The sequence below is a fragment of the Fusarium vanettenii genome (assembly GCF_000151355.1).
Source record: "Fusarium vanettenii 77-13-4 chromosome 4 genomic scaffold NECHAsca_3_chr4_2_0, whole genome shotgun sequence".
Taxonomy (NCBI): Eukaryota; Fungi; Ascomycota; class Sordariomycetes; order Hypocreales; family Nectriaceae; genus Fusarium; species Fusarium vanettenii.
The window spans coordinates 218,927-340,662 of NW_003315879.1; the positions used below are offsets into that span (position 1 = coordinate 218,927).

At 53.5% G+C, this 121,736-nt stretch overlaps 38 protein-coding genes across 38 annotated transcripts; 18 read left to right on the top strand and 20 right to left on the bottom strand.

Annotated features, from left to right (window-relative positions):
• Positions 1-583: 583 nt before the first annotated feature.
• On the top strand, positions 584-2,922 carry NECHADRAFT_68025 (uncharacterized protein). Its single transcript, XM_003051462.1, has 2 exons — positions 584-667; positions 842-2,922. Exons 1-2 carry the CDS (start codon positions 587-589, stop codon positions 2,867-2,869), a joined length of 2,109 nt encoding a protein of 702 aa, XP_003051508.1. The 5' UTR covers positions 584-586; the 3' UTR covers positions 2,870-2,922.
• Positions 2,923-11,852: 8,930 nt separating this feature from the next.
• Positions 11,853-15,294, top strand: NECHADRAFT_99900 (uncharacterized protein; the record flags this gene model as incomplete). The annotated part of the gene is made up of 3 exons (XM_003051463.1): positions 11,853-11,866; positions 11,994-12,149; positions 12,277-15,294. The coding sequence occupies 3 exons, from the start codon at positions 11,853-11,855 to the stop codon at positions 14,492-14,494; spliced, it is 2,388 nt and encodes a 795-aa protein (XP_003051509.1). The 3' UTR covers positions 14,495-15,294.
• Positions 15,295-19,117: 3,823 nt separating this feature from the next.
• On the bottom strand, positions 19,118-19,342 carry NECHADRAFT_19877 (uncharacterized protein; the record flags this gene model as incomplete). The annotated part of the gene is made up of 1 exon (XM_003051916.1): positions 19,118-19,342. A coding segment is annotated over one exon (225 nt), but the record flags the coding sequence as incomplete, so codon positions are not given.
• Positions 19,343-19,931: 589 nt separating this feature from the next.
• On the top strand, positions 19,932-21,764 carry NECHADRAFT_37691 (uncharacterized protein; the record flags this gene model as incomplete). Its single annotated transcript, XM_003051464.1, has 3 exons — positions 19,932-20,031; positions 20,095-20,142; positions 20,191-21,764. The coding sequence occupies 3 exons, from the start codon at positions 19,932-19,934 to the stop codon at positions 21,762-21,764; spliced, it is 1,722 nt and encodes a 573-aa protein (XP_003051510.1).
• A 1,081-nt stretch (positions 21,765-22,845) lies between these two features.
• Positions 22,846-23,442, top strand: NECHADRAFT_78664 (uncharacterized protein; the record flags this gene model as incomplete). Its single annotated transcript, XM_003051465.1, has 2 exons — positions 22,846-22,947; positions 23,032-23,442. 2 exons carry the CDS (start codon positions 22,846-22,848, stop codon positions 23,440-23,442), a joined length of 513 nt encoding a protein of 170 aa, XP_003051511.1.
• A 1,535-nt stretch (positions 23,443-24,977) lies between these two features.
• On the top strand, positions 24,978-26,944 carry NECHADRAFT_38318 (uncharacterized protein; the record flags this gene model as incomplete). Its single annotated transcript, XM_003051466.1, has 3 exons — positions 24,978-25,627; positions 25,684-26,097; positions 26,179-26,944. 3 exons carry the CDS (start codon positions 24,978-24,980, stop codon positions 26,942-26,944), a joined length of 1,830 nt encoding a protein of 609 aa, XP_003051512.1.
• A 1,458-nt stretch (positions 26,945-28,402) lies between these two features.
• Positions 28,403-30,702, bottom strand: NECHADRAFT_68033 (uncharacterized protein; the record flags this gene model as incomplete). Its single annotated transcript, XM_003051917.1, has 2 exons — positions 29,926-30,702; positions 28,403-29,872 (listed from the first exon to the last, which is right to left on the bottom strand). The coding sequence occupies exons 1-2, from the start codon at positions 30,511-30,513 to the stop codon at positions 28,403-28,405; spliced, it is 2,058 nt and encodes a 685-aa protein (XP_003051963.1). The 5' UTR covers positions 30,514-30,702.
• A 1,408-nt stretch (positions 30,703-32,110) lies between these two features.
• NECHADRAFT_59788 (uncharacterized protein) lies at positions 32,111-33,701 on the bottom strand. Its single transcript, XM_003051918.1, has one exon. The coding sequence runs from the start codon at positions 33,677-33,679 to the stop codon at positions 32,396-32,398; it is 1,284 nt and encodes a 427-aa protein (XP_003051964.1). The 5' UTR covers positions 33,680-33,701; the 3' UTR covers positions 32,111-32,395.
• Positions 33,702-37,009: 3,308 nt separating this feature from the next.
• Positions 37,010-39,040, top strand: NECHADRAFT_92448 (uncharacterized protein; the record flags this gene model as incomplete). The annotated part of the gene is made up of 2 exons (XM_003051467.1): positions 37,010-38,706; positions 38,758-39,040. The coding sequence occupies 2 exons, from the start codon at positions 37,010-37,012 to the stop codon at positions 39,038-39,040; spliced, it is 1,980 nt and encodes a 659-aa protein (XP_003051513.1).
• A 665-nt stretch (positions 39,041-39,705) lies between these two features.
• NECHADRAFT_68037 (uncharacterized protein) lies at positions 39,706-42,211 on the bottom strand. Its single transcript, XM_003051919.1, has 4 exons — positions 41,580-42,211; positions 40,829-41,525; positions 40,284-40,768; positions 39,706-40,232 (listed from the first exon to the last, which is right to left on the bottom strand). Exons 1-4 carry the CDS (start codon positions 42,129-42,131, stop codon positions 40,026-40,028), a joined length of 1,941 nt encoding a protein of 646 aa, XP_003051965.1. The 5' UTR covers positions 42,132-42,211; the 3' UTR covers positions 39,706-40,025.
• A 792-nt stretch (positions 42,212-43,003) lies between these two features.
• Positions 43,004-44,128, top strand: NECHADRAFT_16258 (uncharacterized protein; the record flags this gene model as incomplete). Its single annotated transcript, XM_003051468.1, has 1 exon — positions 43,004-44,128. A coding segment is annotated over one exon (1,125 nt), but the record flags the coding sequence as incomplete, so codon positions are not given.
• Positions 44,129-44,257: 129 nt separating this feature from the next.
• NECHADRAFT_99904 (uncharacterized protein) lies at positions 44,258-47,689 on the bottom strand. The gene is made up of 3 exons (XM_003051920.1): positions 47,609-47,689; positions 44,725-47,557; positions 44,258-44,630 (listed from the first exon to the last, which is right to left on the bottom strand). Exons 1-3 carry the CDS (start codon positions 47,630-47,632, stop codon positions 44,479-44,481), a joined length of 3,009 nt encoding a protein of 1,002 aa, XP_003051966.1. The 5' UTR covers positions 47,633-47,689; the 3' UTR covers positions 44,258-44,478.
• A 442-nt stretch (positions 47,690-48,131) lies between these two features.
• NECHADRAFT_92452 (uncharacterized protein) lies at positions 48,132-49,157 on the top strand (the record flags this gene model as incomplete). The annotated part of the gene is made up of 1 exon (XM_003051469.1): positions 48,132-49,157. One exon carries the CDS (start codon positions 48,132-48,134, stop codon positions 49,155-49,157), a length of 1,026 nt encoding a protein of 341 aa, XP_003051515.1.
• Positions 49,158-51,758: 2,601 nt separating this feature from the next.
• Positions 51,759-53,744, top strand: NECHADRAFT_99905 (uncharacterized protein; the record flags this gene model as incomplete). The annotated part of the gene is made up of 4 exons (XM_003051470.1): positions 51,759-52,019; positions 52,099-52,345; positions 52,416-52,867; positions 52,916-53,744. 4 exons carry the CDS (start codon positions 51,759-51,761, stop codon positions 53,003-53,005), a joined length of 1,050 nt encoding a protein of 349 aa, XP_003051516.1. The 3' UTR covers positions 53,006-53,744.
• A 161-nt stretch (positions 53,745-53,905) lies between these two features.
• NECHADRAFT_99906 (uncharacterized protein) lies at positions 53,906-56,043 on the bottom strand (the record flags this gene model as incomplete). The annotated part of the gene is made up of 3 exons (XM_003051921.1): positions 53,906-55,709; positions 55,835-55,918; positions 56,023-56,043. 3 exons carry the CDS (start codon positions 56,041-56,043, stop codon positions 54,189-54,191), a joined length of 1,626 nt encoding a protein of 541 aa, XP_003051967.1. The 3' UTR covers positions 53,906-54,188.
• A 1,031-nt stretch (positions 56,044-57,074) lies between these two features.
• Positions 57,075-57,991, bottom strand: NECHADRAFT_78675 (uncharacterized protein; the record flags this gene model as incomplete). Its single annotated transcript, XM_003051922.1, has 3 exons — positions 57,075-57,185; positions 57,250-57,854; positions 57,925-57,991. The coding sequence occupies 3 exons, from the start codon at positions 57,989-57,991 to the stop codon at positions 57,075-57,077; spliced, it is 783 nt and encodes a 260-aa protein (XP_003051968.1).
• A 2,024-nt stretch (positions 57,992-60,015) lies between these two features.
• On the bottom strand, positions 60,016-60,840 carry NECHADRAFT_78676 (uncharacterized protein; the record flags this gene model as incomplete). The annotated part of the gene is made up of 1 exon (XM_003051923.1): positions 60,016-60,840. One exon carries the CDS (start codon positions 60,838-60,840, stop codon positions 60,016-60,018), a length of 825 nt encoding a protein of 274 aa, XP_003051969.1.
• Positions 60,841-61,541: 701 nt separating this feature from the next.
• On the bottom strand, positions 61,542-63,044 carry NECHADRAFT_78677 (uncharacterized protein; the record flags this gene model as incomplete). The annotated part of the gene is made up of 3 exons (XM_003051924.1): positions 61,542-61,658; positions 61,740-62,712; positions 62,770-63,044. The coding sequence occupies 3 exons, from the start codon at positions 63,042-63,044 to the stop codon at positions 61,542-61,544; spliced, it is 1,365 nt and encodes a 454-aa protein (XP_003051970.1).
• Positions 63,045-63,572: 528 nt separating this feature from the next.
• NECHADRAFT_103988 (uncharacterized protein) lies at positions 63,573-65,435 on the bottom strand (the record flags this gene model as incomplete). Its single annotated transcript, XM_003051925.1, has 3 exons — positions 65,186-65,435; positions 63,758-65,125; positions 63,573-63,704 (listed from the first exon to the last, which is right to left on the bottom strand). Exons 1-3 carry the CDS (start codon positions 65,243-65,245, stop codon positions 63,573-63,575), a joined length of 1,560 nt encoding a protein of 519 aa, XP_003051971.1. The 5' UTR covers positions 65,246-65,435.
• Positions 65,436-66,364: 929 nt separating this feature from the next.
• NECHADRAFT_92458 (uncharacterized protein) lies at positions 66,365-67,252 on the bottom strand (the record flags this gene model as incomplete). Its single annotated transcript, XM_003051926.1, has 2 exons — positions 66,365-66,878; positions 66,984-67,252. 2 exons carry the CDS (start codon positions 67,250-67,252, stop codon positions 66,365-66,367), a joined length of 783 nt encoding a protein of 260 aa, XP_003051972.1.
• Positions 67,253-68,773: 1,521 nt separating this feature from the next.
• NECHADRAFT_37747 (uncharacterized protein) lies at positions 68,774-72,138 on the top strand (the record flags this gene model as incomplete). The annotated part of the gene is made up of 2 exons (XM_003051471.1): positions 68,774-69,019; positions 69,070-72,138. 2 exons carry the CDS (start codon positions 68,774-68,776, stop codon positions 72,136-72,138), a joined length of 3,315 nt encoding a protein of 1,104 aa, XP_003051517.1.
• A 497-nt stretch (positions 72,139-72,635) lies between these two features.
• On the top strand, positions 72,636-74,268 carry NECHADRAFT_38264 (uncharacterized protein; the record flags this gene model as incomplete). The annotated part of the gene is made up of 4 exons (XM_003051472.1): positions 72,636-72,859; positions 72,913-73,107; positions 73,158-73,604; positions 73,653-74,268. The coding sequence occupies 4 exons, from the start codon at positions 72,636-72,638 to the stop codon at positions 74,266-74,268; spliced, it is 1,482 nt and encodes a 493-aa protein (XP_003051518.1).
• A 167-nt stretch (positions 74,269-74,435) lies between these two features.
• NECHADRAFT_4974 (uncharacterized protein) lies at positions 74,436-75,380 on the bottom strand (the record flags this gene model as incomplete). Its single annotated transcript, XM_003051927.1, has 1 exon — positions 74,436-75,380. A coding segment is annotated over one exon (945 nt), but the record flags the coding sequence as incomplete, so codon positions are not given.
• Positions 75,381-76,084: 704 nt separating this feature from the next.
• NECHADRAFT_59807 (uncharacterized protein) lies at positions 76,085-77,012 on the top strand. Its single transcript, XM_003051473.1, has 4 exons — positions 76,085-76,338; positions 76,402-76,521; positions 76,575-76,763; positions 76,811-77,012. Exons 1-4 carry the CDS (start codon positions 76,128-76,130, stop codon positions 76,912-76,914), a joined length of 624 nt encoding a protein of 207 aa, XP_003051519.1. The 5' UTR covers positions 76,085-76,127; the 3' UTR covers positions 76,915-77,012.
• Positions 77,013-78,059: 1,047 nt separating this feature from the next.
• NECHADRAFT_37738 (uncharacterized protein) lies at positions 78,060-79,373 on the bottom strand (the record flags this gene model as incomplete). The annotated part of the gene is made up of 3 exons (XM_003051928.1): positions 78,060-78,486; positions 78,539-79,113; positions 79,161-79,373. 3 exons carry the CDS (start codon positions 79,371-79,373, stop codon positions 78,060-78,062), a joined length of 1,215 nt encoding a protein of 404 aa, XP_003051974.1.
• Positions 79,374-80,798: 1,425 nt separating this feature from the next.
• Positions 80,799-82,100, bottom strand: NECHADRAFT_68059 (uncharacterized protein; the record flags this gene model as incomplete). The annotated part of the gene is made up of 3 exons (XM_003051929.1): positions 81,897-82,100; positions 81,721-81,839; positions 80,799-81,668 (listed from the first exon to the last, which is right to left on the bottom strand). Exons 1-3 carry the CDS (start codon positions 82,078-82,080, stop codon positions 80,799-80,801), a joined length of 1,173 nt encoding a protein of 390 aa, XP_003051975.1. The 5' UTR covers positions 82,081-82,100.
• Positions 82,101-82,451: 351 nt separating this feature from the next.
• NECHADRAFT_38169 (uncharacterized protein) lies at positions 82,452-84,649 on the top strand (the record flags this gene model as incomplete). The annotated part of the gene is made up of 3 exons (XM_003051474.1): positions 82,452-82,662; positions 82,725-83,357; positions 83,433-84,649. The coding sequence occupies 3 exons, from the start codon at positions 82,452-82,454 to the stop codon at positions 84,647-84,649; spliced, it is 2,061 nt and encodes a 686-aa protein (XP_003051520.1).
• A 1,981-nt stretch (positions 84,650-86,630) lies between these two features.
• Positions 86,631-87,216, bottom strand: NECHADRAFT_68063 (uncharacterized protein). The gene has a single exon (XM_003051930.1). The coding sequence runs from the start codon at positions 87,093-87,095 to the stop codon at positions 86,679-86,681; it is 417 nt and encodes a 138-aa protein (XP_003051976.1). The 5' UTR covers positions 87,096-87,216; the 3' UTR covers positions 86,631-86,678.
• Positions 87,217-91,356: 4,140 nt separating this feature from the next.
• NECHADRAFT_78688 (uncharacterized protein) lies at positions 91,357-94,224 on the top strand (the record flags this gene model as incomplete). Its single annotated transcript, XM_003051475.1, has 12 exons — positions 91,357-91,458; positions 91,550-91,897; positions 91,950-92,013; positions 92,068-92,176; positions 92,237-92,279; positions 92,342-92,404; positions 92,453-93,297; positions 93,345-93,451; positions 93,504-93,585; positions 93,635-93,722; positions 93,773-94,014; positions 94,077-94,224. 12 exons carry the CDS (start codon positions 91,357-91,359, stop codon positions 94,222-94,224), a joined length of 2,241 nt encoding a protein of 746 aa, XP_003051521.1.
• Positions 94,225-94,614: 390 nt separating this feature from the next.
• On the bottom strand, positions 94,615-96,447 carry NECHADRAFT_38445 (uncharacterized protein; the record flags this gene model as incomplete). The annotated part of the gene is made up of 7 exons (XM_003051931.1): positions 94,615-95,183; positions 95,242-95,494; positions 95,551-95,809; positions 95,861-95,931; positions 96,031-96,064; positions 96,119-96,223; positions 96,284-96,447. The coding sequence occupies 7 exons, from the start codon at positions 96,445-96,447 to the stop codon at positions 94,615-94,617; spliced, it is 1,455 nt and encodes a 484-aa protein (XP_003051977.1).
• Positions 96,448-98,407: 1,960 nt separating this feature from the next.
• On the top strand, positions 98,408-101,293 carry NECHADRAFT_38537 (uncharacterized protein; the record flags this gene model as incomplete). Its single annotated transcript, XM_003051476.1, has 3 exons — positions 98,408-98,431; positions 98,487-98,618; positions 98,669-101,293. 3 exons carry the CDS (start codon positions 98,408-98,410, stop codon positions 101,291-101,293), a joined length of 2,781 nt encoding a protein of 926 aa, XP_003051522.1.
• A 416-nt stretch (positions 101,294-101,709) lies between these two features.
• NECHADRAFT_78691 (uncharacterized protein) lies at positions 101,710-102,324 on the top strand (the record flags this gene model as incomplete). The annotated part of the gene is made up of 1 exon (XM_003051477.1): positions 101,710-102,324. The coding sequence occupies one exon, from the start codon at positions 101,710-101,712 to the stop codon at positions 102,322-102,324; it is 615 nt and encodes a 204-aa protein (XP_003051523.1).
• NECHADRAFT_99913 (uncharacterized protein) lies at positions 102,323-105,155 on the bottom strand (the record flags this gene model as incomplete). The annotated part of the gene is made up of 3 exons (XM_003051932.1): positions 102,323-103,307; positions 103,359-103,563; positions 103,614-105,155. The coding sequence occupies 3 exons, from the start codon at positions 105,153-105,155 to the stop codon at positions 102,598-102,600; spliced, it is 2,457 nt and encodes an 818-aa protein (XP_003051978.1). The 3' UTR covers positions 102,323-102,597.
• Positions 105,156-109,722: 4,567 nt separating this feature from the next.
• NECHADRAFT_78693 (uncharacterized protein) lies at positions 109,723-110,331 on the top strand (the record flags this gene model as incomplete). Its single annotated transcript, XM_003051478.1, has 3 exons — positions 109,723-109,893; positions 109,957-110,097; positions 110,173-110,331. 3 exons carry the CDS (start codon positions 109,723-109,725, stop codon positions 110,329-110,331), a joined length of 471 nt encoding a protein of 156 aa, XP_003051524.1.
• A 1,008-nt stretch (positions 110,332-111,339) lies between these two features.
• Positions 111,340-113,533, top strand: NECHADRAFT_68071 (uncharacterized protein). Its single transcript, XM_003051479.1, has 4 exons — positions 111,340-111,489; positions 111,632-111,798; positions 111,846-112,167; positions 112,217-113,533. The coding sequence occupies exons 1-4, from the start codon at positions 111,444-111,446 to the stop codon at positions 113,350-113,352; spliced, it is 1,671 nt and encodes a 556-aa protein (XP_003051525.1). The 5' UTR covers positions 111,340-111,443; the 3' UTR covers positions 113,353-113,533.
• Positions 113,534-113,743: 210 nt separating this feature from the next.
• Positions 113,744-115,507, bottom strand: NECHADRAFT_38139 (uncharacterized protein; the record flags this gene model as incomplete). The annotated part of the gene is made up of 1 exon (XM_003051933.1): positions 113,744-115,507. One exon carries the CDS (start codon positions 115,505-115,507, stop codon positions 113,744-113,746), a length of 1,764 nt encoding a protein of 587 aa, XP_003051979.1.
• A 927-nt stretch (positions 115,508-116,434) lies between these two features.
• On the bottom strand, positions 116,435-118,250 carry NECHADRAFT_103997 (uncharacterized protein; the record flags this gene model as incomplete). Its single annotated transcript, XM_003051934.1, has 3 exons — positions 116,435-117,189; positions 117,238-118,168; positions 118,220-118,250. 3 exons carry the CDS (start codon positions 118,248-118,250, stop codon positions 116,535-116,537), a joined length of 1,617 nt encoding a protein of 538 aa, XP_003051980.1. The 3' UTR covers positions 116,435-116,534.
• Positions 118,251-118,449: 199 nt separating this feature from the next.
• NECHADRAFT_99916 (CBS/PB1 domain-containing protein) lies at positions 118,450-120,912 on the bottom strand. The gene is made up of 3 exons (XM_003051935.1): positions 120,659-120,912; positions 119,600-120,473; positions 118,450-119,551 (listed from the first exon to the last, which is right to left on the bottom strand). The coding sequence occupies exons 1-3, from the start codon at positions 120,830-120,832 to the stop codon at positions 118,581-118,583; spliced, it is 2,019 nt and encodes a 672-aa protein (XP_003051981.1). The 5' UTR covers positions 120,833-120,912; the 3' UTR covers positions 118,450-118,580.
• Between the last annotated feature and the right edge of the window lie 824 nt (positions 120,913-121,736).

The window sequence follows — 121,736 nt, forward strand, 5'->3', positions numbered from 1 at the left end:
AGGCTCAGGCGAAAAAAGGTTGGCTTCACGACGGCGCCGTCAACTGTCAGCTGGTTACACAACTGTCAACCCTTTTTTTTCTCCTCCCGGGCCAATGAAATGTTGATCGGCACAAGTCAGAGCTTAATTGGGAGGCATGTCCCGAACCGGCAGGTCGAACGGCAGCAAAGGCCGATGGCACTGTATTTGACAGAATCAATCACGATTACTGTAGAGCATCGAGGGGAGAGTTTGCCGCATACTGTAGAAGTGATGAGCCGGTTGTGCCTGATGACAAGGAAGTTTACGAGAGCTGGAATGCTCACCAAAGTCTATCGAGCCTCATCGTCCGAGGGAGAGTTCCGCCACGGGCCGTGCGGGGCCAACGGCTGCACGCACTTTTACACTGTAGCACCCTGGGCGCTTACCTCAGCAATCACCCCGCATACACCGAAAACTCGGTGAGCTCACCTCGGTGAAGAATTTCCCGTGCGCTGCATGAGGCTCAGGGCCATTGAGTCACCCGCAAGCCCCACGTCGAGCTTTCTTCCTCGTCTTCACAACTCACGCCCACAACACGTCAAGCAGCGTTTATCGCATCGACAAAATGTCGCACAAGGGCAAGGGCAAGAAGTCCGCCAAGTCTGGCAGCGCCGAGAGCAAGAGCGAGGATGTTCTCCAGGCTGTTGTATGTGACATCGCGGGGTATCGGTTTGGCGCAGCGCGAGCTCACAATGTGCTTCCCAGGTTCTCGCCGACTCGTTCCAGGATAGATACAGACCCTTTTCAACCGAGAAGCCAAGAGTGAGAGGCCTTGAATTGAGCTTTGCTCTCCATACTCAAGCTGACACCATTTGCCTAGTGTCTTCTCCCACTCGCCAACACCCCTCTCATCGAATACACCCTCGAGTTCCTGGCTATGAATGGCGTCAACGAGGTATACATCTACTGTGGTGCTCATACCGACCAAGTCGAAGACTACATCAGCCGCTCCAGATGGTCGACCGGCGCCCGAACATGCCCCTTCTCCGTCCTTCAATTCGTCAGAGTCTCGGATGCGCGATCAGTTGGTGACGTCCTCCGTGATATGGACAAGCGATCACTTGTCGACGGCGATTTTATCCTAGTCAACGGAGATCTAGTCTCGAACATTATGCTTGACAGTGCCCTCGCAGCGCACCGCAAGCGAAGAGAAACCAGTGCGGCCAATATCATGACCATGGTGTTGCGAAGCGGAGGACTGGATGACCATCGAACAAAGACTCACGGAATCACACCCATTTTTGTGGTTGACACCAAGACGAACCGATGTCTTCACTACGACGAAATGAACCCCCTGACGAGTGACCGGTATATGGCCCTTGATCCGGCTGTTGTGGATGAGCTGTCGACTGAATTCGAGATCCGAGCCGACCTCATTGATGCACAGATCGATATCTGCACCCCCGAAGTTCTCGCCCTCTGGTCGGAAAGCTTCGACTACGAACTTCCTCGAAAGAACTTCTTGCACGGTGTGCTCAAGGACTGGGAGCTGAACGGCAAGATGATTTACACTGAGATCTTGGAAGAGGGCTACGCTGCGCGGGCGAGCAACCTGCAACTATACGACGCCATCAGCCGCGACGTTCTCGACCGGTGGACATACCCATTCATCCCAGAGTGCAACGTCGTTCCCAAGCAGACGTATCAGCGCCATATTAACGGTGTGGTAGCTGAGCACGGTGCTTTCTACGCAAACGACGCTACAGTCTCCAACACAATCCTTGGCGGAAACAGCACCATCGGGTCAGGGAGCAAGATTGTCAACAGTATCATTGGCAGAGACTGCAAGATTGGGGCCAATGTGGTTTTGGAGGACTGCTTCGTCTGGAACGATGCTACGATCGAGGATGGTGCGAGGATATCGCGATCAGTTGTGGCAGACGCCGCTACCATCGGAAAGAACGCTTCGATACCTACTGGCAGCTTGATTTCCTTTGGTGTCAAGGTCAGCGACGATATGATCTTATCCAAGAGTGCCACCATCTCATGCGTGGACTCTGAGGGCAACCCCGTTACCCCTGACACCACGCTTCTCGGCTCTGGCACCAACGCCGCTCCCTTTACCGACCCCGAAGACGAGGAACTCGACGATGAGGACCCGGCCCTGCTTCAGAAGTCTCTCCTCTACTCCCTCGCAGAGTTCAACATTTCCACCTCATCAGTCTCAACCCTCTCTTCTGAAATTTCCGAGGACAGCCTCGACCAAGGCCATCTTTCCATTGGTACCTCGACCCGATCGCGGCTCTCATCATTCGCTTCAGATGAGGCTGGCGAGAAGATGTCTTTCCACAACGATGCAGTCCACGGTCTGCTCGATGCTCTCCGAGCCGAGTCTGGCGATTTCGACTCGGCCAAGCTCGAGTTCATGGGTCTTCGTCTTGCCAATGACGCTTCAGATGCCATGATGCGTCGTGCCGTCGCCACTGCCTTTGCCCGTCACGCGGCTGAGCTGCTCACACCCGAGTACGGCGCTCTCGACCCTAACAAGGCCGCTGGGCGAGCTCTTACCGCGCGTCGTGGCGCCATCACCTTTATCAATGAGGTTGGTATCGGTGGCGAGGAGGATGACAACCAGGCCGAGCAAGTCGAGTTCATTCTCGCGCTGCAGAAGGCTCTCGCACACGCACACGGGCCCGACCAATCCCGGGTTGGCGTCGTACTCGCCGCCCTCCTACAGCAGCTGTACACGGCCGACATTCTCGAGGAAGAGGGTATCATGGGATGGTGGGGAAATGAGCGTTCCGATGACGGCGAGGGTATGACAGCTCTCAAGGAGAAGTGTCGGGTGCTGGTTGAGTGGTTGGAGAATGCAGAGGAGGAAGATGACGAGGAGAGCGATGATGAATAGACGAATGCTTTTGTATATATCCGTGAGGATATAGGAGTTTAAAAGAACAAAGTAAAATGATTCGAGTCTAGTTGTCTGTTGCAAAAGGGCACTGATGGAGTGTGATATTGCCCAACCGCTTAAGAAGGCCTGTCCCTATAAACCAGGTACACCTTGAATCCAACATATAAGTATCATCTGAAGGAATTCAGCAAGCTCAAGTTTCTCGGCAACTTTGTAGTGTGAGTATTTGCCTCGCCGGTTTGCCTTAATATGCCCTTTGGCTTTAGAAGGAGGGGGGGGGGCCATGTTCCGTGAAGGACGAAACCAAGTCAGTAACAATCATTAGTTCCATGTTTCCCTACCTTTCAAACTAATCATCAATAAGAGGGCCATACTTTGAAAGGGGAACAAGGAGAAACAATGTTGGTTTACAACAGCTCCTCATATCTATAACATTAAGTTTCTCTCATACGTCAAGGCCATAACAAGCGCCACGAAAGTCTACCCACAAGTGTTTACTTGACCGATGTCAGTCCATCAAGGCAAATGTAATTATAAGATCAAGTTCAATGTCCTCTACATGCTAGGTCAGAGAATGCTGGATGCAATGTCACACATCGAGTTTCTTAAGTAGTGTCCGAGTTGTTCAGGAGTTCCACACTCATATGATCCAGTTTCCGGCGCCGTGTCGTGAGTCCGTTGTATTTATAAGTGAACATACATATGTTTCGTTCCAAGTTCCAGTGATAAATAGATATAGTTACCACTGGGCCCAGTTGGTTGTTCACCTTCTATGCACAACTATATACTACCCTCGAGTTGGCAACTACCCGATAGCATACCTCAACTCATCAGAACATGGCGCAACAGTCATTGGGTTTATTCAGCCTCAATTAATTACAGGCAAGCTGTTTACAGAGCTCTGAGTTGTCTACAATAACTCACTGATAGCGCGTAGACTATAGTCAAACTTGCCATCCTATTTCCAACTCACAAAGACCAAGACCCCAAGGCCTGCATGTGTGCCCTGCATCACAACAACACCCACTCCGTAACTCTCGAAATTGATGTTCAGTCTCTTGCTGGATTACCCCTTTTCAGCCCAAAAATAGTATCAATGACAATATCAACCATCGTCGTCAGCTTGACGCTAGATGATCTGATTCATGTAATTGCGCAAGACGGTGAGATGTCATCACTGCAACGTTGAATAGTAAACCATGATGAAGTTCAGTTAAGTCGTACGTAGTATGTACCAGCTCTACGGGCCTGGTGCCATTCGGCTAGAGTTGTCATCTTCGGCAAGTCCATGAAGCTGCAGTCTCTGCTTGATGTGGCAGGTCGGCTACCAGCAAGCTCGTATCTAGCGCACATCTTATTGTGAATTATAGAATTCACCTGAAGCTATCCTCAGCTCGACAGGATCCGTCGTTGCGGTAGCACTACCAAACTCTTGGTCAAGGTTGCAGACCATCCATGCCACCATCACAAAACGCACTGCAACCATGACCGGTCAACCCCGAACGAAGGCCGATCTGCACAGAAGATGGTCATATTCGAGATAAAAATGGCAGTTCCAAAAATATTTGATCATCGTCCCTTATCTTGATCCATCGTCTCCGCTCCGCTTGCCTCACCGACGACGCGCCATCGCATCGCTTCGCTTCGCTTCGCTTCGCTTGCCGGCGCTGGGATACCCTTCGCAGCAACGATCTACCCGCCTCACCACCAACCTCGCAGCCCTAACGGCGGGAGGAAAAAAGAATCAGTCAGGGGGCCGGCAACGTGGAGAAGGTGGGCATTCTCCAAACGCCATTTCCACGTCATTTTGCTGAATGTGGTGCAGAGACGATGCCAGATGTGCATGGGTTGGATGTGCGATGATGTAGTGATCATCCAAACCGGTGCCCTCTTGGGAATGACAGTCCCAACCATACTTTGAGCCCTGTAGCGACGACAGCTTCTGGAAGAAGACCCTGAATAGGGGTCCCTTGATCATCATGAGTTTTGCTGCGGCCACAGCTTTAAGATTGTCGAGATATTGCTGCCAATACGAGGTGGCGAATGTGGCTTGCTGCAGTAAGAATGGCATTCTCAACAACCTCATCTTTCTGATGATAGTGTTGTACATGAGCAAACTGACAGAACAGCCCAGGCACGGGACGGGAGGGGTGTGGCTTCAGCCGCAGTGTGAGGTGAGTGTGCACAATTGAGCATCCATCCATAGCAAATGACTAGCCAACATGTCGCATCTGCATGGTCCCTATGTGAATGGTGATGCTGAAAGTGATAGTTGACTGAAGCCTCTAATCAAAGCCATGTCGCCTTTCAACAACCAAACACACATGAGGGCTGACCTCGCTGGCCTAGCCCTCATTCTCCGGCGAGCGACAATAAGCTTTTCAAGACCTCCCAAGTCAGAGCAACCGTAGGCTCTTTCGAGTATTGCTTGCGAGTTATCGACTCAGCAATAGACCTCTCCTCGACTTAGAGCGTGCTTCATCCATCACACAAAGCCGTGCAATCACGGACTTGTTCCAACAAAGCCCCATCGTCCGAAGTAGGGGTTCGCCATCGCCAGGGGCTCATCCCAGGTTGCATCTCCCCCCGGTTTTTCAGGGTGTGGTGAATCCCGGTAGGATTACCACAGGGCTTATACTTCCGTAATGGGTGTTCCTGCCGGTGGATGGATGAATGAGAAGCAGCATTCCCAATCCTCTCATTGCTCCAAACCCGAGTCCGCCAAGGCCTTGGGGAACCGCGCGCCTCGGGTAAGGGTCAGCTTGCATATATGCGCTTGTATGCGGGCTCCAACTCAAGTGCGAGGTCCCTGACTATCTTGGAAACGTTATTATGAGCGAATCCATGAGCCGGGGTGAACTTCCACCAATTGCCCAGCACGCGGATTCAGCCGGTACGCCAAAAGATGCCGGAAGACGAGCCTCTCGGAGCCGACCCCTGCTATCACATCACTGCAGCTGGGCTAAGCCTTGACGAGCATGTACTCTGATATCTCGACAATTCGACCATTGAGCTCTTGGGGGCCAAAGCCCTACACATCCATCGATGACGTCAAAGCCTCCCAACACAGTCATGTTCGTGATGGCCATCCACCAGGTGAGGAGATCAGCAGGCGGGATGACGGCACACATCGTTTCAGAGCGACGCCACCATGACGACACTCGTTGTTGATTTGCTTCAGATAACTTCTCAGACCGCATCTTTCTGTTTCGGAATTGGACCGTTGGACCATCTTGCGTCTCAATGGGCAAAGGGATGCCACGTCGACTAGTCTCGGTCAACCGTGGTTGTTCTTTTCCCTTGTTCTAGCATGGTATGCATGAACCCTTGCAAATGCTCAGAATCTTACTCCTCAACGACTCCAGAGCTATTCCGTCTCGAGCCTAGATGACGGAAAGATGCGTGCTCTCAAGAGTTTCAGCCTCGTGGGTAGACTGACGTGGAAGGATTCTGAAGAGCTGCCATGACATCATCGGCCTCTTTGCGGTCGGGATGTGGCTGGGGCTCGGGTTCTCGTGATGGTGGACTACATGTTGGGGCATATAGCGCGACGAATTTGGTGCCATGTCCGCTCAGTTATTGACCAGGGTGCTCCTAGAACCCGCGGCAAAAGGCACGGCGCGCGTTTGATAGAGCCTCTCGTCGTGAAAGCTTGAACCCGAGCTTGCAGCATCTAGCAATCGATACCCAGCTTCGTACAACCGGTAGACAGAGGACTCGGCAATTGTCCGTACCCTCAGACCATGTTGTGAAACAATCTTCAAGTGCGGCTGTCTCACACTGACCAACCCCAAGTGCTGCAGGTCATCACGAGCCAGTTGTCATCTGTGGGGTACTTGAGTGACACTGCATCGAAGGCTTTGATCGACATTGACGGCTTTGTGCGAGGCAGGCAGCTGGGTGGCAAGCAACTGTTTGCCGTGAACCAACACCTAGACTAATCACTCGCGTGTCGACAACATGACCCATCTTCATCTGGTCAGCCATGACAAAGAAAGAGAGTTCATATCTCAAACTGTTGCCAGTAGCCTTCTAACCCCAAAGAAGCCATCACAGGCGCTCTTTTGAAGCAAATTTCTGTCGATGCGAGGTTGCGTTACATGGCGTGCCAATCCGCCCGAAGACTGCGTGGTGTTCACACCAAGATACCCGCAGGTCCGGCAAGGCTCCTGGGTCACCAGCCACAGTTTATCGCAGACTTTGACTGGAATAACCAAGTCGCAAAAGCCCGAGGGAATCTTCTAGGTGCCATAAATGGCAGAGGAAGAAGAACGGTGTAGGTGGTAGGGTGGATATGCGTGAAAACTCCATCCCGAGTCGTCGAAGCGCCAAGGCCGGGGGCCCGCAGTTGAGCTTTCTCCAGCGCATCAAAGGTGACAGTGACGTATGCGATATGCAAGTCGACCTCTGCGTTGGGATTGAGGTTGAGGGCTTGAATGTGCCGCAGAAGCGCTGGCCGGTGAGGTCCGGAGCTCAATGCTTGAGATGATTGAGCTTGGGCCGAGTGCCAGGCCTTCATCGGCGATTTTAACACAAAGCCTGTACCTTGGCTTAATGCATAATATGTCCTCTCTGCTTCCAGCAGACCGTCTTCCGCACGAGCCCCGAAACGGCACGGTCCTGCACCCTAAAGCTGAACGTGCAATTCTCTTATGCCATGGGGAGTCGACCGGGGTTAGGCTGCCCTCCGAGATGGTCGTAGATGGGACTGGCAGGGTAGCCCTGGCATATACAGCTCCGTCACCACACCTTTGGGGGGAGAAATTCTGCATCGATGCTCACTTCGTCTAAAACAAGACGAATCAAGTAGTCGGCGCCAATTGGAATACAACAGGCTCGATTCTGTAAATCCCACGCCATGTAGCCGCCGTGGATCCGTATGAGAGGAGGTCGTGCGTCTGAAAGGTCTTTTTTCTGGAATTGTCAGGACCCGAAGAGTTTCGTGGTGTTTCAAGAGACGTACTGTTTCTCCGTCCAATCTCGAGCCTTTCTTTTTACGCCCAGAATCAGGCAGGTCGATGCGACAAGGCCATCTCCATTCCAGCATCTGGCTGTTAAACAACCCTGTGCTCAATAACATCGAATTGTCCTGGTGTGATATGCGATCCTCAAGACGAGAATGGGTGTAGTATTAGACGACGTCCACCTAATTGACTTCCTTTTCTCGGATGCAAGCTGCTTGCTCTGCCATTTGTTCATAGAGTCAGTCGATTTGGTACGGCCCGCGACGGCTCAGGCTCCGAATGGAGTTGATAATCCGGGACAAGGTGCCATTGGGGGGCAAGGATGTATTCGAGCATGTGGAAATTGGCCACCAACAAAGAGGACAGTCAGTAATGTTATTCCTGACAATGACGGATGACAGTAGCAATCATGACGAGAAGTAAATGATTGAAGAGGATTGAAGGTTCAACATCAGCGACTGCCTCTTTCACTTCAACTGGCAGGGGCGACAAGCCACGCAATACTAGCCACGCGTCAAGCCACACATGCCGCCACACACCAACGGTGGCTTGCCTTTCGAATGATCAGCGCAAAAGGTGTTCCAGGGCTGATCTACCGCATTGGTTGACACGTATCAAAAGGAGGAGCGTTGAGCATCAAAGATTAAGGTTTCGTGATCCCTTCCGAGTGGTAGATCCGATGTGGCTTCGTCCCCTCACCTTTGTGAGGCGGTGTCTGGAGCCACACAGTCAATATGGACAAGACGGGAATGGATGCTCAGAGACGACACCCCAACCTCAGAGTGCAGAGAGCACCTACTTGCCGGCACTCAGACCAGAGCAGGGTGTGAAGATCACTGACGGGAAATGGCGGAAAAGGTCAACAGAACAGCGTCAGCAATGCTTGAAGACGGACCTCGGCGACCGCTTCTGATGCAGTGCTTGGCTCTCACGAAACGCATTCCCAACGTCGCTAGTCCCAGGCTGAATCGGGACAAGCGGTTAGAGAGAAATGGTTCGATTGTGACGGCCTAGGTCCCTTCTCGTTGAAGCCAGCGGGCGGATAAGCTCGACCAGATGCCCTCGGCGTGCGGCTGGGTCGATTCAGGCAGTTCGGCAGCGGCGTGTACAAGCGCGCTCCGCGTGGGCGAGATTGCCTTGACGGGCTGTCATTGGCAACTGATGGAGCGGCAAGAAAGGTTCGGCACAGCCACACGGGGAGCAGGACTGATTTCAGCTTGGGAATGTCGCCTTTGATCGACCGTGGTAGTGGCAGACAACAGTTCTCCCTTCCACTGTAGCGGGCACGGCAAGCCCACCCAAGGGTCAATATCTCGCCACAGGCCATGGGATGTTATGGTGAATGACAGCCCTGGTCAGGTGGCTGGCCCCAAAGGGGAAGGCCTGGACACACAGAGGTCATTTTTCGGTCCGTGGATACTACAGATGAGAGGGACGGCTGCGCACCCATCCGTCATGCCGCTTGTGCCATGCCAAAATGGATGCCATGCTGCTGCTCATGGATGGATGCTTTTGACCCTATCGCGCTGTTTTGCTGAACGGGGTTCGGACCGGGCCAATGAGGACGAGAGATCAAAGACGCAGCAGGGGACGGCGGCAGAGGCATCACAGCGCGCGTTGTCGGCGGGAAGCGGGAGATGAGGCATCACCACCACCACAATGCTTTGGATGAAAAGGACGGAGCCTCTTCTTTTTTTGCTCCTTCTCTGCCGGTTGTCATTAGTCCCGTCGTGTTAATTTGCTGGCATCTGTAGTCTCGTCCAGAAGGAGCTTCAAGGGCCAGTCGGCCGTGGCGCCTAAGCAGTCTCAAACAATGGCTCCATCCCCGGCCCCCGATGGGACAGGCAGCTGGCAATGCAATTGTCCATGAGGAGTGATTTTGGGCTGGACAGCCGATTGCCAAAGGTGCTCTTGGGCTGAAGAGCCGATGACAGAGTAAAGATCCGATCCAGCTAGTGAGTTGCTGTGGGTTCAGGGCCTCCACATCCCACGACGCTGGCGTTCCTGCGTAAGGGTTACCGCTGTTGTATCCGGAGCCAGGGCCACCTGAGCTCTGCTTTGGAGGATGGTCCGCCCGGGGAAAGGACGGGAGTTTTTTTCTTTCTTTCTGGGGGTGGTTCTTTCCACTGGGAGCGCCATTCGGGGAGTGCTCGAGGGAGGGAAGGTGAAAGTGTGGCTCAGGCGTCAGTCGGAGCCACTCTCCAGCATCAAACGCCATTTTGGCCTTCAACTCAATTTCGTCCATCCATCCATCCACCCACTGACTACGACTGACCGGTGCCCCAGTCTCAACGTCTGCGGCGCTGTCTCTCATTTGCCCGTGACGCCGGTCCTCCCTCGTCACAAGCCACATGCCTCCTCGGCAAACCAGACAGGGAGAGAGGAAGAGCGACAAGATGGGAGTCAGAAGGGGCGTCGCCATAACACCCGGAGGTGAGAAGGGCTCTGGCCGTTTGTCCCGCACTAACAATTTCCATATCGACGAGCCTCTTCTTCGTCCTTCCGTTTCCCCACTGCCTGCGCACCTCTAGCACGCACAGGGATTAGAGTGCCCGCCGACCCTTGACCCTGGCTGATGAGAAGACGCCTGCTAGGGCCAGGGTCCCCCCTTGCTTGTTTGCCTCCATCATTATGACCCCACAGGCTCCCGATAATCGATGGATGGATGTCCTTCTGACTGAGTGCAGCGCAGACAGTGGTGAGCGACAAAGAAGTCCATCCTCCAGAGAGGGGACCTCCACGAGCCTCTTCGGGAGTGGCAGCGATAGTCTGTTGATGGCCAACCTTTAAAACCACGCCTCAGCTCAGGCCTCCCAGCTCAGGATCCATATTGCACGATATATCGCTGCTGCCGCGACATTGCAGACAGAAGCCACACAACGGCATTTCACCCAAGACAACGGGGAGCCATTTCACCATCCCATCCATCCCATCCCATCCCTCACCCAGGCGGCATCCCGGCACTGCGGGCAAGCTATTATCGCCCCCGATTCCTCCTCCACTCCAGAACACATCGGATTGGGGCTTGGGACCGAGGACCTATACCATACCTGCACAACACACAACCGTCGCTAGGACCTCTGGGCGAATCCCCCATCTCACAAGCCTTCCCGACTCAACCTCCATCGCAACACACCCAGCGCGGGCAGACAGCGCTGGAACAGCAGCCATAACAACCTTCCTTCGCCCTTGAACTCCAAAACAATAAACATCCATCTCGGCATCACTTTGGATTGTCGCGTCGCGTCGCATCGGCATCGCACCACTCCCTGGTGTCTGGCTCCAAACACAAAGCCGTGCGGCACAGGCACTCGACATCTCTCCGTACACACCACCCTCTCCCACTCACCCTCCTCCCATCACCCACTTCAACTTTGACCACTCGATCCACGACACCGCCTCGGCGCCCCGGGCTTTGGGACTTGGGTACGAGGTACCTGTGGCCTGGCCTTCAAAGTCAGATCTTCTCCGTCGAGTTCACCCTCCTCCTCCTTCGGCGAGACTGACGACAGGTCCCCACCACATCCAATATACCCTTACCTTCTTCTAGCTTACCTGACCCTTTCCAATTACTACCTACACCACCCGCTAGCATATCCCACGACTTCACGCACTTCTTCTGTTTTTTATTTTATTGCTCTCTGCCTCGCAAGACTCGACCGCCGTCTGTCACCACTCGCTCAGAACAGCTGGCTCATATCAAGCTTGGACTTGTATCGCCGCTGCAACACATCTAACGGTTCCCGCGAATAGCGCTTCCTAACCTCCAACTTCGGACAAGCGACGCCCACCACCCACCCGCCCTCGCAACGCTCCAGAATCCACGCATTTGAATCAATGAACAGCGTCGGCGACTGATATTGGCGTCCCTCCTCACCTTTTGCGCAAACAAGTGATTGTCGCGAGACTGCGCCATCACTGACCATCTGAACCGAAATACACCTTGGCCCTCGTCGTTGCGCTGACAACAATCGGGCATTGCTGTTCTGGGCCGGCCCAGCTACGCCCATTTTAACATGTTTCGACAAAGGTACGCTGCCCAGTGCTGTACCGACATGCGCGCCTTTGCGATTTCTGGGTGCAGACTTGAGAGCTACTACATCTCACATGTCACCATCTCCCTCACCTGGCAGCATGCTAATACATCACTTTTACAGAACAAGCTCTCAGAAGCCGGGGGATGAGCTGCTTGCCAACTTCCGACAGCAGTTCCCCGAGGTCTCAGCGGTCAGCACCTCGGCCGCCGCGCCCGTTATATCCCAGACTGTCGGCGCCGACATTACTCTCGCTCCGTCGGTGCCTCTACCTGAAAGGTATGTCATAATCCTTGAGCAGCTTCACGAGCATCCTAGCCCCGCCAGTAAACCCCGCGCAACATTTCAGTTCGGAACTGCGTTTTGGACTCTTGAGCAGTGTCGCTAATCCAGCTTCCTATAACAGAAGCCAGGGTATTAGCCAAGATGCATTTCGCGACCAAGACCCTACTCCTCGGGCGACGAATGACCCGTGGAGATTTACTCCCTCACTTCTAGATCCCAACTCCATGTCCTTCGCCAACTTCGCCAATGCGCCGCCTGGCTATTACACACCCACACCTGGAGGCACAAACACCCTATTCCACTCTCAAGCTGGTGATTTGCATACTCCGACGCTGGGACTCGGCATGGGCCTCAATACGCCGCTGTCCATGCCAACATCTGGGGACGGGATGCAACATGGCTCAAACCAAGCAGTTATGGACATGACAGGTTTCCAGACGCTGCAGCCTCACCAGTTTCACCACTTCAACCCGTTTATTCAGGCGCCCCCGCCGCAGCCTGCTTTTGCGCCGTCCACTTTCGTCCACCAGGACACAGGATATGAGACGATGGATCAGGACGGATCGCCTATGGACTCGGACCCTTCTGAAGAGCGCATGTCGTCTATCGGGGTCACCCTTCAGAAGACAACCCCATTAGTTGGCCTACAGTCGCGCCAGTTCTCCAGTCCCATGACACATCCGCTACCTCCCTCGGCCGAGAAGTTTCGATTTCACTCAACACTTAACGCTCCCACGGCCATGATCAAGCATTCAGACGAAATTCCTGTCACCTATCTCAACAAGGGCCAGGCATACTCCTTGTCCGTCGCGGACACTAACGCCACAATGCCCGTGGCACCTGGGACCAAATACCGCACATTTGTCCGAGTTTCATTCGAAGACGACCAGCAGCGACAGCGCCCAGGTGTGTGCTGGGGTCTTTGGAAAGAGGGCAGAGGCACCAACGAGGCGCATCAAAGAGGGGGGAAACTCCAAGCAGTTGAGTACGTTGAGGCGGGGCAGCCTGCTGAAGGCGACGACAAGAGGACTCGAGTGGAACTAGAGTCGTCTTCTTTTGACGGATTTTGCGTCACTTGGACCCCTGGAATCAACGGGCCCCCCGAAGTCAACATTGCGGTCCGTTTCAACTTCCTCTCTACCGACTTCAGCCACTCGAAGGGTGTCAAGGGTATTCCTGTGAGGCTCTGCGCCAAAACCCACCCCGTTCCCTGCGACCCCTCGCAGCCAGCCGCTGACGCGAATCCCGATATCTGCTACTGCAAGGTCAAGCTCTTCCGCGATCATGGAGCAGAAAGAAAGCTATCTAATGACGTTGCACATGTCAAGAAGTCCATCGACAAGCTTAAGCAGCAAATTGCGCAGGCCGAGAGTGGACTAAAGGACTTTGGAAAGCGGAAGCGCTCAAGCGGTGCCGCAAAGATGGGAGATCAACGCCCAGGAAAGGTGCAAAAGCACAAGCGAACATGGTCAATGTCCTCGGCCAGTTCCGCTGGGGGCGGCAACGGTGGAAGAATGTCCATGGAAGAGGATCTTCACTTCAAACTACAGACTCTACAGGACATGTTTACCAGCACACGGCCCGTCAGTGTCCTGTTCCTTCGAGGCGAAGAACAAGACGATCCCGATTTGCACCCGGTATCGCTACCAGGAGACGTTTCGCCCCTGACTAGACCTGAAGGCCGCGACGGTCCCAACTGGCAGGCTCGGAGCGGGCGAAGCTCTCTCGCTGGTTCCATGATCTCCCCCTCGCCTAGCTCACTTTCTCTAGCGTCACAAGCCTCTGGCATCGGCCCAGGCGGCCCATGGCAGGGTTTTGACTCGGTCGCGGGAGGTGACATGTCACGCAAGGGCTCGGAACAACCCACCAGGATCAACAAGGGCGATGATGACGGTAGCCTAAGCGGCTGGATCGAGGCATTGGGTGTCGACGCATCCTATCGGCCTCCTCAAGAACGAAGCCCAAAGCCCATTGCGTGTTTCTATATCCTAAGACGGACCCAGGACGAATCCGGAAAGCCGGATTATCATCGAGCTATCTACTTGATGCAGCGCACGCTCCAAGAGTTGAACAACAGAATTGCAGCCAAGTGGGGCTTCGACTCATCGCAAATTCTCCGTACGATCCACACGATTCAGAACGGTCTGGAAGTCGAGATGGACGACGATGTGGTTCGAGAGCTCAAGGAGGGTCAGGACATGACTCTCGAGATCGAGGTTATCGGACAGCCCGGCGCAGTAAAGAGGGAATGGGAAATGGCAGTTGACTCTACCGACGACAGCCCCGAGTCTTCCAACGACAAAGCAACAAGCGGTTATGTTCTCCGCCTCACCTTTTAATTTCTTTTTTATTTCTTTTCTCTCTATTTGTTTCGTTGCTGTCGGTTTGTCTTTTGCGTATGACAGCTTTGCAGCAAGTGAAGGCTTGGGTCTAGACTGGGGATTGCACTGTTTTGCTTGGTTCCCCAGCCTGTCACCAGGTTGGGCTCACGATCACATACATACACGGAAAGGGATTGTGGCTCTGAGGCGTTGACGACTTCTTCTTTTTATCCTTCTTCAAAAATGATACCACCGGTTTTTTTCTGTGAGAAGATTTTGGGAGGCGAATGTTTGTTTTGCTTTCTTTGCTTCTACCCTTGCAGTCTCGTCTTGGTTTTGTTCACGAGGAACGTTTGAGTTGTCCGGGCAGAGAGGGTTGAGGTTATCACGATTACCGGTCTTCCAGCAACAAACAAGGGATTACACCGCCACCTTTGCCCCTATCTGGTTCCCCTTTGTCAGTTTCCATGACTCTTGTGGACACCGTTCTTTGCCTATTTTTGGCAGTCAACATGCTCACTATTCCGTCGACTCGAAACACAGGTCGAATGCAACGAGGCCTTTTTACCACCATAATAATGTTTGGCAACTTGAATCACACCCAAGAAGCACACGCAGCGTACATGCACACACACACACACACACACACACACACACACCACACCAGTCCCAACGTATACGAAAATGGGGACTTACGAAGTAATGCAGGCGGAAATGGGATAGGACGAGGAAATGGAAAGGAGTATCGATGCTGCTGTTGTTGTTGATGCGGCGACATGTATGTATATACTATGGCATATACAATACCCATACTTTTTGAATATGTCTGAAGAAACACCCCTCTCATTCTCTCTGTCTCTCTCTCTCTCTCTCTGTAACTAACTACGGAGACCCCACATGGTCATGATTCAAACGGTGGAGATTGCAGAGACAGTCTGAGGGTCCTGGTTCAAGTGGCGGTCCAAGCCTTGACGCGAAACGGCCGCTATTCGTCACTACGGTGTCTTGGCTAGTGTGATTGATGATGGCGCCATTACTGGATGCCGAGGCCCCGTGACCGAGCAGTCTCCCACCGATCCAGGTGCGTGGTGGACAGAGAATTCGCTTCATGATCATAAAGTCCTAGGATGCTGCATGATGCTATTTGTTTATTGCGCATCGTGGACGAATGGGGTTTGCTCGATCGCAGGCTGTCTCGAGGTGGCTGGTGCATAGTTGTCTAGACGCCTCATCAGATGAGGCTTCGCGTCTTGGCCTTTTTCTCTTGGTGTACGGTGTACCCAATACCAAGGGGCCCGAAGAATTAAAGGACGAACACCCTGGCCCCAGTCAAAAGGTACCGGAGCTTTCGATCCGGCGGCTCTATGATGCCAGAGGGTTTACGGGAGACACAGCATACTGGCGTGGGAGGACATGGCTCAAGACAGCACTGGAGTCGAACGGCGAGATATGATCCCGAAGATGGCACAACTTGAAGTTGTACGACGACCACAACATTGAGCCATCCATCTCCCCGCCAAGGGGTCCCCTCGGAGCCATCCTCCGAGATGGTTTGGTTGGTCCTGCAGGGTGTGGCTGAAAGCGCTGTACACTGATACACCGAGTGAGTATAATCGTCACAAATGCCGAGCTTAGCCACTAGTGAAAGATTGCAGCACATTAGATGTGGCGTGTGGCGTGTGGCGAGAGGCTTGCGCGTCAGCGTCTGTGGCTGTGGCTGTGCTCTGGGGTTGCATTGCATTGCATCCATGGCGGGATGCGTAGGGTTTGATTAACGTTGTGGCTCGTGAGGAGTTCAGCTCGTCTCGATTAGGAAATGAGATTGGGGACCATCGAATGCTTGACATGTTTCATGAGGAATGTGTGTTGGAAGCGTTTTGGCTTGTGATTTGTTGTTTGTTTGCCTGGATCAATTCGATGCGTTGTCCGGGCCGTCATCAGAGACGCATCGAGACTCTTATCTCGGCGTGATGAAGAGAGAGACTCCATGATTGCGCATAGAGGATCCAATTGAGGTCCAGGAATCAATTGGTCGTATGCTTGCCTGTTGGCTTGGCCGTTTCGAACCGACTTCTCGGCACGGAATTGGCGGCATCTACGGATCGCCTACCAAAAAACCACATGACGGACAAGTCTCGATCATCGCCGATCGCATGCAGCCGAGACTTTGTCCATCCTTTCAGAGTTCCCAGGTCAGGCGGCATCTCTTTTCCGCTATCACCATCATCGTCAATGCACGGGGTGCATTATCACTTGTGCAATGTCCAAGAGAGGGGCAGTCATGATGGTGTAACCCGTCGTCACTAGCCACAATCGAGGTTCGACAGCTCGCGCCTCAGGGGACCTCGACGCGATCGACAGCACCGACTTCATTCGCTTCCCACCCTCTCGGAGACCCTCTCAGCTCGGCAAGGGTCTTTCAACGGCCCGGATGAGACATTTGGAGGGGTGGTTCTGGGCCATGTGGCACGCGTGGTGTGCTTGAGCAATCTCGCCACTGTCAAAAAGACGTGATGAGCCACAGGGGATCGTTCCTCCATCTGTCTGTGGCAATATCGCGTCAAAGAAGCGACGCTTTGAGAAGTCTGCAAGGTTTATCGACAGTGACTGGGGCTTTCGAGGGGGCGTGTGCAAAGGTTGTGAGGGGGATCGACAAGTCTCGAGCCACAAGTCACTCTCTATCAGCGGCCGCAACGTGCTTCTTCATTGGATCAGACCGGCTCGCGCCTTTAGCTTGGGGTGATCGTCGGCTCGCCAAAGTCCCGGCGCGAAGCTACTGTCCGAGTTCAGGCGGCCCGGGGCCTTCGAAAGGTACTTGTCTCTCTGGTATCGGATCTCTCCTGATGGAGAGAGAGGACCGGAGCGTTCTGGCTGCGACGAGTGTCGGAGTCGGAGCGTGCTGCGATGCTGCATGAGTGAGTGATATCTGCATGTGAGTAGCATCTGGACCAGAAAGGTCGCCATCTGCTGGAGCAGAGAAGGGGTTCGATTTACCTCGCAGCACAGGCTCCCGCCCTTGCAGTCTGCAGCCAGCCGCCAATGACATTCTCCAGTTTGGCCAGCAGGCTTCCTGTTCAGGAAACTTGAGGGCATTTCAGCCACAGGAGAGTCACTCCCAGCATCAAGGTCGGTGAGGGGACTTTGCTGAGGCTGGTGACAACACCACTTGGGAGCTCGCTTCCAGGTGGTGAGGATGACGCAAAGCGCGGGAGTTGAGCACTGGGGGACCTGACCTGATGGGAAACCGGCGTGGGCATATTGATGCCAAAATGAAGGAGGGATCTGCACTGTAGGACGGCTAGGGCTAGAAGTTGTCAATCACTGGGACTTGATGTTGCAGGGCTCGATACCACGGTCTGGAAGCCCGATAAGCGAACGAGGGCGGTGAGAACTCCCTTGATGTCTCTTTTCCGTCAGTTTTTGTTCGATTGCTCGAGGATAGTCGTCGCGGGCCCTCGAGGTTGGGTGTTGTTGATGTGAGACTGGCTTTTCAACACTCAGGGATAGTAATTCCAACTCCGGCTCACCAGACCTGGATGAGAGAAAACTCCGTATCCCGCCATAGCCGCACATCATTTACTAAGAGAACCATAACGGCGCAAGTCTCCATCGTGTTAGTTCAATTCCACTGTCCGGCCTGTCGCGTGGTCCAGGGTAGGGGACAGCCGATCGATCAAACATTGTGGGATATCGATGCTCATGGCAAATATGGATCTGATAGACATGGTAATTTAAAAAACAATGTGTCTTCGTGGGTAGTGTTAGGGTGTAGGTTTGGATACTGCTTGGCCAGGTCCATTGAGGATGTTAATGTTCGTGCAGGCGCACTTGCCTCCTTCACAACTCGGTGAATGTGCAAATAATGGCGACTCAATAAGGAAACACCAACCTACTTCCATAAAGCCGGAGGTTTCATCCCTTCTCTTTTCTTTCCAGCCTCTTCCAAGACTGTGCTCAGTGGCAGCTACCAACCTGCCATAAACAGCAACTTTAAATCGAGCATGTAAGTGATGCATGCACATGCACGTAACCGCAGCCACAACCGAAACACCAAAAAAATTACTGACAGAATCAGCGCTTCTCACGGAGAGAGAGACTCGGACACGCAAAAAATGAATCCTCTGAAGGGGATCTTTGTTGAACCACATGCCCCGTACTGGAATCGAACCAGTGATCTTATCATTACTAGTGATACGCTTTACCACTGAGCCAACGGGGCTTGTCTTGTGACTGTTGGAAGGCACGCTCAAAACAGGGCCTATCTCGCTACTGGAGATGGGACAAGGAATCTTCCATCCAGACTCAACATGCATGTGTTGGAGCTGCACAATGTCATATGATGAGGATCTTGCTGCACATAGATTCATGGGATGTGCGAATAAATATTCAACTGATATTATGGAAAATTGGGATACCCCAATTCCACTCCAAGGTGATAAGAAGGACCAAACATGATCTAGACCATGATAATAAGACGAAAGAAGGAGGCATGAAACTCGACGACATGCAAGTACCCATTGGACCCCTATAGTATCAAGGCGATCAATTGCTGCTGAATTTGGCTTGTCATTCTTCCAAAGCCTTATCGAGTAACTCCCGTACAGTCCTTGCATAATCTTCACCATCGCCCTTGAAGCCATTCAACACAACAGTCTTGTCGCGTGACTTGAGACCATGTGTCAGCTGTAGGCTCGACTTTGGCACCCCTAGGACCGAGCTGAGGACCTGTACGACGGCCTTGTTTGCCTCACCCTCACGGGCCTGAGCGGCGACGCAGAGCTCGATGGCATCGTCGGTGACGGCTATGACGCCCTCGCGGTTCTTGCTGGCACCGGGCTTGACGTGGAGCTGGAGATGCAGGGAGCCGAGGGGAGACTTTTTGGTGCCTGTGACGAAGCGGATGGCGCTAGACGACGCCATGCTGAGGCTGGAGAGGGAGGAGAGACAGAGACAGGAGGAGAAGAGTGCAGCAGGCAAATGCCAATCGTGAGGGGTAAGTACGGAAGGCAAGTAAAGTAATCGGAACAGCTTCGAGTAAGGTTGCCTCTCTCTCTTTTCTTCCCCTCACATTGCATGCAACTGTTTTGCTTCGTGATAAAAAGCTGGAGATTTGTTCGACTGACATACATTGAATAGAGCAGGCAGCACAGATCAGCGCCTACCAGGCCTGGAGATGCGGCGCCTGTCGCCTATAGAAGCGCTGAAGCCTCAGGCCAGACAGCGAACAACCGCCTGGGTTGCTGCTCCTGCCGCTGTGGTGCCCCACTGGCGCGGCTTGTCGCTTCACCACCTGCTGCGGCAGCGCCAACAAACTTGGACCTCGACTACAACATCAAACAAGAGCACGACATCTTTCCTCACGCCGACCCCTCTCCATCGCCATCTATTCTGGCCCTCTAGGTGCATGTCCGCTGCAGCCGCTGCCATCCTACAGAGATCCAGCGTGCCCGGCGCCATGGCCTCGGCCTACAGCGCATTCCATGGCCCTGCCGCCGCGTCGCAATTCACAACTACCGCCTTGGGTCGATGGTCTGTCCTGACCCATCCGCTGCCAGGTTTGTTTCATGCGCCTCTTGGATAGAGGTATCTCGGTAAAAACGGGTGCTGATTATCTGTAGCAATCGACAAGATCAAGTCTCTCCACGTCTACGATTTCGACAACACCCGTGAGTGCCTTGAATGCTCCGATTCTCGCCCTCTCTAACCCATCACAGTCTTCAAAACTCCCCTACCGAACTCGCAACTCTGGAATGGATACACGATTGGAACATTGTCGAATCAAGAAAAGTTTGTCAACGGCGGTTGGTGGCACGACAGCCGAATCCTCGCTGCCACCGGAGAGGGCATCGAAACGGAAGAGAAGCGCGCGTGGGATGGATGGTGGAACGAAACCATTGTCGACCTCGTCAGGCTAAGCATCAAGCAGAAGGATGCCCTCTGTGTCCTGCTGACAGGCCGCTCCGAGCGGGGATTCGCTGAGCTGATCAGGAAGATGGTGACAGCCAAGGGGCTCGAGTTTGACATGATGGGCCTCAAGCCCCAGGTCAGCCCGACAAACCAGCGGTTCCAGAGCACCATGCACTTCAAGCAACTCTTCCTCGAGGCACTGATGGAGACGTACAAGCATGCGGGGGACATTCGGGTGTATGAGGACCGTCCCAAGCACACCAAGGGCTTCCGCGACTTCTTTGCCGAATACAACCGCCGACAAAATATGTTGCCAACACGAGGGCCTCTAACGGCTGAAGTCATCCAGGTGGCCGATACTGCAGCGACGCTGGACCCTGTGGTAGAGGTGGCCGAGGTGCAGCACATGATCAACATCCACAATGAAACCATCTCGAAGCAGGGGGCTTCGTCGGGTCAAAACCGGCTCAGGATTAAGAAGACTGTGTTTTTTACCGGATACATGATCGGACCCGAAGACACCAAGAGGCTGATCAAGCTCGCTCAAATACCCCAGAACACACCCCAGCATGAACTCAAATATCATGGCAACAACATTCTCATCTGTCCCCGACCCTGCCCTGCTAGTATTCTAGACAAGGTAGGCGGCATGGGTAGCAAGATGAGATGGGAGGTGGTAGGTACAGGCTGCTTCGAGAATAGTATCTGGGCGGTACAGCTACGACCTATCCCCCAGCACGCCAAGTTTCACACTGATAACCCCAGTCCGCTTGTTGTACTGGCCTTGAGGAAGGGAGCCAAGCCGATCGACGCGGGCAAGATCCAGAACTGGCAGCCTCTGCCAGCGGACAAGACGTTTGACTTTGAGACGGTGGTCGGCGAGAAGGTGATACTCCGTATCGAGCAGGACGACCCGCGGGAAGACGAGTACGAGAGCTTGTTTGCCAACAAGGCGTCAAAGCGGAAGCACACAGGCGAAGATGACTGGAACCAGAGAAACACCCACGGTCACTATAGTGGACGCAACGAGTCCAGGGGCTATCACACTGGCGGTCGAGGAGGCCGAGGGCGTGGCAACTCGGGCCGCGGCTATCGAGGCAACGCAAGAGGAGGACGTGGAGGACGTGGTCGAGGCGGCGGTTACAATTATCGATCGCTGGACGACGTGGAACCCAAGAACCAGCAGGGCGGCTATGGTCCACAGGTGGATTATGACGATACCTACCAGGCGCCCAGCCAGAACGGACCACCGGCTTCAGCTCCTACAGGACCCAGCGGAGGATGGAACCAGCAACCGCCTCGAGGCCCTGCGGCGCAGCAGGGACGCCCTATGGGAGGATATGGCGCGAACAACGGTTCAGATCTGCAGAATTACTATTAGAGGTAGTCTATCGCCACTGGCGGTTTTCTTCTCAGCCCCTGAACGTTGGAGGGGCAGCATACACTATCTGATTTTTTGTGCTTGTCTGGTTCAAGACAACAAGACTAGACGCGAATCGGCGTCCTTGTTACACGATGCCCTTATAAGGGGCGAGGATGTATACGGCTCTGAGAAAATGAGGTCTTGTTTGAGACCCGGGTTGCGAGGCGTCTTGGGAAGGGGGAAACATGGACTAACTTACTGACTGATTGATACCTGACTGAGGGAAAACGTCGAGAGAATGTATACAATGAACCGAGCGAGACCATTATGTATTACTTGGGAGTATGTTATACTTGTCGGGTTAATGGGTCACTTGATTTCACTTGATTATTTGGTGCCCGAGCTAATGATTGATAACCGCTTGATGCATGTGCCTCACGATGATGACCTACAAGGCTCAATCTCTCACGCTGGCAAAGGATGCAAAACCTATTACATTGCTTGTAAAATGAGGCCTTGCGTGTAAGCAGTGTGTATAAGTAAGGACTCAATTTGGTCGTTACTATGTACACATCGTACGTTGGTTGCGCTTGGACTAGAAACATGATGGACTTGAACGCCCCCTAATCTCTCCATAGGTAGGTAGTATGCATGTTTCATTAAATAAATAGTTAGCGGCTGCTTCCACAATGAGTAAGATTTTGCGCCATTGGCGTTGGGAATTTTGTTTTCTAATTATTTAATCTTGACGTATTTTTCCTCTTACCAACTCCAATTGATTTGAGAAGCCCTCCAATTGCGCAGCATAAATGGCCGAGCCCATAGCAAATATCAGGGTTCATCGCAAAGGTATGTGCCTCAACTTACCTCGAGATGCCAGTAACTGACAAAGATCAAAGGCGATGAAGAGGCTGTACTGCGCGCTCACAAGATCGCCACCCCAGCATTCCGCAATGATCCTCTATTCGCGTGGATCTTTTCTGAAGAGCCCGACGTGGATGCACGGCAAAAACGTCTCGAGGTGTTTTTCAAACCAGTCGTCAAGTCTGGCCTCGTATGCGGAGGGTATATCCTTGATGCCGACGACTGGCGCTCCATGATGGTCGTATCGGAGCCGGGGCAGGATTATGACGGGATGTTGACTATCATCAAGTGTGGTGGCATCTCTGCTACCTTGTCTGGTGGAATAAGACCGACTCTCGTGAGTAACTATTGCTCATATCACGCCTTTATGCGAGAGAAGCAAGCATAGTTGTGTCAACAAGAGACTGACATGTCATGACAGCGGCTCCTCCTCCAATATCTCACACAAGTCGACAAGGTCAAGCTTAAATGCTTCCCCAAGTCTCAAATCCGTGACTGCTTCTACATCATTCTCACTGCAACCGAGCCAGATTACCGCAAACAAGGTCTTATGAGTGCTCAGACCAAGCACCTCCAGGAACATGCCAGAAAGGTGGGCAAGCCCGTGTGGCTGGAAGCAACATCACGATACTCGATGAGCCAGTTTCTCAAGCATGGATTCGAGCACATAGAGGATATTAGACTTGGAAAGGGCAATGTCAACGCCCAGGGAAAGAAGGAAAAGGGAGGTGAGGGCGTCTTGATCGCGTGTATGATCTGGTGGCCTGAGGGTGTCGAAGAAGCTATGAATGAGAAGAAAGGTCTTCAGAAAAAGGACAAAGAGACTGAATAGGTCAGCCGGCATTCATCTGTGCTTCGGTTAGCTATCATGTAACAGTAGATACTATGCTTAATGTTAATCATCCAGTTCAACAAGAGGCAATCAGGGAACAGCGATGAGGCCATCGCCACACTCGGGGCATCCAGCCCAAGCTCAACGAGTTCCAGACCAGGATTCATGTCCCGCCGGTCATGGAAAGTGCACTAGGCTTCTAAAAACGGGATATCCTTGATGCTATCCTGAACCAACCGCGGCATTGCCGGAACCGAGGCTGGCCCCCATCCACAAGTGGTGTCATGCAGTGGAGTCCAGACGGGAGTCGACATCGAGACCCCCAGATTTCCCCAAATTTAGTAGCCCTGCCAGCAACTTAAAGAGGACGACAGCTGTATATGAACTCACTTCAACAAGCCAACCAGTTGACCTTGACGTTGAAATGCCGGCCGAACATGGTGGGGCCGGGAATGCCCACACGGCCCGGAGCTTCAATGCCGTTCGGGACTTTGTCTGGCTCCGAAACAAGCGCCTTATACTGTAATAGAGCCTCCATTCTTATCTTTCAAGAGCTCATCCACTTGTTGTTTTCGCAATGTAATTCCAATAGATCCTTATCTTGTCTTGTCACCGGCGCCCTGTGAATCAACATGTCGCCGTTAATGTCGTCACAATTATCCCCTGTCGTTGGTCGCACCTCATCGCCGAGCCGTAAGCCATGGTTCGTAGACCCGGCCGAAAGCGCACTTCGGCACCGACTCGGTCAAAGATAGCGCAGGCTGATGGTGCGCAACGTGCTTCTCTGCATGGCGGATCGGCACGCCTCTGCCTGTAAAGAGACCAGACATGACGGCGGGGCAGCTTCTTCTTGGCTGCCAGAGCTGCAACTCTTTTACCCTTCAAGCTTGAACATGAACATACCCGCGTGATGCTGGCTCCATCCTCTCTCTTCTCTTTGATTCGGGCATCAATGAGGCAAAACAGCCTTGAACCGGCACAGAGCTCCCGGCCCCTATTCCGCTCTCTCCCCTTATCTTACTCCAGAGCCAGGGATATCCGCTTCCGCACGTGGGGCAGGGACTCAAGGAAGCGGATTTGAATCTCTGATCCTCGCTCGCAAGACCTTGTTCGCCCACCCGTAGCTCCACATGGCGTTGATACGCCGTGGAAGAATTTGATGCTCTCCACTTTCGAAGGCCAGGCCGCTGACATGCTGCTATGCCCGGTGCTACGTCCGCCTGAAAAGGTGAACCAACGATGGGTTCTCGGCATCGGTGCCGCATCGGTCGGCCAACAGGGAGGAGGGAGGGTACCCATCGCCGTTCCCAGTTATCAATCCGTTCGGTGCCTCCTAAATTGTTTCTTTGTTCTGCCGGGAATTCTTTCGCGCTCTCTCTGTTCTGTTGCCCTTGCTGCGGTTGTCGCGAGTTCCTGGACTTCTATTCCGCCCAGAGTTGAAACCGTCTTGGCTTGAGGCATGACGACAATCCCTAGTGAATTTTGCCATCTCCTTCTGCCAAGACGTAGCCCAGGACAGCAATTTCCCACCCATCATGACGAATGATCTTGAGAAGGCGTCGCCAGATGTTGGCGCAGAGACATCTTCATCGTCTTCAACAGCAACATCGCCAGTCTTGGAACCCATCAAGACAACCGAAACACGTCGCAGCCGTCGACACAGCACAGCATCAAGGCGCTCGCATGATTCGGACGTGTTTGAAGCCCTGGAACATGCCCTGACACCAGATCAAGAAACCGAGGCAGAGCGAGCGGCGCGTGAACCCATCACCTACACCCGAACTGGCACCAGCATCGCCAGCGCCGCATCCCGACCCCCGGACTTTGAGGTTTTCTTTGAGGAAGGCGATCCCGAGAATCCAAGGAACTGGTCAAAATGGTATCGCGCCTGGATCATCGTTGCCGTATCATACTCTACCTGGGTCGTGGTCCTGTATAGCACGTGTTACACGGCCTCCATCCCAGGCCTAGTTGAGGAGTATGGATCAACTACCACCACCACTACTTTGGGTCTGACGACGTATCTGCTGGGTCTTGCTGTCGGTAGCTTGATTGTTGCGCCGCTGAGTGAACTTTATGGTCGTCAAATGGTGTACTTGGTTTGCTTGAGTATCTGGGCGCTGCTTATTCTGCCTTGCGCCTTGGCAACGTCGCTGACAGAAATCATTGTTGTGCGATTCTTTGGGTGAGTAACTTTCCTGTTGCATCGGCGTTGAATGTTTGACTGATCCGGCCAATAAGCGCACTCTTTGGAGCCGCAATGATCTCCAACAGCCCTGGAAGTATTGTCGACATCTCAGATCCCGAGTACCTCGCAGCTGCCATGTCCATGTGGTCGATCGCACCTCTCAATGGACCATCCACCGGACCCATCATTGGTGGTTTTGTTTATCAGTATCTTGGCTGGCGATGGGACAATTGGATCGTCCTGATCCTGGGCGGTGCCGGTGTCCTCATGATGGCAACGGTCAAGGAGACCTATCACCCTGCCATCCTAAAGCGAAAGGCAGCTCGCCTGCGAAAGGAAAACGACGATCCACGATATTGGTGCCAGTATGACCAGAGAGTTTCCACGTGGCATCTGATCAAGATCAACATGAGCCGGCCCTTCAAGTTGGTCGCAACTGAACCTATCTTGTGGTTCATGGACGTCTGGTGAGTGAAGTTACGTTTGAGACAGTGATCGTCCATTGTCTCAGTCCCCGGTTGTAATCAACGACTCTAATCAGCGCACAGGATCTCACTGATTTATGCCATCTTGTATCTCTGTTTCGTCGCCTATCCGATCGTCTTCCGCCAGCACCGCGGCTGGAATGCTGGTATGTCGGGCCTGTCTTTTGTCGGCATCGGCGTGGGAACCATGCTTGCCATTTTCGCCGAACCTCTCCTCCGTCGCTTGATCAACTCTCAGCCTCGAGATCCAATGACCGGCAGGCCCTATCCGGAAGCCACAGCCTTGGTCATGGCTATTGGTGCCATCCTAACACCTCTCGGTCAGCTTGTGTTTTCCTGGACCTGTCTTCCCAACAGCATCCATTGGGCCGTTCCCATCGCCTTTGGTGTGCCTTTTGGTGCGGGTAACACCCTCTGCTTCATCTATGGCTCGAATTACTTGGCCGGCGCATACTCCATCTATGCCGCCAGCGCCCTCGCCGGAAATGCCGTTATCCGAAGTATTGCAGGCGGTGTCCTGCCCTTGGCTGGGCCCAAGATGTACGCAGCCATGACTCCTCAGTGGGCTGGCACACTCCTTGGACTTCTCGAGGTAGCCATGATCCCGATTCCGTTTGTCTTCTGGCGGTATGGTGCCAAGATTCGGGCAAAGAGTCCGGCAATTCGAGCCCTGAGGGAGGAGCAGGATAGGCTTGATGCCAAGAGGGCGAAGCACCAGAGAAGATTGGAGAAGAAGAAGCTGCAGGCCGAAGGCGAGAAGCAGAACGAGGAGGGTGTTTTGGCGGTAACGGATGCTTCGGGGCAAGACAACAAGGCGCTCGAACAATAAGAGATGGGTAACGAAGGGGAAAATGGAAAAGGGGCACAAATGGAAAGTTGGAGGATAAAAGTTAATGATACCACTCATGTTGTATTTGTTTCATAAGAGAGGGAGGGACCATTATAAGCGGCCTGATTGGCAATTAATGTTGAACGGAAAGCAAGCACTTCAGAAGTTCCTGCCTGAACTCTCAGCCCGACTTGAATGCTACCGTTCTCTTCGTGTCAACAGTCTGAGGAAGGACCCCCGATAACATGTTCACCTAAAGACGTAATTATCGATACAAGCAGCAAAAGAAGGACTGGCTACATTGATCCCAATGTCAAATGTCTGCATATACGCTTATATCTCAGGGGGCAAAAAGGAAGGCACTTGCAAAAAAAAAACAGTTAATCAATCATTCTTATAGGAACAGCCCGATGCGGGGGTCGAACCCGCAACCTTGAGATTGTGTACTCTAGTAAGAGTCTCACGCTCTACCGATTGAGCTAACCGGGCCTCGAACGAGGCGTATGTTGTAAAATTGTCTCGCCGTTGAGCATCATATAGCCAGGCTTCACCACTTTGTCGTCGACGAGGTTCAAGATCATGTTGTAAACCATCGTGAAGATAGAGGCCGGCGTAGTTGTTGAAGTTGGAAAATCTCCTAGCGTATCTAGTCCTCTGGTCTCGTTTCTCGTACCTAGTCAAAGGCTTTACTCGTGATGTAATGTCTCATTGGTGATCTTCAATCTCAACGATGTGTTCTGGTTTTGAGTCAGACCAACTCAAGCATGGAGGTTGTTCTGTATGGACGGCCCGTCAACCCATCTACCTGCATTTGGCTCAATAAGGGGTCAACGCGTAGTACAACTAGAACATTGACGACATGCGAAGCTGCTCATGAATACAAGACATCCGCAACCATAGGAGGAACTAACACCCGCGCTGTAGGGTAGCTGACATGCACTATCATGAGAAGCATTCACCTACCTACTTAGAGGTTGAAGGACATTAAAGAGAAAACGCAATAGACTGAGCAGCGAATCTTATCCGGATGATCACCGATATTCTTACAAACAATTCAAAAATTCATCCACCACCACGTCTGCAACTAAGCCAACCAACCACCCGTCCTCAATGACACAACGAAACGCCGTGTGAAAGTAAATAAGCCTGTACAGATTGTAGGCAAGCTGTTGATTGTTCTTCCTGTTTTACCCACCATCCGATCGCGGTACGCCGGCACAAGCCTCACCATAAGTAAATGGACCGACTTTTTAATGTCCCCGATAGACCCCCCATCGCAAGGACAAACACAAGCTGGCCTATCCACGCCGCATAGTTGTCCAACATTGTAAATCCTGATACCCATCCTAGAGAGTGTAGGTACCTTCAACACTCGCTTAAAACTACCCCATAAATGATACATGGCACGCTCAACAGGAGAAGTGCTCAGAGCCTTCTCCAGTCAACATGACATTGCATTTAGTTATCCTTCTCCAACCCCTCCAGCTCCTTAAGAACGGAGGACTTGGTGTTGATCTTCTTAAGCTGAGTATCCTCCAGTTTCTCTCCACCAGCCAGACGCATCTCGAGGTCCTCAATGGCTCGGACCTTCTTCTGAAGACTGCGAATCTTCTTGGCATTGGGGTTCTGGGCGGCATCGGCGGCGGGGCCACCGTTGTTAGGGGCCTGCTGAGGCCCCTGGTGTCCGTTCCCATGGCCGTTTCCGTTTCCGTTTCCGCGGTGAGTGTTGCTGCGGCTGCGTCCCTGGTTGTTTCGGGACTGGCTTCGGTGGTTGCTGTGGCCGCGGCGCTCGGGGCTACGACCCTCGCTGCCCGAACCAGCACCGCGATCACGGGGAGGGGGAGCCAAGCTGGCTCCGCCGTTAGGTTCGCCCTGGGGTCGGCCGCCCTCTCCCTGGTTGTTCTTCTTGTTACGCTTCTTCTTGTTCTTTGACTTGGACGAGTTCTCATCGCCCAGGGGCTCAGCACCCGGAACAGTCCTCACGACTGTAGGGGCTGGCTCAGCAAAGTCGGCTCCGGGCACAGCACGGCGCGGGCGGCCAAAACCGTTGGGGCCAATGTTGGGCAAGCCATTGCTCACGACATGGGCAGCACCGCCCTCATCCTCACGCTTGAAGTGGAGAGGCGTAGCCAGGCCACGGGCACCGGGGGGACGGTAAGCACCAGCGGGCTTACTGGGGGTCTTGACCGTACCCAGGTACGTAGTGGCAGAGGCGTGAGGAGTGGGGATGGGGGTGAGGGGATCACCCGGAGCAATGTTCTCGGGGGCCTGGGGCCTCCAGACAACATTGTACAGCTCAACCATGTCCTCGTGGTACATGATGCCGCCGCTGACGTGCCACAGCTTGACGCCGTTGTCAACGCGCAGTCGTGGCGAGGTTGTGGCCGTCATGATGTAACGGCTGTCAGGGCTCCATTCGCACACACTAGGGTTTCCGCTCTCAATGGTGGTGATCTTGCGGAAGTCCTTCTCGAGATCGTACACATCAATCTGACCAGCAAGGTTACCGAAACCTGCAACCAGAACAAATCGACCAGTCGGCGAGAAAGTAATGGTGTTTCGGGGGCTGATCGGGAACGAGTGCGTCGCAACGGCCCGGTGGTTGAAGATGGTGGCCTTGGCCGGCATGTAGCCATACACAACACCGAACTCTTTCGAGTTTGGCGACCACGATACATCATGGATAGGACCATCCTTGTCCAAGGACACACGAGCGTCGAAAGCACCGGTGGTGCTGAGAAGATACAGCGTGGTCTCGCCGTAGTAGCTCTTGCCGGAGCGATCGACGTCGGTCTGTGCCAGCACCAGGAGGCTGGAGCCGTGCTTGTTCCACTTCAGTTGGACCTTGTCACCCTTGAAGAAAGTCTTCTGAGAAATGGGGTTGGTGAACAGAGGGACGTTGAAGACCTTGACGGCGGCGGGTTGACCCTGGGGGGGACATGTTAGTGGGATACCTAGCGGTGTGGTCAATGTCAGCTCACCTTGCGCTCGGGAACAAAGACTGCGACGGCATGGTTCTGGCTACCGGGAGCGAGGGCGAAGTTAGCGGCCCCCTCAACTCGGAGCTTGTTCCAGACTTTGATGAGGTCGTGACTCTCGTAGAACTGCACCTCATTGGTGACGAGGCGAGCGCAGTACTTCTCATCAGCCGTGTACTGGAGGTTCCATCCTCCCTGTTGCTTCTGGACGAAGCGGCCGAGGGGCTGCTTGTCGGCGGGGTCGACACCTTCCTCTACAACACGCCAGACCTTGAGGTTCTTGGTCGCATCGCCGTTCTCGTCCTTGGCAGGGCGCTCCCAAGTGATGACAAAGGTGCCACGAGGAGAGAAACCGAGCTCATAGACGTTCTGGAGGGGGAGGGAGAGAATCTGCGAGCCAGTGGAGGCGTCAACGACGGTGACGGCGTCGGGGGACGCCCAGCCGAAGAAGCGGCCACAGGCAGAGTAGGCACAGCACCGGAGGTTGCCCTCGGGCTTGGTGAACCCAGCGAGAGGCTCGTAGACGGGCGCAGCGTCAAAGACGCCGATGGTCTTCTGGGTTCGGTAGGCAAACTGCAGCGGAGACGCCATGGCTAGTCAAAGTCACAGTGTCTCGTGTCTTGCGGGGTCTTGTGGCCGGTTGATCAAATGTCTTGTCGGGGGGAAGAGATGTTGCTTCACACACTCTCTCTTTGTCGAGTTTCTTGTAGTCGCGGGAGGGTACCGAAGTGTTAATCGCAATCGTGGGGCGAAGCTTGCTTGGGCTGAGGTGCCTTTAGGATTGGGCGAGCAGCGCGGAGCGAAAAAGCTAAACGGGACAGCGTTGGGCTGGGTTCTGCGCAGCAAAGAGCAGACCAAGTTGCCGCCTGAAAGTTTGTATCGCGATTACGGGAGAAGAAGTGCAGCAGCGGTGTGATTCGCGGAAGCAACAAGTATGTATGTTGTCGAGGGCGGCGGTTGTTTGGAGTATCGTCGCGAGCAAAAGAGCAGGACAACACAACAAAGGGCGGCGGCGTAGGCGGGGGAAGAAGGCAGCGGGTGCGTCACAAGCGTGGAATGCGATTGCGTAGCAAAGCGAAGCCTGAACCTGCGTGCTGAGCGAACAGAGTAGACAAAAAAGACGACAAGAACAGATTTGAGGCCGGGAGGGAGATGAAGAGAAGACGGCAAGTCACCCAAGGGGAGGGGAGGGAGGAATTGGCGCGGCAGGGCCGTGATGTTTTGGGCTGGAGGGAAACAAGAAGAGATGAGGAAGAAGGCGGCGGTGGCCACCAGGCGAAATATGTTTTTTTTTTCTTATCCTTTTTTTTTGCTTTACCCTTTTTTTCCCCCTGCACAGGCTGGTTCACACTCTTGTCTGTGTCTGTCCCACAAACAAGCCACACCCGCCACACTCTACCCCGACAACTCACCCTTTTTGTGGTCTCTCTCCTTCGCTTCTTGACTCAGCCTCGGCACCCCCAATGGATGGATCTCTCTTCTCCACAACTGTGCTGCAACCTCTGCAGAAGAACAAACGAACGAACGAACTGGACTTCAGGTGGCCCTTACAGGGAGGGCACATGCCCCAGATTTAATTGACAGAAGCCAATCGTCGAGTGGATATCAGTCCGCGCTTTGAGGCCTCTTTTCGGGGCGTCCATTTTGAACATCTCAATTGATGCCTGACCCTTGATCTGGGATGTGCTTTGAGCCATAACTACGGAGGTAACAATTAACCCTAAGGGACCAGGGTCAAGTCGAGAGTTCGTTGACATGTAACCGGAATAGAACGGATACCTCAATTTCATACTTTAAAAATCTTATTTAAAATCTTGGTAATATTAACTTCTCGGGCTTATCCTCACGACTCAGTCTCAGCTCAGATTCTTCCCACACGATTCATTGCATGCATCACGTCACCACGCTTTCGCCCTCTCACACAATGGGCTATTTATTACCAGTGCTTACTCCCTTGCATCGTGGCTGAAATACTCTGACCAGTCTTTGTCTGCTCTTCCACTGCCAAATAAACTTGGTGCACAACTATACGAGATTTTACACTGAGACGTCCATACAACCCGTTGTCATTTCTCACCAGCTCGGTTAATATCCATGGATAGATAACAGGATTGGCTTCTGGCAGCCTAATTCTCATTTCACTACCCCTTGAGCCCCGTGATCCTGCCTCGACCCAAACAAATGCCATCACACTGGACGCCTTTCTAGATTTCATTGTCATGTATCATTGCTACGTGGCACCAGCCAAGCCATCCATTGCTCAACCAAGCATGCAGCCCCTGACACCAATTCTCCCGCTATTTTGCTCAACCAACGAGCCGAGCCATTGACATCGTAAATTCTTCCACTCACGTGGCCTGCGTCTCTGCCATGGACATTTGGTTGCTATATACGACATGTCCATCTCTTGTGATAGCAGCTGTAAGGGGCATGCATCCGTCCATGCAAGCTGGAAACTATCATTCGTGTCCGTTTACCTTCCCTTGTACTTTTCTTTCCATCCACCCTTTTCAAAAAGCCAAAGAGCCTCAGTTGCATATGCGCGGCTGCCTCTATGGCCACCCTCACCCATAGCCGCCTCCATTAGACTCTGCAACACTCGGCCCTGCTTAACCGAGTTCCACACTCCCATGGCGACGGGATCGTCTTCAGTCTTCCCCCATTCTCCATTTCCAAGCCGGTATAGAATTCTTCCAAGTGTTTGGAATGCCATGCATCTTTGCGCTGGGACTGCACTTCTGGCGAGCCGCGCCAGCTCCGCAATGGTGTATCCTGCAGCCTCTGGGGCTTCTCCGTGATGATGTAAACCCTTGGATGAGGGGATAGATCGACTGACCCGTGGGGATAAGAATCGACCCCGAAAGTCAAATCGGAAAGCTGATACCGCGATTTCAGGGTGTGGGTAATAGGAAGAGTCCTTGTCTGCTGGGCTGTCCTGGGTGGGGATGGGAGCCATCCAGGCGAGCTTGCTTGGATCGGCTGGGAGGTTAGGGAAGTATTTCTCATGCAGCGTAGCCAAAAAGTCGGGATCGGAAGGGTCGACATCAGGGAGGCTTGGAGGAGCTGGGAAGTGAACCGACTTGGGTAGATCGGTGATTGGAAAGATATCGGGGGGTATCTGGGCTGGGGCTTGGTCTTCATCGTAGTCGTCTGCGATCTTCTTTGTCGAGACCGCGGGTGACGGGGATGCCTTATTTTCTGAGCCTGGCTCCTTTGTAGATTTTGCGTCTTGCGTCGCATCTTCTGTAGCACTTGATGCCATGGTCTTGGATGTATCCTCGATCTTGATCTCGGGTGGAGGCTCAGGTGCCTGTGGTGTTTCCGATGGCGGGGGATCGAACGGTGACGGGCCAGTCGGCTCATCGATAGTGGCTCGCTGCAATAGCCGTTGGATGAGGGCAGGATTCAGTCCGTTCATGATATCGTTTTGCGCCTGGGCTATCTCGGCGGGGCTCATGCTGGCGAGCTTCTGACGGTTCTCATGATCGATGCGCTTCTTCTCAACGTCCTCAAAGCCCATATTCGCAGTCGAGTTTTGAGATTGATTCACCTCACTCCGGTCCTGGGGTTGTGACCGGGCGCTGGGTGTCTGGCCGGCTGCCTCGGCGGCGCGCTGTTGTTTGAAGGCAGACGACCTCCATCGTCGTTTGTGTTGCGGGAACCCGGTAGATGAGATGGGTTGATCGGAGAACTCGACAGGCTTCTTGTCGCCAGAGTCGCGCTCGACAATATCGCCGATTAAGAGTGTAGGATCCATGGTGTTGTGCAGTCTTTGTCAGGTCGCAAAAGCCAAGCTTAACAATCCGGATTTGATCTTGACGTCTTTTTTCGGTGGAGGCACCGCGGAGAATCTAGAGTGGGGCACGGACTGACGCGACCCCACATTTTCAAAATGTTTGGGCGGATTATCCGCGCTGAGTGCCACGTGAAATTGTGAGATTGGAGAATTCCAGAGGAACCACGAAATGTGCGGGCATGAATAGCACAGGAGATGCGGCTCTCGGGGAACACGAGGAGCCTGATTTGAGCGCAAATATTCACTCGGAGCTTCCTGTTTGAGCGGGTTGGGTGTTTCTCGCATCATTACTCGGCAAATGTCATGCGACATGAGACGGTAAAACGGAGCTGGAATTATCGTGGTCAAGGTTTGGGCTCTGAAACGCGAGTCCCAATTTAGTAAGCCGCCATAATTACGGAAGGATGAGAATGGCAGCACACAACGCAGATGACAGCCAGAAGATGGATGGACGGTAGATGTGAATCTGAAACGAGTATATATCGTGTAACGGAGTTCGTTAATATTGTCTTTTCTTTGGATGCCAGAAAGAAACACTTTAAATGGGGATTAAAATAGCAAGCCCCGGACTGAAGCATGTTGCACCGCCACAGATTGGTGCTGGGGTCCATAGTAGGGTGGGTGCATTAGCGCCGATCGATCCTCCTTCTTTTCAAAATTCCAGAACCCGTGCGCGGCTGGCAATTTCAATACTGTGCACTTTGGGTTGAAAATGTTCCGCCGCAACATTGGGCTGAAAATATTGGAAACTCTGTATGAAGTGTATAAATATGCCCTGATAGGGGATAATAAACGGACAGATAGATCAATATACTTTTTCACTGTTTTCAAGTTACGACATTTGAGTAAATGGTGTGGCCCGTGGGGAACCTTAATCACCCAGGCAGGTGGAACGTAATTTCCTGATTCAAAGACATTACTCGAGCTATTAGTATCGGCACCGTTCAAGGCCATCGGATGTCCTTGGCTTTTTCATTACGCCCAGGGCTTTGCTTTTTATCCGACAGCCCCCTTGGTCGAGCAACAGATAAGATCTCTCTGGACAGGGAAGCACGGGGCACCTGATACGTATGCGAAAAGTGCCGATTGGGCGCTGGAACCCCTGCATGGATGGTCAATCAGCGAGCGACAACAAGGACAGGTGATTCTCACACAACAGTTGCGGAGAGGAATTAGCAGTATGAGTTTTCAAACGCAAGATGCAAAATAAAACTGTACTTTTGAGCTCACTATTCGCCAGTTCGCCTTGCATTAGCGGTTTAGACAGGAAAACTGGACCTCACAGCCACAGATGACCTTCCCGGAAAAAACAAACATGTGGCTGAGTGGCTGCAGCCGCGTTAAATCCCTGTCGACGTAGCGCGCCTAAGCTTGGTTCAACGTTTGGTTCCCGGACGAGACGGTCCACCCACACACACAACTCTCTCATCCCAAGCCCACAAGCGAAAAGGCGCTGCAGGGGGGGGGGGGGGGGGGGGGGGGCCCGGGGCGCGCCTCTCAGGGATGATGGACACGGCGGGTGGGTTCATTGAAGGCTGACCCCGGAGGGAACACGAAAAAAGAAGGGTCACAGGCGCAAGGTACAAGTACCCACTCGTGCTGCCACAGTTTGGAGGTGGCAGCACGTCCCGGGATACAAAGAGGTACTTTCGAGGTGATTTATTCCTGGTGTTTCCCCACGCTAGACCGCTGACCTGCGTTCACCCACAGCTGGCACAGCTCGCAGAAAGGCTGCTGGTCCCCCTGGGCCCCCTGGTCTTTCCCCCTCCGATGTTGCACATGGACGCTTGGGAATCTGAGGTGGGATGGCTTGGCTCTGCACCGGCTCGTACCTCTTGTACCTCTATCCGTGCGTCAAAGCCCGTCTTGTCTCGTCGAGTGTTTTCTCTATCAGGTCCCGTCCCGTTCAAAAAGCATTGCCTGCCTTGCCTTGTGTCTTGTCTTTCGGTTTCCCTCTGGCTGCTGGGCCCTTTTCCCGCCTAGCCCGGCTGCTGCCCGTCGTGTCCTGTTGCTCTCTTGATTGACTCTTGACCCCATCCATCCTGTGAGCCCCGTCCAATTACTTGGCCGACGCCCCCCCTACCCCGTTTCGAGGCTTCTGGTGACGAATTCCCCTCGCATCCGAAGCCGTATCAAAGTGATTTCCTGCCTGGTCTCGCCCCCCTTTGTGGTGGTTTGGCTCCGAATGACTGCGGCATGCCCGTGACGTCCGGCCTATGGTGTTGTTGTCCACGCCCAGCCTAGACTTGACTGTTAGTCTCATGAGGGCACCCTCGGTTGGTCTAATCGGCGTTTAATAATGGAATTTCCCTTGTTGCCAGATGATGCTGGTCCGCCCCCTCGTTTCCCCTCGTGCGTCGTGTCGTGCCGGAGTCGTAGCATTCAAAGTTAGCAGCTCGCTCGCTCTCTCTTGTTGTAGAAGCCCCGTTTTTCTCCTTCCCGCCAGAAAAATAAGAAATGTTGTTGTCGCCCCGAAAAAAAAGGTAGCCATCCCCATCTCATTTCTCCTCCCTTTTTCCTTCTCCTTCTTCCTCTCTCAACCCGCAATCCTCCACCACCCGCCATTTTCCCCCAACGACGACATATGGGATTTGCTCAAATTCATCAATTCGACATCCTTTGACTATCGTAATTATCACCGAATCACCATCATCTGTTGCACCCGGTGCTGCAGCATCACTCGCCAGCCTCGAATCGATTCCTCCCCCGCGTCCGACCCCCCTTTTCGCCCGCGCAACCCGCATCGCCCGTTTTGGTCGTTGCCCAACTCCAACGTCGTGAGGCTATTCAGAGATCCGGACAGCTCCACCGCCCGCACCCGCCTGCCGCTTCTGGCCACTCACAGCCCGTTTCGCTCCGTTACGCTCCGTCACGCTTTTTTTTTCCCGCCTGCAACCAGTTTCTGGCGAGACCCGCGCACCCAAGCTTGGAAGCAATTCTATTCGCTGTACCTGTACCTGTACCCGACCTTCTGGTGCAGCTCCGCGCGACCTAGCGTGTATCCGTACTGTACAACGTACATCCACCGCTATTCGCCGCCTTTTCAATCAACCTTTGGTGGTTTGAATCACAGCCTTGCCCGTTTGCGCGCGACGCCTTGTTTGATTTCCTCTTTGCAGCGCATGCGTGGTTCTTATTTCCTCCACGGGTAATAAGCGCTTTTTTCTTCTCTTTTTGCTCCCCACGATTCCAGGAGCCCTTTTCAACATTAGCACGCGGTGCATTCAGCTTCCGGACGATTTCAAGACCCTGGACTTTTAAACCTCGTTCGTTTCCCATCCTTGCCTCGGCATGGCCGCGACAGCTGCCGACACGTCCATGTCGCGATACGACTCGTCAGCCGGCGAGCTGTCATCGCCGCCCTCGGGCTCCCTCTCAGAGCCTGGCTCTCCATCGCGACAAGCTTCGGATAGTCGCGTCCCCCAAGAATATGACGAGATCGTTGTTGTTTCAAGTGATGGACAATATCAACACATCGGCCGGGGCCATGGACAAGGCCGGCCCCCGCTTCCCCTGCCGCCTCAATCAGGCACCGGGCCTCCCAGGAGATATGCTCTGGTCGACAACCAGTGGGTGCAATTGACGGCTGCAGGTGTCCCGAGAAAGAAGCCCGGCCGCAAACCGGGAACCATTGTGAAACCTAGAAACTCGGATGGCAACGAAATCGCAAAGGCTGCTCGTAAGCCTCGTAAGCCGCGCGATCCCAATGCACCCCCAATGCAGCGCAAACGCAAGATTGCGCCTGCCGATGCCGACAACGAGATTGCTGCCGATTCAAAGTCCCTGGCTGCTGCCGCATCTTCTGCCTCCCGCCAGCCACGTGTTTCGGATGTCTCAAACGTGTCAGCCTCATCGCCCGCTCAACATCACCAGCACGCGGCTTCCGACCAGCGCTATTCGCCCAAGATTCCCAAACGAGAGCACTTTGGTTCTATGCAAAGCATTTTGAACTCGGATCCTCCGGCCGAGCGACCGTCGTCCCAACCGCAGCCCCAATCAAACAATTCCACATCCATGCCTGTTCGCACCAGCGGCCAAAGTTACGACCCTATCCGTGGGAATTACGATCCCGTTCGCGAGACAATGGTTTCTCATAACCCTTACGCCTCTGCTTCTGGTTCTCCTCGAGCTCCTTCTCAAATGCCAAACCGGTCCCCAACCATTGCGAGCTTACTCGGCGGCGGTGATTCTCGTAGCTCATTCCAACCGGCTTCGAATCAGCCCCGTTTCCAAGCACAAGAGCCCTCACAACCATCGTCCCCCTCCAAGGAACCCCAAGCAATTTCTACACCTACACCATCATCACGATCACTTGCGCAGGAGGCCAAAAAGGACCCGCCTCCACCACCACCACCTGTCCAGCGCCCAGTTATTAAAGAGTCTAATTTTACAACCATCTCTAACGGCCCTATCAAGCGGTCATCTCCGAAGCAGAAGCCTCATACCGGAGTTTCAACTCCCAAGACCGACAACCTCGACGACATGCAGGAGAGCGAGGGCCGATCTATTCTCGACTTTGGGCGAGCAAAGCCTGGTGAAGAACTCCAGGCCCCAACCATTGTCCTCAGCGTCCCAATCCAGGCCGGAGAGACAAATCGCTATGTCAACTTTATGCGCATGGCTGAGGATCGATATGGATGGGACGCGCTCCACCCTCGCCTGGCAGCCAACCGGGACCGCAAGGCTCGAATTGCCGCTGCAGCCGCCTCCCTGGAAAAGGCGGAATCTGGCCGCGAATCGGGTGATGAAATGTCCGTTGATCTCTCCGACGCCGAGGCTAGCAACCCCGACAACGGTGGCACCAGCGGCCCCGACGCCCAGGCCAAGCCTAAGAAGAAGCGCAACTTCAAGGAGGATCAGTATGACGTTGATGACGACTTTGTGGACGACTCGGAGCTTCTGTGGGAGGCCCAGGCGGCAGCCAGCCGTGACGGATTCTTTGTCTACTCTGGACCCCTGGTGCCCGAGGTTGAGAAGCCCGCAGCTGGGTATGTATCTCTGGAAGCCGTTAATGTTGATCAGATGCTAATAAACCACAGTCACGAAGGTCCTCCTAAGCGTGGACGTGGTGGACGAGGCAGCCGAGGTGGCGGCAGAGGAGCGTCAACTAGAGGCGGAGCTGGCAGTGGCCGTGGAGGAGGCCCTGGATCTCGCGGAGGCTCAGTGACACGAAAGCCTCGCATCACCAAGCAGGAAAAGGCGCAGCGCGAACGCGAAAAGGCTGAGCGTGAAAGCCTGGCACAGCTGGCTAAGACCCCGACCCATGGCTACTCACTCAACCCGACCACTCCCTCGTTTGCCGTCAGCGAATTGGGCGCTTAGAGGGCATTGAATATGGCCCCAAACGAATTACGCAACGACGAAGCCACATAGCTTCTCACTTTCAAGGCATGACCTTAATGAAAGGGCTTTGTCCCTGGCTCGCTGCCGTGTACAGGCATCCTCGATACCTCACTTCAGACTCGATTCCGCCTTCTTTTCTTTTCTTTGTTTTCATATTCCTGCTTTGCGAAGCATGGCTGGCCCGGCATGGCCTCCTCTTTTTTTCTTTTCTTTCATGTTTCTTTGAACTGTTGGAGAATCGGCGCGTGTGGGATTTCGCATGTATGAAGGGAGAAAACCTACCAGGTCTCGGAATCACGGCGTTCACTGGGTTGTGGATGGATCGATGCAACATGGCAAGAAAGGCACGAAGTGAAGAAAGGATGGGGAGGAACTTAGAAGGGATGGGGTTCGGGCTCCTTTTGAAAGGACGAAGGGCGATGAGGCGTCAACAGTGAGCCACACAGTCTCCCAAGCGAGGAGGCTTATTTCCAGGGGCTAGACAGATGTGTTTAGAGTAGGCGTTGAGTTGAATGAATGTGAAGATGACAAGACGACAGACGTCTGATAATGAAGCACGTTGCGTGACATGTTGTGACGCCCTATGTGAATATCTTGGCGAGGTTCAAGATACTCCTCTTGTGCGCTTTGATAACTATATTGATAGAGTTTCTGCAACCAATTCTTGTCATGTCTTGAATAAATCAACCAACCTTATCCAGTTGGCACTAATTGGACTCTTCTTTAAGTATCTTGGCTAAATAGCCGCTGATATATGGCCTCAGAGCACACACAACAGAGACAGCAAGGGCCTTCTCTGCAAGTACATGCGTCCACCAAGTCGCTTTTTCTCTTTGTCCTATGCTCATCTCCTCGTGATTCAACACCAAAGTAAACCAATCACTCCTCCTATTTCTCTCTGCATCCCCCTCTGCTATCTCAACGTCTCCAAACCATCTGTTCAACTCTCAAGAAAGAAGCTCTCTTATGCCAGAGTAAACTCGGAAACCTCACCCATCTCGTTGGCCTGCTGATCGCCGACCTTGTAAGAGGCTCGCCATCGGAGCTTGGCCGAGGTGACCTTTTGGGCGTGGTTGCCCGCGTGCCAGACCTGGACTTCTTGGGTGATGCCCCGGGCCTGCTTGGGGGCGAGGTCACGTCCAGTCTGAGGCTTAAGTTGAAGCTCGTAGCCCTAATATCGGGTTAGCTTGGTGTTCTAGAGAGATGGTAAGAGCATACATACCTTAGTTACGGCAAGCTGGAAGTGAAGCTCGCTGATGGGTGTGGCTACGTTGTTGGAAAAGGCAAATACGATATTGATGGCGTTGGCGGCGGCAGGTGACCGGATGGCACGAAGCTCGATACGGAGGTTCGTGTTGCTGACGGTTGCCTGATGTTCCTTGGGCTTAGCGGGCTCAGGAGGCAGCGCTGAAGAGAAGCTCCATTCGTCGTCGTCATTGGAAGCGGCCGGAGCCTGCGGTGGCGCAGGAGACGCCCGTTGAGAGCTGGAGAGGCCGCCACCGAGGGCAGCAAAAGGATCAGAGGCAGGCTGGGGCGGAGGAGCGTGGACGGACTGCTGAAGTAGAGAGGGCTGCGGTGTAACTGATTGGGACACGGGCTGCGAGAAGGAGGCGAATTGCGAGAAAGGGGGAGGAGTTGGTGTTGACACAGGACCCTTGGCCGAGTTGTCCTGGGTAAGGGAAGAGAGCAGAGCAGGGCCGGGGATGTCTAAGATGGGGTTAGCAATCTGATATAATCCATTATGGCTGTTCCGAGTTGGACACTTACTCTGATTTGCGCCGAACCCAAGAGCGATACCGCCGCCTTGTCCAAAGCTGCCCGAATCTCCTCCAATATCAAGTCCAAGAAGATCATTCTCGATACCAGCAGTACCAGAAGCTGGCGCAGGGGTGCTGCTCGACTGAGCGCCATTGCCATTGGACGCGTCGCCGTCAAAGTCAATGAGCGACAGCTCGTTGGCCGCACTCGATGAAGCTGCCGCAGCCCCTGAAGTGGAGGGAGGAGGAGCACCAGCAGCAACCTTGGCCGCACCCGCCAAGTCGCCCTTCTTCATCAACTTATACCGCTCCACCGTCCGATGTATGCTGTCATTAATCTCCAAGAGTTTGGCCACAGCCTCGTGGTCATCCGACTCTTCCTCACACATCTTCTGGATCTTGGGTTGGGCACTCTGAAGGGCAGCGGCCAACTCGCTAAAGACATCACCGTCCTGCATCTTATCGCCCTCCTGGAAGGCCTCCAACCGCTCCTCCAGTAACCGCGCCTTGGCCTGGATCTTGCCGACCTCCTCGGCAGCCTTTGCGCGGTAGTCTGTCTTGGATCGCGTATCGTAACCGGCCATGATCTTCATGAGACGGTTGGCCTCTTGGAGATCCTCAGGGGTTCCCCGTCGGATGAGTTCTTGAAGCTTGGCCGATTGCGCCTCACGCTCCTCTTCTTCCATCTCCTCGGCGGATTGTAAATTCTAATGAACAGGGTGAGCATGATGTATAGCTGATTTGGGTGATTGGTCACTTACATCACTGGGGTTAAGAACAGCAGCATCTTCTCTCCGCACTTCGGGAAAGACATAACCCTTATAACTCAGCAACCGATGCATATCCCTAATGAAGCCCAAATCCTCCTTGTATCGACTCGTCTCGCATATCGTTCCTCGCCACTCTTCAATCGCCTCGAGTATCTTGGCCTGCACACGGGTCGGCCGAATCGGGGGCCGTTCCGGAAACCTCCTGACAAGCTCATTGAGAAACTCTTTGGTGCCGATCTGCAGATGGAAGGGGTATCCGCAGTTCTTGACGCAGATATCGAGCAGGCCGATGGCCAGCAGGGCAACGTTGGGGTTGCGGTTGTTGATGTATCCGACAATGGCAGTGGCGGCCTCACGAGGAGCGCTGCCCTTTTTGGAGTTGATCAGGTCCGAGATCTCGAGGTTGAGGGCGAGATTGGGCTCGTAGTTCTCGGGACTGCAGGCCGCCTGGATAAAGCGCTGCAGCTGTGAGGGGGTACGGCCGGAGCCAGCATAATCCCCCCAGCGGTCGCGAGCCCCGGCGCGAGCAGAGGCGGCCTCCATGGTGTATAGCTGGTGGTGAAGAAGCGATATGTATGCGGAAGCTATTCGAGCAGGCGGATCGGATTGCGCGCGCTGGCTAGACGGTAAGACACAATTCGGATACGAGAATGAGCTGGTCGTAAGGCGGAAAGAGGCCGGCGGGGGAGGAAGGCAGGGTATAGAGCTCGAGGCCGATGGGATGTGGATCAGGCTGTTGGAATGGAAGCCTGAAGCTGAAGTAGTGGTATCAAGGGAGCGAACAGGTTGAAGCTGCTAACCCCGTGACCGTCGCTGGAGCCTGTAGCTGTCGAAGCGGTTGCAGGACTCGAGTCGACCCGACCTGAAGCCAACAAACAAGGGGGTTATTGAGAGACTGACAGCTTGCGCTAAAGAGGCACCCAACGTGGACCTGGACCGTGGATGGACATGATGTGCTGAGAACGTGGCACTGTGGCTTCCGCCGTAATTAGTGGAGAGCGGAGAGTGGCTGCAAGGCATCGGTGCGTTGAATGATCCGTTCCGATGATTGATACCAATTACAGCGGGCTTCCAGGGGACCTTGGTGCTGAAAAGAGCTTCCCGCCGGGTGCTAGGGACCCCTGACGTGCTGCAGCTCATTACCCTCCACTATTTGCCCCTCCATTGAACCCCGCCATGATTCTAGAGGTCGAAACCTGATACAGAAAGAATCTTGGGGAAAAGTAAAAAATGAAATAAATATCGTCACAACATCCATTCTCATCTTGGACTAGCACCCAACAGCTCCATACCATACCTCATCAACTCCCAAGTAGTCTAACCACCAAACATCGATCATGGTCCGTCACAAGAAAGACTTCAACCCCAAGGGAAAGAAGGGAGGCCATGGTCCCCCGCGCCCTCGAGCACCCCGCAACAATGAGGGAGACGGCCCTTCGTCACGTCCAGCCTTCAAGGCCGCCTGCTGGGACCTTGGCCACTGCGATCCTAAGCGATGCTCCGGAAAGAAGCTCATAAGGCTCGGTATGATGCGCGACCTCCACCTCGGCCAGCGCCACAACGGTGTCATCATCACCCCTAACGGCAAACACGTCGTCTCCCCCGCCGACCGCGAGCTCATGGATCAGTATGGAGCTGCTGTTGTCGAGTGCTCTTGGGCGAGGACGAAGGAGGTTCAGTGGAACAAGGTTGGAGGAAAGTGTGAGCGCTTGCTGCCTTACCTCGTCGCTGCGAACAACGTCAACTACGGCAAGCCCTGGCGGTTGAACTGTGTCGAGGCTCTGGCGGCAGCTTTCTATATCTGTGGACACCCGGACTGGGCGGAACAGATCCTAGAGCCCTTTTCGTACGGACCATCATTCCTCGAAATCAACTCTACCCTGCTTAAGCGGTATGCCGCATGTACCGACGAGGCGAGTGTGAAGAAGACTGAGGAGGAATGGATGGAGCAGCTGGAGAGGGAATACAACGAGAGTAGGGAAGAGGGTAACGATGATATTTGGGCCACCGGGAACACGAACCGACGACGCATGGATTCCTCCGACGATGACGATGACGATGATGAAGAGGATGATGATGATGATGAAGAGGGTTCCAACAAGGACGACGAGGATAGCATAGATGGCATATACCTGGGCAAGAAACCACAGAAGCCGAGCGCCCAAGAAGAGGAAGAGGAGGAAGAAAAGGACCGATATGCAATATCCGACGACTCGGACGAAGAAGACGCCATGGCCGAGATCCGTCGCAAGGTCCTCGCCTCAAAGACCTTTACAAACCCCAACAAAGACGACGACAAGAAGCCCGCTACCATCCCAAACCCCCACCAACAGCAGCAACAGTTCAAGCCTACCACAGACGTTCAGCCAGACTCGGACAATGGTGACAGCGACGAGGATGAGGATGATGAGTTTGACAACATCATTGAGGCTACTCCCGTGACGGACCGTATTGGCTTGGCGAAGCTGGAGAAGGAGCGGTCTCAGGCTACGGTCACTACGAGGACCTTTTCATCAAATGCTGTTGGGGCGCCGTATAGACGGTGATATGGGGAGATGTGTGAGAAAAGGGGGCCGGGTTGGTGAGCTGAGATGGGCTCGATAAGATCACAAAACGAAGTCCATGTTTGCTGTGATTTACGAGAACATGAAAATCTAGGCATAAAAGTTGGAAATATGAATCATGATCTATTAATCTCGACATCTTTACATGAATATTGAGATTGTGATATATATCGCCTCCATCCATACCCCCCTTTTCATACATGACCCCCTTGTTCCCTTCATCAGACCATGCTTCATTTAACTAGTCATACATGCCGCCCTCCTCTAAGGAAGAGTCTATACTTTTGTGATTTCGTACACCCGATAACCTTTTTTTACACTTGTTCTTACAATGTGCGCTTCTCCTTGAGGACCTCGTATGTCTGGATCTGATCATCGATCTCGAGGTCTTGGAAGTCTTCGAAGCCGATACCGCACTCGGTGCCCTTGCCCATCTCCATGACGTCCTTCTTGACGTGCTTGAGCGTGTCGATTTTGCCTAGAAATGAGTTAGCACATGAACGAATACTCCAAGTTGGGTCCCCTTGATAGATACGAAGGGAAAAGGGGTTCAATAGGGGACAGAAACTCACCGTCATAAACGACCTCGCCGGCTCGGATCACCTTGACCATCGAGGTACGCTTGATGGATCCGTTGCGAATCTTGCAGCCGGCAATGGTCTTTTGCACACGCTTCTTGACGTTGATGGTAAACAACTGCAGCACGTCGGCCTCGCCCAGGACCTTGTGCGAGATCTTGTAGGGCAAGAGGTCCGAGAGGGCGGCCTTGACGTCGTCCACCACGTGGTAGATGACGCTGTGGTCAATGATGCGCACGCCCGCCTCGTCTGCGCGGTGGCGGATGTGGGGGAGGACTGTGTTGTTGAAGTTGATAATGATACTCTTGGACGCCGCCGCGTGGTCGACGTCGTACTCGGAGATGAGGCCGACAGAGGATCGCAGGATCTTGGATTGGACTTCGTTGCTGCCCAGCTCCTGGACGGTGCCACATACCGCTTCCACCGAGCCAGCCACGTCGGCCTTGACGATGAAGTTCTGGAACATGATGCCAGGCTCCGACTCTTCGGGTTCTGCCTCGATGCCCTCAGCCTCCGCAGCAGCGGCTGCCTCTTCCGCTGCGGCCTTCTCGCGCTGACGATGCTCCTGCTCGGCAAGCTGTTGCGAGCTCTCCTCTCTCTCGGCCATCTCCTGACGATACTCAACCGCCGTCTTGGCCTTGCTCTCGTCAGGAGCCTGGATGACCTGTTCACCAGCCTCAGGAAGGTCACGCCAGCCGAGGACCTGGACAGGGGTTCCAGGTGGTGCCTCGGGAATATCAGCACCAGCCTCGTTGCGAAGGCCACGGACCTTGGCCCACGTCTTACCGGCGACAATGTAGTCACCAAGACGCAAGGTTCCTCGCTTGACGAGAACCGAGGCGACCTTGCCAGTCTGTTTGACACTAGACTCGAGGATCCAGCCCTCAGCCATGCCGTCGGTCTCTGCGCGAACGTCGAGGATTTCGGACAGTGTGACGATGTTCTCCTCAAGGTCTTCCATGCCCTTGCCAGTCTTTCCACTGACTGGGACAACCTGAACATCACCTCCAAACTCCTCAAGCTCGACTCCATTGCGGGAGAGGTCGAGCTTGACCTGTTCAACCCGAGCGTCCTCCTTGTCGATTTTGTTGATGGCGACAATGATGGGTACCTTGGCAGCTGTAGCGTGCTTTAGGGCCTCGATCGTCTGAGGCATGACACTATCGTCGGCGGCCACAACTAACACTACGATATCGGTGACGTTGGCACCTCGTTGACGCATGGACAAGAAGGCTGCGTGGCCTGGTGTATCAAGGAATGTGATTTGCTTCCCAGATGACATCTGAACCACAAAGGCACCTATGTGCTGGGTGATACCACCATGTTCCTGAGCAGCAATTGACGACTTGCGTAGCCAGTCAAGGAGAGTTGTCTTTCCGTGATCGACGTGACCCATGATTGTGACCACAGGAGGACGACTAGGCAACGAGGATGGGTCCTCTGCCGCAGGTCGAGGCCGTATATCTCGCTGAGAACCAGTATCAACGGTGGGATCAAATCCATACTCCTGAGCAACGAGAGCTGCCGTGTCACCAGTCATGATGGTGTCATTGGTGAGCTCTTCGAAGCCCATGGTCTCGAGGTCATGCAGAAAGTCTGAATTCCGAATCTGGAGCGCCTGTGCCAGGTTGGCCACGCTGATGTACTCGGGGAGGAATATGGGCACTGGCGCATTGTTGGCCTCTTCCTCAAGACGCTTCTTGGCGTCCTTTTCAGCCTTCTTGCGCTGCCTCAACTCATATCGGCGAACGGAATCCTCATCCCAGTCATCGTCATCCTCCTCCTGCCGTCGCACATTCTTCGTGCGCTTGCCCTTCTTGCCTCGTCGATCATCAACCTCATCCTCGACCTCGAAACGGGACTTGCGCTTTGGTTGCTGCTCCTCCGGCGTTTGAAGATCCTGAGACCAGAAATCTTGGACTGCACCAGGCGGAGCTTGTTGACTGCTAGATTTAGAGGCAGTGCCGGGTTTGCCACGGAAGCCGCTGACTCTGGTCTCGAGTGCGTCCCAGAAATCACCACCCTTCTCCTCAGTGCTTTCGCTTGTCGTTCGCGCGGCACGCTTCATCTCTCCCCAAGCAGCCTCCCCAGTGGGCCTCTCGGGTGCCTTCTCTACTGGCTTGGCCCGTGGCTTTGGCTCGCGACTTGGTAGTTGCGTGTCGACCTTGCGAGAACTGAAAGCCCCCCAGGCAGGGACAGCAGGTGTAGCTGGAGCAGCTGGTTTTTGAGGCTCATTGCTGGACCAAGCCTTGGGCGTTGCCACTGGAGCGGGCGTACGGTCCGTCTTGAAAGCCTCTGCAAGAGCCGACGAAAGAGCAGCCCTGTTTTCGGCCCTGTCTTCAGCCTTGTTTTGGCGCTTCTGCTTCTGCTTCTTGCTCTTCTTCTTCTTGTCATGCTCCTGACTTGCCAAGGCTGTTTGGGGAGGATCGGGGACCTTTGCGACGGGAGCCGGCTTCTTGGGGGCGAGTCCCATCTTGCTACGAGCTTCGAGCTCATGAGGGAGAAGTGAGGTCGGTTTGGGGGCGTCAGATGTTGTTTTGGCGACTCCAAAAGAACCAAAAGACCCTACTCCAGCCCCAAATCCTCCAGGAAAACCAGTGCCCGGGAAGCCTCCCGGTTTGGGAGGGGATCCGTTATCGTCCGGCCGATGAAGCGGGGAGCTCGTTGAAAGGGCTCGCACGCCCAGAGACTGCGTAGGATGGCATGGTAATAGCCCAGGTGTCCCGGCTGGTATTATAGAAGTTGATACATGGCGATCTTTGAGCTGTGCTTCCCTCGGCGAAAGCTTGAGACGACAGTAGGCGCAAACGAAGGAATTACCGCGTCCCTAGAACTAAGTTAGACAATTGGCAATTGAGAGACCATCCGACGTATTCACCTGCAAGGCACGGGCTCTCAACATTGCCACGATAAGGGATTGACAGACTGGGGGCAAGTCTGTCTCGACATTTGGCGTGATGGTGGGTAGTGCTCAGATCTCGAGCTTGAGTGCCATTCATCATCGGCTCGGCAGAAGCAGACCCGGCTTTTTTTCAGCCACACCCAGCGGCGTCGGCATTGGGATTGTCCGCCACATCCACAACACCAATAGGGAGCAGGTGATTTCAATAGAGGGCAATGAATGAATCAAAACAAGAGGTAAAATTGCAAAATTAAATGATCCTGAGTTATACGTGATCGTGTATGCTGTATGCAGTTTTGGAAACTTGGCCCGGCTCAATTGATGCGCGCATGGGCAAGAGACACCTGTTGGACATGACAAGGTCTGTCCTGACATTTTTGTGGACCACTGTCGCTCATCTCTAGGCAACACATCTCACAACACTCTAACACCCGCACTCTCTTTAACCTCCAATAACTTCAACCTCCAACGCTCAATCCAGAGCCAAAGACCATCCAATATGGCTCCGAAAAAGAGAGCGGCCAAGTCAAAACCCGCCAATTCCTCACCAAAGGATGGCGTACCCCCTTCTCCTTTCAAGAGGCCCCCGGAAGTCCTGGAGCCCTTCATCAGCTCCCTCTCGGAGAAGCATGTCTACATCACGCACGTCGACACCAAGCCCGCCGACCTGAAGCGCAAGATATTTATGGTTCCTGTTGGCATGAACATCGTTGTCGTCTTGCTCTTTGTCTTGCGCATGTACTGGATCGTCCCCTGGTACTGGAAGCTCATCATGACGGGCCTTGGTCATGACAATGAGACAACCTTGAATACGGCCGACTCGACGTGGTCCGAGATTTCTTGGGAGATTGGTAGACGCGCCTTTACCATGATGGTCGACTTTATCCTCCTTATATTCGTCTGGCCCTGGCCTGTCGAGTTCGTCGCCGGACAGGCTCGTGGAAACCCTTGCCAGTGGAGATGGCAGGTTGGCTTCCGCGCAAAGGAGATATACGTGCGCCGCAGCCGGGAGTGGGACCAGGCCATCAAGGATCTCTTTGCCGATGAGGATTCTCAAAAGATCCTCTTTGCCTACATCCAACAGGCGACATCCCCCATGCTCCAGGAGCAAAAGACTGGCTACCTCCTAATGAACGGCCAGTGGGATCTCGACTGGGCGCGCATGATCCTGGCTCACCGCATGGTCGACAAGAAGGAAATCGCCCTGGATGCCTTCAGGAACGTTGTTCTGGTGCACCACCCCGAGTTCGGCTGGATGTCCTACGATCCGCGAGGTCCCACTGCCTCGAGCGAGGACGAGCGACGCCGCCAAGTCTTTGCATTTAGGGATGCGCTTATGGAGCTTGGAAAGGAGGATTTGTTCTATCGCTGGATTGAGATTGTTCAATACGAGGCGACGCAACCTGGAGGCTTTGGACCAGAGAAGCAGGAGGCTGCAGCCAAGAGGATTCGAGAGCTATTTGAGGCCCAGGGCATTGACTTTGATGAGCTGTGGAAGAAGAGCGTTGGACCAATTCCATCTTGAGCAAGGGTGGCAGACAGGCAGAGTCGCATTGTATTATACACTATCCAACTATGTAGAGAATATCACCAAAACCAGGCGACATGGAGCAGCTAAGCAAAAGGAGAAGGGCGCAAAGCTAGTAAATACAAAGAGGAAAAGGGAAACAAAATGCAAACACCAGTTTTGATGAAAACACCAAAAAAGAAATTATTCGCCCTGCTCCCGATCTCTTAAGCGTCGAGACTACAGCGCGCCCTTGCTTTCGCGAAGTATTTGTTTTCACCGGAGTCCAGCCTCGAAAGCTGTCCGTCTAAGGCGGGCGTCCCCGGTGGTCCTTAGCCGGCTCAGTCCAGGGGCTGGCGGTGTTTATGAGAACGGCGCCCGGCACCGACCTAGTTTCGAACTCACGACCCGGGCAGTCCTACCCCGTCGGGTAGCTGGTTCCAAACCGTGAGTTTTACTGCTAGGCCAGTTACCGAACGACCTGTCCGCTGTTGATAGGTGCTCCGGGGTTTTGAATGATAAAGGTAACTGCGTTGGGGCGGGGTTGGCTGCCTGGCAGCTGGCTGACAGCTGCGCACCCTGTCGGCCATCACGAGGGCAGCATCACCGCCTCGGGTAGAGGCGCCACAGCGGGTGGCCCGTACTCGAAGCGAAAGCTGCCCAAAGGGAAAGGGATGTTAGTCCAGGCCAGGCCCGACAACGTCTCTGTCCTTGGTGGCCATGTAAAATGGACAGATGGCAGGATCCCGAGTCAATGACCAGACCACGAGGTACGCCGAACATTTCCAACTCATTTCAACCAGTTGATATGCCTGAGATGCTTGGTCTGATCATCATGAACGCAAGGAGCCATGGTCACTTGACATGATTCCAGAGTGGTATGTCATGCCACAACTTGATATCCAAATAACCCAACCTGCCCAGGCACCCCTGACTTCAGGAGGCAGGGCTAAGCGCGATCAGGGGCAATGACGGGAGCCAAGAGTTGCATTTACACCATGGGAATTACTCAATGATGTCGATGGAAGGATAATTCGATGTGGTTACGGCGACTGTGGCTCGCGAATCGGTTTAGGGCCTCGAATTGTTGGATCAAGGTTTGCAGAGGATATCGGTCGACGGGATGGACATCGGAGGAGGTTTACTAGCAATGAGTACCGTGTTATACCTGCAGATTAGAAATTGGTGCATTTGAAGCATGCTGAGCATGTCCTGGTCACCATCTCATTGAGGTCAATGGATGGCTTGCGGTAAATGTGATGAGATGAAGTTGAAATTGTGTGTGGTGGTGTTCCTTGGCTTTGTGGCTGACTAAGAGCCCAGATTAGCGCATTGCGGCGAGTGGGTGGCACGTGCGGAGAATCCTGGCTCCAGTCCTTTCCTGATGGGGCCATGCTACTTGCCAAGGTACGTACCGTATACGTAGGGCGGTGAAACAGCTTGCGTTTAGAGGGAAACATGAGAGAGCTCCAGAGAGCCAAGCTGGCAGGATGTATTGGGGAATGAGGCTGAGATAAAGGGAGGCTTGGAACTGTAGGTGGGGAGTCGACTATTTACACAGAGGGAGAATGCTGACTGTGCTCTCCCTGAGAAGAATCCTGCGTGAGATCAATCAATCTATCCTGGTCTGGACTCGGCGATTGCTGTTCCTGGATGTTACAGGTAGAGAGTCGTGTGCGCGCTGTCACAGTCTAGATCCCTTCACGCGACTTGAGATTCAAGCTCTTGACCTTGTAAGATGCTTCGGGAACGGTGTAAAAAATCGTGTAAATAAGGGTATTCGTGTTCGAAGTCGATAGACGACTTAAAAGACTCGATATCTCGTATTCTCTTGTCTCCTTCCCTGTATTATCCTCGGCCTCGTTCCTGCTCCCTCCCTTCAAGAGGTCACTCACAGGCAGGCGTCCTATCACGCCCTGCGCTGATGCGGAAAATCCCCCTCGCCGACCGCCAGCGTGTATGTACCTTGGCTCTGCCTTGAGCAGAAACACCATCTCATCAGGCTTCAGCTTTTAGACCAAGGTGCACTCTGCACTCTTTTTTTTGCTCACCACCGCCAAGCCTGCTGTTCTTCCTTCTTACTAGCAACTCTCCAACCCCGTTAGAAGCCGTTGAAGCTTGTCCCGTTACGACGGATCATCGTCGGCTGAGAAGCGACAATCAACCAACCAACCCCTGCTCTAGCGTCCCCCAAGAAGCCAGGTCAGTCAGTAATTTTCTCGCCGCGACATTGACATCCATTTCATTGGCAAGGAGCATCCAAACAAGACAAGACAGACGAGACAGGCCAAAATAGCTTCCTCCTCTGCCCTCGGCTTGCCGTTTCGTGCTGTGCTAGGGCCCCCCTTTGTCTACCTGCTCAACTCAACTGTCACTGGCTGGGTGGCTTCCAGAGCTAACACGCAGACCCAGTCCAAAACCCCTAATTCTTGGGCGCGCCAGCCCACCCCATTCAGCCCAGCCCAGTCCAGTCAATCTAGTTCCCGGCCATCAGATTGCCCCTTCAACGTCGCCTCGACAAAACCACTTCTCCCGAATAGCCTCGCTCGCTCCGACTCGACTCGGCTCGGTTCCTCTTCCTCTCACCGTCAAATACCCCATCCACCCATCCTCTTCGACATGTCATCGGGATTGACGCGACGCCGTGGTGCGGGCGGCGCAGGTCCCTCAGCTGAGGGAGACGCCAGCAACGGTTCCGGCCCCAGAACGAGCACCCCCAACACCAGGGACAGCGGCCCCGAGACGAGCTACGAGAACACCGAGAATGGCCACAAGATCGCATACGACCCTCGAGACATTAGCGAGAGCGCTGAGCGAAGCAAGCAGCCCAAGCTCACCCTTATGGAGGAGGTTCTGCTGCTTGGTCTCAAGGATAAGCAGGTAGGCACATGCACCAAAAATGCTTCAGGGCAGCTGTCCTGTTTTGTCCCAGAAACAAACCCTGATCACAATCACATAGGGCTACCTCTCTTTCTGGAACGACAACATTTCCTACGCCCTCCGAGGATGCATCGTCATCGAGCTCGCCTTCCGTGGTCGCATCGCAATGGAGAAGGATGCTTCCAGGCGACGATTCCCTCTCGCAGACCGCAACATTGAAGTCATAGATGACGCCCTCACCGGCGAGGTCCTCCTCGACGAAGCCCTCAAGATGATGAAGCAGAGCGAAAAGATGAGCGTCGCAACCTGGATTGATCTCATGAGCGGTAAATAGCCCTGCCCTGGCTGACAAGTCTCGAATTCTCCTCGCTAATGACCCCTTTCTTTGGCATGCAGGCGAGACATGGAACCTGATGAAGATCGGATACCAGCTCAAGCAGGTTCGAGAGCGCCTTGCCAAGGGCCTCGTCGACAAGGGAATCCTTCGCACCGAGAAGCGCAACTTCCTGCTCTTTGACATGGCCACCCACCCCGTCGCCGATGGTGGCGCCAAGGAGGAGATCCGTCGCCGTGTCCGCAACATCCTCACCCAACGAACCGTCGTCCTCAACGGTAGCCAGTTCCTCCCCGAGTCGCTCGAGTTCCGTTACACACGAAGCATCGCCATGGTTTGCGCCGCCTACGCCGCTAACGTCCTCGAGAACGCCTTGTCAACCCTTGGCCACGAAGCCCGCGAGAGGGCCTTTGCGCAGACAGATGATCTGCTTGCTGACTACAGCCAGTGGCCGTTTGGCAAGAAGGCTGTGCAGAATGGCATTGGAGCCAACCTCCCCCAGGCGATTGCAGATGTAGGTTACTCTTGACTCACACTCACCACAGAGCTAACATTGTCACAGGAGGTCAACAGCGGCAAGGACAAGGAGCTTCAACTCGAGGTTGTTGCAGCCTGTTTGAGCGTCTTCACCCGACTCGATTCCCTCCTATAGACGTGCTCATCTAGGCCACATGCGTGTCGCCATCATTGAGCATCACGCCTTGGTAACACCCAAACCAACTTCCGATTTGCGCCCAGGCCAAGCCAAACCCTTTCTCTCGAGGCCTCTGTTCCGCCGACCTCACCCGCCTCTATAGTTCTCACGAATTGACGACAACAGCCTCGCCACTCCCGTCAGGGGGAGTATGGCGAGGACCCACGAACCTACATCACCTACCACATGGAGCAATCGAAGGAAATTCCGGGGTCTTGACTTTGGCGCAACGGGACCAGGGCGCAGCTTTCTCTTGACCAGGGCACGCCGAGGACTCGGCTCAACTGCTCTGCCATTCATTGCTGAAGGGCCTGTCATGGATGTTTTACTGGTGGTGTTGGTGGTGGCCCGCATACTCCCGGCCCCCTATGCCCTTTTTTTTAATGTCTTTTTTTGTTCTTCTTCTTTTTTTTTTTTTATCTTGGTCGAGACTCATCTATTCTTCCGTTGTTTTTGGGAAACAAAAAGAAGAGGGACGGAAATGACAGTGTTTATGTATGTATGTGTGTTTCAGGAAGGCAAAGGAAGGGAGGGGGAGGAGCCCATAGGTTGATACGATACGTGAAGCGTACTAAAGCCAAAGCCGTGCTGTTTGTCGTTGAATTTTAGGGGGAGGAGGGAGGAAGGGGTTTCTTCTGGTAAACTGTTGTAATGAGAAGAAAAACAAAAGGGGGCAGATATGCTCCCTCTCTCATGGAACACGGGCGTCTTTTGTCTGACAGAATGGATTCTGTGGTGCCTTTCTTTTCAGTGGTGATGTCGGTGATGGTTACAAGATGGGTGTCAGCGGCAGATATGAGAACATGAGATGGATGTGATCTGAAAGGGGAATTTGCACATCAAGTCAAAGATTCGTTCTGCATTAAACGGCGCGTTCAAGGCACGCTCTCTCATTCATGTTGATCAAGGGGGAAATCGTCCGTCCACTATGTGCTATGCAATACCTTGCTTTACAAAGATGAATCTCTCTGCGCGCCGCTCCGTTGATGCATCAATCCGTCCCCTTTTTTGCTTTTTGCCGACCGGGACTCCTCCAGCGCCGTGTCTTGAGAATAAACAAAGCATAATCAATCTTGCTTTTCTTCAACCCCTTTCGTCTTTCTCGTTGGCATTATGTGTTTGACATGTCATTCCTGAAGCTTTACTTCTTTCGTCCACCGACGCCCAGGCTTCCCTCAAATCCAGGACGGCCCTTCTTCTTAGCTCCGACAGCGGGCTTCTTCTTCTTCTTGCCAGCCTTTCCAAGAAGCTTGTCGTCACGGCGCTTGCGCAGGTTGTCCTCTCGCTTGCGCTGGCGCTCCTTCTGCGCAAGCTTGACACCGTCAGACCGCTCGCGCCAGGCCTTCTCGCTCTTCTTCTTGGCTACCTCCTTGCGCTTGACAGCGCGCTTTAGAAGCGCCTCGTCGTCACGGATCTTCTCGCCCTCGGCGCGGCGGCGGGCCGTCAGCCAAGCATCCTTCTCCTCAATGTCGGCACGCTTCTCAGGGTCGAGCTCCTGAAGGCGCTTCTTCTGGTTCTGCACCTTGATAAGGGCAGTCTTGGCATCTGAAGGACCCTTCTTCTTGCCCTGGCTGAGGACGTAGCTGAGATCGTGCGAGAGCTTGGCTCCATCACCAAAGGCGACACGGCCAAACGTAAAGTTGCTGGAGTTCTCGTCGAGCTCAACAGCAGGGCTTCTGACACCGGGGGAGCTGGATGCCAGAGCCTCCTCGCGCTTCCGCTGCTCCTCCAGCCTAGCCTGCTTGCGCAGCTCCTGCTTATGGGCCTTGCGAAGCTCTTGCTTCCTCCGCCTCGACTCGATGAGCTCCTGGCGTGTGCGGATGGGCTTGCCGTCGGGACCGTCAGCTTTTCGGGCGGCACGTAGGGCATCAATCTTGGCCGCTAGCCGTGCGCGGAGGGCCTCGGTGTCGGCGGGGATCTTGATGTGCTTGGGCTTCTCGGAGGGAGGGATGGTGGATGAGACGGATGTGGTTGCGCTGACAGGCTCAGCGGGAGCCCCAGGGGCAGTTGTCGAAGAGTCAAAGGTGGGAGAGTGTGGCTCAGATTCGGGCATCGAGTTATCGGTAGCCTCATCGTCCTTTTCCAGCCCCGAGATATCCATGGGCTCAACCTCACCATCACCTTGAACAGCTGATGACTCGTCCACCTCCTTTTCCTTCTGGGCCTTGGCGGCAGGACCCTTCGCTTGCTTTTTGGCTTGCTTCTGTGATTTAGGCGTAGGGGCAGGAGCCTCATTGTCTGCGTCGGTGACTTCTGACTTCTTAACCTTTTTCTCAACCTTCTTCTCCTTCTTCTTTTCCTTCTTGGCAGCCTTCTTTTCCTCTTTTCTTGAAGCCTTGGAGGATGTCGCCTCCGGAGCGGTCTTGGCATCTACGTCGTCATCGTCATCGTCGAGCTTCTGCTTCTTGTTGCCTTCGGTCTTTGTCTTGAGGCCCTCGCCGGGCTTCTCGCTGTCGACGCCGGGGACAGGATCGTAGTCCTCCCACTCATCTTCTTCATCTCCATCTTCTTCTTGTTGCATCTCGCGTAGCTTGCGCTTGTTCTTTGCGCGCTCATCCATAACCTCCTTGGCGTTTCTGTTAAGCTCGCTGTCAGGGTCCAGCTTTCCGCGACGGGCGGCGGCGGCCTCTTCTTTTGTCTGCTTCTTCTTGTTCCATTGGTTCTAGAAGAGATGAATTAGCCTCATCTGTAGGCTGCTGGGCGGGATTGCGCGGTAGATGACAGGTGGTGTGGTTTTCTCTGGGGGCGGGGAGAGGGTGGTTGGTTGATTCGAAGTCAGAAACGTACACTTGTGTCTTCGCCATAGTACATCTTGGCCGGGATAAGACTCAAGAGGCCATCAAAGGCCTTTGCATGGTCGCGCAGGCGATCCTATAGTGCTTGGGTCAGCTTCACGGCTTCCTATTGCCATGCTTGCCGTGCCTTCAAGTTTGGCTGGCGACAGGCGGGGCACGAGGGCAACTGTGAGGACGGACCTGCAGCGAAGATTCGGCCATGATGAGGACGGTTGTATCCGCTATGTTGACTGTGTTTCGGAGACGATAGAGCGGCGAGGGTATCCTGGTTGGGTCCCTATGAGGCTCGTCGTGGTTGTTCGTGAGGTTGGAGAGAAAGCTCGGAAGGCGATTTGGCCGACGTCGATTTTTTTGGGGACTCTAGTGATTTTTTTTTCTCTGTCCAGTCCCTTCCGTTTTGGTCCAAACGGGCTTTGTGGGGAACCACGGCCGCCTACTCCACCCCTGTACTTTAGCTTACTGCCGCCTCCGCCTCGACACAGACGGGGATAGTCTTCAAGGGTCTTGAGCAGAAAATCTATGATGGTTACAATCATGGAAGATGGCGAGGGCTGCAATTATTGTTCTTTTCGGTATGTGTAAATTTATCTTCCAGTAGAAACTACTGACATTCAACTCAGCTCATACACCCCAAGTATCATATTCTCGCCTTCATTGTGGTGATTGACGACATTGAAACAAGTCTATGTCGAGACGAAAAGGAATGCATCAATAATGTCTTAGAACCGAGCCGGAATAATAACATCATATCAATATTAGCTATGAACATCAAAAGCTGCAAGTGTCTTTCATGCCCTTGCTACCAATCCGTGCCGCCTCTATGCGTCTCACATTGAGGGGGCATATCAGAGCAACACCAAGACTGGAACATTGACTACGACGGCTCTATTGAACCAGCCCAATATCTCTCCAAAATCAAAGTAGGCCCTTCTTAGTGCCTATCTACAAACCTTTCCATATTAGCGTTAAAGAACACTTCCATCTTCTAATTAGCCTCACATGTCACCCTTCAGTAACCAAAATCATGCGAGAAAAAAGATAGTCATCATTTCATGTCGCTATACGCTTTTAGAAAAGCGAGCCGATCACCATGTAGCATCGGCAACTCATGCATCAATGCCATGAAAGCCGCAATCCAATGCAACGCAATGCCAAACAGAAACCAGCTGATAACCAACCAAGAGGTCTTCTTCAGTCACGCATCATCGCCATCGCAGCTTTTAGACGGTGCTTCATTTCTTCTTTCCCTTCTTGGCGGCGGCCGTCTCCTTCCGACGAGCCTCCTTGGCCTCGAACTCGGCCTTCTTGGCCTTTTCCAGTGCTTCCTTCTCTTCACGCTCAGCCTGTTACCAAGTTAGTAAAGGATCGTGGACCGGCTAGGCCAAATGATGGGACTAAAAGACTCACCTGTCTTCGGGCAGCATCGAGAGCGCGCTGCTCGCGGATGGCCTTGAGACGGGCCAGATCAGCCTTGGCCTCGTCTGTCTTGCCCTGAGCTGTCAGGCGCATATGTCTCTCCTTTGCAGCAGCCGCTTCCAGAGCCTCGCGCTCACGTCGAGTCGGGGCAGCCATGTTGCTGACCCCTTCTGTGATCTCCTCAACACCCGCCTTGGTCTGGTTGCGAGCCTTCTTAGAGTGATTGGGGTTGGCGGGCATATCGTCATCGTCCTCGCTATCCTCTTCGCTGTCGTCGTCATCGTCGTCGCTCGAAGGCATGTCGCCAACCTCGACAGTCTTGGCTCTCTGCTTGGCTATGGCTGCCTCTTTACGAGCCTTTTTCTCGGCCTTGCGGTCTTCGCGTGACTGTTCCTGGGTTGGTGCGGCGGAAGGACCAGGGGCGTCGTCGTCAGAGTCGCTATCTTCTTCTTCGGTAGTCTCGTCCTCGGTGGTCTCGTCATCTTCGCTGTCGTCGTCGTCATCGTCGTCCTTGTTTTTGGCGTCAACGCTCCACATGCTGATCTCGTTGCCATCGGCGTCAACGGGACGAATGTCTCGCGAGAATTTCTTGCCACCTAGGTCGTGGTTAGATTCGCTAGGTCAAAAGCAGTAGACAGTGAAAGAGTAAATGCCAAACAAACTCACCTCCTCGAGCGGGCTTTCGAAACTTTCCTCCGCGACCGCGAGAGCTCGTTCCAGGAGCACCAACCATCTTGGGCGATTCGAATGATATAGGTGAAGGAGGAAAGAGGGTCGGATGCTAGTATCGATAACTTGTAGTCGTATACGAAGCTTTATACGGCGACGTCGGTTACTAATGAAAGCGCCAAGTCTATCGTTGTTGGAGTTGTTGGGTGTCGATGTTGGTGTTTGTTTGCTGATCAAACTTGACCGGAGGCGGGGTAGCGGGGTAGCTAATGACGGCAGCTTCCAGTTTTAATTCCTATGGACGGATGTGCGTGAAGGGAGGCAAGATCAAGGGGTCGGATGTTTGCCGATCAGGGATTGATCAGGGTCAGGAGTGACAATGCGTCACTTGATAGAGCAGGCGTGACAGGGATGGGAGAGATTCGCGAGTAGGTGAAAAGGTTGATGGTGGTAAGAAAACAGTTGGATAGGTATCACAAGATAGGCAAGCCAAGAGACATACACAATGTGAAAGGAACACGAAAGAAACCCAGTCCAAGGAAACCTCCAAAAGCAATATGGACCAAGAGTGTGACTCAACTCAGATGCAACATGAGCCAAAGAGCATCACGGAACCCCCTATGGATGTGAGCTGACTGTTGGCAGAGGCAGAGCAGCCTAACGAGCCCACTGTGAACAAGCCCTGTAGGGACCATCAATGGAAAATCCACCATCTCTAGAGCCCGCTGCGCGAATGGGAGGGCCCCTGTTTGTCGTGGTTTGATCCGCTCTAGAGAGGGGCTTGCGTGCTTTCAACGAATGTCAATGTGCCATTCTTGTCCATCAGGCACACGACACAAAACGGGATGTGCTGCAGAGCACAAGAAGAAACCTGGATCCTTGACTCACCGCTGGCGCATAGATAAGTACCTTCCTGGAAGAGCCAAGTTCTGTCACTGTTGGGCTCTGTTTGGGCCATTCATTCTGTGGTTTCTTGCTGTAGTTGAAACACGGGCAGTCCGTAGAGAGAGGAAGATTTTAGGGATAATCATTGAAACTATCCATTTTGAAGCATAAACGAAAGAGAAAAAGAAAAATCAATAATTCTAGTTAAAGATCAAGTCCTGACATTGTTAGAATGTTATCCAACTTCATGATCTCTCCCCCATCTCGCTTCCAAGCAAACCCACACCTCAAGTAATCACGGCACATTAATTCTCCGCCCTCCGCCGCACCCCACTCACCGCACAGAACAAAACCACGACGAGTCAACCTCTCTTTTGAACTTTTTCTTTCCTTTCTTCTTCAACCTACTAGAAAAACTGAATCCTTCAAATTCACTCTGGCATTTCATTTCAATGGATGCGACGGAGGGGAAACTGGAGGAAAGAGAATATTACGTCCGCTGACTTACCCTCTGCCCTGTTTTGCGGCTTCGGCTGCGCGTTGGGGGGGAGAAATTTTGACGCGGCACATGCCTTCACCAAGACTTTCGAGTTTTTGTTTAGGAGGCAATGTCCAACGTAGAATACACTCGTAGATGGCAGATTGCCAGTCTGTTCGCCACCTCAAAGCAAAGTTGGCGAGCATGGCTGCCACGAGGCATCAAGGCTATGATGCAGACCTTTTGGCCAAGCACCTCGGCGCATCGTGAGCCATATTCCCAACTCTTGAGCGGCTGGGCATCCGTCTCCGGCCTGCGAGGGATGCGTCCATGTCGTATTGGCTGGCTTCTATGGATGATCTTTGTTGATGTCCCTCCGTGGTACGGATACTGTCACTAAGTTCTACACGGCGTGCCGCGAACATGAATTTCCAATAGGTATTCGTCGTTACGGATACACTGTCTGCTCCAACATCCAACCAGTGTTCAACAAGACTGAGAAGCAACGACAACTCAAATTCTACCTGTAAGCCTGGGTCCAAGAATTTAGTTATTCCAACCCAACGCATATCCATAGCCAAAGGTAATCCTATCACCTCCATCACCATGGTGTTCATGCCCAGGTAGTCAAACACTCAATCAAAACAACCCTTCTTCCAGCCCAAAGGTAAACACTGAAGCAATCATGCTCTCTCCCATATTCAAAATTCAATCGAGGCATTCTCCTACTTTGGCCCAGCCGCTTGTCGCTCTCGTCGTCGTCTTTCTCGCTCTCTCGCAGCCGCAATCTCAGACACTCGGAACATGATATAACCGATCTCGTCAGCCTGCTTCTGGTCCATGGGCACGCCAGCGATGTTACGGAGACGTGCTGCCCGCCACCTTGCCAGTTCCTGATAGTACTTTGGAGTGCCTCTCTCGAACATGGTGCTGAACCAGAGTCGCGAATCCCAATGGATTGCCCTGATCTCGGACCTGTGTTGCGGGCTAAGCTTGGCGAAATCTTCAAACGGTACCGGATTCTTCCAGTCAACAAAATTGATAAAGTGTGCTGGTGAACGCTTTTCGGTAGTTGATTGGGCTTTTGACGCTCCAAAAGTCTGGTTTGTCCTGTCGTCGACAACGCCCTCCGATGGTTCGACGAACGGGACATACCCGTCAGTATTCACCTCTATTTCCGAGCTTGCGGATCCGACGTGAGTAAAGGAAAGCTCAGAAGTGTCGGTTTGATCTTTCGGGGAGTGTTCAAGATCACTCGAGGATATCTGTGTCTGCATAGACGAAGTCAAGCTAGGGGTGCTCGATGGGCTCAAGGCGGGCCATGGGTTGTCCTCCACAACCGGAAACTCTGACATGTAGCTCTCCGGGGGTAGTTCCTCTTCTTCTTCAGATGTATCGGACTCGTCCGTCAGGTAGCCACCGTCACTCGATAGGAGGTAGTCGGGCTCTTCTGCCAAGTCGTTGTTGAAGTAAAATGTTGCAGCATAGGGGCCAGGAAAGTCGATGCTAGCGAGAGGTTCGTCGTTATTGAAGGTAGTTTTGCTTGCCATGGTGTAGGTATATCGCAAATGCAATGCGGCGAGGAATAGCTGGAGATTGTATAAAAGACGTGATGGAATGTGTTGTTCCTTAGTTGTGACGTGAAGATCCAGGACTTGATAACTTGGTAGATAAAGTGCGAAGAAAGAGTACCTAGGTAGGGAGAAGTTCCAAGGTTCCTGCCATTATAAAGATGTCTGTATCTGTTGGGGAAGGATGTTTCGGGCAGTGCCTTGTTGCAATCGAAGTGTTGAGCTTGTTTACGAGGAAACGACCATCAACTCATATCCATCCGAGAACGCCCAGTTGTTAAACTTTTCCTCTGTTGGTCATGCGCAGTGAGGCGCAGGGATGCTTAATCTCAATAATTTCTGGACATTTCATAACTCAAACTGAGTTTCAGAGTCAGAGTCGAGATATACCTCCATCCAGAGATCCTGGGAATGGCCTGTTCTCATATTCACAGCCAGCAACACAAGGTCTACCCATAAACGACATAGAAGTAGACCTGAGCGTAGCAGTCTTCGGATGAGATATTCATCAAGTTTCCAACAGAAACACTGCCGAACCTATGTCGTTCATGACGGTCAGCGGATGTATTAGATTTAGAGTCATCTGCAACAAGGGTCCGTACCGACAAAGTATAACCAACTCTCGCAAGTTAGGTCTGCCACATAGTTCAAATATCAATTTTGAAAACGCCTCTGCCCGCCTACTTCGACATGGCTTGCAGGACATCTTCCAGCCTCCTCTTCTTGTGCTTCCGCAACGCCAGCACAGGAGCCGCTCGCTCCGAGGCCACCAGGCTTGGGCCCTTCTTAGGGATCGGCTTTGGCTTTGGTTTATCTCCTCGGATAACAGAATCTCGTGTGAAGGTGTACTGCCCCGTCGCGAACAGCCCCCGACTTACATATGACGGTCGAGTGTTGATACCGGATCCGCGAGTGCTATGTCCTAGGTGGAGACACGCGAACGGCCGCGAAGGCAGAATGAAGGGCCCGGCAACAGCTTTTTGGGGTGGGAGGGCGCCGCGAGCTTGTAGGTCTCGGTCTGAGCTGAGCTGGCCGAGAAACGAGTAGAGCCAGAACGCCCAAGGCTCAAAGGCCACGCCGTGACATGCTCTAGCTTCGCCAGACGCAGCATGAATATCCCATGAAGGTGCCCGCACCTTTGCCATGTCGGTGAGATAGTCGAGGAGTGGTGGCGCTTGGCGATCTTGAACGAACTTAACGGCACATCTAGAATCACCGCATAGCGAGACGAGGTCGTTGTCGATTCTCGCAGCAAGGTCACTAAGACGATGCGTCCGCGCCTCCTCCAACGGTGCAAACAGCATCAGATAACGTAATAGCGAGTCCTCCAGCCCAGAAACCTTTTCGGCCTGCTCCCAGCCATGCTCCAGCGCAGCCTCTTCACTCTGCTTCCAGTCCTCCCTCGCACCCATGACATCGTACAGCGCGAGCGAAGGGAACTGCGACACCCACTGCAACGACTTCTTGGTTGTGGATTGGTCGCCCCATATGCGGAGTATGCGAAGCAACGGGAACGGGTCGGACTTCTCGGTCCACCCCCGGACCAGGCGGTCCGAGACTTGCGGGAAGATGGTGCGGAGTTCATCAGCGGGTTGGATGAGCTCGAGGGCGCCAAGATTGGGCATATCGGCAAGGCAAAGCAAGTCGTGTGTGTTGAAGGAGCACCCGCCTGTTAGAACGAGGTGGGTGATGAAGTCCGTAGGTGGTGCCGTTAAGGGCACAGTGTAGCGGGTGAGCTCATTCCCAGGACGGCAAATATGTTGACGGAAGCGATAAAGACTTAGAGTTTTATCATCTTCTGCCTCCAGGAACAACTTGGAGAAGAGTTTCCAGGCGTGAAGGCATTCACCTCTAATAAACTGTCAGTTTCTTGCATGTCTTGGCTATCCCGAGATATCCGCCACTCACCTCGCCTCGAGGAACCGCCATATGCGCCACAACAGACGCGGTGGGAGATCCTCAAGATCTGCCACCGAGCCCACCGATCCGATGTTGTCGGCGACTACCTTGATGACCATGTTTGCCAAGGACCGAGGCCCCCGGACGCCGCGGGCGGTAACGGCGGGATACCGGCGTCGACGGCTCCAGTCTGCCGCGTCTCGATCCGCCTCGGTGAGTGCGTCGCGCGACAGGACATATTCCTTAAAGACCTGGCCTGTTTCCTGATCAAACGTGGCGGCCATGATGGAATAAGGTATTTCAAGAAACCATGGGATTATGCCAAGGGAGATGGGCTAAGCTGGGGTTGGAAAGATGGTGAATGAGGAGGTGCAAGTGGTCGGATTATTTGGTGCTGAGGCGGTGGATTGATTATCACAGTCTCAGTCAGGCCCTTGCAGCATCACTGCCACGACCACGTCGGCTTTGATTTATAATAGAGGATTTTTGAACAAATCAATCAATCAATCATTGCCAATTTTTCTCATTTTTGTTCATTTTACTCGTCTAATTGATTTCACCCATGACGGAGATGCCGACTTTGACTATAATCGTCGGTTCCTGCCATTTCCTTTTTAAGAGGCCCATGCAGGAACAACCGACGCCATTCAACAGCGGTCGCCCTGTGATGCCATGGCTTCAAGCCATTCACCTCATCTCAACGCTGAAGCTTCCAATATTTTAATATACCCGGGTAATTCTTCTTCAGCTGGCAATTATCCAAAAACATGCTCGTGGTATCCAATTGCAACGTCTCTACTCATATACACCCTCTACAGCATGGGCTTGAGGTCCTCGGCCACGGTGAAGGGAGCTTCCGTCTTGCTCTTGACCTCGTCGACAGTGACGCCATCTGCGATCTCGATAAGGGTCAGGCCATGGGCAAAGTCAACGTCAAAGACACCCTGCGTTATAGTTAGCATCGTGTCATAGCCAACGCAAACTCGTCTTCACTTACAAGCTCAGTGATGATTCTTGACACGCACGCCCGTCCAGTCAAGGGGAACGCGCACTGCTTGACAATCTTGGGGTTACCCTTCTTGTCTGTGTGCTCCATCGTCACCACAACCTTGGTCTCGCTGGGGTTGCTGACAAGATCCATGGCACCGCCGAAGCCCTTGACCTTGCCTGGAAGCATCCAGTTGGCAAGATCGCCAGTACCGCTGACCTGCATGGCACCCAGGATGGTGAGGTTGATGCGGCCGCTGCGGATCATGCCAAAGCTCTCTTCGCTGCCAAACACGGCAGCACCAGGCTTGAGGGTCACAGTCTCCTTGCCAGCGTTGATCAGATCGGCGTCCTCATCGCCCTTCTTGGGGTAGGGACCCAGGCCCAGGATACCGTTCTCGGACTGGAGCTGCACCTCGACCTCGGGGCCAACGAAGCCGGGAGCGAGCATGGGCATACCGATACCCAGGTTAGCGTACATGCCGTTCTTGAACTCCTTGGCAGCACGACGCACGATGCGCTCTCGCTTGGCCGCAGTATCGCCAGTACCGAGGGCCTTGGCGGTCGCAGGGTCGCTCTCATCCTTGGCCCAGGTGTACTTCTCAATAGCCTTCTCCTCAGTGCTCTGGATGACACGCTTGACGTAGATACCGGGCAGATGGACGGCCTCGGGAGGGATCTCGCCAGGCTCAACGATGTGCTCGGCCTCGACAATGGTCATCTTGGCGTTGCGGCCCATAGCACCGTTAAAGTTGTGCGCGGCGAGGCGGAACTGGCAGTTGCCGAGCTTGTCGGCCTTGTAAGCCTTGACGAAGGCATAGTCGCCGTCAATGCTGTGCTCGAGGAGGTATGACTTGCCCTTGAAGACCTTGACGTCCTTGGGGTACGAGTACTCGGCGGGAGAGCCATCGGCGTTGTTTCGTAGGGGAAGATCGCCAGTCTGAACAACGGTTCCAAAGGCGGCGGGGGTGTAGAAGGCGGGCACTCCCTTACCGCCAGCGGCGCATCGCTCAGCGAGGGTACCCTGGGGGGTCAGCTCAAGCTCGACCTCACCGGTGAGGTACATTGACTCAAATGTCTTGTTCTCGCCAATGTAGCTAGCAATCATCTTGCGGATCTGCTTCGTCTTCAGAAGCTGGCCGAGACCCGAGTTGTCGGTACCGGCGTTGTTTGACACAGCTGTGAGGCCAGTGATCTCGGGCTTGTTCATGACCTCGTTGATGAGCGAGTCGGGCACACCGCAGAGACCGAAGCCACCGCAGAGGAGTGTCGTGTTGGGCTTCATGTCCTTGAGGGCCTCCTTCGCGGAGGGGAAGACCTTGTTGATCTCGGCGCGGCGAGAGGTGGCCGAGAAGGATCGCGCGAGGACGGCATTGGGCTTAGGTGTGTCAGTACTGCTTCAGGAGCTCACAATTCATATAGACATGAAAGAACCTACATTGGAAGCATTTCGAGCAAAGGCTCGGAGAGTCCTTAACCGGAAAGCGGCGGAAGGCATCTTGTGAGTTTATGAGGGGATGAAGATAGAGGGGTAGAGGTCGAGGGTAAGGCGGGAATAGCTTCAGGATGGGTCCCCCTGTCGGCTATGGGTCGTGGTCGTCTTGAACAGCTGTGTGATCAATTGCGCTTCACACACTAGTATTCACCTCGCGAGCAGCAACAGCAAGGAAGTAATAAGACGAGACGAGACCCTTGACAAGCTTGAGCCGACAATGACGATGGTAATGGATGGACGCGGGCCGTTGGCGGGGGATTCCCGTTTATTAAGGCCGGCACTGGCCGCAAGCTTTCACGGAGTTTTAAACATACAGCCAGGGACCTAGGCAGGAGGAGCATGGATTCCGCTCCCCTCTCGCATCCGCACGGCATGGAAACTTCGGAAGCGAAACTCGGCATTCGGGGCCGCTTCCGTCGACTGCCAAAAATCATGTCCGTCAACGCAACGGCTGCCGGGTAGTGGCCAGCTTGTGAATGCAGCGGGAAGTGGAGGCCCCTCCTCCTCTCTCCAACCAACTGTCCAGCCCGAGGATGATTTGAATGATGCCGATGGGCTAGACGCCGCCGCCCATTCAGTTAGCGGCCAGCGGGGGTTCAAGTCCGGGGCAAAGCTGTCAGTGGGGGATCGGACCGCTGCTTCTTGGCGGGTAATGGGTTTTCCGCACTGGCCGGCTATTCGTTTCGGGAGTTGTCATGATGCTTTTCGACAGAGCACTTTGCTGGAAATGACTAGTTGGACGTGTTTCGGAGGTCAAGCAGCTCGGTCTTCAGTCACCGTTGATCTCGGGTGGAAATCAAGTCCTATTAGTACTATTTCTCTGAATTGACACTCTGTGTATGGTCCGTTCCCCGTTCCGTCCGCTTTCCGAACCGAACAATCCTTGTGTGTGTGTGTGCGTGTGTGGTTTGTTCAACTCCCGCGTCAACGCCTTTCTCCCATGTGACCGTGATATTTCCAAAACGCCAGTTAACCCTCCAACCCCTAGATGCTTTAACACAATGACTCCGTATACGATACAATTCTGGCAAAATGATCGTTCGTTATGAACGTCATGAACAAAAACAAGACAAAACACCGGGTATTCCTTTATCCCCCACTGTTAACTCAACCTGCCACCGTCTAAGCGGCATTGGCATTTTCCGGGTGCAGAGAAATAAGTCCTACCAGGTTTCCCTCCGTATCGATAAACTCTCCAACGTCCATGATGAACTGTCGGATGCCATATCGCAAGTGCTTGACCTCGCCAAAGTTCTGCTCGATCAACTCCTCAGCGTCGCCGAGATCGGGGACCCGGAGGTGGCACGTCGGTGTAGCGGCGCCAAACCTGGCCATCTGCCGCTTGTGCTCGAGCCGGGCTTGGCTGTCCGGCGTGGTTCTCATCTGGACCAAGGCGCCCGTGATCTTGAGCTGGCCCTTGTCTTCGCTCGAGTTGAAAAAGTTCATGGGCTGTACGTCGAAGAAGGATGATCCCCACTGTCGCTTACTGGGGTCATCAATCTCTCTCGCGTTCATGTCGCCATAGAATTTCCATCCAAAGCAACGGGAGTAGAAGTCTGCTGCCCGTCGGATGTTGAAGCAGTACAGGATGAGAAAGTCTGGGGTACCGCCAATGACCGGGAGTCGAGGTTTCTGGCTGGGGGGTGTGGGAAGGTATTGAGGCTCAGTGTCCAAGTCGGTCAAATCTCGAGGCTCGTCGAACTCATAGTAACTGTCATGGGAGTCCATCGCACAGAATGACTCTTTTGGGAACGAAGGGGATGCCCAGCCATTTACAGGGTTCCTCATATCTGGTTGCTCCATGATGGATAGTCTGCCTGCTGGCTCACTACCCTTGACGACTGCAAAAGCGGAGGAAAAGATCGGGGGCGTGGTCATCTCTGTTGTAGGAGTGCTGAGCGAATCGTGGCCTAGAGATGGTACTGGCGATGGCGTCCTTCGAGAGGCATCTACATCCATGGCTGACGGCGATAGAGAAAGTGATGATGGGTGGTTCACGAAGGAGTCCATGACTGAGTTGATGAAGAAGGAATGACACCAAAGAAATAATGCTGACTTGTCTGAAACTCAGGACTCGATCGATGAATCTCTCTCGATAAGACGTCAAAGAAGCAAGGCGAAAGGCCGTGAGGCAACAGTCTAAGACAAACTTCAAGATAAGTAAAGTGACGCGACAAGGCGAGCTGAGAACAAGCAAAGCCGAACCAGTCCGTGGCCAAAAGATGACTTCAGCTGAGAAGCCTCACCACGGATCCTGGCAAGGCACGTCTCGCTCTTATAGCCGGAGCCAGGGTGTTGCCAGCTTCCTCCCTACAGGCCGCGTGCTGCCAAAAGCAAAAGAACTTGGAGACTGAGACTCAGACTCGAGAAGCGGAACCTTGGCGTCTGTGCATCCAGGCCAACTCCGGGTAAGTGGTATGGAGGTTGAAGCAAGGAGAGGGCGAGACATCAAAATCAAAACACACACACACAAGAACCCAAAACGCGAAGTGGTTCTGCGTCAGGGCCGATTCAAGAGCCAAAGACGTCAAGGGCGGAAGAAACCTGCAGCGAGCTAGGCTAGGCCAGGCACATGTATGTAGGAAACTGACGCGACTGCTGCGTGCTTTTTCTCTTGTCTTCTTTTCTTTGCTTGCTGAGTCTTGACGCCATCTACATGTATGTCTGGGGGAGCCGTTCTATCCCGCTTCTTAGCTCTGCTGCCTGTACTCGTGTTTTTGTTATCGATGCTGGTGAGAGCTTCATCACTTTTTGCTGGAATGGTAAACAAAGGGAAAAGTCCCCGGCGGCCCGCAAGATGACCCAGCCTCTGTCTCAACAGACGGCTGTACCTAATTTACCCGCATTGTTTAGACGAGGTCGGTTGCTTGTGAAAATGAACTTGTCTGGTTGTGAATAGCCAAGGTTGACAATGTCTCAGGTCCCAAATGGCTCCCACGGCTGGCGATCCCTCCCAATCGAGACGAGGACGGCACAGAAGCGGCTGTCAGGTGGATCTCGGCTGGGCCTGAGCGTGCTGCAAGGCGTTGCACGTCTATGTTTGACAGTTTAGCTAATGGAAGCAAGGGCTGCTTGATGTGATGGACCAGGTGATTCTAGGAGCTGGTAGCTGCATATTGCAAGCGCAGGGGCAGACGCCGGTCGCGTATTTGCTCTGGGCAAAAGAGGTCAAGATCGGATCCGTAAAGTAAGGGACTTTGAGACTTGACGATAATAATCCTAGCTTCGGTTCCGATGCGTGATCAGCGTTTTGCTAAGAAATGACGCGTTGTGAGAGGTTCCCATCCCATCCTTTGCTGCAAGGACTCTCAAGCACTTTCCTTTCTGGTTACGTTGTGGTACGTGCCCGCTTATCGCTGATAAGCTTCCAATACCGATAAGCCCGATTGGGATCTTATCGCCCCGCATGCGCGAGACGGAGGAAAAAAAATTACCTGCGAAACCCAAGCAGAGAAATAGTGGCAGCCTCAACACCAACGATTCTTTGACGGAAACTGCCATTACTCGGCCGGCGCAACAACCTCCTTCGATATGGAGTCTAGTTCGAAACGCCGTAAGCTCGATCATTCCGGCCCCGGTCTGAGACACGATGGTCTCATCGACTTTGAAGCCAGGAGCTCTGCGCGAGTCTCAACTGCCAGCACTTTCGTCCTCCAAACCGATGAGCTTCTCAAGGAAGCAAAACTCGACTATAGCAAGGCATTGAAGGGTGTTGATGCGCATCTGCACCGCTTGAAGGAGGCTATCGACTCTGCGCCTCCTCACGATGCTCTGCCTGTTCGTTCACTTGAACCCATTAACGAGTTTAGAACTAACATATCTTCCAGATTGCTGAAGCTACGGCCAGCTTCGAGAAGAAGCATCGCGTCGTCGTTCCCTATCCCGAGCCGAGACCCGCCAAGGGTGCGCCTTACAAGTTATCATTTGCCAAACCGGCCCAGTACAATGTCGTCGGCAGCTACGTCGCAAAGACCATGGTCAAAACCCAGGCCCAATTCGGCATCGACATGGTCATCCAGATGCCCAAGGCCATGTTCCAAGAAAAGGACTACACAAGCATGCGATACTTTTACCGTCGAGCGTACTATATCGCCTATGTTGCCGCGCACGTCAAGAAAGAGTTGGGTGCAGAGATGGACCTTGGATTTGAACTTCTCAACGAGAATCCCCTCCTGCCTGTGCTCACTCTTCGACCCAAGCCCGAGGAAGAGGAGGAACCCAAGGAGTCAAAAGGCAAGACTTCTAAGAAGAAGGCAAAGGCGCCAAAGTCCTCCTATGTCATTCGAGTTATCCCTTGCGCTCCTGATGGACTCTTCCCCAAGTCAAAGCTCCTCCCGACCTCGAACAACAACAAGAGCGGCGAAACGGACGACAAGAAGACCCAATTGAGCACCCCTTTTTACAACTCTACTCTCAAGGCAGAGGAGACGTTCATCTCATACCTGCGAGTTCTCACACACGCCAAGAACGAGTGTCCGGCTTTCCCTGATGCCTGTGTCCTTGGCAGGATCTGGCTGCAGCAGAGAGGCTTTGGAAGCTCCGTGTCTCAGGGTGGCTTTGGACATTTTGAGTGGTCTATAATGATTGCTCTCTTGCTTCAAATGGGCGGACGAAACGGTCAAGCAGCACTGTCGACATCTTTGAGCAGTACCGAGTTGTTCAAGGCTACTGTTCAGTTCCTTTCAACCACCGACTTCAACAAGAAGGCCTTTGTCTTTGGATCTTCCAAGATAAGCCCTGATACTGTCAAAGAGTCTGGCCCGGTCATGTACGACCCGGTGCGAGAGCTTAATGTTCTGTCAAAGATGAGCCCCTGGTCAGCTAGTCTCCTGCAGATGCACGCCAAGTCTACCACCGATCTTCTTGCCGACGAAGCCGCCGACAAGTTTGAGCCGACTTTTATTGTCAAGTCGGATGCCCCTCTGCAGACCTTTGATGCCATCTTTGAGATCAAGACTCATGATCTTTCCAAGGCCTCCAAGTCCCCTGACCGAAGAGGGCCTGCCTGGGATTTCAGCCTGGAGGCGCACAAGATTCTTAAGAAGGCCTACGGCACTCGAGCCCAGCTTGTGCATTTCCAGCTGCCCTCGAGAAAGGCCTGGTCACTGAGCTCCTTCCACCCTTCAGATTCAGACAAGGTTCTTTTTGGGGTCATGTTTGAGTTTGCTCAGATGTCTCGCCAAATGGAGCATGGTCCTCCCGCGGAGGAGCAAAAAGACGCTGCACGATTCCGGCAATTCTGGGGTGAGAAGGCTGAGCTGCGCAGGTTCAAGGATGGAAGTATCCTTGAGTGTATCGAATGGACGAGCAAGCTTCCTTTCCAGATTTGTGAGGAGATTACTGCCCACATCTTGAAGCGACACCTCAAGATTGTCAAGGAGGAGATTATTCCCTTTGGCGCGGGTTTCTCTAGCGTCATCGCCTTGTCTCACATGGATAAGGAGGCATTTGATGCAGCTCAACGGGCGTTCCGGACTCTTGAGCATGATATCCGGAATCTGGAGGACCTGCCACTGCAGATTCGCCAGCTTTCACCAGTCTCTCCAGCCGCCCGCTATGCCTCGATCGACGCCCCGATGCCTGGGTTTCATCAGGGAACGATTGAACCTATTGATGTGAACCTCTATTTCGAGGCCTCAAGCCGATGGCCAGAGAACCTCATTGCGATCCAGGAGGCTAAGATTGAGTTCCTCCTCGACTTTGACAGGCGGCTGAACGCTGCTAAAGACAATATTACGACCTATCTCGGCCGAGAGAATCAGGAAATCGGTATTGAAAACCTGGCTTACCTCGATATCGTGTATAACTCTGGCGCATCCTTCCGACTGAGAATTCACTGCGACCTGGAGGCGACCCTGTTGGAGCGTCATATCAAGAACAAGACCCTGGACCAGCATGTTCGTGAAGAGTCAGAAGCTGCTTTCGCCAGGTTCAACTGGCTCTTCACAACCCTGCCTATTCATACGCAAACCATCTCGACTTTCTGCACGAGACTTCACTCTCTATCTCAGACCATTCGTTTGGTTAAGCACTGGTTCAACTCCCACAAGCTTTCGGGTCACATCAGTGAGGAGCTTATTGAGCTCTTTGTCCTGCACGTATTCCTCCAGCCTTACCCCTGGCGGGCACCCTCAAGTGTTTCGACTGGTTTCCTACGAACTCTGACTTTTCTGTCCCGCTGGGACTGGCGCGAGGAACCCTTGATTGTCGACTCAGCCGAGGAGCTGACCAACGATGATCGTTCCACGATCCACAAGGAACTTGAAGCCTGGCGGAAGCGAGACCCTAACATGAACCACACCGTCATGATCGTTGCCACCTCCAATGATCCTTCTGGCCTTGCGTACACTCGCAACGGTCCTTCTAAGCTCGTCGCCTCGCGCATGACGCGCCTTGCCAAGGCTGCTTGTAAACTTGTCAAGGATGAGGGGTACCATCTTGATGTCTCTCAGCTCTTTGACACCTCCCTTGAGGACTACGATGTTCTCTTCCACCTCTCTCGCAAGGCCATTCGCTCTATTCTCCGAGAAGCTGCGTCTGACCCATCTGCCCGCCGCCACTCCCAATTCAAGAACCTCGACGATCGCACCGGTCGCGCACCTCTACCTATCCGAGCTCATCCTGTCGATGTTCTCATGCAGGAGCTACAGCGTGCGTACGAGGACACACTTGTGTTCTTCCGGGGGACGAACAATGGCGAGGAGGACGACGCTGTTATTGGCGCCATTTGGAACCCGAAGCTGCAACAGCAAAAGTTCCGCGTTGGTCTGCCATACAACTTCAGCAAGGTTGCCGGTGAGGATGACGACGTCGTCGAGGTAAACCGCAAGGCGGTGTTGTTGGAGATTGCGAGGTTGGGTGGCGAAGTGATCAAGAAGATTGAGGAAGTTGAGTAGACATATAGAGAAGCGGATTTATATAATTGGACAATACCCATGAATAGACTGGACAAAAGCCTTGAACCTTTGATAAATGTAGTTGCTCTGCCGGCGTTGTTCCTTCACAGGCTGAATCCTCTGTATAGTCGAGTTGTTCTAGACAATCTGTATTACTATGCAATTTGATCAAAAACTATGAAAACCTCTAACCTACCGTAGGTTAGAGAGACACTAACGTTAAATGACCATGTTAACTCCAAAGATGGTGAGTTGAACGTTGCCGTGGCAGATCAATGGAAGTGGTGAGGTACGTACCCATGACCAAATGTGGAAAACGCTTTACGCGAAAAGACGCGTCCCGGCGCGTTCCACCCCTCGCCCACATAATCTTCCTAGCATCACTACGACGACGAGTAACGCCGCCTGGAATCTCAATTCGGTACGATATTGGTCGACTCGTACAGCGAAAGACGTCAAAGAGGAGTCGAGATCTCAATTTCTCCAAGCAGCTCGCCATGTCATCTCCAGCCAACGTTAAGGACGAGCCGGTGGAGGAGACGGGCATCTCCAATGGAACAGCACCGCCAGCACCGGAAGCTGATGCCAACATGGCTGATGCTGAGGATACGAAGAAGGATGTCAAGCAACTCGAGGACTTGTTTGACGATGTAGATTCGGATGACGAGTTTCCCAGCTCTGCGCCTCCACAGGAGAGCTCTCAGGTTGCTTCAGGGCCAGCGTGAGCGCATCAATATTCTTGAATCCTGACGAGGCGTACTAACTGTTGGCCAGTGATGTCATGGCCATGAGGGCTTCGGATCCAGAAGTCATGCGCAGTTTCTACCAGCGATTATTCCCTTGGCGATACCTTTTCCAGTGGCTCAACCACAGCCCTACCCCTACCAACGACTTTGGCAACCGAGAATTCGCCTTTACCCTTTCGAACGATGCCTATCTTCGATACCAGTCTTTTCCTACAGCCGACATGTATGTCATCTACTACCACTAAGACTTCTACTCTAACGCTGTATCTGCAGGCTTCGCAAGGATGTCCTACGGTTGATGCCCTCACGTTTCGAAATCGGCCCCGTCTACACCACCAACCCCCGCGACCGAAAGACCCTCGTCAAGTCATCCGGGTTCAAACCCCTCGCCAAGGAACTATGCTTCGATATCGATTTGACAGACTACGACGACGTGCGAACTTGCTGCGACAAGGCCAACATCTGCAACAAGTGCTGGCAGTTCATGACCATGGCGATCAAGGTCCTCGACGCCGCGCTGCGGGAGGACTTTGGCTTCAAGCACATCATGTGGGTGTACTCGGGTCGAAGAGGTGCTCACGCTTGGGTGTGCGACAAGAAGGTTCGGAGCATGGATGATCAGAAGAGGAGGGCTATTGCTGGTTATCTCGAGGTGGTCAAGGGAGGTGCTCAGAGTGGGAAGAAGGTTAATGTGAGGAGGCCGCTACACCCTCACTTGGCGTAAGTTTGACCTTGACCACTTGAAGAATGTCTACTAACACCTTTTAGACGAAGTTTGGAGATTCTCAAGACTCACTTCCAAGAGGATGTTCTTGATGTACAAGACCCTTGGTCTTCTCCTGAACAGGCCGAGAAGTTGCTACAACTCCTCCCCAACCAAAACCTCAACGAGTCTCTCCGAAGAAAGTGGGACGCCGCCCCTGGCCGTGCCTCAGCGTCAAAATGGGCAGACATTGATGCCGTGGCCAAGTCGGGCGCTAGCAAGAACCTCGACGCCAGGCAACTTCTGGAAGCCAAGCAGGACATTGTCCTGGAGTACACCTACCCTCGACTGGATATCGAAGTCAGCAAGAAGCTCAACCATTTGCTCAAGAGTCCCTTTGTCGTCCACCCCGGAACAGGCCGCGTTTGTGTACCCATCAACACCAAGAACCTCGAGGACTTTGATCCCCTAGGCGTGCCTACTGTCCAAGGCCTCCTGGCAGAGATTGACGCCTGGAAGGGTGAGGAGGATGAGGAGGCCAACAAAAGCACGGCGGATTGGGAAAAGACGAGCTTGAAGCCGTATATCGAGCAGTTTAGACACTTTGTCAATGGGCTAATGAAGGATGAGAAGGATGTCAAGGTCAAGAGGGAGCGCGAGGAGAACAGCATGGAGTTTTGAGCAGATATGAACGGCTGGATGGGCGTCATGACACTGTATACATGTGGTAGACTTGGTATTTATGTAAATTGGCTGGCGCACATGGTATAATATAAGCTCTATGGTTTTGAAGCAGCTTCTTCGGTCTCTGCTTCAGGGGCAGGTTCTTCACCTTCACCCTCCTCTCCCTCATCTTCGTCCACCTCCCCTGAAGCACCCTCCTGCTGCCTCAGCTGTCCTCCCTTTCGCTTAGGAATGACACTAAGGAATGCGTCACCCCAGTTCTCGTACTCGAGCCACTTGAGCATGATCTCGACGACGTGGTTCGTCGCGAGCACCTGCCGGCTCGCCATCACCATGTACTGGCCAATGGGCAGCCGAGCGGTCCGGATGCCAAGCTGCCGCGCCCGCTTGTAGCACAGTCCCTTTTCGCGGTTCTTGTCGACGAGCCCGCCGATGACGTAGCTCGTGTTGGGCTCCAGCCGCTCGAGCGTGTACGGAGAGTCGGAGGACAGGTACACAATGTCCTTGTACTCTTCTCGCGGTTCAGGCTCGGGGTCGGGCATGGGAAATGGGTCCCTCTCGTCTCTCTCCCAGGGAACCTTTTCGTCGAGGCTCTTTTGAAGGGGGTCAATCATCTTGCCGCCGTTATCTTGCATCTGCTTGCGTGCTGCCTCAGCGCAGGCAATAAAGTCTCCTTCAAGGAAATCAATGCCCTTCCAGTTCTTGTGCTTGTCCTCAAGCACATCATGGAAACGCGCAGCCAGTTTCCCATTCCACCCAGAAACAAACATGTGCGTGCGGAAGCGAGCATTCTTGTTCTCCGAGTACGACCTGGTGATCTGGCTTCCAAGGGACACGAGCTCCTTGTCCATCATGTACTGCTCAAAGTCGCAGTCAAAGATGAGCGAGACGGGGACGCTGACCGAGGGGGGCTTCTGGGTCTTTTGGGCGTCTGGGTCGATGCCCTGAGCCACGAGGGCGGCCCTTTCCTCGCGCTTGCGGACGCGGCGGGCCTGGCGGCTCTCCTTTCGCTTCTGCTTGCGGTCTTCCTTGCCGGCCTCCCACTCTTGCTGCTTCCTCAGACGCTTGAGGGCGTTCTTTGACATGGGGGGAGCGTCATCTTCGGCTGGTCGCTTTTGGGGGAGGACTAAGGCTTCTGAGGGTGCGGCGGTCTTGGTGTCGTTGCTCAATTCCTTGGCATCTTGAGCCACGGGGGGTCTCTCTGTTGAATCTGTGTCCATGGCAGACATGTTGCCTCTTCCTCCGCGTGGGAAAGGCCTGGGATCTTGCTCAAGCTGAAGGTCGTCCAAAGGCTCTAAGTGAGTTTATAGAAGGGTGATCAAGTTCTCGATGGTGAAATAAGCTCAAATTCAGAAATATGATATCTTGATCCCGCGAGGTTTGAAATGGGGCTCGGTGGCTGTGATGTATAAGAGCTACAATCCTCTTATACGGGAGCTTCTCAAAGGCTGCAATTGTCGTATGTTGAAGTTCGGGGTATTTCTTTCAAGGATAAACCGTACGAAGCGATTGAACAAGGTTACAATCCTTCAAGTAATATATAAAGACCTTGATAAGCGAGTCAGAAAACTCGTTTAGAATTTAGCAGAGACAAACTCAGTGAGTCTGTCTTGACGGCGGATTTTTCTCACTGAGGTTGTTGATGGTGGGGCACTGTCATAGGTACGTACCGACGGCCCTCTGCAAATTCGCTCCCTGACACCTGACCAATCACGGTAAGGCAATTGAATGACCAACATCACGTGTTTCAGTGGAGGCACTCTTGAATCCTCCAGACTTGGGAGCTCGGCTTCAACCTCAGGCCAAAGAACCAAAACAGCTCCCGCATCCCTCTCTCGACGCCAGACAGAACCGCCATGGAGCCCCCGAGACGCTCGACTCCCCGGGCTCACTTCGAGCCCGACACCGTCTTCAAGCCCTACGATGTCCTCGACGACACCGCCAAGGCCGGCCTCGTCGGCGGTGCCAGTGGTCTCTTCATCGCCTCGATCCGCAACGCCCTGGCAAAGACAAACGTTGGCGCCTTCAGTGTCTTTACCCGCGGCGCTCCCATTATTGGCCTCGCCAGTATGCATTTCCCGTCTTGAGCTTGTCAATTGGTCCATTTGGGGTGCTAATTGGGTCGTCTAGCTGCCGCTCCCGCCGCCTACGTCTTCTTTTCCCGAACTGCCATGAACCTCCGCGAGGAGAACGATCCCTGGTCGGCCGGCTTTGGTGGTTTCATGATGGGTGCTGTCCTCGGTCTTCCCTGTACGATTCCCAATGTTCAATTCACACGAGGAGTCACATCTGACATGCAACAGCGAGGAGAATGCCCGTCGTTATGGGCCTGGGTGCGTCCATTGGTGTTTTCCAGGGCATGTTCTACTACCTTGGTAACCGATACGACACCTTCTACAAGGAGGACGACACTTTCGAGCGCAAGGAGACGATCCGACGGACGACCCGATTGCCGCTTGAGCAGACCATCTCGGAGATTGGCGAGGGCCGAGGTAAGTCGCGCACAGCTGTAACCATGATCCCATTCTCACAGCAGCAGGTATCCGACCCCCCGGATATGACGAGCGGAGGGCAGAGCGCCTCAAGGAGAAGTATGGATTTGAGGTTAACCCCGTCAACGCGACTGTTGCCGGTAGCCAATGAGCACGGCAAGCGGACGAGCGGGACGGAAGCGATTGTACATAACTCTTCTGGGCGAAGAAGAGGTGCTACACTAGAGAATTGGAGTTTTGTTTTGTTCCATGTGCGGCTCTAAGACTGTACCTGCTCACGCTTGGACAAGACAGGTTGCTTCCAAGGTACGTTTACATATCCCGACACTCCCTTAACATTACCATTCCCCTTCCCTGCTATGATGATTCAAGGAGTCAGAGGCTGTTTATGATCTTAATGATTACAACACTCGTCAATATCTACATCCTGAGCACCCATACTTTCAACGAACCGTTTCGATTGCTATCATTGGCAGTTGCTAACCCTGTTCAGGTATCTTTCTTGATTGTATACTCACAGCTACAAGAGTCTAAACTCTTGGATCATGGTATGTTCCATCTTTATTCTTTTCTTTTACGTCCCCTTGTTATGATGATTCATCGAGTCAGAGGCTGTTTATGAATTCATGATTACACCGCTCACAATATCTACATCCTGATTACCTGTCCCCAACACTTGATATGTTCTATGTTCATGGTTGTCACTGTTACTGACCAGTAAAGTTTCTCTAGTTTCCCATTTACAGCCATAAACTGTGCTGATCTCGTGAATTGGTACGTATTGACTTGATTCCTCACTTCCTTCCACTCCCCCCTGTTCTATGATGACCTACCGAGTCAGAGGCTGTTTATGAATTTTAATGATTCCAACGCTCACAATATCTACATCCTGAGAATTCCTTCCTTGTTCAATCCATTTACATCAGCAACTCTTTTTAGTTCTTTGCTGACTTTGATAATAGCTTCAACATGTTCAATGCCGTATAAACCTCCTTGATCTGGAAACCTGATAATATCCATGATATCTGTCCAGCTACAGCAACCAAAAGCATAGTCACTGGTGCACTCGTATTCTAACATGTATTCCATCATATTATATGCAAGAATCAACTTGCCGTCTCTATCCTGTACTGGGTATCTAGCCCTCCCTTTCCAAGCCCATTTTGTTTTCATGACACTTGTGTAACCAAAACCAGCGCCGTGCTGCGTTGCTCCGAATACACAACCTATTACTCTGTCCAATAATGTCCATTAAAGACTTGTCCATTTTGTGTTTGTCCAAGAAATGAGGAGTGATCAAATCTTGACCATCTTGATGCCAACCTGCACATAGCGAGCAACGGCAACGGCAACACAGCCAATAATCATGGCAACGCCGCAAAACAGCTGCAGACCCAAATAGTCGCCATTCTGGGCCGAGACGATGGCACCACCGATAGGGCTGCCCGTCAGAGCACCAAAGGACTGGAGGGCGAAAGCAGCACCAACGCGTGTGCCAATCTGACGAATGTCGGAGATTTGAGCGACGAGCGTAGGTGCCAAGCTGATGTAACCTCCCGAGGAGAAGCCAAAGATGATGGCAAAGACGAGGATGCCGGCCGTGTCCTTGACCGGGATCCAGATGCAGAGACAGAAGATGCCCGAGATGAAGGTGATGAAGATCATGACGTTGTATCGACCAAGCTTGTCGGCGATGATGCCGGGGATGATTCGGCCAAGGATGCTAGGACTGAGTCAGTAAAGGCTTACAGTTGCTCAACGTCAGGATAACTCACCTCACAGCGTTTAGGATAGGCAGCAGGTAGGGGATCAGGGTAGGAGACATTCCCGCAGCCTCAGCTTGGAGGAGGACATAGTTGAAGGGGAGGAACATTCCCCACATGAAGAAGAAGAATCCAATGACGGTGATGGCCATGCGAGGCTCTCGAAGGCCATTGATGTACTCCATAAAGACGAATGGCTTCGGGCGAGGAGGCAGACGGGACTTGACAGTGAGGCAAGAGATGCCAAGCAGGAAGAGAAACATGAAGGCCATGGTGCGCATCATCCAGGGGAACCCAACCTCCTTGATCATCTTGTCCATCATGATTGGCAGTACAACACCGCCGAGGGACGAGCCAGAAACCATGATACCAAAGGCGGCGGCGCGACGACGGAAGAACCAAGTGACGAGGGACGACATGCTGGCGTTGAAGACGGCGCTGGAGCCGATAGCGGCCACGATGGACTGCGAGAGAAAGATTTGGTAGTACGATGTCGAGAGGGATACCATCATGAGGCCGAAGACGTAGGCGATGGTACCAAAGTAGAGGAGGTACTTGGGGCCGTAGACATCAAAGAGCCGGCCGAACTGAAGGAGTTAGCAAGATATAAGAGTAAGGGGATAAGAGGACATACAATGGCACCACAAAAGATCATGCAAAAGACCTCGACTGATAGAATCCAGCTCACGGTAGAGCTACTATACCCCTTAAGAGGACCAGAAAGGTAATACTTTTGAAAAACACCAACACAATTAATAAGTCCAAACGTGCAAAACAGCGAACACCACCCTCCAAAGACAACAAGCCAAGCTTCTACTCCGCCATCCGGAAAGTCGGCGGGCGCCATGCCGGGAGGCGGACCTGGAGGAGCTGGCTGGGCCTTTTCGATGTCGGCCTCGGCCGCGTTGGAGGGCTCTGGGTGGATGTTTGCGTTGGCGTCGTCATTTTGGGAGGGGATGATTTGGAGGGATGTGCTGGCGTAGGGTTGGGGGTCTGACTTTTCGATGTTTTTGATAGAGGCTTTTTCGTTGACTGTCTCGGAGGACGATGAGATTGTTGAGCCTGGCATGGCTACTATTTTGTAGGGGGGGAGGTTGAAGGAGGTCAATGGTTTGTTAGAGATGATTTGACTGGTGTTGTTGTATATAATCCGATCAGTCTGGCAGAGGTCAACTCGTGATGCCAATGATGGTTTAGATGAGATGAGATCAACACAGCAAGTCTGAAAAGGCGAAACAAAGATATATATCAACAAGTTCTCTCGGCCTCGCACACCTTACGCGAAGGACCCAGACCCCCCAGGATCGACGACGTGGAGCCGGGGGTGGGAAGTGGACTCCCATCTCCCGCTCGGCTCGGTCAGAAGTTAACTCCAAGGGCCGGGGAATTGTCTCCTGGGCTCTCCACCCCATCTATGACTCGATCGGGTTTACTTGTGTGAGTGATGGTTGTAATTCCGTTTTATGGCTTCGGGTTTAAGATGTAGTGTGTTTAAAGCCCGAAGAGGAGGATACATGATCAAGTATGGAGATATAGATCTTATTAACAAATAAATACAAGTAAATCATAGAAAATACAGCAAACAGAGACTAAGGCCAAAGCCCATCACCAAAGACTACACCCCAGGAAATCCTCTGTAGGGCTGAAAACAACTCTCGGCTCCAACAGCAAAGAGCGAAAGGCCGAGTCGCGAAGAGAGGAAACTAGGCCAGAAACGTGCCGAGACCAACCAATAGCAGTCCTCACACAAAGAGATGCAAATATTGCATAATCTCTGAAGCTTACAAAACAATAAAAACTACGCTTGTCTTTGTCTGGGTTCTTTGATAGAGAGTCGGTCATGAACGTGGTTGGTACGTATCCGTGTTCCGGGTAAAATAGCCCGCTCGGATCCGAGTGGGGAATCTGAATACGCCGAATGCTTCAAAGGTCATCCTCACTCCAGCTATCTCTCACTCACTCTTTATCTCACTTGCAGATTAATAATACCAGCACCTTTTTTATCCTCTTAGAGACTTGATCCTCGAGTGGGTAATAAGATAATCTCATCAGCCGCAGCTGCATCAACAAGGATCCCCAAAGCTGCAAGACAATCCATTTACCCTATTCCCCGAGTCATCATGACCTTTTGATATTGATACACACGCAATGGGCTTATTCTCTATGAATCGGTAATGGTACATGGCAGATGATATCAAAGGCCTTGCTTGTATGCCTGCCTCCTTTCTCGTACCCTCAATATCATTTGTTACTTTTCCACTCTCTCTTCCTCTCATCGGATAAACTCCTTGAGGTCCTTGTCATCCTCAAACTTGACCTTGCCATCCTTCTCAGCTGGTGCAACATGAATACCTGTCGCCTGACCCTGCTTGGCAGACTCAACAGGAGAAGTCTTGGACGCAGATCCGTCTGACAGCTTCGGCTTGTTGGTCAGCTCCAACGCCTGCGCAAGCACACCGGCAGGAGCATCAGCAATCTCATCCACCTGTCTATTGGTGAGCACGTCAGAGGCGCGCACCCCTCGGCTCGACATGAGGATCCGGCTCGGCCCGTGGAACTGCAGAAACAGCCGGTCGCCCCAGATGGTCCTCCGAGTCGCCGTGCGCAAGCTGTAGAGTGCCCGTGCCAAGAACTTGTAAGCCTCCGAGTTGCGGACAGTCTTCATCCACTCGGCTTCCGGGATCCATCTCGACAGCGAAGGGACCTGGATCCTCAGGCTGTTGCTCTTGAACCGGAAAGGCTGTGGGGCGTGTCTTCCCACTGTGTAGGCAACGACACTGCCGGGATGCGCAACAAACTCCTCACCCTCCTTCAATGTGAGCTCGTAGATCTGTCCCGGTGCTGAAAGAGCAGCGAGTCCTCGTCCGGTCAAATGGGTGTTACCCCAATGCGCCAGCGTGAGTCCAGTTTGGAGGCGCGCCGATGGAGATAGTGTGTGTCCAGTCCAGGCGAGCAGCGCATTCCGCTGAGAAACCATCCAGTCTGTCGTTCCATCGAGGTGAAGAACCGTAAAAGTGGTCGTGGGCGACTTGGTTGCGATCAACGCCGTGATGGGCGTCGTAGCCGAGATGCGTTGATAAAGGAACGGGACTCCGAGGAAGGCTCGTGTGGCGGGATTTAGAATTGACAGCGTGGATTGAGCCTGGAGATAGTTAGCAGCCATTCTATTCTCTTCCCGGGAAGCAATTGCCTACACTATCAGGCTTGCCGGCGACAGCAACCAGTGTACCCCTCCGAGTGTACAGCTTCTGCGACGCCGACAGCGTCACCGACAACAGCGAGTATGGAGCGCCGAGAACCTCGAATCGAGCATCTGCAGCCGATTCCGGTTAGAAATTTTACTGCATAGCACCTCAATGGCGTGGCATACCGGCGGGATCCCTCGTCTCCAGAGCTCCGAAAGCATCAGCGCCGGCCTTGGGCGTCTCGGTGCTCGGGGCGGCGCTGATCTGGATCGTCCGGCACTGGGTGCAGACGTACGACGGCGGTGGCGGCGTCAGCCTCAGAAGTCGCAGGCCGCGCGCCGTCCTTAGCAGCGGCAATTGGCCTCGCATTGTGGTGGGATATGAGCTCGCAAGAGCTGGGTATATCTCATGTCAAGGCATATCCCATGTCCAACTCTGAATGATGCTAGCGGCTTTTCCCGCGTCACGTGCCCGTCGTTGTCGTGCCAACCGTAGTGTATATTGCAAGCGAGGTTGCTACCCCGGCATGTCAACGCTGACCGCAACGGACGTGCGAAGGATCCTAGCAATAGCAATCTTCACTAATCTTCCCATGCGGTCAGATCCGTAGGCTGACAAACGCCCATCTCAAAACAAGCTCTGCTTCTTCCTTGCTTCCTTATACTACCTTACGCTATCACCCGTCCTCCCACCCGCACCCGCACCCGCACCCGTCCCTGTCGACCAATCCATCTGAAGCCATGAGTGTCCGCGTTGTAGCCAGGATACGGCCTTTGCTTGAGAAGGAGCTCGAGAAGGAGATCATTGTCAGGGCAGACAGCGCGGAGGCTGGCGCGCCAAACACCATTGTCAAGATCCCCAACCCAAAGAACAATGGCGAGGAGTTCTCGTTCGCCTTTAATGGCGTCTACGACCAAAACGTCAACCAGGAGGGTTTGTTTACTGCCGAAGGTGCGCTCTAAAAAACCAAACAGTTTTGTTTTTGCTTGTATCGTGTCGTGTGTTGACTTGAGCAGTGGCGCCACACCTCAAGTCTCTTTTCCAAGGTTACGATGTCACGATATTCGCCTACGGTGTCACCGGTACGGGAAAGACGCACACGATGCGAGGCGGTCTGAAGCTGGCCGACCGAGGGGTGATTCCCCGACTGCTCAGCAATGTGTTCAGGAGAGGCAAGAAGATCATGAAGGACACGCAGGGTGAGACAACCGTCCAGGTTGCCCTGTCGTACTACGAGATCTACAACGACAAGGTCTACGACCTCCTCGAGCCTCCTGAGAAGCGGACGCCTACTGGGCTGCCGCTGCGAGCCGAGGCCAATGGCAGGACGGTAGTTGTTGGTCTGTCGGAGCGATCATGCGAGGACCTCAAGGACTTTGAAAAGATGTATATCGAGGCCAACAACAACCGCGTCACGGCAGCCACCAAGCTCAATGCTCACAGCAGTCGTAGCCACGCCATCCTCCGCGTCAAGCTGACGCAGACGACTGGAGATATGGTTCGGGAGAGCACCGCGTCGGCCATTGACTTGGCTGGATCTGAGGATAACCGTCGCACTGACAATGGAAAGGAGAGACTGGTGGAATCTGCCGCCATCAACAAGAGTCTCTTCGTCCTGAGCCAGTGTATCGATGCCATCGGCCGCGGTGACCGAAGAATTCCGTATCGGGAGTCCAAGATGACGCGCATCTTGTCTTTGGGTCAGAACAATGGCATCACAGTCATGATTCTGAACCTCGCCCCTCTGCGAAGCTACCACCTCGATACCCTCAGCAGTCTCAACGTCAGCTCCCGCGCGAAGCGCATCGAAGTCCGAGAGATTGAGAACGAGATTGTCTACAAGCAAGTTCCTAGGACGAACTCCAACTTGTCGGGCTCCAACGTCCAGCGCCAGCCGTTGCGACCTCTTGCCAATGTCCACAACGTTCACAATGGCAATATCGCTACCAAGGCCGCCGAGGCTAACAAGGCTGCTGAGGCCAACAAGCCCGTCAAGGCCTTTAGCGTCTACACGGACAAGACGAAGCCGGCACCTGCCACTCGTCCTCTGGTGAGCTCCAACCTGACTCGCCGAACCAACCCGACCAAGCGACCCTCTGAGAATGAGACTCTCGTAAGGCCCAGCAAGATCTCAAGGCCAACTGCCCCGGCATCCATCACGGTGTCTGCGGCTCAGATCGAGGCCATGGTTGAGAAGAAGGTCAGCGAGATCCTCGCTGCGCGTGTCGCGGCTGAGAAGGATGCTCAACCGCCACCTCCAGTTCAGCCTGAGATTAGCGATGCGGTTCAGAAGCGTCTGGAGGCTCTGGAGAGGCGGATTGACAGCGAGGAGTGGCGGGACGACGCCAAGTCGGATGGGCTGAGGTTCCTGCTGGCTGCCCGGCAGCACAAGGAACGGGGTGAGGACGCGGCCGCCCTCAAGATGTACGAGATGGCTCTACCATTCTTCCCAGGACAGGCGAAGCTCATCGGCAAGATTGAGAGGCTACGGACGCGGTTGAATGGGGGTGCTCACTCGGGCTCTGAGCATCGAGAGTCTCCCCGCAGGAAGCGAAGACAAGTCTACGATGATGCCGATGGTGACTATGAAACCGCCGAGGCTGATGTGGACGAGGAGGATGGTGCCCGTACCAAGTCCAAGTCTCGCAAGCTCAAGGTGAAGGCTCTGAACACAAAGTCCCTGCTCTCTGGTGACGATGAGGGCCCTGCGTCTCCTCGTACGCAACACCTCCTTGACATTGTCAACTCGCGTGATCTCACTCAGATCCGAAGCCTCGTCGGCTTCGGTGCCAAGAAGGCTCGTGACTTGGTAGACTACCTCGACCTGGTGGACGGAGACGAGGCCGGTAGCCGAATCGAGAGTCTTGCACAGCTGAGGACAGTACCGGGCATGGGAAGCAAGACTATCGAGAGAGCGTACGAGGGATTGGTGGCTTAGGCGTGCGTGGTGCGGGCGTCTAGCGGATGGTTTGATGCTTCTGGTTTGATACCGTATACCCTTGTTCGGTTGGACTGGTGCATTGGAAAGCGAGCGGTATGCATGGCAGGGCGTTTTGAGGAGTTTTTGCTTGTTGAGATTCATTTTTGTATATTGGGTGGTTGCATGACGGCTGTTTGTATGCAGTCGTCGATATAGGTGTTTAATGCTTTATTCGGATTCCCATTTAAAAGGCTACACAGCGTGAATGCATCGGAATGAATTCCTTGTAAATCGTAGAAAGCTGTGTAACTCGTATCTTGGCTATGCAGGATTGACAGCTCATCATCTGTGATCTGTCTTGGCATCCATGCTATAGGGTTAGAAGATGGGCTCACCAATGACTTGCATATATCCATGATACAGAAGAGAGGTCAGCAACAACTGCGGCCCGTTATTTTTAGCTCCCATGACTGCCGAGCCTTGTTGGTTCCAAAGGATTAAAAAAGTCGCCGATGACTTGTATCTGTGTGTGTGGAGTGATCAAGTGAGATTTTTTGTCTCGTGTGTCGTGATCATGTTTTCTTTTGCTGACCCGAAAGATGCAAGGCAGGATGAGATCGTCACTTTGGACCCACGCAAGCTTGTATAAACCTCACGTGGTGAGCTACCTAATCATTTGAGCTTGTTTAGGTTTATTTCTTTGTGTCAAAGCAAAAGAGTTCAAGTGTTCAAAGGTACTATAAACAGTTGAATATCGAAAGACGTAATATTTGCTTGGTTTACAGCAAGCTGCCTATACATCTCTATTTATCCATAGAGAAGCTCATAGGCATCAAGAAGTCAGCTTACAAAAATGATGAACCTGCAAGCTGCGGTGAAGGCTTCAAGTTGCTTGCTGGTAGTATGCCCCCGGGTGTCTTCAGATCAAGCTGGACACGACTGGTAGTACGTCATGTATACTGACGACGCATGTCTGCCCTGGATCACAAGTGACTTTTGACTTTCACTTCACACCATCACAACGCACTGGGTGGCTGGATCCCGGATACTGTACTGTAAACAAGGCTCGGGTCCAACGGTCGGTGGCGTTGATCAGACGGGACAAGAACCACACCGTTATGTAGAAGAAATCTCGATGGAATCTCGTATCGACGACAACCACTAATTTGACTTTATCGTTGACGGGGAAATCATGTATCACCTGTACTGTCAAGCACGTCATACCACTACGTCTCAGACGCATCACATCACTTCAGTGACAGCACATATTCCGTGAAAACAAGGTTGAACATGATGGTTCTTTCAATTCATTGGACACAGCCAAAGTCCATTTCCTCATGAACCCCAACCCGAACCCCCGCCTGCATGTGCATTTTTGATGCTATGTACAGGTTTGCAGCAGCGCCCGACAGTTGCCCGTCAGTTCTAAGATAGATAGATACCCAAGCCATGCTCTTCCCCTACATCCATGGGGAAACGGAGCAAGAATGGTATGGTATGGTAGGTAGGTAGAATAAGACAAAGATAAAAAAAAACAACGCCCACAAGGAAAATTAGGTAGGTTCGGTGATACCGTCGGCACGTCCAACTGTAAAGCTCTGCTGTTCTTCTTCCAAATGTCCAGCAAGTAGCATCAGAGTGCTCAGCTGGAGGGAGAGGGAGAAGCAGGCGGGACTGGGGGAAAAAAGTAATAACCAAGAAGTGTCAAGTCGTTAAAAAGACCAGCAGAAACGTTTCAGCTGATCCAAAAAGTGGTAAAAAAATGGTTTCTCAAGACCAAAAGACGTCGACGACTCTCATGCCGTCATCGAGAAGCCTCAAAAATGGGGGTATCCGTCAAGTTCCATCCGTCCATCTCATCTCATGTCGCGTCCATGCTCACGCTTTTGTTGCGCCTTCCATGTTACGCCTGCGCCTGAACCACGACGAGGCTGCTCGTCGTTTGCTTTGCGCCAGATCCCGTCAGTCGTACAGAGAGGGTTGCATGAATTTGATGATATTTTTTGTGGTTTCTTTTCTTTTTTCATATTTATTGTCCGTGACTCGTTCATCGGATCATGCTGCTCCTTCGCTCTTGGATGCTGGGCATCTCCTTGTTGAAGGATGATCCGCCAAAGTGTGGGATAGAGCTGAAGCGGTTTAGACGCTTGCGCTCAGCGCTCGTGGGCTGTGGTTGCTGCTGCGGAGGAGCTTGGAACTCCGAAGGGAAGTGGCCGCCCTCAAGGGTGCCAGTGGTGGGCGTGGAGGAAGAGCTGTTGCCAGCCTTGTCGCCGTGGAGAGCATCCATGTTGGAAGATCCCGACGAGGAGCCAGTGCTGTTGGGAGTCTGGTAGACGTACTCGCCATCAACGTAGACAGCGTTGGAGACAAAGGTGGAACGTCGGTGACGGCGGCGGGTGTAGCGTTGCTCCAGCCGGAAGAGCTCCAGCTTGGCCTGGATCTTGTCCATAAGACTCTTGCCCATTTTTGCGGTTGGTTTGAAAAGGTGTAAGTTGTAGAGGTTGAGTTCAATGTCGAGAGAGAGCCCGTGTTAATGACTGGGCGACTGTTTCAAGATTCCGGATATCTCGGTTAAGACGTGCGCGTCGAGGGAGGTTGGGGGGATCGTCGCTGAGGAATATGTGGAGATTAGAGATCAAGTACCGCAGTCCAAGTCAATGCCGTGGTGTGCATGCGTTTCGTGTCGATTTCTTTGCTGGTATGTTTCGTCTCGGGACAGGTGTCTTGAATTGTCTTGTCTTGACCTTGTCCGGAAAGGGGGCGGGCCGGTTTTAAACTGATGAATGCTTTCGCGTTGACGAGAACGCTTTGACAAGCTTTTGTTTTGTTGCGTTGCGACAGGCGACTTGTTGTTGTTGATGATTGGTTGGCTGGGAGGGTGCAGTATTAAAAAGAAAGTATGGGGAGGACGTCGTGAGCAAAAGGAAGCAAATCGCCTGGAATGTTGGTTCCTTGTCGAGGTCCAAGAAGGAGATCAGATCAAATGAATGAGTGGACGGGAGTGGGCGACGGGGGGTAGAAGAAGGGTTGCGAGGAGAGAGTGAGAGGTCGAGACGAGAGGGAGGAAGTGGAATGGATGATAAGACGTGCTGGGGCAAGGCAAGCCAGGGCAGGGCATGAAAGGCAGGGCCAGGGCCAGGGGGTCAGTGACCTACCGAGTGCAGCAGCAGGTTTAGGGGGCCCGGGGTCTGGGGGGCAACTGGAGAGGAGACGGTCCAGGTCCCGTCCATCCATCTTCAGGCTCTTCAGGCGCTACAGAAAACTCCTGCTCCCTTAGCCTCTCCGCGTCCGCGGCCGCGAGGTTGGTTTCTTGGGTCGGCGCCGGGGAGGAGGGGATGAAGCCAAGCAGGGGGAGACCCGGAAGGTGGGTTCGGGTGGGATCCTCGATGGGTTACGGGGGCCGCTGACTGGGCCTTGAGAGGCTAGGCTGGGTCTTCTCATCCATGGGGAGTCATGGGTGCCATGCGAGTCGAGCTGCAGGACGTTCCATGCGTTGAGTCGAGCGCAGCCGCTGAGAGGTTCGGGATTTCTGCAACCAAAACGTGGGACCCGCCCCTTGAGGATGCGTCCATGGGATGCATCCATGGGCAGAGGAAGAGTGCGTGCGTGGAATATGCATCCTACATAGGGATGGAAGCCGTGGTGAGGCTGGGAAGAACCTGGGCCCGGAGTAGTGCATGTCGGGGTATTGGACGTATTGGACCAGAGAGGAAAGGGCAAGGAAGGCCTGGAGGTCTAGAAGAGGCTTGCCCAGCATTGGTGCAAAGATGGAATCAATCCATCACCAGAGTGCAAGCATACAACAGTCAGAGCTCGTTATACGAGAGGAGATATTGACGAGCCCAGTCTATTACTATAATTACAACAGTCAGCCCTCTCTGACGATGCCACGCTGCAAAACCTGCACTCAGCGGACGAATAATCAAAATAAAATAAAACCTGCATTGCCTCGCGCGCGCGTGTCCAAGCTCACTCTCGTTCGTTCGTCTCATCTGTCAAGGATCCATCCTCCTCTGCTCAACTCGTAATCGCTGAGAAGCTTTTCCCACTCTCCACAGCTCACGAAAGCGTGGCGACCACGGGACGTATTCGGGATAGCGCCCACCCACCGGCCGGCGCAAGCTGGAGCCATCCCTGAGACCCAGCGCCAGCGCCCGGAAGCGCTAATTGGGACGCCGCCATGTTTTGGCGTTGGCGGGTTGACGCAGGGGGCACACCAACTGAAAAGTTCCAAGGTTCCATCTCTCATGGAGTCTGCGGAAGGGTCTGCTTGGTTCCTGAGAATGGACAGCGGGAGGAGGGCTTCCACGCGAGCAAGAGAGAAAAAAAAGACCACATGGTTGCGGCGAGTCAGTACCCACAGAAGCCTCCATCTGTATGGTGATCCCCCGTCAGCGGATGAGATGAGACGATGGTTTGTCTGCTACCAGAAATAATTCACGAGATGTGTCGTGTCGTGGCTGTGGCTGCTGCTGTCGAGTCAATATGAGATTTTAGACGGATCAATGAGGATTTGTCTTCCATCTGCCACACAGTCTCATTACGTCAGGCGATAGCTGTCAAAAATCTGAACACGAAGCAATGCTATTTACGTTCCAGCTTGATCATGGTTACCAAGCAGATGTCTTCAACAGTTTCTTCTTCCCCCTCTTTACCCCTTGAACGCACAGACACTCAGACCTTCCACCGTAGAGGAAGCTCATCCTCAGGGAATAATACATGATGCTGGTAGCTTTTGCCTCTGGCCCCCGGGGCCCCTTGTCCCCCCAGCGGCCAGCGCATGGTTCATCGCACATGCTGTATCGGGTATGGCCTCACTTGCGTGCTGCAACCATGGCTCATGTTCTTGCAGAAAGACCCTTTCCCTTTCCAGAGTCAGGCGATCCCAGCCTCCCACGTGCAACACTGACCATCTTTTCCCCTCTTTCAAATCTCGAGTAAGTTATCCGATCCCTCTGTGTGTGTCCATGACATTAGCCTACCGAGAGAGGAGCCTTGCAGCCTTGGCTGTTTTGCCAGAAGACGGCCGGCTTCCATAACGGGGTCAAGCCGTGAGCTAGCATGACTGAGACTGACTGATGCCATTGCCTTAAACTCTGTTTCCCGCTCTATGGACAACTACTCTCTGACTATTTCCGAACGGGGCAACGGTGCGCTGCAGATGAGCTGCCTGTCACTCACAAGATCTTCTTTGTGGCTGACCTGGATACCACTCGCTCCCTGCAGTGCGAGTCAGGTCATCGGCTGAGAGATCGCCAGGCACGGACTTGAACCCGGTTCGCCCTCCGTCCACTAACGACTCGAACCGAACCTGCTTCTGGCTAATATAGACTATCGCCTGTTAGCTTCCCTTCAGCGCATGTTGGACGCGCTATCGCGTCGACCTCATTAACCAGGGCTGTCCATCGCCATTACAATTCGCGAATCCAACGGTGATGCATTGATTGCACTTAGATGCTGGGCCAACAAGCCGCCATAGAACTAGCGGCACGGCTGCTGGCCTGACACGTCCGCCCAGACGCCGTCTTTAATTGCTGCAAAGCAAATGCATCCATACCTGCTTGTCACGTTTCTCAATGCCGATCTGACCCTGATGCCCAATATGTCATGTCGTCAAACAGATCAACTGGCCGAGTCGTCGTGTCACATGAGACGACGCAGACAACGTCCTTTGTCCCTTCCCAATTTGTCCGGTGCCTGCATCGGCACTGCGTTCACGTGAGATCCATGTGAGATGTGAGATCCAACGACTCTGGGCAGGCACAATGAATGGATGCCCAGACTTGATCACCTCATTGTTGATATGGATCTCCATTATTCCATTTCAGTCCTTTACAACATTGCCACGCGTTTCGGGATGAGAACTGCCGCTAGCCAAGAAAGGCACAAATATGTCGTCCTCTTGATCCTACTGTGCTTCATCATCTCTCCCTGTACCTTGGATCACGGCTCCCCTTTGATGTGCACCATTTCCGTGCTCCAACAGGCGAACCCTCTACCGTCCCGGGATACCAAAAGGACCCCGTTCCGTTGACTACCGAATCTCCGCGAGTGTCTCTATTCATGTTGCACAGATTGGAGATTGTAACGGCATCATTCTCGGCTCGTCATTGTAGGCGACATACTACATTTGAGCGGCAAGGCTCAAGGAGTTGTTTGCGTTACACGCCTATGAACCGGCAACGGCAAGCCGGATGCCTTGATTTATATCAAACTGAGTTTGCTAAATAACCCGACGGCCTCTCGCTGTTCCTTGATCCACTACTCGGATAGACATGCCCCTTTTCTGGTCTTGACCCAAGGAATCTCCAGGAAATCTAATTGCATCAGGAAAACAACTCTGTTGTCGGCTATTCTTTGCTCTTCTCGGTGGAAAACACAGAGCAGTCGAGGTCCGGTTCACTATGCTACCCCTGACAAGATGCAAGTGCATCATACACATTGTGAGAGGACGGTGACGAGACCCAAAACTGTCTCACAAGAGCCTCAAACTCGTACACAGCTTAACCGTACCCAGAAAATTGCACGGATGTCTCTTGCCGTCCTGCTAACCGGGCACGCGTTGTACCATTTATGATGCAGTTCTCCGGGACTTATCCGCGTTGATCAATCCTCCGGGGATGCACCGGGTCTAAGTATCCGGGATAGGACGGACGACCTACATAAAAGACGCGGGCCCCTATGGTAATGTTGACTGATCATCTCATCGACAAACGCTGGCTACTATGAAGTCTTCTATTCTGCTGCAGGCGTTCTCTGCCGCCTCAGCTGTTGTCAATGCCCACAGACTTCCGGGACCTGCCCCTGACCCCAATGCAACCGGCCGAGTGAGAACTGGTGGAACTCAAAAGTTCATCGTCGAAGTTGAACCGGTATTTCATTCCATCCTTCTGGTCAAGTTGAAACTCACACTGCCAGCGTCGAGGCCTCTCCACATTGTCGCACCAATTTCTCTCGAAATCTGGCCCCGGAAAGCCTGTTTTCAAAGAGTTCGAGTGCGGCGATGTCTTTAGCGGTATGGTCATTGAGACTGATTCTGACAATGTCGACTCTTTGCGCCAGATGGAGGGAGTTGTGAACGTGTGGGCTGCCCGTACGATGCAAAGACCCCGAGTCGAGAAGTCAACCTATGGCCCGTCCAAGCTCAGGAAAAACTACACGGTTCATTATTCGACGGGTGTCGATAAACTCCATGCTGCTGGCATACGAGGCAAAGGTGCCACTGTCGCGATAATCGACACTGGCATCGACTACACACACAAAGCGGTATGGCTCTTCTTACCTTTCCCCCCATATGCCATGTGCTGACAAGTCCTAGCTTGGAGGTTGCTTTGGCCCTGGATGCAAGATTAGGGGAGGCTATGACTTGGTCGGAGCTGATTGTAAGTTTGGAGGTGGATTGAGGTTTGATCAATAGACGCTGATGCTCTTATTAGGGGACACGCATAACCAGAAGAAGTATCCGAAAGTGCCTGACACCGATCCCATGGACTATGAAGGTCATGGAACCCATGTGGCTGGCATCATCGCTGCTGACAATGAGTGGTAAGCTTCAGATTTCTATCGATACAGATGGCCAGCATTTAGTGACGCGGATTCTTATAGGCTCACTGGAGTTGCTCCTGACGCTGAACTTCTCATCTACAAAGTATTCTCTGACGTAAATCACCTTTTCGACTGCAATGTTTAGCCTGTAACTGACTGTCATAGGACCCCTGGGAGACCGACGAGGAGACAATCATGCAGGCCTTGTGTGACGCCTACAGTGCTGGTGTGAGTATTGTTTGATATCAATCGAGTGATTCACTGACAACTTTCAAGGCCGATATTATTACTTCAAGTATTGGAAAGCCCAATGGCTGGAGCGACAACCCATGGGCTGTGCTGGCAAGCCGACTGGTGGACAAGGGCATCGTCGTGGTAGCCTCAGCTGGAAACGAAGGAGAGATTGGCCCTTTTTACGCTAGTAGCGGAGCTACGGGCCATGGTGTTCTTGCCGTTGCAGCTGCTAATGTTTCAACTCAGCCAAACAGCAACCGAAGTGGTGAAGACTATGGGCCGGTGCCCGTCTACTTTACGACATGGGGTCCCACCAATGAGCTTCTCATCAAGCCTGACATTACTGCCCCGGGCTTCACGATTGTGAGCACGGTGTTGGACCAGAGCTATGATGAGCTGAGTGGAACATCCATGGCGGCGCCATACATCGCCGGACTTGCAGCCTTGTATATCGGAGAGTATGGCGGCCGTGAGTTTCATGGAGCAGGCTTCGCCAAGATGCTTCATGATCGCATCGCTTCGAGTGGAAGCAGCCTTCCTTTCGTCAATAACCGTCTGATCCCCAAGTTCAGGGCATCGCCATTCCAGGTCGGCACCGGACTGGTTGATGCGTGGAAGGTTCTACACTACGACACCCAACTCGATTATGTACCATTTGCGCTTAGGGATACCGAACTGTTCAAACCCCGATGGACCTTCAACATTACCAACAACGACAAGAAAGGACACAGGTACACGTTCAAACTGGAGCCACAAGCTGGGTTCAACATCCTTGACAGAGACTATGGAATTGCACTTCTCTATGCCGTGGAGCCTCGCAACATTGTGCCGCCAGTGAGGCTTCCTCATGCGGTTTTTGTCCAGCCTGGCGAGACGAGGGAACTGAGGTAACTATTGAAGCCAGCGACTAGGCGAATGTTCTAACAATATCTAGTGTATCTTTTGCGCTCCCTGACGTCGACGACGATTACCTTCCCCTGTATAGTGGCAAAGTCTGCATTACGTCTGACCATGGAGAAAAGTTATCTATTCCATATGGAGGTTTGTTTTGGCTCTCCTGGCCTGACTGAGCTGGACTGATTGGTTTGACCAGGGGCGGCATACGACACTGAAAAGGCGTTCGACAACATGTTTATCAGAGAACCCTTCATTACAGACATGGATCGAGACTGGGCGTATGTTATCCCCCTCTGCTGTCTTTCTTTACTGATGAAAGGCTGCTAGATGGTCATTCAACATTGACAAAAACCCGAACGATTTTGTCGAGCTGGGAGCTAGGCTTTCATACGCCTGTGACAATCTCCGCTGGGATGTATGTATCTTGAGAGGCCTCGTACCCTGGCGGTGCTAATTCAAGTCTAGATATTTGAAAGGGATTGGTCAGAGTCTTTCTGGCACTATCCACCAGTGGTTGGCGAGCGTGGATATGTCGGTTCCGCGACGACGATGCGCGACGCTGAGCAGTTCTGGTTCTATGACCCTGATGTCAACGACCCAGACGACACAGTTGCCTTTCCTCTACGACGCGAGCCCCGAGGATTCCGTATCTTTTGGTGGTTTGGTAAGCTCGCCAACGGAACACGCATTGCCCCTGGAAACTACACGTGAGTCTTTTACGTCCCCATGATCCGTGGATGGACGGGCCATGAGCTAACGGATGATAAAGGATGCGGTTCGCAGCTCTGAGACCATACGGAAACCCCAACATCTCGGACCACTGGGACATCATGTATAGAGAGGTGGACAACATACAGGTGCTGCCATACAATGGCACGAGCAACTCGACCCAGATCTACCGACGGCCCAGACTCTGAGACACATGGAGATTGGGTATGGAGGAGCATTAATGGCCCTCGGCCGAGTGGAGACAGGGATGGAGGCAGGAAAAGTCTAGTATTCGTAATAATATTTGATCATTCCACCATTCTCACTGATCTCACGAGCCCAATAATCGATTGAAAGTTTCATCATATCATATATATGCATATATTTCATGTCAACAACTCCATTCTAAACCCTGGAGCCCGCTCGCGAGAAGCGATTGAAACCGTCGTTAAAACCGATTTTGCACACCTTGAGCAGCCCCTAGCTGACTCTTGAAACCTAAACTCCGTGATGCCAATGAGACCCTAACCAAAACGCCTGAAACCAGACATGTTGTTCGTTACCATGCATTCTTGAAACACATCATATATTCCACCCGCCTATGCCCACTTGCCGAGAAGGCTCATCACTACCAGACCAGCCACCAAGCCAGTGAAGGCAAGGACAGTGGTGAGGATGTCGGCATCAGCAAGCTCAGCCTTTTGGCCGTGGTTGCCCGTCATCCAGTCAGCAGCCCACATCTCGACAAGGCCGACCCAGACAAGGATACCAGCAGAGAGGGCGTCGAGAGTACCGATGGCAATGATAGTAGACTTGTCGTTTCCGTTGAACTGCTGCAAAACACCAATGCCAATGGCCATTCCGATGGGGGTGGTAAAGGCGAAGAGGGCAGCGAGACCAAGCTTCTTCCTCAGAGTGAGACCAGTAGGAGGAGCCACTTCTTCGCAAGAGGTGGTTTCGGCAGGGCAAGGAGCCTTGTCCGAGTCTTGAGCGGAAGAAGTCTCCTGAGAGGGACGAGCGGCGGTGACGACCTCGGCATCGGCTGCTGTTCCGATGGTGGCGATACGGCTTCCAAGGGCAATGCCTTCGAACATTTGGTGGAAGAGAATGACAATGAAGAGGGTGATGAAGTACTCGTCGCCAGATACAACGAGGGTCAAACCAATCACTAGAGTTTGTTAGTCGGCATGTCAAATGGATTATGGATGGGATGACGATCAACTTACAAAGAGAGTGGAATATGATACCAGCTTCCATGACAAGGATGCTGAGCACTTCGGTTGAGAGAAAGACACTCTTCCTTTCAGTGGAAGAGAGCGCGGCTGACGCCTTGGCCTTGGCGAGGACGACGCGATGACCAATGTACTCCACGAGGAAGGATAGGAATAGACCGGCCATGACAATGGCGGCAGTGGTAGCCTCGTAGCCGAGCTCGCCGATACACTCATTGCTGAACATGAGGAACGCGTGGGTGAAAAGCTAGAGTTGGTTAGTTTCCTGTTTTCAAGTTGACCAACGAGGCTGAAGCAACGTACGTGAACAAAGGCAGTGGAGATGATGATGCCGGTACCAAACTGCTTCAGAACAATGAGCACCAGGTTGAGCTTGGTAGGCATCATCTTGTGCAGCAGGATAGGACCAAAGACGCCAATGGCGCTCGTGGCAAGGATGACAAAGAGCAGACCGACACGCAGGCCAATGTTGTAGTCTCTCTGACGAGGCTGGCATGAAGATGAAGACGAAGACCCAGCTTCGCTAGACTCGGATTCACTGTCGCTGCCGCCTGTGCAGTGCCTGGAAGGAGTTGTTAGCCATGTCGAGGATCAAATGTTCGAGTTGACTTACTCAACGCCAGCATGGAAATGGCAGTGCTCGTTCTCGTCAGCCTCAGCGGCCTCCTCTTCCTCATGACCTTCCTCGGTCTCTTCGTGATCATGTCCTTCTTCTTCAGTGTGCTCATGGCCTTCCTCCTCATGATCATGGTCCTCTTCAGACTCGGCACCCTCGACCTGGACAGCAACATCTTCTCCATCAGAGTCTACGCAGTACCTATGGAAACAAGGATTAGTATAGTCCAATAGGATGACACGCTTAGATGCTTACATTTCAGAGCCATGGCTATGGCAGTCTGTGTACTTGGCGGGGACATCTGTGGTAGCGGTGACCTTGATGTCTACGAGGTACTCTGTCTCACCAGCGAAGCAGTAGCTGTACAAATTGTGTTAGTCCCTAGTCAGGGGTACTGTATCTGAGAGCAGGGAGACCAACAGATCAGATGCATGGAGATGACAACCGGTAATGGCAGTGACCTTGGCCTCGCTTGCAGTTGTCGTAGCGGCAGTGGTGGCTCTAGGGGCCAGGTTGGCAGCGGCAGATGCTGCCGTAGAGACGAGGATGCCCCATTTGGCGAGGGACGACACGGGAGTGTACATGTCGTGGGCGAGGATGTGCCAAAGAGGTTCTCAGAAGACGAGACGAGATAGGATCCAACCACAAGGGGGTGAGAAGCGAAAGACGCGTGGAGGGAATGGACGGGCCAACTGAAGAAGCAATATTTAAGCTTAATTCTTCTGCAGCAAGGTTGCGTAGCGTGTGGTTGCGTATGCGGACGAGTTGCAGAGTCAAGACGACGGGCTCCTATGGGACGAAGAACTTGAAACAGCTTCTAGATGCGTCAAGGTTGAAGGATCTAGTCGGCAAGCAAGATCCGAGAGAGCGAGCAGGGCCTGGTGGTTGGAGGATCTGAAGGGGGAAAAAAAGGCCAAAAGGGTTGTCGAGTCGTCCTGGGTGAGGAGGTGGTTTTGAGAGAGACGGAGAGAGAGAGAGAGAGAAAAGAGACATTGTCTCAGACTTTTTTCCTTTCAAGTGAGGGTCATCTCATTGCCAATAACCTAAACGTGCGAAAAGAGTGGATAGTGGTGCCAAGCCGGGGGGTGGTTAGAAGGGACTGTGAGGCGTTGTTGAGGACCTTGATGGCCCTCGAATGGGCCTTTGCGCACCGTAGGCCACCGTGGGCGGGCGGGAGGTTTCCTTTCTGGGCAAGACCGGCCTTTGCGTGAGGACCTTGATGGACAGAAGAAACCCTGTCGCCAAGACGCTTGCTAGGACACTGACCAAGAAGAGCCTCTGTAATCCAAGCATTCTCCCACGGCGTGCTCATTGTCTTTCAAGGATTAAGCATGTTTCCCGCGCTCTCCCGCCTGCTAGTTTCTTTGTGTCGGTCATATCTCTTGTTGTGAGGCACATCTTTGTGCTTAAAATGGCGCGTGTCCATACAAATAGACTCTTTGTCCTTGAACAAGGGGCGGCTGTTGATAAGGATTTCCAGCAACTGTTAGCATAACCTCGAGTTTAACCCCACATGGCATATGCCAAAAACAAGGTTAAAAAGATGCCGTCTTTGTGTGTGTGCGGCGGTCGCGCTAGACAACGTTTGAACGGCATAGTTCGACGATGAGAGTCTATCCTCCCACTCGAGTGATCCATGCAGCGTGGGATGTCAGCTAAACCACTCGTTAGAACATATCCACCCACGGACATAGGGCAAAGTATCGTAGAAGCATACGAGATTCCCCATCTCCCATAACATCTCGTCCCATCTTGTTCCACACATCCTTGCCTAGGCATAGGCATGTTGACGACATCGGGGAAATGTCGGTGCTCCAGGAAAAAGAAAGACTTGAATCTCACGGGCCGTCGCGCGCTAGTCGAATGAGATCTCGATGTCTTGTACGTATCCCGCGCTGAGAGTCGTGGCTGGCTGACGAGGGAGAGGCTGATGATAGTTGAGGATGGTTTTGCCTTCTATTGGGCGCCATGATCTAGAGTCGAATATTGCTGTGTTTCATTGCACATGCTCATTCCTGGCATCAGCCTCATCTGTACCAAGTCGTAACTTTATGTCTGGCATTGTTCAACGTTTTTTACTTTGTTTCTCCCGACGGGCGCATGATGGCTCGAGAAGACGGTAAGAGGGCTGAATGCTGTGTTCAAACAAAACCTCAAATAATATCATCAATTCATCGTGGAATGATGATAGAAATCTTCTTACAACGAGTGTTGACGATGATGCAGCCTCTCAAGCCTCCCGATGGCTTGCATCCCGAGGAAGCACAAGACTGTTAGGTGACCCCGCGGCTGTATTATGAAAACACACAATTTATGCAGTTCATGCAGTTCATGCACAAATCCGTTAGCGCATTTTCGCGTCAGGACTTTAATTGAGAGACGCCAAAAACGCGTCTCCCGGCCAATGTCAGGAGCTAGCGACGCGACAAGCGCCACTCAATCAACGTCGTCAAGTCCTTTAGCTCGTTGCTCCATCTCAACCTCTTGACCAGGAGTTTTACACTTGATTCAATCCATTTCCGTGCAGCCGGCGACGATATCATCATGGCTTCGCGACCTGAATTAAAGGTTTGTCTTGTCTGAATTACTCTGGTAATTCTCTTGCTAATCTATCGGTGCCTAGCTCGACGACGAAGGCGGCTTCATCCGCTTCTTCAAGTCACTGCCATCAGAGAACGATGATACAATCCGTATTTTTGATCGAGGCGACTGGTACACTTCCCATGGCGAAGATGCCATGTTTATTGCCAAAACCGTACGCCGACACCGCCATGATTCTCGACCCTTCTAACTCGACAATCACAGGTATACAAAACCACCTCCGTTGTACGACAGCTCGGCCGAAACGATCACACCGGACTCCCCTCAGTAACAATGACCATGACCGTGTTTCGACAATTCCTCCGAGAAGCCTTGCTCAAACTAGGCAAGCGGATAGAAATCTGGCAGAGCGCCAGTGGACGAATGAACTGGAAGTGCGTCAAGCAAGCATCCCCTGGCAACCTGCAGGATGTCGAGGATGATTTGGGTGGACAGATTGAGTCTGCACCTATGATCCTCGCGGTCAAGATCTCAGCCAAGGCTTCCGAAGCCCGCAACATTGGTGTCTGCTTTGCCGATGCCAGTGTTCGAGAGTTGGGAGTCAGCGAGTTCCTCGACAACGACCTATACTCCAACTTTGAGGCGCTCCTTATCCAGCTTGGCGTCCGGGAGTGTCTGGTTCAAATCGACAAGAGTGAAAAGGAGAAGGACCCCGAGCTGGCCAAGTTGAAGAAAATCATTGACAACTGCGGCGTGGCCATCGCTGAGCGGCCAAGCGGCGACTTTGGCACTCGAGATATCGAGCAGGATCTGGCTCGTCTGCTAAAAGACGAGCGATCAGCTACTCTCCTCCCCCAAACAGACCTCAAGCTGGCCATGGGTTCTGCCGCTTCTCTTATCAAGTACCTCGGCGTCCTCCAAGATCCCTCCAACTTTGGCCAGTACCAGCTCTACCAGCATGATCTGGCCCAGTTCATGAAACTGGATGCTGCTGCTCTCAAGGCTCTCAATCTCATGCCAGGCCCGCGGGATGGCTCCAAGACCATGAGCGTCTATGGAGTTCTCAACCACTGCAAGACCCCTGTGGGCAGCCGGCTTTTGGCCCAATGGCTGAAGCAGCCCCTAATGAGCAAGCAAGAGATCGAGAAGCGTCAGCAACTGGTGGAGGCCTTTTACGTCGACACCGAGCTCCGTCAAACCCTACAAGAGGAGCATCTGCGCTCCATTCCCGATCTCTACCGACTGTCCAAGCGATTCCAGCGCGGCAAGGCAAACCTGGAAGACGTTGTCCGTGCGTACCAGGTTGTGATCCGGCTCCCTGGCTTCATTGGCACATTCGAAGGTGTCATGGACGAAAACTACAAGGATCCTCTTGACGAGGCTTACACCACCAAGCTTCGTGACCTGTCAGATAGTTTGGGCAAGTTGCAAGATATGGTTGAGCAGACAGTTGACCTGGATGCTCTGGATCGCCATGAGTACATCATCAAGGCCGACTTTGACAAGGGCTTGCGCATCATCCGCAAGAAGCTCGATCAACTCGACTCGGATATCCGGGCTGAGTTTTTGACCTCTGCAAGGGACCTTGGTCAAGAGCCTGACAAGAAGATTTTCCTTGAGACCAACCACAAGGTCCACGGTGTATGCATGCGCCTCACCCGACAGGAGGCTGGCTGCATTCGAAACAAGTCCGGCTACCAGGAGTGCTCTACGCAGAAGAACGGTGTCTACTTTACCACCAAGAAGATGCAGGCATACCGCCGGGAGCATGACCAACTATCACAAAACTACAACAGGACCCAGAGCAGTCTTGTTCACGAGGTAGTCCAGGTCGCCTCTTCGTACTGCCCAGTTCTAGAACGCCTTGCTGGTGTACTTGCTCACCTCGACGTTATCGTCTCGCTCGGACACGCTGCGGTTCATGCCCTTGAATCGTATGTGCGACCCAAGATTCATGCCCGTGGTGAGGGCCAAACAATTCTGAAGGAAGCCCGACACCCCTGCATGGAGCTGCAGGACGACGTTCAGTTCATTACCAATGACATCGAGCTTACTCGCGACAAGTCGTCGTTCCTCATCATCACTGGCCCCAACATGGGCGGCAAGTCGACGTATATCCGACAAACTGGCGTCATTGCTCTCATGGCTCAAGTGGGATGCTTCGTGCCCTGTAGTGAGGCCGAACTTACCATCTATGACTCCATCCTGGCCCGTGTTGGTGCCAGTGATTCACAGCTCAAGGGCGTGTCGACATTCATGGCCGAGATGCTGGAGACTGCCAACATCCTCAAGTCGGCCACCGCGGATTCCCTGATCATTATTGATGAGCTCGGTCGTGGTACGTCGACGTACGACGGATTTGGTCTGGCATGGGCCATCTCGGAGCACATTGTTAAGGAGATTGGTTGCTCGGCCATGTTTGCCACACATTTCCACGAACTCACAGCCCTGGCGGACCAGTACCCTCAGGTACAGAACCTCCATGTGACGGCGCACATCGGCGGCACTGGCGGTGCAGTCTCCGAGGCTGACGCCAAACGGGAGGTGACGCTGCTGTACAAGGTCGCTCCGGGCGTGTGTGACCAGAGCTTCGGCATCCACGTCGCTGAGCTGGTGAGATTCCCGGACAAGGTGGTGCGTATGGCGAAGCGCAAGGCGGATGAGCTCGAGGACTTTACGACCAAGCACGAGGACCTTGCGCTGCAGTACAGCAAGGAGGACGTGGAACAGGGCAGTGCTATGCTGAAGCGGGTGTTGGTGGAGTGGAAGGACAAGGTGAAGCAGGGCAACATGAGCCGCGAGGAGCAGGTGGCGGCTCTCAAGGAGCTCGTCGGAGCGAATGCCGACCTTCAGGGCAACCCCTTCTTTCAGTCGGTCAAGGCTCTGTAATGTGCGTCGATGCTAGAGACGACTTGGGGATATGGAATTGCAAGGGTAAAGGGATAGGCGTTTGGGGCTTGGGTTCAACTATGGGAATAATTTGAGGGCGTTGGTCAGGCAGCAGAGCAGCCTGACATAGTCGAGATATGTGTCGGTATTACAGATGCGAGAAGCAATGTGAGATACAAGTTGTGTCTATTCTGAGAGGGGTCACTGGCCTGTGATGTAGATATTTGGATGTTTATAACTTGAACGTGCTTGATTGTGAGATGGAAGTCGCGATGAAGGCATCACGCTCTTTCCGTCTCCCTGCATGACTCATCCGAGGCTGAAAGGCTGATCTTCAACTCTAGCAATCAACTTGCAACTTCAACTCCAACCCCAACTTCAATTTCTAGCAGCCAAATTCAAGACGCAACGCAACTATGGCCTCCATCACCATCCGTCCAGCCACCAAAGAAGACCTGCCCTCTATGCTATCAGTCTACTTCTCCGCCTTCTCCACAAGCCTATTCTCTCAACGCTGCTTCCCATCCACATCACCAGACGTCCAAGCCTGGATCGCCAACAGCCTCCGGTCCCAAATCGAGGGGACCCGGGGCAACCGCGTCGTCATCGCCGAGTCCGAGCCCGGCTCCGTCCTCGGCTGGGCCCGCTGGGTCCGCCGGCCCGCCGCTCCGTCCAAGAGGGCAATCCTCTCCGAGTCTGACTACCCTTCCTCAGGTGACCCGGCCCTTGCTGTGCGTTTGTTCGAGGCCAATGCCAACGCTACGTACAAGCACGCCGCGGGAGAGGAGTATTGGTTTCTGAGTACTATCGCCACGGCCAAGGAAGCACAGCGACGTGGCGTTGGATCGGCACTGATGCAGTTTGGTGTTGATAAGGCAGATGAGGAAGGGTGGATGGCATATCTCAACAGTTCCCCCGAAGGCAAGGGGTTATATGAAAAGTTTGGGTTCGAAGTTGTCGACGAGTCTGAGATTCCAGAGCTCAATATCGTGCAGTATCACATGAAGAGAGCAGCAAAGCCAAGTTCATGATTCGATGTTTCATTGTTGAAAAAGAGAGGAAAATCATTCGCGCTTCATTTATATATAATAGAGATTTCCTTAAAAGAGGGAAAAGAAAATGACATCAAAAGAAACTCTTCATAACACGGTAAACCGCCCTCATAACAAACGCCCTGTTCCTCCACCGTTCATCTCAGTTGTAATCCATCCTCCTGGTCTATCCCACCGAATTCTAGAATGTCTAAGTTTCAGCGAATGATCGCTGCTGCCTTGTTTTCTCTAGACCTTAAATACTAATCCCATCTATCGTGAGGCGAGACCGTCGCCAATCTTCTTCCACAGACCGTTGCGCTTCCAAGTCCAGTTCTTGAGGAAGGGGGGGTCCATGCCCGTCTCGAAGGCCTCGTTGCGGGCCTGGATCTGGGCGTTGAGGAGGGTCTGGCGGGCAGCAGCGCCGCGGTTCTTCAGCTGAGGCATGCGGTCGATGGCATCGATGGCCAAGCTGAAGCGGTCGGTCTGGTTGCGGATGGCCAGCTCGAGAGGGGTGTCGATGTTACCCTTCTCCTTGTAACCGCGGACGTGCAGGTTGAGGCTGCCGGGACGCTTGTAGGTCAGGCGGTGCACCATCCAGGGGTAGCTGTGGAAGTTGAAGATGACGGGCTTGTCATCGGTGAAAAGGGCGGTCCACTCAGAGTCCGGAAGACCGTGGGGGTGGTCGGTGTGGTGGATCAGCTTGAACAGATCCACGACGTTGACGCATCGAATCTTGAGCTCAGGGAAGTGCTCGAGCAAGAGATCGATGGCAGCGAGAGACTCGTGTGTGCTGATATCACCGCAAGAAGCCATGACGAGGTCGGGCTCCTGGCCGGCATCGGTAGAGAACTGAGGCCAGATGCCAATACCCTTGGTGCAGTGCTCGATGGCCTGGTCCATGGGCAGATACTGGAGATGCTCCTGCTTATCAGAGACGACAACGTTGACATAGTTGACGGAGCGCAGGCAGTGGTCCATGACTGTAGTGTGTTAGAAGGGGAACCCAATACCAGGGGCGAGTCAACACATACCGGAAAGCAGACAGTTTCCATCAGGAGGCAGGTAGATACGGACAACCTCGGGGCTCTTGTTGGCAACAACATCGAGGAAGCCAGGATCCTGGTGAGTGAAACCGTTGTGGTCCTGACGCCAGACGACGGCAGTCAGGAGAATGTTGAGGGAAGCGACCTTGGCGCGCCACTCAACCTCGAGACACTTCTCGATCCACTTGCAGTGCTGTATATATTGTTAGCGAGAATCTATACATGGACGTCACGTTCACATACCTGGTTGACCATGGAGTCAATGACATGGATGAAAGGCTCGTAGCTGTTGAGCAGACCGTGACGACCACTCAGGATGTAACCCTCGAGCCAACCCTCACAGTTGTGCTCAGAAAGCATCTCCATGACACGGCCGGACTTGGCCAAGTTGCCGCCGTTTTCATCCTCCTCAAAGTACTCACCCATCCAGACCTTCTTGCCAGCAGCGTAGACGCCACCGAGCTTGTTGGACTCAGTCTCATCAGGACCAAACAGACGGAAGTTGTTCTGGTTCTGGGCGATAACGTCCCTGAGGAACACGGCCATGTTGGTCATGCTGGCGTTGTTGACGTTGCCGGGGCTGTCAACCTTGATGGCATAGTCCCGGAAGTCGGGCATCTTCAGGGGCTTCTTGATGAGACCACCGTTAGCAACGGGGTTGGCGCTCATTCGTCGGTTGCCCTCAGGGGTGAGAGCGCGGAGAGCAGCAATAGGAGCACCAGCCTCGTCAAAGAGACGCTCGGGCTCGTAGCTTCGCATCCAGTCCTCAAGAAGCTTGAGGTGGGCAGGGTTGGTGGCGGGGTCGGTGATGGGGACCTGGTGAGCACGCCAGTAACCCTCGAGGTAGTTGTCGTCAACCTTGCGGGGGGCGGTCCAGCCCTTGGGGCTTCGGAGGACGATCATGGGCCACATGGGGCGGAAGGCCTCGCCGCTGTCACGGGCCTGCTTCTGGAACTTCTTGATCTCATTGACACAGTGCTCGAGAGTAGCGGACATGGCCTGGTGCATAGACTCGATATCGTCACCCTCGACAAAGTATGGCTGCCAGCCGTAGCCGAGGAAGAGGTTCTCAAGCTCCTTGTGAGAAATACGGGCAAGAACAGTAGGGTTGTTGATCTTGTAACCGTTAAGGTGGAGGACAGGGAGGACAGCACCATCGACAATGGGGTTGAGGAACTTGTTGCTGTGCCAGGCAGTGGCAAGGGGACCAGTCTCAGCCTCACCATCACCGACCATGGTAAGAGCAATCAGGTCGGGGTTGTCGTAGACAGCACCGAAAGCATGGGAGACTGAGTAACCCAGCTCACCACCCTCGTGGAGGGATCCTGGGGTTTCGGGGGTAGCATGAGAGCCAATGCCTCCGGGGAAGGAGAAGCTCTTGAAGAACTTCTGGAGACCCTCAGTGTCGAGGGTCTTGTCGGGGTACACCTCGGTGTAGACGCCCTCGAGATAGGACTGAGAGAGCACAGCGGGGGCACCGTGGCCAGGGCCAGAGATGAAGATGCTGTCAAGGTCGTACTTCTTGATAAGACGGTTGAAGTGCATCCATGTGAAGATCTGGCCAGGAGCAGAACCAAAGTGACCGAGAAGTCGAAGCTTGAGGTGCTCAGGCTTGAGGGGTTCTCGCAGGAGAGGGTTCTCCTTCAGGTAGATCATACCCAGGGACAGGTAGCAACTGGCCTTGAAGAAGTCATTGTACTGGGAGATCTCCTCCTCGGAGAGCGGGGTGCCCTTGACAGTAGAGCGGGCGATGCCAAAGGGCTGGATGGATTCGACCTCAGCCATTGGGAAGTTGTTGTAAGAGACAATTGTTGAAGTTGTTGTTGTCGTTGAACTCTTGCATAAGAGATGAGAAGAGAAGAGAAAGGAAAGGGTCAAGAGCTCAGCAGGCTCCGAAGACTTCTTATACGGGAGCAGGAGCTGGAGGGGTTGCCAAGGAATCACCAGGAGGAGGAGAGGTCTACAGAGTATAACGGGGAGTGCGGTGAGCAGAGAAGGGTAGAGTGAGGCACACACACAGGGCTTCTGCCGCAAGCCTGGGTCTGGGTCTGGGTCTGGGCTGGGTACGGGCAGCAGAGACAGACAAGGAACAACAGCGGCCGTTGGCAGGATGATGGATCAGCAGACGGGTTACATTGGTTGGAACGAGAGAAGCCAGAGTCTGAACTCAACAGGGCGTGTATGTAATTGCTCATCGGCGTGCAATTGTGACGAGTTATGCTCTCCTGGCCGAAAGCGAGATGGTGGCGTGCGTGGGGGAGGCTTGCCAGAGCAACGTACCCTACCCTACCGACGGACGGGGACGGGGAGGACGTCGGCCTTCAAGGAAGACGGGCCGGAAGATGGGCGGCAGGTGGGCTGCAAGTGGTCGTCACTCTGGGAGAGGAAGAAGGACGGCATTGCGTGTGGTGGGTAGCTAGGGGAGCTTGCTGGCAGCTGCTTGGTTGGCGATGGTGGTTGACAGAGGTGGTCTGATCCAGATAGTCTTTCAAGGACGAACGCCATGCCCCACTGCCGTGTCCAAGAGGCCCGAGACCGATGTCGAATCGACGGGTCGACGGGCTGCGTCTTCCTAGCTAGGGGCAACGAGGGTCTGCATAGCATCAGAGTCAGAGTCATTGTCATGATGCGTTGCGCTGCGCTGCGCTGCGCTTCGGTGCCCTGCGGTCGGTGCGGCGCGACGCATGGCCGTTGTCTCGCCCGTGGTTGGGCGCGCTACTGTAGGGGGAGGTGGCATGTTGAACCCTAGTCGGGCCTTATTCGACGTCGTCCGTCGCCGTCGATTGATTTTTCTCATGAAGGAAGGCAGGCGTGAGAAGACGTTCGGATGGTTGACATCTGACAAACCCATCCCCAAGCTGGTCAAGCTCGTCGTGATTGGGGGCCTTGCCTGCCTTGCCTGAGGCGGCGACGGCCGGCCGCCGACGGAGGTGGAGACCCGCTTGCGGTTTTGCCGGCTGTCAATGCCGGCGTTACTTGGTGGAAGTCAGCGCGGTACCCACCTCCAGCACACAATTCTGCCTTGCGGACCGAGTACCCCGCTAACGCGCGCAACTCCCCGCCAGGTACCCCATCGACCCAGCGCCCTAGCGGCTCGCCATGATCCAACATCTGATGCTCAGCCCGAGGTGAAGGCGGCGTCATGATACTTTGACCCTAGCTTTGACTGTACGAGCCTGTTTTTTTTTTTTATTGCTATCTTTCAATTCATCATCTCACTTTTACAGATAGCCAGTCGCCCTTCTCCTTAGTCAAATCTCTCTGTGGGTGGGCTGGCCTGAGACAGAATTGGCCGTTGACCAGCCGATTGGATTCGGTCTCCAGGACAAGACGGAACGAGCGTGGCCCAGCTTGTGAAATATGATATGTTAACTGTGCCACCAGATTGTTACTGCTTCAGCCCAATGCCTCACCCAGGTTGCATTCTTCGGGTCAATGACCCCCTCCCTCGGTTTCCGGGATAGTGTCTCGAGACTCTTTTTTTGTTTCCTCCTCCTTTTACTGGGAGGACTCTCAATTGACTCTCAGCCACGATGACGCCGTCTTTTTTTTTTTTCTGTCTTTTCTGGCAGTTGCTCTGCAAAAGCTTAGACATGTCATGTCTCGGGAAACGATCAACATGGGCCCCGAGCTTCCCGGGGTAGTAACCTATGTAGATACAGTTGTACATCCTCATACGAGTGAATACTCTCTTCATGCACACCCTCCAGGGGTTGAAGGGGGGGGGAACCTTTGGGTTCTGGCCTTTTTATCCGCCGTTAAACCCTCGTTCGCTTGTTTGATGCTGCAGCTCCCAAGGCCAGCTAGAGCAATGATGACGGACGGGGTCTCTTCTCTACAGGACTAGTTTCTAGTTCCACGTCCAGCCCTGATCTGATATTACGTCTTTCGGCGCTCCGATCCCCGATGAGGGGCAGCAAAGCTTCCGTTGGAGGGAAATACGACCGGCGGCGGCAGAGCTCGAGCTCTCGAGGCAAAATTCGATGCGATCCATCCGGAATACCCATGTGCTGTCCGTAACGTGGTAAATACTTACGTGGTAGGAAAGTAGCTACCCCTCACTCATGGATTCTCGGTCTCGCAGCAACCACTGAAGCAGAATCTTGGAAGCATTCCATCCCATCCATCACACCCTCCATCCCACGCTCAGCCACCAACAGCAGAGCAGAACAAGCCCACTCCCCAGACGCGGAACCGTAGCCATGGGCAATTCCCCAAACCGCATTTCTTTGTTTCCTCTTCACCTGCCGAATGCGATGTTTTGAAAAAAGCTCCCCCAAACAACCCGCAGACGCCAGCCATGCATGCGCTTTTCCATGTCCTCCTCCCCAGGCGCCGCCGCCGCTTTCTCTGGTGGAGCAGTCGTGACAGCTGAAAGCCCGTGCTGTTCTGTCGGTGTCGGGGTTTCTGCGACCGTTGAAGATGCCGATCCGCCTTCTGCACCTAAAAACCTAACTAGAATCCTCTTCAAGCGCCAATCCTTGATGACAAGACGCCAGGGTTGCGAGGACCCTTCATCCCTGCTCTTGAAACTTTGACTTGTGCGGTTCTGGCTTCTCGATGGGGTATTTGCGGCTCGCTTCCTCCTTTGGCTCACGGCGGCGGCGCGCGTTGTAAGAATGGATAGACCGTGATGGGTACTATACGGCGGCAAAAGAAAAAAAGTAGCACGACTCGACGATGAGGAGGACCGATAACGGTAGGACACGTTTACTTTAACGGACCTAGTACGTCGCCTCTGATGATATATCTCGTGTCACTTAAAGGTTGGACAAGTATCATCCATCATGCATCATCAATGTAATGCCCTTCTCCGCCTCATCTGCGTCGACAGCAGCAAGTTACCTTATTAGGCGAGATTCAGCCAGATCGTGTTTCCCCATCGCCAAGATCTCTGTCGCGTACCTACGTAAATAACCTTGACTGTCGGTTCAAAACAAGCATAACAGATCTAGAAAAAGCACAATCTATCCCCACAAGGCCACAGCTGCCAGTACAGCATCTATCACAACGCACGCAACCATGTCTCTTGTCTTTTCGTTGCTGCTGCTGCTGCTGCTGTAACCCTGATGGTCGCATCCCACGATGCAAGTTCTAGAATCGCCTGATCGGCACCTGCGCTGCCCAACAGCAACCCTTTCCCTTAGCAGACAGCGTAGAAATGGAATGCTTCCCCTCCAAGAACCACATGTTGTGCCTCTGTATCAATCCAACGATCCCCTCACTCGACGCTCATCCCTTGGCCTCCATCCAATACCGAGACGTCGAGTTGAGCTGCCCACGGCACCCTGACGTAACGCACCCCCGCCACCGGCAGACTTACATATAATCCGTCAACGCCTCGCTCCCACCCTCGGTCAGGAGTTTATCTGTTTGCATCTTTAATAATAATCATTCAGATCGAAAAAAAGACTCCAGAAAAAATAGAGATTGAAAAAGGTTTCACAAAAAGAAATTGACACAATCATTATGCGCCCGAGCTTCGATATCCCCCATCGCCCCGAGACTCCCAAGCCGGACCCTCCAGTCCCAAACGAGCCTGACAATGGCGAGGGTGATGGAATCACCGACTATCTACGCTGAAGGCAACTAAACAAATTCGAGTGTTTCTGACATGGCAAATTGTTTCACGGTAGGTTCTCGGCAGCGCAGCTTCGTCTGTCGGCTGATGAGAGAGTGCAGAAAGGATGAGATCGATCCGATGCTACCACTTTTCCCATGGCGTTTTGGTGAGGGCGGGGGAATGATGATACCAATGGGCCCTTGAGCCATGAATTGCTCACTGTACAATGATATGCCGCGACGACCTTTTCATTTTATTTTGACTCTCTTATGGGTTTATTTGGGGAAATTCCATTCGAAGAAATTGTGTTGATAGATGGATTTACGATTTCTCTGGTGAATTTGTGCTTTCTTCTTGTAAGAGCTTGGTTTCGGGGTCACTCTACGAGAAAGGTTGGGACTGGCGCAACATGACATGGAAGTCTGCATTCAAGCGTTCCAAGATGGCTGGAAATTGATCTTAGCACAGCCGATACAATCGATCATCTTTAAAGTATTTGACTTGTATTTATTGATGGTCATATGTGATAAACCCTCTTTTGTCCCAACGCACGGATGAAGATGCCGGGCCGACCCTTCGTGGCTACTTCACGTACGTCATACTTGAACTTCTCACTTCCATCTCACTTCCGTTCAAACCGATGACACTCAACTCGGTAAAAGCTTGAAAGAATACAGAGACCAGTATATCTTTGCTATACTAGACTTCACCACTTCACTCTCAACTCAGAAGCTCGACTTTACTCAAGTGAACACACCAAGCAGCTATCATCTAATCCTAGCCGCAACGATGAGCGGTCCTTCGAATCAGCCCGCTCGCTCAGATTCCCTCACCCCGGAGATGATCGAGTTTGCGACCAAGATGTATGACTCGGCTCGGATAGGTGATGTAGCAGTGTTCCAGCAAGCTCTGCCGGCAGGACTACCCCCGAACCTCACCAACGAGAAAGGTGATACCCTGGTACGGCAGTCAAGCTCATCTTCCCTGAGAAGCACAGACAATGTTGAATACTTATGAGATCAGGTCATGCTTGCAGCATACCACGGTCACGCTGATCTCGTTCACCTTCTCATCCAACACGGAGCCGACCCGAACCGTCTGAACGACCGAGGTCAGAGTCCTCTTGCCGGTGCAATATTCAAGAAGGAAGACGAAGTCGTTCAGGTGAGTCTAACCTCGTCTAACACGAATCTCAAATGCATTTGAAAAAGGAAATCTTGTTGACTCCATTGTATACAGGTACTACTGGACGGAGGCGCTGACCCTGAGCACGGCAAGCCGAGCGCTGCTGAGTGTATCACCATGTTTAACCAAGAGGGAGTGTGGAAGAGCAAGTTTGATGCTGCACCTGGCAAGGGACAGGCCGATAAAGGACGATCTCGAGAGAATAGGGCTTAACAGGGCATGGGTTTGAAGGACATGGGGCTGAATCGGGCCGGACTAGGTTACCAATCTACAGTATGTCATATCATGGATACTAGCAGTAATGAAATAATGTATAATTTATACAAGACGCAACAGGAAAAGCGGAGGATCTTGTCGTAAACTGTGAGTGTACTCTTATGAACGTCTAGTCTAAACCTCGGACTCCATAATGAACGAAATGGCTGCCCTGGATCAGGGCAATCCCAACCTTGATTCCTGATGAAATATTTAGAATTTTCACTTGGTTGTCACTTAATGAATAGGCAAGTCTATCCTAGCCGAGACTTACATATAGCCCTGTCAACAACCCTGTACCTCAAGTGCCGGGTGTTGGGGGCGCAGCCTACGATGGATGCTTACGAGTGTTGATACACGATAGAACCCAGGCTTGGGGTCTTTGCAGTGAAACGATCTGAAAATCCCTGGAAGATTGGAGCAGATGAGAAAGAAATCGAAACGTTTTCTTTGCTGTCATTGTTGAATGATAGAAATGGCTGCACTCCACCAACTAAGGAGGTGTTAGAACGTCAATGTACAGCAGCTGTAATCTACAAATCCACTTCAAGGCAGATGTAGGCACTTTAAGCTATTGTTAACTAATCTCACTGTCTTCAGGGGTGGCACTGAGCCTTCATCGGCATTGGCCTTGAGAACCATGAATCTAGGCATTCACCTTGACACATACTCTGTGGATGTGAGGGCATACACTGGTCTTTCCATTCGTAGGCTAGTGAACTTCCAAAATTGCATCAGAAAGCCGTCCAGATTCAACAAGACCGACTTTCAATAAAATATCCTCACTTCCGAGTTACAAGTCTCTTTTGTCGTCGGGTTGGAGTTGAGGTTGAAGTGGTTGATTGGACACGACCCTTGACTCCTATAAAGGTGGCCCGTGCACGACTGGGGCAAGGACATGATGAGAAAGAAGGCTGCCACATTTTTTTGGAAGCTTCCATCACAGCTCCTTCCCACTCTGAACCCCGACGACCTCCTCCACCCCAAAACCCTCTCCTGCAGTCCTCTATAATTTCCTGGACGGAGAAGAAACATCACCTACCGATTCCGACCGCATCCCATCCTCCAAAATGTCTTTCGGAGGCCAAACGCCGACGATCATCGTCCTCAAGGAAGGTCCGGTTTACCCCACCGCCCGCCCGCTTCAGGGACATTCACCCCTCGAAGTCGAAATCCAGGGGAGACGCACCCTCGAGAGGAGATGCCAGACCGCCACGCAATACTCGGGCAGTTCGCTGACTATGGCGCTTTGCAACAGGAACCGATACCTCCCAGGGCAAGGGACAGATCGTCTCCAACATTAATGCCTGTCTCGCCGTCCAGGCCACCATCAAATCCACTTTGGGTCCCTACGGAGGCGACCTGTTGATGGTTGATGAGAATGGCAGGCAGACCATTACCAACGATGGCGCAACCGTCATGAAGGTGCGATGCGCTCCATGATACACCAAGACCTGACTGACACCGCAAAGCTCCTCGACATTGTCCACCCCGCCGCTCGAATTCTCGTCGATATCGCCCGATCGCAAGACGCTGAGGTGGGCGACGGAACCACTTCTGTCGTGGTTCTCGCCGGTGAGATCCTCAAGGAGGTCAAGGAGCACGTCGAGCAGGGTATTAGCTCTCAGATCATCATCAAGGGTCTGCGGAGAGCATCGCAGCTGGCCGTCAACAAGGTCAAGGAGGTTGCTGTCAGCACCAACGAGGGCAACCGCCGTGATACCCTGGCCAAGCTGGCCTCGACTGCCATGACCAGCAAGTTGATCAAGCGGAATACTCCTTTCTTCACCAAGAGTACGAAAATGAGACTGCAGATTCGAATACCAGGCTAACGTGACTGTAGTGGTTGTCGACGCCGTCCTGTCCCTCGACCAAGACGACCTCAACGAGAAGCTTATCGGCATCAAGAAGATCCCCGGTGGTTCACTTACTGAGTCCCTCTTCATCAACGGTGTCGCCTTCAAAAAGACGTTTTCCTATGCCGGTTTCGAGCAACAACCAAAGTCCTTCGAGCAGCCCAAGATCGTCTGCCTCAACGTTGAGCTGGAGCTCAAGGCCGAGAAGGATAACGCCGAGGTCCGTGTGGAGCAGGTTTCCGAATACCAGGCTATCGTGGACGCAGAGTGGCAGATTATCTACAAGAAGCTCGAGGCGGTTTACCAGACGGGCGCCAAGGTGGTGCTGAGCAAGCTGCCCATTGGTGACTTGGCTACCCAGTTCTTTGCCGACCGAGATGTCTTCTGCGCTGGTCGTGTCGCTGCTGAGGATATGGAGCGCGTGGTACAGGCTACTGGTGCTGTGATTCAGTCGACATGCTCTGACATTCTGCCCGAGCATCTGGGAACCTGCGGCAAGTTTGAGGAGCGCCAGATCGGCGGTGAGCGCTTCAACTTCTTTGAGGACTGCCCCGAGGCCAAGACCTGCACTCTGGTTCTCCGTGGTGGTGCTGAGCAGTTCATCGCCGAAGTTGAGCGATCTCTGCACGACGCCATCATGATCGTCAAGCGAGCGATCCGAAACCACCTGATTGTCGGTGGTGGTGGTGCCACCGAGATGGAGGTGTCCGCCTACCTTCACCAGTTCGCCGACAAGAACATCTCCCACAAACAACAAGCTATCATCAAGTCCTTTGCCAAGGCTCTCGAGATTATCCCCCGCCAGCTCTGCGACAACGCCGGCTTCGATGCTACCGACATCCTCAACAAGCTCCGCGTGGAGCACCGAAAGGGCAAGACATGGGCTGGTGTCGACTTCGAGAACGAGGGTGTTGCCGACATGATGGAGCGCTTCGTGTGGGAGCCCGCCCTGGTCAAGATCAACGCCATCCAGGCCGCCACCGAGGCCAGCTGCCTCATCCTCGGAGTCGACGAGACCATTCGCAACGAGGAGAGCGCCAAGCCTCAGGCTCCTGGTCAGCTACCGCCCGGTGCTGCCCAGCGAGCTCTCAGGGGCCGTGGACGGGGAATGCCTAGAAGGTAAACCTGCTCAAAGCCCTAAAGAGAAACATAGGACAGTCATGAGGGGAACATAAAAACAATCCTGGAACATAGAAACGGAAAGCGGGTTTGGTGGTGTTGTCGTGGCTGGGGGTTGGAGGATCTGTATGATACCTAGACTTACGATATCTGACCTCTGGAAAATTGAATGTCCTCCATCTGACAGTACTGGAGAGCATCATGTCACTTGACTGCAATGTATATCTGTGAGGCTTACGTGACTGAGCATTACGTGGACGTGTCAATGGGTATTTCACTTTTTTTCTTAATACCTCTTGCGTACAAAAATCATGCTCATGAGAAAAGAAGATATCCAAAACTCGCCCGCTCCGTTTCATGCCTTGACGAATAACACCGCAAACCCATTCATTGTCTTAACCCCCTGTCCCTCCAAACCCAACATCATACAAGCTCCTCTCCTTGTGCTCTAGCCCCCTATCATCCGTCCCTGTGCCAACACCCATGCCTATACCACTCATGCTCACCGTCCCATCCACAACGTCGTCGTCATCCTGGTGCTCTATCAGCATCTCAAGATCACGGTCGACTGCGTCAGGTTCAGAAGGGACGACATCCTCGGTAGCGTTGAGCAGGGCTTGAAAGTCAGCTGGTGAATGGTACTGGTCAAAAGGCGTGAGGTCATGCGGTGAGGTCTGGTTGATGATTTGCGGGTCGATGGGTTGGTAGACGGAGTGGTCGTGAGTATGGTGACTGGGAGGATCTTGTAACATTGGATTATGGTGCGGATGTTGATGTGGATTATGTTGATGGTGAGTAGGATGATGCTGTTGAGAAAGAGGAAGAGGATGATGATGCTGGTGTGAGTGAAGCGTGTGATCGATCGAGTTGCCCTGTAGAGTGTGAGGGGGCGCGATGAGAGAAATGTCGGCAGGGTTAGCATAAGGACTTGGAGTATGATCTGGACTTGGTTGTTGTGATAGCGTCGACATCATGCTGTGATCTTGTAGCGGTAGCATTTGGACCGGCGGACTCGCTGCTTGTATTTGATGATCACTCCCGCCAGCTGCGCCAGCACCCGATCTTCGTCCAGCACCATGATTATTCGCAGACGCAGCCTTTCTCGCACCGCCCGGATTAGGTGTCTTGCCCAACTCCTTGCAGTCAACACAACTTCGGATGACGTCGCTAACCGTCTCCTTGATGCGGCTCCAGTGGTACTTTTCAGCAATGGTGGCGGTGGTCTTGTTGATGCCCCCGTGCTGCTGGTTATGAACACGGCGGGCAATCTCAAACTGGCGGGCCGGGTCGGATATCACCTCCTTGTCCTTGAGCATGAGCTTGTCGCCGTCGAGGAGCTTATAGTGCGTCGCCGCGCTGCGGAGCCTGCTTTTTTCGGCTCGGTCAGCGCCGTTCGGGTACTCGCCGTACTTGAGGTAGAACTTGATCTTGTCGAAACGCTCTTCACTCACGAGTTCCTCGCTTTCACGCGGAGCCAGATCCCGCCCGTAGATGATGGCGTCGATGAGCTGTCCCGGATAGCTCCTCAGGTTGCCGCACCCCTTGACCCGTCCGATGCGCTTGAAGCCCAGGGCGTCCCAGATGCGGCACGAGGCCACATTGGTCTCGTAGACGAGATTGAAGACGCTGTAGGTGTAGCCGAGGCGTGGAGCCCAGTCCAAGTACGCCTCACCCATCAGACGACCGACACCACGGTTACGTGAAGCGTCAGTGACGAGGAAGCCAGCATTGCACACATGGCTGCTGCGACCAGGATAGTTGGGCTTGATGTAGAAGCTTCCAAGGCATTCCCGGGACCAGTCCTTGCCCTCGACTACATCCTCGGCCCGCTCGACGTTTCCAAGAAGCATAATGGCGCCAAAGTTCTGGAACCAGTAAGCAGCGAACTTGTCGGCGGCGAACGGCTCCATCATGGGGTACGTATCGCCGCCCTCAATCTCCTTGTTGATTTGATCACACAAGTACGCGAGCAACGACTCCGGAACCTGGTGCCTTGACGCAAAGGGAACAATGGTGGCGACGGTCTGACGGTCTCGGAGGGTGACCTGCCGGGGCACGATATCGGCCGGGAAGCCGGGGCTGTTCGGATCCGGGTACGGGGGTTGGCCCGAGACCCGGTAGATAGTGGGGCTCGCCGGATCATCAAGCATGGCCGGCATTTTGGTGGTGGGAGGGTCACAGCCCTTGTGTACCAGTGAGAAAATAAAAGAGAAGAGTGAGGATGCAGTTGGAAAGAGGAAATGCTCTTGTTGTCCTATAGACGGTCAGTTAGCATATCAGTTCTAAGAATGTTCACTATCGCCTTTGCTGCTTAGAGCTGCTGTCGCTTTACACAAACACCCACCAACCAAACTGAAAGTGCAGAAAGCAAAGGACAAAGCACATACCAACAGCAGTGAGAGCAAGGCCAGCCCAATTTAATATTCCAAACTCAAGGCCAAGCCACTATGGGCGACTCGGTGGATATGAGTCGGCACTGCGAGCCCCAGACCCCGATTTCGCACCGAACGCTATCTCACGCTCCAGGTGCCCGTAGAGCAGCCAGCAGTGCCCGCTGTGGTGCGCTGTGTGCCCTGGCTCTCTAGCGCTGGAGCTGCCCCCGCTGCTTATCGGCGGGGGGGGGGTTCTCGTTTGTGGGCGGTGTTTCCGCTATCGCTATGGACCTTGGGCTGGTTATTCGCTGGGCGTTGCCTGCAGCCGTTGGGTGCTCCGCTGTGCCCGTGACCGTGCCTGCGCCTGTGCCTGTGCTGGATTGTGCCCGTCGTCGCTGCGCGGTGCGTGCTGTGATGTGCTGTGAATCCGACGTGACTGTGCTGAAATGTTCTTTGGTGAGGGGAAATGCGCGGCCAGCCCAGCCCGGTCAGTGGAGGCCGACATTTGGCATGGATTGGCATTGGCAGGCACCTCCCGAACCCCGCCTGCCTCCAGAATCCAACCACGGGGCACATGCAGGAAGCCACCGAAACCCGTTGCTGTCCGTGTGTCGGGCCCCTCGTTTATCCGAGCTGTCCGCCGCCATCGGCATCCCTTCGAGACATCCCAACAAGGCCAACCATCACTTACACCATGGATTGGAGCAGAGTTATCATTCGTACATGCATTTCACATCAGCCTACATCATTCCCTGTATACATGCCCACTCATACGCTATTATACATCTGAAATATTGTACACAGCTTTTCTACTTTACTCCTTCTTGCTGCCCGGAATTTCGGCCTCGATAGCTGTGGCAGCCTGCTTGACTCCCGCCAACTGCTCCTCGATGCCCGCTAGCTTGACGTCATGCGTTGACTCAGCCGCAGCCTCGACAGGAGCTGTCGTGACAAAGGATTCAATGGTTGTCGCCTCCTCCTTGAGACCTGCCAGTTGCTGCTCAATGTCTGCCAACCTCGCGCCGTGTGTTGACTCGACCTTGGCCTCAGCGGGGGTCTTGACAGCAGACTCGATCGCCGTAGCCTCTTCCCTGAGACTCGCCAGCTGCTGCTCGATGTTTTCCAGTCTGGCGCCGTGCGTCGAATCGGTCTCCTTGGGGCTTCCCAGAGCAGCCTCGCCCATCATGTCGACCATCTCCTCCTCAGAAACCTGAATATCCTCCTCGTAGTACTGCTCACGCAGAATCTTCTGCTCCTCCTCGCTGAATCCCTCAATGTTGTGCTGCATCCGGCCCATGACAGACTTGCGTTCAGCAATAGCCGCCTTGTTCTCCCGCTGCATGTACTGGACAATATCATGAGGGTTGTTCCAAGGGACTCTGCCCTTCTTGGCATCCTCCACACGTCGCTGCTGTCCCCTCTGGCCAGCTCGGCCCAGAACACCACCAACAACAGCCATGGCTCGCAGACTATGTCCTGTTAGTATCATCGGAAAGCCGGATTAAAATAAACATTACCTGTCGTCGTTGGCGGGGATGGTATAAGTCACCCATGAGGGGTCCGCGTTGGTGTCAATAACACCAATCGTGGGGATGCTCTTCAGACCACACTCGTAAAGAAGCGTGTAGTTCTCCAGGGGGTTCAAGCAGACAACCAGATCTGGCATCAGCGGACGAGCTGAGCCTCTGTACTTCTCAAAGCCGTCAAGCTCCTGGTCCTTCTCGTTCACCACCTTAGTTCCGGCCATCCTCAAAATCACATCTCGGTTCGTGATAGCACCAGGCGTCCACTTGGTAAACAGATGGCAAGCACCAGCCATCTCGGCAGCCTTGGTGACAATCTCCATCTGTCCCTTGCGGGTGCCCACAAAGAGGATCAGGCCGCCTCGGTAGGCAACCTCATCCACCACACGGGCCGCTCGTCGAAGGTGCGCCGCAGTCGTCTCGAGGGAAATAATGTGAATTCCCTGACGCACACCGTAGATGTATCGCGAGTTGGCGGGGTTCCAGAGAGAAGTGCTGTGACCCATGTGCGTTTGCGAGGCCATCAGCAGCTCCAGAGTAATATCCTCAGGTCCGGGGGGGTTGTTGACTAGCTCAGACGGGATGTACCGCTTCTCGACCCTCGATCCCAAGCTTCGCGTGTTGGCCTGTATACGTTTGAATTCGGCGTACTGCTGAGCCGGCGGAGCAGGTGTCGCCGAGTTTGAGTTCTTATGGGGTGTCGTCCACACGGCGCCCTTGTGCTCATGCGCAGAGTCGGTTCCGAGAGACATGATGCCATCTTGCACAACTCTCTGCTTCTTTCGTGCGGCCGAGACAATCTTGGGAGGTCCGGTGGCGGACTGGGGGATCTTCCAGGTCTGGTCCGTCTGAGTCTCGGTCGTAACTTCGGTCGACAACTGCCGCAGGAGGGATCTCGAGATGGGAGAAGCCAATGTGCGGCGGCCTAGAGCATGTCAGATGGTTACTTGAGGTCCGCAGAGGCCAATTGGCTCACCCTGCCGCACAGCGGCGTTTCTCAGGATCATGGCGACGGATTAGAGGTTACTCGGTAGTCGTGATGGTCGTTCGACGACAGCCAAAATTTGGCCATGGCTTGAGGTCCGGCGTGCGAGATTTTCCGAGCCCGCACTCCAACTACCAAACCCCTGCCATCCCAGTTCACAACCACCACCTCGGTAAGAATTGGACTTTACAGCATCGTCCAATGAATTGAGACATTTAAGTAATCTACAAAGGGAATGTTCTGGATTAGAATTGCAAGGGTAATCTCTACTAAAGCCACAAGTTTTGCATATCTACAGTCTTCGGCCCCCATCTTCATCATGTCGTTAGGAGAGTGCGTGCACCCGATCTCTTTACCGGCTGGTGAGCCTAGAGATAGTAAAGACGCCCACGATAGCAACGGCCAACATGGCAATAGCACCGGGCAAAAGCAACTCGTTGGGCACGCCAGCGATGACCTGCTCCTGAATAGATGGCGCCGGAGCCGTCCGGGCTCTCCGTGGTCTCCGTACGGTAGATCCAGCTTCATCGTCCTCATCATCTTCATCATCCTCGTCCTCTTCCTCATCAGGCCACCACTTGCGACGTTCTCGAAGACCGGCACCAGTGGAAATAGAGGGTGTGGCCACCTCGGGTTCCGAGACTGGGGGCTTCTCAGGGTCATGAACAAAGAGGTCAACCTTGTCTCGGTGGGCTTGGCGAGTGAGAAGAACCGCCTCAAGCAGGTCGTTGTCGGTAGTGATGGAAATAGAGTCTCCGTCGTCGTCAATAAAGCTGAGCGCAAAACCCGGGCCGGTAATCTTGCCCTCCTCCACAGGAGGGACGCCACCAATACCATCTGCTTCGGCACCTAGCTTGGCAGCCACAGCCGCAACAAAGGCATCCATACCTTCGGTAGCGATGACCTTGACACGGTGCACCCGACCAGAGGGAGCCTTGAACTTGAAGGGGAATGGGCGCTCCTCGGGGAGTCTAGTCTCGGTACCGTCATGCAGAAGCGAGCGAGGAGGTGACTCGAGGCCAATGTGAGATGCCGAGTCTCCTGGGGCGAGGCTATCGCCGATACGATCCCGGGCTACGTCAGGCGAAGTGAGGCGCGAGCCCAGATTTGTGTGCTGAAGGCTAGCGCTACCCTCTCCGGACATCATAGATTCGGTCTCAGCGTCGAGCGAAAGCCAAAACTTGTTCCACGCAGGTCCCTCATCGTTGGTATTCGACATGGCATTGATCTGGTCCAGAGTGGCGTAGGTGAGCTTGAGAACATCGACCATACCGACAATCTCGCCTCCATCGTTCATGACCGGCAAGTTCAGGTAGTGGCCATCTGTGGAACTGTCAGTTTATGCCCTATACCCCTGTTTGAGCGACTTACCGTGCATCTTCCGCAGCGCCGCCTGGAGGGTCATGTCCATTGGGGCAAAATCGGGGTGAGGAGTCATGACACGCACAACACTGCAATTGGCCGGGTCCAGGCCAGGCGCGATAACTCGAAGCACGACATCCTTGCTGGTGAAGATGCCGGTAATGGCACCCTGATCTTGGACCAGCACGGCGGTGGTGCGGTTCTCCTTCATGAGCTGAGCAGCTTCCTTGACCGAGGTTCGCACGCTAACGGTGGTGGGGGGGACGCCGTTGAGCACCGTCTCCAGAGTAGGCCCGGACATCTTGCTGCGCAGAGCCTCAACGTATTGGATAATCTGCTGGGGTTGAGTAGAACCCAGCTCAGACTGGACACCCTCGAGGGCATCGTAGAGTTTTCGCGAGGACGAGTAAGCGCGCTCAAGCTTCTCCATGGCATCGTAGAAGCACTTGGTGATGTCCAGCACACCCGAAATGTCCTGGTTCTCGTCCATAACTGGCAGATGTCGGAAACCCTTTCGAACCATGAGGTCCAGGGCATCGGTGGCGCTAGTGTCGGTTCGAGCGCACAGAGGGTTCTTGGTCATGATCTCGGCGATGGTGATGGCCGAGGCCTTTGCACCAGCTCCCACAACACGGAAGGCAAGATCCTTGGCAGTGAAGATGCCGGCAATTCGGTCGTCATCGTCGGTAACCAAAACGCAGTCCTCTCGCTTTGCGGCCATCAACTGAGCGGCCTCAGAAACAGTGGTCGCGGGCTTGATCTGGAGGGCGGGGCTGGGCTTGAGTGCGAGAACGGTTCCCGGGGGAGCTTTTCGGGTGTGTCGAGCTCGGCTCGTGAGGTGCTTCTTCTTGGACAGATCATTTTCGAGCTTTTTTCGGATCGCCTATAGCAGAGGTTAGAGATCGGTGGTGCAAATGCAAGTTACGGTGAAGTGAGGTGTATTTGGCCCCGACAACCCTCGAGCTTGTGACAGTGGAAGCGCTCCAAAGTCGGCCTCGAAAATGGGATGGTGCCATTGAATAGACCATCACAGAGTATTCTAGCAAAGAGGTATATATAGTGACGCACCTCATCACGCTTGGACTGCTTCTGGCGACTCGCACTGAGGGAAGAGGCTGTCTCCGCCTGAGCAGTTTCGAGGACGGGACGAGGAATGCTGGAACCGCCGGGGCTGTTGCCGAAAGGCGCGGATCCGCGGCCCTGGTTGCGGGTGGGAGTGCCTCTGTATGTGTTTCCCGACATGGCGGCGGGTGAGTCGAGTCGAGGGTGGTCAACAAGGAGTCGGGCTCGTCTTCACGGCCGGGAATGGCTCGATGCGGAGGGGTCGGCGGGCGGCACACGAAGGGGCACCTAACGATGTATTCGGATATCTCTCTGCCAGGCGGAGGCGGCAGTCGAGAAAGAGAAAATTATAAAGGCGCCTGGCCAATCGCAGCACCAGAGATATTGTGCGGGCGGGCGTGAAATGGGGTGACCCTCGGGTTGGAAATGTCAAGACTGGATGGATAACCTAGAACCTGGTAGGCCCAGTTCACCGACCCCTGGTCTTGGTTGTCCGGTGAGCTTTATTGACTTTGGTCGATCATTGGCCGGCACGTGCCCGCACCATTCGCTCCTCAGGTATCGCCGGCAAGTCCTATCACTACAGGAAACATCACTACAGGCAGTTGTTTACTTCCTCTTCATTCTCTTCCATCAAAAAGATTTTGATGTTGGTGCAGCTTATCCCGCATATCGCTTCTTGTGGGTCAGCCCTTGTCACTCTGGTCCTGCAAGCCCATTCGTCATTCATCCCATTGCGTCTTATAAGAGTCGACGCAATATAGCACGGGCCCTGGTTTGCATGAATCTTGGCTTGACATGATGGGCCCTCCCCGATGAACTACAGGTCTGTTCAGACGGCAATAGTAGAGATCCCATAACATGCGGGCAGTCTAGCAGTGCATATCGGCCAGCGAAGAGTTCATGCGATCAGGGCTAGGCCTACCCCAGGCTCGGCACATGGCCAGGAAGAGTTCGGACGGACTGTTGGCTACTCCCATCTTCTCGGCAATGCCTTTTCGAGCACGGCCTCCCCATCTAGATACTTTACTATGTTAGTTGTGCTGCGAACTTGCCGATATCTTGAGCGATGCTTTGACAGATA

What these genes read in the sequence shown, in the direction of transcription:
- NECHADRAFT_68037 (XM_003051919.1), bottom strand. Translation starts at nt 42,131, where the DNA reads ATGGAGGCCGCCTCTGCTCGCGCCGGGGCTCGCGACCGCTGGGGGGAT. An exon ending in CTGTTCTTAACCCCAGTGAT is followed by an intron (nt 41,526 to 41,579) that starts GTAAGTGACCAA and finishes CCTGTTCATTAG; the next exon opens with AATTTACAATCCGCCGAGGA. An exon ending in TCCAGCTTGCCGTAACTAAG is followed by an intron (nt 40,233 to 40,283) that starts GTATGTATGCTC and finishes ACCCGATATTAG; the next exon opens with GGCTACGAGCTTCAACTTAA.
- NECHADRAFT_99916 (XM_003051935.1), bottom strand. Translation starts at nt 120,832, where the DNA reads ATGTCGGGAAACACATACAGAGGCACTCCCACCCGCAACCAGGGCCGC. An exon ending in AGCAGTCCAAGCGTGATGAG is followed by an intron (nt 120,474 to 120,658) that starts GTGCGTCACTAT and finishes CCTCTGCTATAG; the next exon opens with GCGATCCGAAAAAAGCTCGA. An exon ending in GGCGCTGCGGAAGATGCACG is followed by an intron (nt 119,552 to 119,599) that starts GTAAGTCGCTCA and finishes ACAGTTCCACAG; the next exon opens with ATGGCCACTACCTGAACTTG.
- NECHADRAFT_99904 (XM_003051920.1), bottom strand. Translation starts at nt 47,632, where the DNA reads ATGTTGAGAGCCCGTGCCTTGCAG. An exon ending in TGAGAGCCCGTGCCTTGCAG is followed by an intron (nt 47,558 to 47,608) that starts GTGAATACGTCG and finishes ACTTAGTTCTAG; the next exon opens with GGACGCGGTAATTCCTTCGT. An exon ending in CGGCGAGGTCGTTTATGACG is followed by an intron (nt 44,631 to 44,724) that starts GTGAGTTTCTGT and finishes ACTCATTTCTAG; the next exon opens with GCAAAATCGACACGCTCAAG.
- NECHADRAFT_68025 (XM_003051462.1), top strand. Translation starts at nt 587, where the DNA reads ATGTCGCACAAGGGCAAGGGCAAGAAGTCCGCCAAGTCTGGCAGCGCC. An exon ending in AGGATGTTCTCCAGGCTGTT is followed by an intron (nt 668 to 841) that starts GTATGTGACATC and finishes CCATTTGCCTAG; the next exon opens with TGTCTTCTCCCACTCGCCAA.
- NECHADRAFT_59788 (XM_003051918.1), bottom strand. Translation starts at nt 33,679, where the DNA reads ATGGATCCTACACTCTTAATCGGCGATATTGTCGAGCGCGACTCTGGC.
- NECHADRAFT_68071 (XM_003051479.1), top strand. Translation starts at nt 111,444, where the DNA reads ATGTCTTTCGGAGGCCAAACGCCGACGATCATCGTCCTCAAGGAAG. An exon ending in GATCATCGTCCTCAAGGAAG is followed by an intron (nt 111,490 to 111,631) that starts GTCCGGTTTACC and finishes GCTTTGCAACAG; the next exon opens with GAACCGATACCTCCCAGGGC. An exon ending in TACTCCTTTCTTCACCAAGA is followed by an intron (nt 112,168 to 112,216) that starts GTACGAAAATGA and finishes ACGTGACTGTAG; the next exon opens with TGGTTGTCGACGCCGTCCTG.
- NECHADRAFT_68063 (XM_003051930.1), bottom strand. Translation starts at nt 87,095, where the DNA reads ATGGGCAAGAGTCTTATGGACAAGATCCAGGCCAAGCTGGAGCTCTTC.
- NECHADRAFT_59807 (XM_003051473.1), top strand. Translation starts at nt 76,128, where the DNA reads ATGGAGCCCCCGAGACGCTCGACTCCCCGGGCTCACTTCGAGCCCGAC. An exon ending in TCCCATTATTGGCCTCGCCA is followed by an intron (nt 76,339 to 76,401) that starts GTATGCATTTCC and finishes TGGGTCGTCTAG; the next exon opens with CTGCCGCTCCCGCCGCCTAC. An exon ending in TGCTGTCCTCGGTCTTCCCT is followed by an intron (nt 76,522 to 76,574) that starts GTACGATTCCCA and finishes GACATGCAACAG; the next exon opens with CGAGGAGAATGCCCGTCGTT.